The 133,351-nt window shown below is 56.9% G+C and overlaps 3 protein-coding genes and 1 non-coding gene across 8 annotated transcripts; 2 read left to right on the top strand and 2 right to left on the bottom strand.

The window, feature by feature from the left end:
* The first annotated feature begins 12,715 nt into the window (after positions 1–12,715).
* STK32C (serine/threonine kinase 32C) lies at positions 12,716–52,766 on the top strand. 2 transcript variants are annotated; one of them, XM_075534347.1, is made up of 12 exons: positions 12,723–12,978; positions 41,523–41,578; positions 46,476–46,627; positions 48,130–48,303; positions 48,427–48,464; positions 48,564–48,653; positions 48,879–48,982; positions 49,463–49,579; positions 49,963–50,088; positions 50,165–50,296; positions 51,273–51,340; positions 52,228–52,766. In XM_075534347.1, exons 1-12 carry the CDS (start codon positions 12,774–12,776, stop codon positions 52,352–52,354), a joined length of 1,389 nt encoding a protein of 462 aa, XP_075390462.1. In that variant the 5' UTR covers positions 12,723–12,773; the 3' UTR covers positions 52,355–52,766. The 2 variants fall into 2 exon arrangements, 1 of the variants encoding a protein (XP_075390462.1); XR_012780417.1 differs by lacking the exons at positions 49,963–50,088; positions 50,165–50,296; positions 51,273–51,340; positions 52,228–52,766 and having other exon boundaries at positions 12,716–12,978; positions 48,879–49,373; positions 49,463–49,551.
* Positions 52,767–54,066: 1,300 nt separating this feature from the next.
* DPYSL4 (dihydropyrimidinase like 4) lies at positions 54,067–64,852 on the bottom strand. Its single transcript, XM_075533740.1, has 14 exons — positions 64,814–64,852; positions 62,368–62,456; positions 61,230–61,414; positions 60,438–60,602; positions 59,805–59,866; positions 59,636–59,716; positions 58,717–58,785; positions 58,370–58,490; positions 57,203–57,359; positions 56,752–56,893; positions 56,380–56,550; positions 55,984–56,163; positions 55,325–55,490; positions 54,067–54,634 (listed from the first exon to the last, which is right to left on the bottom strand). Exons 1-14 carry the CDS (start codon positions 64,850–64,852, stop codon positions 54,543–54,545), a joined length of 1,719 nt encoding a protein of 572 aa, XP_075389855.1. The 3' UTR covers positions 54,067–54,542.
* A 1,579-nt stretch (positions 64,853–66,431) lies between these two features.
* On the bottom strand, positions 66,432–132,533 carry JAKMIP3 (Janus kinase and microtubule interacting protein 3). 4 transcript variants are annotated; one of them, XM_075534127.1, is made up of 23 exons: positions 132,452–132,533; positions 117,320–117,561; positions 106,163–106,660; positions 101,780–101,995; positions 100,733–100,852; positions 97,509–97,655; positions 96,494–96,625; positions 95,268–95,303; positions 94,205–94,264; positions 91,753–91,881; positions 91,360–91,488; positions 88,212–88,295; positions 87,747–87,809; positions 86,375–86,473; positions 85,802–85,903; positions 85,538–85,597; positions 84,285–84,350; positions 83,686–83,754; positions 83,147–83,224; positions 80,894–81,097; positions 76,540–76,605; positions 73,690–74,564; positions 66,432–68,312 (listed from the first exon to the last, which is right to left on the bottom strand). In XM_075534127.1, exons 2-22 carry the CDS (start codon positions 117,452–117,454, stop codon positions 74,418–74,420), a joined length of 2,640 nt encoding a protein of 879 aa, XP_075390242.1. In that variant the 5' UTR covers positions 117,455–117,561; positions 132,452–132,533; the 3' UTR covers positions 66,432–68,312; positions 73,690–74,417. The 4 variants fall into 4 exon arrangements, with proteins under 4 accessions (XP_075390242.1, XP_075390243.1, XP_075390244.1 ...); XM_075534128.1 differs by having other exon boundaries at positions 85,544–85,597; XM_075534129.1 differs by lacking the exon at positions 101,780–101,995.
* Positions 98,126–98,266, top strand: LOC142429959 (U4 spliceosomal RNA). The gene has a single exon (XR_012780460.1). It is a non-coding gene; the product is annotated as a U4 spliceosomal RNA (small nuclear RNA).
* Positions 132,534–133,351: the final 818 nt, after the last annotated feature.

Here is a 133,351-nt window from a genome sequence, read left to right as displayed (position 1 = left end):
TCACAATCCACACACACATCCATTGTGTAAAGCACCCTTATAGATTCGTTGCCCTCATCATTCTCAAAACTCGCTTTCCGCTTGGGTTCCTGGAATCAACTCATTTTCCTTTTCCCCCTCCCCCTCCTCCCCGCTCCCCCCTCCCTCATGAGCCCTTGATAATTTATAAATTATTATTTTAACTTATCTTACGCTGCCCGGCCTCTCCCTTCACCCACTTCTCTGTTGCTCATCCCCCTGGGAGGAGGTTATATGTAGATCCCTGAGATCGGTTCCCCCTTTCTACACCCTCTTCCCTCCCGGTATCGCCACTCTCACCGTTGTGGTCCTGAGGGGTTCATCTGTCCTGGATTCCCTGTGTTTCCAGTTCCCACCTGTACCACTGTGCATACTCTGGTCTAACCAGGTTTGCAAGGTAGAATTGGGATCATGATAATTGGGGGAGAGGAAGCGTTTAAGAACTAGAGAAAGGTTGTGAGTTTCATTATTGCTACACTGAGCCCTGAGTGACTCCTCACCTCCCCACTACCCCTGTGCAAGGGATGTCCGGTTGTCTACAGATGGGCATTCGGTCCCCATCATGCTCTCCCCTCATCACCCCCCCCAGCCTTTGGTGCTTGAAACCTGGTCCCCTCAGCCCCTCATGATCACACATGTTGGTGTGCTGCTTCCATGTGGGCTTTGTTGCTTCTGGGATAGATGGCCGCTTGTTTACCTTCAAGCCTTTAGGTCCCCAGACGCTATATCTCTCGATAGCTGGGCACCATCAGCCTTCTTCACCACACTTACTTATGCACACATTCGTCTTCAGCATTTAAATGGGGAAGGTGATCACATAATGATGGTTTTTGTTCTTTGGTGTCTGCTACCTGATCCCTTCAACACCTCATGATCACACAGGCTTGTGTGCTTTTCTCTGTGGGCTTTGTTGCTTCCTAGCTAGATGACCACTTGTTTGCCTTCAAGCCTTTAAGACCCCAGACACTATATCTTTTGTTTTAATTTTTAAGAAATCATTTTATTGGGGGCTCTTACAGCTTTTATAATAATCCATACTTTAATTGTATCAAGCAAATTTGTACATTATGTTGCCATCAACATTTCCAAAACATCTTTTTATACTTGAACCCTTGATATCGGCTCCTCTTTTTTCCCCTCCCTCCTCAACTCTCCCACCTTTGTGCACCCTTGATATTTTTAAAAATAATTTTATTAGGGGCTCATACAATTCTTATCACAATCCATAATACATCAATTGTGTAAAGCACATTTGTACATTCTTTGCCCTCATCATTCTAAAAACATTTGCTCTCCACCCAAGCCCCTGGCATCAGGTCCTCATTTTTTCCCCTCCTTCCCCACTCCCCCCTTCCTCATGAATCCTTGATAATTTATAAATTATTATTTTGTCATATCTTGCTCTGTCCCATGTCTCCCTTCACCCACTTTTCTGTTGTATGTCCCCCAGGGAGGAGGTCACATGGAGATCCTTGAAATAGGTTCCCCCTTTACAACCCACCCTCCCTATTCCCTCCCAGTATCGCCACTCACACCACTGGTCCTAAGGGGATCATCTGCCCTGGCTTCCCTGTGTTTCCAGTTCCTATCTGTACCAGTGTACCTCCTCTGGTCTAGTCAGACTTGCAAGGTAGGATTCAGATCATGACAGTGGGAGGGGGGAGAGGAAGCATTTAGGAACTAGAGGAAAGTTGTATTTTTCTTTTCACAAGAGAAAAGCTTGTAGTTAGTTCAGGGATCGTTTGCTGGCCCTTAGGAGCGTTTTCCAGTCCAGTCTGTTGGGGCACCACGCCCTGGCCCCAAAGTCCACTTTCAGCATTCCCTGGGGACCTTGCCACTCCATTCCCTTGATGCTCCACTGCACTCCCCCAGTGCTTTGCCTCGGTGTGGTGGGATCAGGTCAGGTGCAATTCCCACACTGTGTCTCCGGTGCTGTCCCCTGTATCGCCCTTAACCACTGAGGGGCATCATTTCTCATAGTGGAGCCAGCCATGTTGTTCTCTCTGTGGACTGGCTGCTCTACTCAGGAACATGATCCTTACGGAAAGTTGTATTTTTCATCGTTGCTACATCACACTCTGACTGTCTCGTCTCCTCCCCAAGACCCTTCTGTTAGGGGATGTCCAGTGGCCTACAAATGGGCTTTGGGTCTCCACTCCGCACTCCCTCACTCATGCACTACGGTAAGATTTTTTGTTCTGATGATGCCTTATACCTGATCCCTTGACACCTCGTGACTCCACAGGCTGGTGTGCTTCTTCCATGTGGGCTTTGTTGCTTCTGAGCTAGATGGCCGCTTGTTTATCTTCAAGCCTTTAAGACCCCAGACACTATCTCTTTTGATAGCCGGGCACCATTAGCTTTCTTCACCACGTTTGCTTATGCACACGTCTGTCTTCAGCGATCATGTCGGGAAGGTGGGTATCATGGAAAGACTGTTTAGCTGGGCAAGGTGCTCTTGTATTGAGGGAATGTGCTCGGGGAGGCCCAGTGTCCACCTGCTACTCTACTAAACCTGTAAATATATGCACATAGGTCTATCTCCCCCATAATCATAAATATATTTACATGTGTACATGTCTGTATTTGGGCTTCTATGTATGCCCTTTGCCTCCTACTCCTTTCCTCTATTTCCTTATGCTTTCCTCCTGTCCCACTACCATGTTCAGCCTTCATTCTGGTTTCAGTAATTCCTCTCAGTTACCTTGCCCTTGGTCACTCCCTACCAGTCCTCCCATCCCCTCCCTCCTCTGGTTTTGAACCACTCGCTGCTCCCTTGTCCCTGGGTTGGCCAACACCTCCTCCCTCCCCCTACCTTCCACACTCTCATGTCCCTCCGGGGCTGTTGGTCCCATTATTTTCTTCTCACATTGTTTGTCCAGCCTATCTTATCTAGGTGGACCTGCAGTTCTAGTAATATGTGCACAAAATTGGGGATGGCTTTTACAGTACCAAAGTGGCACATAAGAACATGGCGATGACGGCAGCAACACCGACAAGCTGACAAACAAAAAAGCCCCTGACATACAAAATTTAAAAGAAAAGAAAAATACAAAACCCCCAAAAGCCTGTTAATAGTTCAAGGTCAGTTTGTTGACATTTGGAGTGTTTTCCAGACGAGTCTGATATGGTGCCACGTCCTGGCCCCAAAGTCCATCCTTTATACTCCCTCGGGACCCCCTTGCTCTGCTTCCCCCGCTGCTCCGTTGCACGCCCCCAGTGTTTTGCCTCAGTGTGGTGGGGTCAGCTCAGTCACACATCCCACACTGTGTCTCCTGTGCTGTCCCACGTAGGGCCATGGGTCAGTGCAGGGTGTCGCAGTGAGGCCAACTATATGGTCCTCTCTGTACATTGGGCCCTCCGAGCCGGGCTATCGTCCTCTGAGCTTGGTGGGCCCAGGTGTGCTCTGCTCCATTCCTCCTCCTTCCTTTGCTTCAGCTTCTGGATTCTGAACATCTTTAGATATGACCACTGTTAGCAGGTGGGCCTGGTGCCTTGTCAGGTCACAGGACTGCAGTCCCAGGCGCAGTGCCCACGTGGACATCCATGGCATGAGGGAGAATAGGGCCTGTCTCTTCATACCCCCAGCAGATTGCCTCTAAGAGCTCTCTGTTCAGAACTGCTTTAAATACCTAGACAGTCTGCAGCAAGGTGAACGATCTTCTTCCACCAGCCATGACTCACGTGACCTCCTGGCCTGGCCCACCTGTCTGGAGACCACTGGTATAGCTGTGGATTCTGGTAGCAACCAGGTTTCAGTAAGAGAAGCAGGACCACTAGGGAATTCTTTTGTAAGGGGAATTCTTACAGGGACTTGATGCTCAGCAATCTTGGTTTAACAGTCTGAAGGTCATGGATGGAGTCAAGTCCACAGGGCAGGCAATCGGGAAGGGAAACCCGATGACACAAAGTAAGAGGAAGCAAAGGAAGGGACAAGCGAGCACCAGCGCAACCAGAGCCCACCAGGCAGGACTTAGCTCTAATGACATGGACGTTCTGCAGAACAACGTGCACACCTAGGACAGGCGCTGGAGAAGCTGAAATAGGCGCCCCTGTAGCCCCCTTATGCCAACGATGCAACTTTTCAGCTAGACCACAGCGTGCAGGAGCGGAAACATCAGTGGACCGCACTGACCAGAAACACACAGAGGAGTTCTGGGCAACAGAATCGAACCTGGGCAAATGGGCATGTTGCAAAACCATCACATACTTGAACAAAAATTTGAGTTCTGTTAGAAATGAGGAAAGAGTGAATGATTCTTGTTAAAAAAACAAAATCCACTTTAAAAAATGATTGGATTTCTGCTTCTCTATGATGATCTAGGTCATTTATACTAACCCCTTCACTGAACCTGGGAAAGATGAACAAGCAAAGCAAAGGTAGTGTGGTTTTAGGTAAGTGCGGTGAAGAATAAGGAGGTCTGGATCAAAGAGGACTCATAGGGCGGTGAGCATGACTGCCAAGAAAAACCCTCAACAGACCGTTGGCCAAAGGGTCAAGATTGTTTTCTGAGACCACCAAGGAAGTAGAGGCTAGTTCCCAGCCTCTGGTTTGGGACTCTAAAGCGTTCAGTGACAGGAAGGGCGAAGTGCAATCAAACTTCGCAGGGACTGAGCTCAGCTTCACACTGAATCTGTAGATGACCGAGGCTGAGTGGTGGCACAGGGGTTATGGACTGGGCTGCTGACTGCAAGGCCAGCAGTTCAGCATCACCAGCCCAGCTGTTCTGTGGGCGGAAGATGAGGCGTTCTATTCGTATAAAGAGTTACAGTCTCGGGAGTCGACACAACATAAGGAAAGATGGCTTCTCCAACATTTACTGCGAGCTTGTGTTCCCTGCTTTCTGCAGGTCATCCACACTGGGCCACCCCTTCCTGGGCGCTCTTTTCTTGGTGCGCCTTTGAACACTTTGCTGATTGAGTGCGGGTCAGGGGTTGCCACTGAGAAGCACTTGGATGCGGTGTGGAAGGCAGAAGAGAAGGGAAGGCCGTTCAGTCTGGAGGCAAAGAGCAGATGACAAACAGTCTGCAGGTGATACATGTTGGTGCGAGGCCACATCTGATCTCTGCTAGACAAGGGGGGAGAATCCAGCCCCCACCACCTCAAGGCCAAGGAGTCATACCCCCACCTCCATCCTTCTTTCACTCTGTCCTGATACTCACCGTCTCCCCACAACATGCTACTTCTCTGTGGGTTCTGTAATCTTACAATGGCCAACCTGTGAGTCACTGACAATCCTCACAGTGAAGGGGGTTTAATAGGGAAGTTACCGGCTTACCACGAGTCAGGACCAGAAAGCGCTAAGGATAAGTCTTTTGTCTACACCAATACTTCTCTTCAGCCGCAGCCAAGTCTCTCTCTAGTCCTCAGCCTCTTAAGCCATGTGAGCCATTGGCCTCTGCCTCTGTGGGACAGGAAGCCTGCCCTGTCTGCTCTCTCCCATGGTTCCCTTGCCTCAGCCCCTGGTCTCTGGTTGCGCCCCCCCCCCCCCGCCCCCTGGCGCACACAGGCAGGGATTTCCAACGTGCTCCACTGTGGTTCTTTTCCTAGAAGGTGCTGAGAACTCTCTCTGTTCCTGCTTCTGAAATAGCTATCTCATGGCCAGAGGAGTGGCAGTCAAAACCCCTCCCACCTGTTCAGGGTTTCACACACTCTTTGCATAGTCCCGCCCCGCCGTCTGGTGGGAGTTAGGGAGCCACAGTGCCGGGCTTCACCACAGACAGGTGTGGTATAATCGCAACAGATACTTTGATTCCCAGGGTGCAAGGTGGGGAGACACAAATGAGTCACTGACGGCCCGCTGGCATTTCTTAAAGGTTCTCTGAAGTCGCAAAGCCTGGAAATAATTCTCCATGGCTCTTGGCTCCACGCTGTGGCCTCTGGTTCCAGCCTCTGAGTCATCTTCTTGAAAGGCGGGAAGTGTTTGCCATGGCATAGTCCCTCAGTCGGCCTTCTGCCAGGAGAATTTGGGGCTATCCAGAGGCCTGTGGGATTTTCAATGACTACATCTTTAATGTTCCCTTTTTATACCTCTTGTTCCTGTCTTATTTCATTGAGTTTTTGCTTCAGAACTCCTTTTTATAATACCTTTGTGGGTGCTTTCCCTTCTTGTGTGCCCACGGGGATCCTAGACGTGCTTATTTCACATTACTGCTATCTGTGACTGGTGTGGGTGACAGCTCATCATAAAGACAGCAACATCCCCCATGGGACCAACAGACAGCACCACGATCAACAGAGAAAAGACAGAAGGCGTCGGAGATTTCATTTCACTTGGTTCATAATCAGTGCCCATGAAGGCGCAGTCGAGAAATGACCAACCGTACCGCGCGGGGCAAACCTGCCGCACAAGCTCTCTTGCAAGGGCTCAGAAGGACAGGTGTCTCTCGGAGGACGAAGGAGGGCCGCCACAAGGCCGGGAATTTCAGTGCTACAGCAAGGTGGGCAGGGATTGCGGAAGCGTGCAGAGGAAGAGTGGTCCCGCGAGCTCGGGGTTGGTGAAGAATACGGACTACTACATCCATCGTGGGGCGCTGGGAGGATGGGGGCGGTGCCTGGGCAGTGCAGCCAGAGTGCTGTTCAGAAGCGAGGGTGACGAGGCTTAGTCCCACAGGCTCCGGACATGTCACCAGGAGGATCATTTCCTGAAGGGCCTCGTGCTTGGAAAGTAGAAGGTGAGCAAAACAGATGGGACGGGGAAGGGCCACAGTAAGATGGCTAGACACAGTGGCCGCAGCAATGGACTCACTCGTGGGAACTGCTGTCCGGATGGCGCAGGCCTGGGCAGTGTCCTGTTCTGTCGGCATAGGTTCCGTCAGTGCCAACTCGCCAACGGCTGCCAACAAAACCCTGTAAGTTTTCCGACTGCCCTGTGTTTATTCACCTAGGCCCTTGGTGCTCAGCCTTCCTCATGCCACACCCACTAATGCAGCTCTGCACGAGGTGGTGACTCCCAACCATAAAATTATTTCCGTTGCTACTTCATAACTGTCATTTTGCTGCTGTTATGAATCGGGTGACCCCTCCCTGTGAAATGGTCGTTCAGCCCCCAAAGGGGTCGAGACCCACAGGTTGAGAACCGCTGCTCTGGGCCGTTGCCCTCTGCAGCATCACATGCATCGGATTCATGCTGTTCCCCTCTGCTTACCCTCCCACATACCATGGTCCTGCAGGTGCCTTCTGCCAGCCTCCGGGGCTCTGCAGCAGCGCTGGGGCTGCCCTGTGGGCTCGGGGTCTTGCCCATCCATGCCCTTGGGAACGGGTCCCGTTTTCGAGCCAACAGGGAGCTGAGCTGACACCCTTCCCCTTGGAGGTCCGCAGATAACTGTGGCAGCTGTTTCTGTTGGCTTGATAATTTCCCACTCTCCCTTCAAAAGCACGGGAGCCTTGTTCCATCTCCAGGTTTGAAAAGACACTCTTGGTGGCTGTTCTTGGTGTCCTGGGAAACCACTGTCCACCTCTGCTCAGGTGCATATCCCAAAACACCCCCACCTGCCCTGAAGGCCCACTGTCACAGTCCTCCGTGAGCTTCCAACCTCTTATATTATTTTTGGTCCATTGCATGGGAGTTTCTTCAGAATGCTCTCTTTATGAAGGGAGAGGGTGTTGTGGGAGGGCCTGTGAGCGTGAATTGAAAGGCCATCTTGTCCAAAATAAATGTTCTTTCAATAAAAAAATAAAGTTTTTTCTCTAGTTCCATTTTTCTTTTCTGTTTAATACCTTTATATGAAACTGATGTTGTTATTGTCAGGGGCCACCCAGTGGGTGAGACCATGGCAACCCTGTGCTCCACAGGAGGAAGCGCTACCCGGTCCCTCGCCAGCCTCTGTGCAGCCGCTGTGCCTGTCCATCTTGGTGAGGGCCTGCTTCTTGTTTGCTTCCCTCCATTTTATCAAACAGTATGCCCTTCGCCAGGGACTAGCCTCTCCTGAGGATAGGTCCCAAGAATGTAAGGCGAAGTCTTGTCTCTGGGAGCACTCTGAACATACTTCTTCCAACACGACTTGGTTTGCCTTTTTAATATTTGTCTCCAGAATTCAAATGCATCAATTCTTCTTCGGTCTTTTCTTACTCAGTGTCCCACTGTCACATGCATCTGAGGCGAGGGAAGTACTGTGGCCCAAGTCCACCCCACAGGAGTGTGCGCATCCTCAGAGGAACGCCCCTGCTCTTCAATCCCCTGGAGGCATGGGTGGCCCCTCACCTACCACAGCACGCCTGTGGATCTCTTCACTGCTGCTTCGTGAGCCCTGATTGTGGACCCAAGCAAGACAGACTGCTTGACATCAAACTTTCTCCGCGGACCATGAGGCCACCTGCTGTGGGTCCACTTGTGAGGACGTTGGTCTTCCTCACACTGAGTCATAATCCTCACTGAAGGCTGCAGTCCTGGATCTTCAGCGGCAAGTGCCTCAGGTCCTGCTCACTTCAGCCAGCAAGGCGTGCCCTCTGCCTGTCGGCCAAGGTCAAACTGGCCCCACACGTTCCTGAGACTGTAACTGTACAGAGTGGAAAGCCTCATCTTTCTCCCATGGAAATGCCGTTGGTTTCAAACTGCTGCCCTTGTGGTTAGCAGCCCAATGGGTAACTACTATGCCCCCAGGGCTCACGATGATACTGTTCCAATAATTAATATTCTTCTCCATTAAAAAAAAAAGCAAAGAAGGAACCAAATTTGGAGGTAAAAAAAACCCAACACCCTGAAATCTGCTCTCTAGGAAGCTGACTGTAAGGAGAGTAAGTGCTGCCAGTCCCACAAATGACTTAAAAAAAACCAAGGTGTTTCAGATGCTCCTAAACAGTGCCCCGCTTAGTTTCCTGCATCACTCTGCCCTCTACGCCACTGCTGTCCGCGGCGACAGCTTGAAGCGGCCGTGCTCCCAGAGGAAAATGGAGGCTGCACAGGGCTCCTTGGCGGTGAAAAGAAGTGGGCTTTGCCCTCAGACAAAGGAGCCAGACTCTGGGCCTGCGGGTGGCCGCGGTGGGAAGCTCTGGGCTCTGGGCACCTCTTTGGGTTCTCGGTACTGCCCACCGTCACGGGAGCAGACTGCCTCGCCTTTGTGCCTGGTCGGTTCGAAGTGCTGCCCTTTCCCTGGGCCCGTCTTATAACTTGCCGTGCCACACGGGGCATGGACACTCTCTGCCACTGGGTCAATGCTGACTCAGAGCGACCCCCTGTGGGTTTCTGAGGCTAACCGTTTAGGGCAGTAGCGAGCCAGTCTTCTTCCTGTTGCTAACTGCCAGCCAGCCCTGGAGAACCTTTGCCTGGACGCCTGCCTGCTTTTGTGTGTCTCGAGCTCGCAGCTGGTGCTGGCTGACTCACTGGGCAGAGTTTGAATGTCAGGGTGCATGCTCATGTTTTAATAAAATGTGTTTTTTTCCTAAAAATAAATAAACCGCCGACCATTCAGATCACAGCCCAACATGTGAAAATAATCTTGTCTTGCCCTGGCCTCCTACTGCTGCTGCAATAGACCCCTCCAGACTCAGGGGAGACACAGCAGCACAAACAGATCCCGTTTCAGCTCCACACCCTCCTTTCCCGCAGGCTGCGTTCTTTGGCTGTGGCCCCACCAGCAATGGTGCCATTCCAACCACAGCTTGGGTCCCCACCGCTCCTCCTCTGACCCTCTTGAATTAAAATAATTCTCAGACATCCAAGCTTTCAAAAATAACCACCTTCCGTGTATGCTTTCTGGGAACCTGCGGACAGACAGACGCCATCAAAGCTAAGGCAATGAGCTCATTGGACAGGGACTCCAGCTCCGTGCCAAGTGAAGAGCCCCCCCCCCCCGCCCGGGTGCGAGGAGGAGGCAGGGCCCCAGCAGCACAGCAGAGTAGACTGAGTCGAAGACCCATGGGGCAGGGGCAGATACCCAGGGCTGTCACCCTGAAGGACGAAGGGGCCTGAGGGGATCACAATGGGGCCCCACATGAATTGTGCTCTGCAGGGAAGGAGACAAGGGAGGCGCGGGGACAGGGGTGGGGTGCCTCCAGTGACAGATAGCCATTGGAGTGGACAGAGCCCCTGCACTGGCAGACCAGACCGGCCGGGTGTAGAACCCTGCTGCAAGGCTACTGCAGGACGTGGGAAGAGTGCCCAGCGCTCAAAGCACTGAAAAAGCAGCTCTTTTCAGCGAGGCCAAAGTGAGCAGAGAGAAGCTCAGTGCTCAGAGTGGAGGAGGAACAGCTCATGCAGTGGGGCCCCCTACTGGCCAGAAGGACTCCTGTCCTGGGTGCTGTCCTGTCGGTGAAGTGAGGCATTTCACAAACGCACCTCTATTCCTGTGGGATTCACAAGAACAATCTTGAAAGGTTAGTGACTGATGAAGCCTGCCAGCCCATCCCTGACCACCCAGGAGACCAGCCAGTAGGGTGTCCCTGGTGCCACCCAAGGTGGTGGGGTAGCCTTGGGAAGGGCTTTGAACTCTCAGAAGCCACCAGGTGATGAGTTGGTGCCCATTCGCAGGACTGTGCATTTCCCGTGTCTGTGCTGCTGTCGAGGAAAGACAGTTACTCTACACCAACACTCAGGGGTGAACTTTGTCCTTCAGCCAAAGAAGGATTTCTCCAAAGATAAAAGCACTAACTATAAGGACAGATGTTGATAGATCCATGTCATGAAAAGAGCTGTGAATCAAACAATATCACACAGAAATGGAAAGTTGGGCCCAAGAACAAGCAAAGACGAGCAATGTGCAGATCTTTTAAAGGTCAGTGATTATTATGCCACCAGGGCTCTGTTGATTCAGTTCGAGGAAAAAGGACAAAGTCACACGCAAATTTAGGCCTTAAAAAAAGAGAAAGAAGATGGTCCTCATCCTCTTCGCCACGTGAGGCTCCGTGGGCTGCACCGACCTGTCCCTGCTGCTTCAACTCCAGGCCATGCCCCATGCTGGAATGTGCTAAGCTTTACCATTAAACACGACGTTGCTCTAAAAAAAGAAGAAGAAGAAGAAGAAAGATGCCAGCTAAACCCTGCAGGAGGAAAAACAAATAGCCAATAAAAAATATAAACAGGTGTTGTACCTGCAACCAGAGAAGTAAGCCCGTTCCACTCGTCTGTAAAAGCCAGGCAGCCTGCCCATGGCCCCGGTGCTGCCCCTGTGCCCATCCAGGTGTGGGTCCAGGGCCTGCCCTTGCCACACCCTCCCAGCTTCCCCTCAGCTGGACAATGGGCCAGCCAACAGAGGTGACTTGCTCCACACTCCCCCCCTCCGGAAGGTAGCTGTTCCTGAGACCTGGGAGACAGGCAGAGCTGGCCTCATCTCCCAGCGTCACCAATGAACAGAATAGCTCTTCAATGAAAAGAGCATCGTGGACATCCGGGGGTGGGCGTGCACTGGGCTCTTTTCCCTGAGGCCTCAGGGGACACAAACGGTGGGGGTGAGCCTCTCTCTGAAAACCTCTCCTCCCTGCATGATTCTTGCTCTTGAATGGCCGTGGGCTCCTCAGTGGGTTTCGCCTTAGCTTTAAGGCAGGCTCGGTGCCTGAGAAGGGATGATACTGAGAGCTGTTCAGCTGATCCCCTGCTGCCGATGCCCCTCTGCCCTGGGTAGGGACAGAGACCTGCTCAGTCTCAGAGGCCACCAGGCAGAGGTGACCAGACAGGCTCCAGGCAGCCCCTCGACCTCCCATTCAGGAGCATGTAAGGATACATCTCCATTCTCCAGGACTGCTGCCTCCCCAAATACCACCAGTGGGTGGTTTGACAAAGAGAAACCGACAGGCTGACAGCTCAGCGCCTTGGCCCCCTGCAGGGTCTCAGGCCCGCGGGCTCCTCTTGGTGGGCATCCGCTGTGTCCTGTGTGTGGCTGCCTGTCTGCCCCTGGCTGCCCGTTATGTAACTCAGACCTGACCAGTCTTCCAACACTCACAATGGTGGGAAGACCTTCCTGCAGGCCCGTGGGTCTCCTTGGGCCCGTGAGAGCCCTGTGCAGAGAGCTGGCTCTGTAGGGCTTTCTGGGGTGATGGCCAGAGCACTCCTCTGAGGGGCTCCTGGCTGGGCCTGGCTTGGTAAGGAGGCGAGCAGCTCTGGCATTTGCAGCCCCAGAGCCCAGCCACAGGCTTCAGGGACACACAGTTACACCTCAAACCACTGCCCGAGTTGAGGGGCCCCTGGATGTAGACACCTCAGGAAAAAGGGCGGGGGGGGGGGGGCTCTCTGGACTAGTGGTCTGGCTCCTCCCTGTCCTTCAAGGGGCCCTGTTTGCAGGCCACCCTCCAACTAGGCCTGTCACATGCACTTTGCAGGGTGGGGGTGGGGATAGGGGTGCGATTGCTCTGAATTGCTGCCTATCGTTGTTCGGTGCCCTCCCAGTAACATCATTAGTGCACGCTCCAGGCTGTGCACCTACGTTTCCAAAACGCCCAGACAGAACCCAGTCCCCCTTAAACTCGACCCAAGCCCCATTGGGCCCCCGCGCAGCATGGTTCCTGGCCCCGGAGCCCCATCTTTCCCGGACCCTCCGCCTTTGCACCCGGACTTCTGTCTAGGTCCCCGGCTCCGCCCCGCGGCCCTCTCCGCCCCGCCCCGGGCCCGCCCCGCCCGCCCCGCGGCCCTCTCCGCCCCGCCCGGCCCCGCCCGCCCCGCCCCGCGCGCTGCCAGTCCGCGGGGCCGCCTGGCAGCGGGCGAGCGCCGAGCTGGGCGCACGGGCCGTGCCGCCGGCCCTCCCGCCGCCGCCTGCCGCCTGCCGCCTGCCGCGCGGCCCGCCATGCTCGGGCTCCCGGCCGCGGCGCGCACCCCGGGCCGGCCATGAGGAGCGGCGCCGAGCGCAGGGGCAGCAGCCCCGCCACGGTCCCAGGCTCGCCGCCGGCCGGCGCGCCCCGGGCCCGGGACCCCGGCGATGCCCGCGCGCAGCCGCGCCCCCTGTTTCCCTGGAGCAAGTGGAAGAAGCGCATGTCCATGTCGTCGGCATCGGCGGCGGCGCGGAGGCCGGTCTTTGACGAGAAGGAGGATGGTGAGTGCGATGCGGGGTCCGCGCCCGGCTCTGGCCGCTCGGGGTCCGGGCCCGCGCCCCTGGGCCAAGCGCCGGAGCCGCGGGGAGCTGGGCCGGCCGCTGGCGGGGGGCGGCGGGGCGGCCGGGCTCGCGCCCGGGGCCGCTGGGACGCGGTGGTACCTCCGTGGGGACGGGGTCCGGAGCACCTCCACCTTCTCCGAGACCCTCGACGGAGCCCTCAGTGTCCAGTGCCGGCGCGCGGGGAGCAGGCCCAGGCCGGTACTCTGGGCGAGGGTCGGGCGCAGCCTGGACGCCCTAGGGGCGGGGTCCGGTGGCCTTGGCCCTTCTGGACCATGAACGTGCTTTGGCCGCCTCGTCCTGGTGGGACGGGAAGCGCCCACCGCCTGGTGGGACTGGGGCTGCCCTTTCACCACAGGTGGGCAGCGGGCGCGGCCCCGCTGTGGGGCGCGGAGGAGGGAGGCTGCTCTCCGACCCCGCTGCGGAGGAGCGGGCCACGCGGAGGGTGGGTGTCGTGGGTGCAGTGGGAAGCAAGGGGGCAGGTGCCGGTGTCAGGTGTGCTCGCAGGAGGGACCTGGGACGCAAGGAGGGCTGGTAGTGGTGACTGGTCTGGGCCCTGGGCCCTTTGAGCGGAGCGGAGGGGGTGTCAGGAGAAGCCGGGAGACAGAATTTCAGCTCCTCCACACATGCCCGCAGGCGATTTAAATGGTGTGGCGATGACACATTTGGTATTTTTTTTGACATTTTCTTAAAATAGTTGAAATCTGCATCTTCGTTGTAGTCAACCTGTCGGACGCCCAGAGCTCAGCACTGGGGGCAAACCCAGTGATTGACTGCTAAAAATGGATGTTCTCTGTGTAAGAAGCGACCGCGCAGACCCCTCCCATAGATGTAGTGGGGAGCAAGGGGCCACAGGGCAGGGATAGCACCCTACAGGAGTGGACCCCACCAGGGTCTCTTAGGACCTGCCACCAGGCTGAACCTAGGGCAGCAGGCCCCCTGCTGTGGTCACTCACCTGCCACTGAGATAGGTACATATGGGTGTGTAAGTTGTGCATACACACACACGCACACACATACACACACACAGGAGGGCTTCAGAAAGTGCCCGGGAAAACTCAGTTTCCTTAAATTACATTTTCTACAAACTTTTTAAAAGCTCCTGTGTGTGTGTGTGTGTGTGTGTGTGTGTGTGTGTGTGTGTGTGTGTGTACGCTCAGCCAGTGCCCTTGCTTGGGCAATAGGTTAGACTTGCACATAGTGTCTGGTGTGAAGCACCATCTGGGTAAGTAGGCACCGGGTCAGCCAGGGTCAACCAAGTGGCCACCCCGGTAGCAGCGTGGGGGACAGAAGTGGGCTCTCGTGGTGAGGGCACTGGGGGGTGTAGGGGTGGGCAGAGGCTGTGAAAAGGCTTGGGTAGCCGAGGGTACTGGGCTGGGCCCTCACTATCCCATGGAGTGCCCAGCCGAGGGTGTCGTCCTCCAGCTTGACCCCTGGGTCAGCGGGGCAGCCCAGAGGAGCCCAGCCACCTTTGTTCAGTGTGATCCAAGGCCAGGCCCACACCAGGCCTGACTGGGTTGTCCTGGCCACTCTGCTCCCCTTTGGCCTGTGACTTCGGGGAGTCAGACAGCATGTGCCGAGCATGGGGTGCAATCAAATGTTCAGAACAGGAGTGGGGTGCCCCCTGACTTCCACACCTCAGCACGGGGCTGGCTGGGAGTCACAGCGGCCCCTTGCAGAGCGGGTTCCAGGAAGCTTGGCTGGGGCTGCTCGGTTGCTATGGCAATGGGGAAACCTTTGATGAGGTTTTTAAATTAAAACGTCCAATTAATAGATCGGATTTGCTATGCGGAGCAGAGGGAAAAAAGGAAATAAGAAGGAAGTTTGCCCCAGTGGCAGGTACATTACCCTGGGAAAATGTCATATGACTTGGGTGGTCTAAGTGCTCTCTGCTTTTCATAGCCTGCTGTCCCCTTTCCTCCCACCCTCCCTCGACCCCAGCGGGCATGGTGTCCAGGCTTAGACTGGGCCCCTCATTTCTTAGGGTCTTGCTGGCCCCCTGTCCCCAAAGGAGCATGATGCTGAGAAGTTTCAAGCACCGTCCATCTGAGCAGCCCCACCTCGGCCGCAGCGCAGGTCCTCATGGGGAGCTCAGCAGGGTGGGCAGGCAGGCGGGGATGTCGATTTTCTCTCAGTGCTGGTAGCTGGGAGCCCATGTGTGACCCTGACCCTGCAGACTCCTCCCTGTCATCTTTGGGACCACCTGTATGCTTCGCTGGGCAGACCCTGCTCCCTGTAGCTCGGGGTGGGGAGGGCTCAGACCGCCTCCACACCACAGAAACCTCCCTCCCTGCTCCCAGTGGCACTGCCTCCACAGGCCTGCGGGTTAGGTCCCAGCCCAGATTTGGGGGGCAAGTTGAGTAAGCTGCCCAGGCACTAACTCCCATCTGGGGGCCTGGGCCTGTTCCTGGTGTCACTTTCCAGCACCTAAAACTGCCTGTGGCTTTAGTTTACAGTGGGGACCTGTGCTGAGAAGGTCTGACCCCAGCCTGAGGAGGCTGCCCCCGGCCGGCCCCATGGACCCGGTCACCCAGGCAAGACCCCTGGTTCCCAGTCCACCCATTTTGACATTAAACAACTTTGTGTTTGTTCTTCTGATAAGAAGGTTAAATGTACAAAACATTTTTTAAAAGATGACACTTGAGCATGTCCTGAAACTTTCCTAAGTGGGACAAGGCACCCTGGTGGGGCAGTGGTGCTGCAGTGGCTGCTCATCTCCAGGTCAGCAGTTCAAAACGGCCAGCTGCCTCTTGGAAGAAAGATGAGGCTTTCTACTCCCATAAAGAGCTACAGGCTTGGAACACCCCCCCACCCCAGGGGCAGTTGTGCCCTGTCTTACAGGGTTGCTTTGAGTTGGAATTGACTCGGTGGCAGTGAGTTTGGTTTTGTTTGTTTTGCCATCCCACCCCCTACCCCCCACCCCAGTGCTGTGTGGAGAGCTCACCTGCCCCTCACATGCAGCCCCGGGGGACACAGCTTCAAAAAAGGAAATAGGATCATGCTCTCCATGGGATTTGTTGTAATCTGCTTTTTCACTTAGCCATATGTCATAAATGCCTTTGGATGCAGATTGGAAGCAGCATTGATTGGCTGAATTTACAGTGGCTGTGCCCCGCCCGGTCTGCAACCCAGAGCTGCAGGGTGCTCCTGCAGTCCCAGGGACTGCGTGTCAGGGCTCTGCTATCTGGAGCCCAGGGCAGCCGGGAACTTCACGGGAGTTCCCTCCTGGCATGTCAGTGGGACTGGCTCCAGGGTCAGGGTGCTTGTGCTGGCCTCTGGCCCTGCCAGTTCTCTCTCCAAACTGGACCAGGCAGCCTGTGTGCGCCCCCCCTGGGGGGGGGGGGTCCTGGGTAGGTGGGTGGCTCAGGTACCGTCTGTGTATCCTGAGTCTGTGGAGCCTGGCCTAGGTGGACCTGGATCCTCCTGTCACATTTTTATGCCACACAAGTCGGCATGGCTGTGTCTGTCCATCTGGCCGGGCATTTAGAATGCTAAAAATAAGCTGGGTTTTCTTTAAAACTTGGAGTCAGCCGGCTTCCCAGTTAGAGATCACACAAGAACCTGTTGTAGGTGCCTTTCACCCTAAAATGTCTGGGGCAGAGCCAGGTGCCCAGGGGCTTTGGGGACTCAGCGGCCCTACGCAGCAGTGGTGGAGGAGATGCAGGGACTGGCTCAGTGGTCAGGGCAGGGTCTGAGCTGCTTCCTCACCCCTCCTGGTGATGCTGGCGCCATGAGTGAGTGTGGAGGCAGGTCCACAACCGGGGGTTGCTGTTCAGGGACATCATCTGAAAGAACAGGAGGGAAAAGTCCAGGCAGGCCTCGAATTTCAACGTTGAAGGATTCTGTGAGCAAAATATGGATGGGTACAGGAAGGGTCGAAAGAAGACGACAGGAATCCACAGAATCACACTTAACCACTGCAGGAGGCAGCGTGCGGCTGAGAAGCAAGCTACCAAAGGAAGCATTCCAAGCCACACTGGCGAGAAACAAGCCTCCAGGAATTGACAGAGGAGCAACTGGATATTCACCAAACACATGGAAGCTCTCATTTGTTTGTGCCAAGATACCGAGAGGACAGCTACCTGGCCAACTGACCGGGAGACCCCATATCCATGCCTATTGTGTGGGAGTGGGGCAATCCCACTATTATCACACCCAGGCAAAATGTGCTAATGATAATTTAAAAAATAATTGCAAACCTTAGTGGACGGGAAAATGCCAAAAATCCAAGCCTGATTCAGAAGAGGGGCCTCGTTGCTGATGTCAGGTGCATCTTGGATAGAAGCAGAGCATACCAGGAGGATGTTTATCTGTGTGTTATTGGCCTTGCAAAGACAATTATTTGACTGTGTGGGTCATGATAAGTTATGAATAACACTGAAAAGAATGGGAACTTCAGAACCTTAATTGTGCTCATGCGGAGCTCGTACATGGGCTCCCGGGGGCAGTCATTCAGACCAACAAGAGGAGACGGATCAGTGTAGAATCAGGTATACATCAAGGCTGTGTCTTCCACCACAGTTGACTGCACCTGTGTCACCAGGGCTGTGTCCTCTCACCACACTTAACTGCATCTGTGTGATGAGCCAATAATCCCAGACGTTGGGCCACAGGAAGAAGAATGCAGCTTCAGGATTGGAGGAAGGCTGATACCAAGCTGTGATATGCAGATGACACAGCTCGCTTGCTGAAGGTGAGGAGGACTCGAAGCGCTTGCTGGGGAAGGTCAAGGGCTGCAGCGTTCTGTGTGGATGCCGGCTCCACGTCAAGTAACAGTACCAGCAGACCAGGAAGCAGAAGCGGGATAAGTGGGAAGAGCGTCAGTGTTGTCTAGGACTCCCCTTTAATTGGATGCACACTCAGCGCCCCTTGAAGCCACGGTGGAGAAACCAGAGGGCGCACTCCACGGGGCTAAATCTATTGTGTAAATCTCCCCTCCAGCGATCAAAAGCCAAGGTGCCGCTTTGAGGACGAAGGGGCTCCTGACCCAAGTCTTGATCTTTCCAGCGCCTTACATACATTTGAAACTGGACAGGGAGCAGGGAAGACCGGCAGAGAGTGGGCCTGCATGGTGGTAAAGGTGAGGAACGTTGAAAGCACCCTGGACTGCCGTGTTGGAAGAAGTCTACTCAGAACGCTCCTGAGAGGTGAGGCGAGTAAGACTGGACATGGGCTCAGAAGAGGCCAGTCCCTGGAGAGGACATCTACTTGCTAAATTAGAGGGTCAGCCACAAGGTGGACCCTCACCGAGTGGGCTGCACACTGGGGCTCAGACGTGGGAATGGGGTGGTGAGGACGGTGCAGGGCTGTGCACTGCTGAGTCTGCTGTGTGCCCAGGGTCATTTGGATAGGCGCCATGGTGGTGGCCCTGAGACCAGAGCCCTGGCTGCTAAGGAGAAGGCCAACAAGATGACCTGCCGGCCACTCGGCGCCAGCTCGGTGTGGCGGTTGCACCCTTGAAGCCTTGGGACGGTCCTGTAGGGTCACTGTGAGTTAGTATCGACTCGTTGGTGAACAGTCAGCTGACACACTGGCTGCTCACGAAAGATTGAGGTATGAGCCCACCTAGTCCTAGAGGCGCCTTGGAAGAAAAGAGCTGGATAGACGTGATTCTGAAATCCAGCCATGGAGCAGGCCCCTGGGCAGGCAGGCGGGGGAGGCCAGCCTGCTATGGGACGTGGGCGCCCGGGTTGAGGCTGGGCCAACTGGCTGGCTGCACTGTGGTGAGAAGCGGCTCCTCCTTGAGCCGGGGAGGCCCTGTTGGCGCTGCTGTGCAGAGAGGCGTCTTGTAGTTTTGCATTTCTTTCAGCTGTTGATCCTTGGAGGGGCTGTCAGGTGCCCATGTGCATGTGCAGCCTGAGCCGAGTTAGCATTCGGTCGCCTGCACGGCCACAGCGGGCCCTGTGTGTTTCAGCCTCTGCCCCGGCCTCTGGAGCTGGAGCACAGGAGCTGTGTCTGCTGCACTGGGTCTGCCTTCGACCCCCACCTGGGGCTGCAGGGGGGGCTCTGGGCCGCGTCTCAGAGAGCTGTGTCCCCCCGGTCTGTGTGGACATGATCCTGAGTCCGCACACACCCATGGGCCCACTGTGGGTGTCAGCGGGGCTGGTCCGTGCCCCCCTCCCCACCCTCCTGGGTGCTCTCCACTGCCTGCCCTCCCCTGCTCTCCTTCCTTGCCCCCCCTCCGCCCTCCTGGGGCTAGACTTTCCAGGAGCTCTGGCAGCTGTGGCCAGCGTGGGCGTCTCCATGGCAGCGATGACAGGCTGCACAGTGTGTGACAAGTGGCTTCAGGACACCCTTCTGAGGGGTCACTCGTCCCTGCTGGCTGGGGGCGGCAGCCAGTGCCCAGGTGTCTGTCTGCCAGGGATTGGGCTCCTGGGCTTCTGCGGCCTCTTGTGACCTTGTCCCATCCAGCGAGCGGATCGGCTGTAAAGGGCAGACTTGGAGGGAACTGGGGAGCCACTGTCATGAATAAAGGCACGCTGGTTTTTTAAGCAGGAGGCCAGCATTATCAAACCGTTTTCTCATTGATTTGAAATCTGTTTAAAACCACCAGGCAGAGGTCTGAGTGGCTGGAGGGGTGGGAGCTGGTGCTGCCTCACGCCCCACCCCCCCACGTCCTAAGTCTTCCCAAGTGTGGTGTGGGAGCCACCAGCAGCAGTTTCAGCTCCTCCTGCTCCAAGGCTCAGGCCCGAAACCTGGCTCCTGTTATTTAAGTCTACAGCCAGGAGCAGTGTGGGTGGGACCAGAGTCGCCCCCGATTGGCTATAAATAGGTTCCGAGCACTGCCTGCTCGCTTGTTCGGGGTCTGAAGCACCACCCTCCGAAGGTTTCTCCGGGTAGACCTCAGACACTAGCTTCCCCTGCACCCCCTCCCCCTCCCCAGGGCCATGGCCCGCCCAGAGGTGGCTGGGCTGGGACTTCTTGGTGAGCCGGCTTGAGGAGAGTATCCTGGACCAGTGGGTGCCCGTGTGTCCATGCCCGGTGGCAGGGTGGCAAGGGTTGCTGAGGAGGTGGCTTCCAGGGACTTTGGGCTCCTGCTTCTGGGCACCCTGAGTCTTTGGTCTCATCTTCCCTTAGAGCCACCATGGGGGTGACTGTGCTGGCATCTTGGCACCTGCCTCTCACGCTGGGCACCGGAGTCACCTATTTCAGGATGGGCACCATCCAGTGGTCAGCGGCTTGGAGCAACCCTTTCCTGGTTTCTCGTCCTGGGGGTGTGGTGGGGGAGGGGCATGTTGTACAGGGCTCAGTGGGGGGAAATGCCACTCTGTTCAGAGCATCCAAGGTGGGTGGGCCCAGTCTCTCTCTCTCTCTCTCTCTCTCTCTCTCTCTCTCTCTCTCTCTCTCTCTCTCTCTCTCTCTCTGTCTCTCTCTCTTTCACACACACACACACACACACACGCACACACACACACACACACACACGGCGTCTCAGCAGAGAGTCCGAGGGCTCACAGGGCCCGGTGCTTGGTGCCAGGTCCTCCTGTTGACTGGCCTGACTGTGGTTTTTGTTAGGGGACATCCAATCCGAGAGGCCCGTGGGCCACAGGACCACGCACTGCCCTGTCCTGAGCCATTCACAATCATTCCCACGCGTGAGCCTGGTGTTGCGGTCACGGTATCAACACGTCTTATAGAGGGGGGCCTCTTCTACACTGCCCCTCCACTTTAGCAAGCTTGATGTCCTCCAGGGATTGGTCTCTCCCGACCACCGGTCCTAACAGTCTCACCATCCTCGCTTCTGAAGAACATTCTGACTGTCCTTTCACGACAGATTGGCTTGTTCATCCAACTGCCAACCTTCCTCAGCAACACCGTAACCCAAACGCCCGATTCGCCTCTGGAGGGACTTATTTTTTCTTTACCCGGTTCACACGCATCGAAGCAATTGAAAAGATCCAGACTTGGGTCCTCAGTCCTCAGCGTGACATCTCCGCTTTGGAATACCTGAAAGGGCCGTGTGCAGGAGGTGTACCCTTGCAACACGCTGTTTGACTTTGTGGCAGCTTCTTTTGTGGGCATTGGTGGTGGATCCGAGTGAAACGGAATCCTTGGCAACCTTCCATCCTTTCCCGTTTCCATGCCGTTGGCCCTGGTCCAGCTCCTCGGTGCAGGGCCGGTGTTCCTAATGTTGAGCTGTCACCCGTCCTGACTGTCACCTAGAGGTATTCCGAGTCCTCTTCACTTTCTGTAGAGTACAGGAAGCAGAGGTGTGACCCAGTCTCTGAAGTCACACCTGCCCCTCCCGCCCCAGGGGCTCTGCGCAGGCCTTGGACAGTGTCTCCCCAGGGCTGGCTTCCGGCTGGCCAGGTGGCTTTGGCCTAGATGTTTCTTTGTCCTCTAACCCAGGCCATCTTGAGTGTCTGCTCTCCTATTTTAGCTGCAGGGAGGGACCGTGTGGAGAGTCCGGACACTCCTGGGCAGGGGTGGGATGGGCAGAGAGGAGAGAGCAAGCTGACAGGGTGAGGAAGGGTCACAGCCTACCACCCTCAAATGGAAGGGCCCGCCCTGTCTGCGTCAACCGCCCATGGGTGCCTGGAGCGCCCTAGTTCGTACCTGTTGCCTGACACCATTACCCATGATGCCCCCTTTCGCTCACATGGTGTCCGGGTTTGGATGACAAATGAATGCGCCTGCCCTACCTACTGATGCCTGGCGGGTCGCCGCCTGCTCCTTCTGTGCAGCTTTTGTTCTATAAGGAAAAGTGATAGGAGGGGGCATTGAGAACACATTGCCTTACGTCATCGGCCGCGTGCAGTTGTCCTTTCTGCTTTCGAATCCACACCTGGGCGCACACAGTGTCTGCTGCTGCAGCTTCCCTCCCGTCGTATCTGGGTTTATAACAGTGTCTACTTCAGAAAGCAAGGAGGATGGATGGGCGAGGGCTCACGTGCCCGGCACCCCCGAGGGTCAGTGTCTCACGGCCCCTGTGTGCTTGGGCAGAGCTGTTCTCCATGGGCTTTCTGGGCTGGACCTTTGAGCCTGACCAAGACTGTCTTGGAGGCACCTTGGGGCGGGCTCAAACCACCAACCTTCTGGGGCCAGACCCGTCTGTGTGGTCGAGGGCTTCATTTTCTGCGCCACCATTCCCACAGAGCATTTCCCACCAGGAAAGAGCTGGCACGGATACATCACTGTGTCTCCACTGAAGTAGAGACATTGTGCATATCCCCTGGCTGTCCCCTGGCACCCCGGGCAGCACCGCCTCTGCAGGCTCAGGCCAGCCAGCATCGAGACCCCAGCCCATGGTGCCTGACCACCCAGCTGTGCTCAGGTTACAGAGTGGACGTTCAGCGCATGTGAGTGGATGTGATGTGCTTTATCCTGGTGCAGACCGGATGACCCCCAGGTCCCATTGGCTCCTCATTTCGGCCCTGAACCTCCATGGTTCTTTGCTGTCTCCAGTTCCCAACCCTTTTGTAGGCATGGGGGGTGGGGTGGTGGTGTTAGCTCTTACTTCCCTTGACTTCACAGCCATGTGACCCCCCTCCCTGATGCCTTCCTCTGGTGGCTCCTGGGACCACCCCCTTCTCCCTGACTCTGTCATGCGAGCGCACCCTGGGCTGGCTCCTGGCCCCTGCCAGTCTTACTCACTGCCGCCAGCACTGCCAACGGGGCAGTAACTCCCAGAGTCTTGTCTCCAGCTGAGACCACTCACACCCACATTCCAGAACGTTCTTTGCTGACTCTGACTTGACATCACCAGTGGTATGTCTAATCCAAACCCTCCCCCACTGCAGCCCCGTGTGTGTCTGAGCAGAGCTGGGCATGCCTGCGTGTCCAAGGGCTGTTTGTGGAAGCCAATCTCCAGGCCTCTCCTGTGAGGCCCCTCTGAGTGGACTCGAACCTGCAGGCTTTCAGGGAGCACCTGAGCAGAGCTGGACCATCCACCCCACATCCACGTTGGGGTTGGGGGTGGGCTCCTCTGCCACCTCACTGCTCGTTGCTATGGAGCCAATCCATGACCTTGTTAACATCACTGTATCATCTGTTGCTCACCGGGGACTCTTCTTAGCCTGTTACCTTGTTGCCGGTTGGCATGGAGCTGATGCTGACTGCGGTGACTGTAAAGTTATTGTATCGGTTGCTCACTGTGGCAGGGATCTCATGCCCCACGTGGCTTGGACGGCACTGGATGGGAGGAGAAGGCCACATGGGGTGGAGGGAAGGCACGGAGAGGTCTGCTGTCTCTGGTTGGCTGGCTGGAGCAAGAGGCACAGAATGTGGCACATCTGTCCCTCCTCGACGCTGGGCCTCTCAGCCCTGTGCGTGGAGCGGACCTCGGCTTGGGGAGCCCCCAGACAAGGGGCTGACTTCCTCCATCAGAGTTGCAGAGCTGACAGCACTGAGGCCCTTTGTTCCCTGCTGGCAGCCTGGCTCTGTCCCCTTAACTCCCAGCTGCGCCCCATCCTCTCCCCAGTGGGGACAGACAGGTTTCTCCCCAGACCTTCTGCACGTCCCTGGGGACAGAGTGGCTACTCCAGCCAGTGAAGACATGAGCCTCTGGCCTATTGGAGGCAGAGTCAGAGGGCCTGGGGGGCTGTAGGGAGGCTGGGTCAGAGGGTCTGGGGACTGTAGGGCTGGTGATGAAAGATGAGAGCAGGATGCTTGGACAGGACAAAGACCCAGGCCCCCCCCCCCTACTGGTGGGAGGCTTCCCAGGGGAGGTCTTGGGTCTTGGGCAAGGAAGGGCTGCCCCAATGTGGCTGCCCCCCAGGCAGCCCTGAGCCGCCTCTGCCTGCTCAGAGGAGGGCATGCCCAGCAGGCCTCTGGGTAGGCTGCAAGGAGCCATGTGCCTATGGCAACTTGCATTCGGCTCTTATCCAGGATCTTGGGAAGCCTCAGTCACCGTGTCGTCCCCCCCCTCAATCTGGTCCTGGGGAGCAATTCTTCCAAGTCCAGCCCTTTCTGAGGCCAGTGAGCACAGTCCTCTGGTTGCCATGGGGTGGGGCGTGCACTGGCCCAGCTCAGGCTCCCAGGAGCTCCAGTGGGAGGCCCCATGACCCCTCAGGTGGCCCGTGCCCTGGCTGGTGGGGCTTGGCCTTGGTGTCTGTTTTCATGGGGCCCGCCTGGACTCTGGTGAAGCCTCTATTTATCCAGGCAGCCCATGCTTCTGAGGTGGCTGAGCTGTTCTTTGGGGGCTGTGAGGGCCTGCTCAATAGGACTCCACTGAGGTGTCACCCCCAGAAATGAACAGGAATGTGTGTGTCCTGCCTTTGGGAAACATGACCCCACTCAACACACACCCTCACCGGGAGAGTATGTGTGTCCTGGGCTGAGAGTCGAAGTGTCAGCAACCCCTCAAGCTGGTGGACCATGTCCTGACTGTGGGCTCACATTGGCATGCGCAGTCTCCCCAGGGCAGCGGGTCCTCAAGAGACCTTTACTAAAATGAACTCAAATGCCCGTTAGCCCCTTGGAGACTCATGGGACTGATATCACCCACCACCAGCTTCAGTCTCTTGGGTTTTCTGGGCAGCTGGTGTCTCAGGTGTAGGTAGTCTGCGCTGCTGCCTGGTGGGGGCTGTGTAACTGTGCTTCTGGAGGCGGGGGCTTCAGCCCACCAAGCCCACCCAGTGTCCACATGGCGCATAGGCGCCTCATGGAACTGAACCAAATCCAGTTTCCTTCCGAATGTTTGTCCTTGATTTCAGCATGCTTCTATGATACCTATTTGTCCACCGAAGGGTTAATTTCCTTTTCCATAAAGGCAGCACTCCAGAGAGACAGGCGGCCTGGCCCTCGCAGACTGGAGCTAATTGAAAAGATTCCCAGGTCTCTGTCATTACGCTCACGACTTAGCACCTCCCTCCCTGCCCCTGTCCAGCTCCCAGTGAGTGACTCACTAGGGTTAGGTTAGTTTCCTCCACACACAGCCTGCCTGCGCTGTCAGGGCACACACAGGGCTGCTTCAAGGCCTGGCTGTGCAAGCGTCCAGGGGTGGGGCTGTCCCAAGAACTACAGCTGTGCCCAGCACCCCGGGCTGCAGACAGGAGGCTGCCTGGGACGGCGCCCACTGGACGTGGCAGGGCCTTGGCAGGCAGCTGCAGGACCCCAGTGGCTTGGGGCTTCTTAATGGGCTCCTGGCACCAGGCTCACATGTGTCAGCGAGCCAGAGTCTGGTCCAGGACGCGGCTTCCTGCTGCACACTCAGGCACAGGCATACTCACACTTGCACACTCACATGCATAAACCCTGAGACACAATGCACTAGTGTGCACACACGCTCTTCCTCGGGTATGTAGGCACACACTCACAGGCACACGCTTGCACACCCATGTGCGCGCTCAGAGACACACGCCTGCACACAGTGGACAGAGATCTTGAGGAACTGGCTGCCGCAGGCCAGCTGAGGCTCCCTGAGCTGGGAGTGCGTGGGGCAGCGCTGCTTGGGGTCGCACTGGGACAATAGAGCCACTGGGGGAAAACAGACGGCTCCCGCTCCCGTTGTTGATGGCTCTCTGACTCACGACTGCTGCACACGCAGCCGCTGGCCAGCTGCAGTTCTCAGCGTGCGGATGTTATGCGGGTGCTGTTAACATTATTCCTGCGTACTTTCCGGGTAAAATTATTGGGTATTGATGGCGTGTCATAAAACGTTGCTAAATTCGCTATTCCTAGTGGCTTGCCTGTAGACTCCCCAGGGCTTTCTATGTCAAAATCCTGTCCTGTTTGAATTAAAGCAACCTTACTCTGCCCCTTGAAAGCTCTGTGCCGCGCTACCCTCTCGAACCTCTAGCACAACGTGGAACAGCGGTGACCAGAGACCTTGTTCTGATCCTAGGGGAGCGTGCTCAATATTTCACCGGAAAATGTAGTGGTAACGCTTTGGGCTGCTAACTGCAAGGCCAGCGGCTCAAAATCACCAGCTGCTGCTCAGCGAAACGTGAGGCTTTCTCCTCCGGTAAAAAGTTACGGCCTCGGAAACCCCCGGTTGGAGCTCCTCTGTCCGGTAGGGTCACCAGAGTCGGGATTGAGTTGATGGCAGGGGGTGTGGTTCTGATGTGGTTTTAGTGGGCCTTCTTCCGAGACGGCCTTTTGCTAGCTTGCCGAGTTTCTTTATGTTTTAAATCATTAAGGGTCATGGCATGTTGTCAATGGGGAGGAGGCCAGAGGATCTGCTGTGTGGAGTCGTAGGACTGCCCCCTTCCATCCTCTGTCAATGCGTTTCGTTACATCGATCGACTCAAATATCATACCAACCTTGTGCCTCTGGGTTAGTTTGACTTCTTACTGAATTCCATTTGCTAATATTTCTTTCTTTTTAAAAATCATTTTATTAGGGGCTCATACAACTCTTATCACAATCCATACATACATCAATTGTGTAAAGCACATTTGTACATTCATTGCCCTCATCATTCTCAAAACATTTGCTCTCCACTTAAGCCCCTGGCATCTGCTCCTCATTTTCCCCTCCGTTCCTACTCCCCTCTCCCTTGCTAATATTTCTTGAATGAGTACTCTTCATGTTCATGCATAATATTAGCTAAACCTTTATTGTCTCGTTTGTTCGGGCTTGTTGGTGTCAGGCTCACGCTGGCCCTGTTCAATAGCAGCCTGGGGAAGCTCCTCTGCCCATATCTCCTGAGGGAACTGAAGGTGTTGCTTCTTCAATCCACGTGGCACGGAATTCACCAGTGACATCATTCGAGCCTGGAGTTGTTTTCGTGGGAAGGTTTTAATTTCAGATACAGTTTCCTTAACAGATACAGGATTGTTCATATTTTCTGTTTCTTCTCGCGCTCATGTGGATCATTTGTGTCCTTCGAGGAATGGAATGTATCCAGGTACCTACATGGTTGAGCTGTCCTTCATGTGTTGGGTGCCCAATTGGGTTCTGACTCAGTGACCCCAGGTCACTGCCCGGTCCTGCACCGTGTCATCATGGCTGTCTTACCTTGGAACCCGTTGTGGCTGCCGCTGCCTCTGTCCAGCTCATGGTCTTCTTTCTCGAGGACCCTCAACCCTGCCGACCACGAGTCTTTCTCCAGGTCTGCTCTCTGCTGACAGCTCTCTGCAGTCCCGAAAGAAACCTCACCATCTTGGCTGCCAGGGGCATTCTGCCTGCATTTGGTCTGAGCAGAAGTGCATCCTCAACCACACCAACCTCAGCTCTTTCTCATGATGTTTATCTATGGCCCAGTCTTGAGGACGTCTATTTCCTGTGCATCGACGCCTGTCCACATCATTAACAGTGAAGCCTTCAGGCCTTAATTTCCATCAGCGGTTGCTTCAGGGCCTCTGTGCCTTCAGCAAGCAAGGCTGTGTCCTTGGAGTATAGCAGGCTGTCAACTAGCCGCCGCCGCACCCTTCCTCTTAGACCCGTTGGCGTCGGGTCCTGCTGTTCCTCTTCCTGCCCGTCTCTCTCATCCTGCAGCCCTCGCTGTGGCTGCCCATGGATGCTAGCTTTGTTTGGGGCGGGCAGGTCCTCCAGATGGGCCGCACCTGTCAGCACTAGGAGCTGCCAAGCTTGACTATGGAGGGTATCCCAGGAGCTGCAGTCCATTTCGGCATTAGCAGAGCATGCACGGGGCCCCTTCTGTACACACGTTACCCTCCAGGGAGCTGTGTCTTTCAGTAGGGGCAGGTGTTCTGCAGTTGAGTCTCGCCTATATGCCCAGGCTGATACTGTCTGCCTTGTAGTTGGGGAATCTAGTCTGTTTAGGCGGAGGCCAGAGATTGGTATGGTTGAGCTTAAAGCTGCTGTGTCGCTGTGGTCTCTGCTCCCCCCCCCCCCCGTGGTTTCTGCCTGCGTGGCTGTCGTCAGTCTCTCCTGCCAGAATACAAAGTCCGCCAGGACTGTGGCCTCTGGGAACCCCAGCACCGGGGCTCTGCTGAGGCGGCCCGTCTTTGTGACCGGATGGAAAAGGCCCACGCATCAGCTGCAGTGGCTCTGAGAGTCCAGAGTGCCCGGCAGGGCAGGGGCAGGGGTGCCGCTGTGTGGGCAGTGCTACCTGTGGGCTCGAGGAACAGGCGTTTATTATCTCGGGGGCTGAGGCGAAGATTCTGAATCAGGCTATGCGGATTCTCTGTGGGCGCCCTGCCCAGTTCCTGGGCTGTCTTGCATCCCTTGTTAGTAGATGGGCACCATGGTGTCTGTCCACCTGTGGCCCTTTCGCCCACGTCTGTTAAGTTCTTTGTATAACTCAGAGGGGCCTGCAGGCCAGAACCCCCGATTCCTCAACAGGAGTGGGGTGACGGTTTCAGCACATGTCTGGGGCGGGCATCTTCCTGTGGGCTCAGCCTCTCCCCAGGGCCGCCACAACCCCCCTCCCCCTCTTGCCATAACCCCGCTAGGCCCCTGCAGCCCCTCAGGTCACAGGACCACTGTCTGGGGTTTGGCGAAGGAATTTCTGGTTGGCCTCCAAAGCAATAAGCCCCATGACAGCCCCCCGGTGGGCAGTTCTACAGCCCCCACCCTCGAGGAGCCCCGGAGCCAGGCCTGCTGGCTGCCAGCCTGGAGCACACGCAGGTGCGCCTAGAGGAATCGGTACAGCAGTGACGCAGGGACCACATCTGGGCTTGCGTTGTTCTGTCCCGCTGGCTCCTCCTCTCCTGAGCTGTCCCTGCGGCCACCGTGCACCTTCAGAGGCCGTACTTGGTGGCCTTTGTGGCAAGCCCGGGGCTGCAAGGACTCTATCACTGCCCAGAAGCACCGCTGCTGGACTTCGGCATCTGCTGGGGCTGCGGGCCCTGGATGGGTGCAGGGGCTGGGCGGGAGGGGAGCTCAGCACCTCCTGGAGGCACCAGTGGGCTGGGCCCTGGCTGAGCGTGGGAGAGGTGGGAGCCGCAGGGCGCCATCTGGGCGGGTGCAGGAGGAACCGTGGGAGGTGACAACTGCTTTCCCAGCAGCCTTGGCCGGGAGCGGAGCCAGACTGCTGCCCTTGGGGCTGCTCCTCACCGCGCTGGGGGCCACCTCTATGGCCGTCTTTCCGTGTCTTGCCCTCCTCGCCTCCTGCTCTGAGCAGCTGCTCCAGGCAGAGCCCAGCGGGGCCTCCTGCGATCCCAGCTGCCCAGAGTGGCTCCCAGGGGGCAGCTGCCAGCTCACCCCCAGAGTGTGAAAGGAATCTCACAGTCCTTCCCCACCTGCCACCCGCCATGCTGCCAGCCTTGCCTGCGACTGCAGGGCTCATCAGCTCCCTTCCCAACCTCGGGCCACCAGCACCCTTGATGCTGGCACCCTGCATGCTGCATCACACCACAGGAAACCACCCACACTGCAGGTCAGGTGCAGCATTGGGTCATCAGGGACCGGGGGCTCCTGTTTGCTGTCTCCTCTGACACCAGCCTGGGGGTCTCCATCTAGAGTCTCCAGCACCAGGGTCTCTGCCAACATCTTAGCCCCCACCACCATCCTGGTCCCCACTGCCAATGTGGGGCTCCATCTTGGGGCTTTAACCCTTGTGGACCCGGGCCCTCGCTCCCCCCAGCAGCACATCCTGCAGGTCAAGGATACCCGCCGCCAAGCTCTTAGGCGTCACCAGGCTATGCCTGCCACAGAAACCTCAGCAATGCCAGCTGTGCCCCAGCCACCCATGGCCCCTGTGACCTTGCCCCAACCTTGCCCCGACATCGGCTCCAGGATACTGTCCCCATGCACTTCCAGCACCTTCTCTGTGGTGGCTGCAGCATGGTAGTAGGTGGTATTCTTGGGGCAACCTCCTCAGGCTGGTCTTGGAAGGCAGGGACAGCTCCCTCTCTCCTTCTCATGGACCTCCCCATGGCCACTGCCTCTGCCCTCTCCAGTGGGGAAGAGGGCACACAGGGCCACAGAGCAGGGGCAGCTGGCGGCCATATCATTTAACAGATGTCCTCTGGTCTCCCGGGGGCTTTCCCTGACAACCCTGGCAGACAGTCATGTTTCCCTCATGGGGGACCTCAGGAGGCTTCGGTGCATCATCAGCCCATCATGGCCTGAGTGGGGGCTATGGCTAACCAAATGCACAGTAGCCGTTAACACGGGGACCACCTGGGTACAGACAGCACAGACGAAGGGTCACTGGGCGGCCTAGCTCATGCTGGGCATCAGAGCCACCCATCAGACCTCCCACATAGGCCTGGAGAGACTGCAAGAAGGAGACCCCAAGGGGCCACGTGTAGACAGGACTCACTCGAGCTCTGTCCTTGGGAGTCTGGCTGGCATGGAGCCTGCTGGTGGCCAGAGACACGTGGGGCCTGGCGGCTGGATTTGATTCTCTCTCCCTGCCTAGCTGGTGGGTGGTTCTGCACAGCCTTTTACCGTGCGCCGGTGCCGTGGGAGCCGCTTGGCACCTCTTGAGTCCTGCGCCCCGCCCCGCGGCGGGTATTTTAAGCTCAGCCTGGACTCTTTCTAAGCACAGTGTTAATGGAGTGTTACGCCACGTTCACACCTCTCTCCACACCCAGCAGCTGCTGCTTGCACCCCCCACGTGCACAAGCAGCACAGCCCTGCCGGTGGCTGGAGAGCACAAGCGGCCTCCCTCCACCTGGCTGGACACAGCGTCTCGCCATGTGTCCTAAGCATGGATGTGTGGGATGGATAAGCCGACAGACACCGGGCATCTCGCATCTCTGGCCAGAGCTTCTCCTGCAGGGCCCCGTGTCCTCACCAGATGGTGGGCATCCTGCATGAACCAGCTGGGCCTTCTCAAGGGGCTAGGGAGATGGTCCATCAGAAGGCGACGGAGTCTCAGGGGTGGATGCCCGAATCCTAAGACAGCCTTCGACAGCCTGGTGTCCAGGAGCGTGCACTCTGGTCTGTGGTAGCGCTGGCCCATGGTGAAATGAGCCAGCCAAAGGCCAGTTGACCATTCAGCCTGTGAGCAGGAGGCTGGTCAGTGAACGGACAGCTTTAAACAACCACACTCTCTGCCATGGCCACCCTAGGGGACAGGGCCCAACTGTGGGTTTCCAAGACTATAATTCTTGACAGGAGTGGCAAGTCAGCCTTTCTCCTGTGGAGTGGCTGGTGGTCTCCAACCGCCAATCTGCAGTCACAGCCCAACACAGAACCCTTCCTCCGCTGGCTTAAGTGTCGCCCGGTCTGGCCGCACCTTCCTGTTGGCTGGTCTGCTCCAGTCCATGACGGCCACTGGATACTGAGTGCCTTCCTGCCAGGGGCTCAGCTCAGGACCTTGACCCCTGCAACTTCCTTGGCTGGCCCAGCAGACCCCTGGTAAACCTCTGTTTGGTGGGAGCTCTCGGGGAAGCCTCCTGATGAGACCCACGCATTGACATCGGGCTGAGCTGGACGCCCGTGGGCATGTGAGCACAGAGAGCCCCATCTTCCTTCCAGGGAGCGGCTGTGAGTCCACACTGCTCATGCTGTAGCTGCTGACCAGCGCACAACCACCTGCCTCTGGGGCTCACTGAACAGACTGGACCAGTGTGCTCCTGAGAGAACCCCAAGACAGACAGGACCAATGTGCTCCCGAGAGAACCCCCAGACAGACAGGACCAGTGTGCTCCCGAGAGAACCCCAAACAGACAGGACCAGTGTGCTCCCGAGAGAACCCCCAGACAGACAGGACCAGTGTGCTCCCGAGAGAACCCCCAGACAGACAGGACCAGTGTGCTCCCAATAGAACTGCCTGCAGAGTTCTGCTCTGCGTGTGGAAGAAGCCGGGCTGTGTGGATGGGGCACAAGCAGCAGTCCTCTGTGCTTGCCCTGGTGGTGGGGCAGTCCCCCCCCACCACATATGGCGCCTGGCACTGGGGTACTCAGTGTTCTATCTGCTGAGTTGGCATGGTGTGCTGGGCACTGGGCCTATATGCTTAGGGTTCTGGGCAAGCTGGCGGGGCCTCACCCTGCTTCCAGCTCTCCCTGCTAGCTGCCCTCCTGGCCTCCACCGGTTGGCCTGTGTGTCCTCATGAATTTGTAATGTAAGGAAATGAGCCCCTGAGCCTCCCTATTTGTCACAATCTCTTTATTCAGTTCGGAGTAGTTTTTCATGCAATTATTTATTGTTTAGCTTTTTTTTATGACAAAGTATAGCCATTTGATAGAATTTTTTTCCTTTGTAGCTTCTAGGGTGTGCTTCCTCTTGGAAGGGCCTTGTGGCAGTTACATAATCTGTCAACTTGAGTGAAGGGGTGGAGTCTCACCTGTCAATCAGGCCACAGTCAATGAGGCCTCTGTGTGGGCAGGGCTTTCTCCTGAGGATTCTGTGAACTCCTGTCTTCCTCCCTGGAGCTCCGCTGATGGAGCTAGAGCCCTAGAGCTGGGGCAGCCACGTGGAGACCCACACCAGCGCTGAGATGTCCCACCACCACGGGGTTCATCAGACTTTGCACCACTGGACTGTGTTCTTCTCGCATACGGTGTCACTGCATGTGTTGCACGAGTCTGAAAGGAATTTACAGACTGGTACTGGACGTGCACTAATATCAGACTTATGGATGATCTGGACTGGGCTGGGGTGTTTTCTTAATATACAATTGCCCTTTGAAATAAAGCTCTTTCTTACACAGATGTGAGTGTCTCCCTGGATTTGTCTCTCTAGTCAGCCCAGACGCACACAGGCTTTTCTTGCTTTGTAATTACAGGCACAATTACCACTTACCCACCCCCCACCCGACGCTGCCGAGCTCTCATGGACTGTGTGAATGAAGGAGAAAGACCATCTGCCAGGTTTGGAGGGAAGGGTGCTGTAAGGTGTGAGGTAGGGATTGACTGGAGACCTTTGTATTGATCAGAGACACCTTCTCTATCACTCTATCATGCTCTAACTTTGGGGGCTCGATACAAACCTACTGGTCTGTGGTGGGGTGTCTATCTCTGTCCTCTTTGTTCTGTAGAGAACCACTTCCATTAGAAGTCCCCGCCTTTAAAAGATAGCTGAGAGGGTGGGGTTCCCAGTAGGGTAGTTGGAGGTGTGGTCTATCCCCGAGCTGTCCCATGGAGACCACCACCCCTAGCTGGCTCTAGAAGGAGAAGGGGAGGGATGTGGTGGGGACAGTGCTTTGCACCGGGGCAACTGCCTCCACTAAGGACACCACTGCACTGAGGTTCCAGCAATGGTGGCAGACCCTTGTCCGCCAATCACAGGCCAGCCCTGGAGGGATGGACCCTGGGGGAGGGATACTGAGGGGATGTTGCTTGGGGGTGTCCCTCTCCAGCATTTGGAGGAGTGGGCCCGACTCTCCCACCCTTGGTGGCCCTGTGATGGTCCAAGCCCTCAGGGGGCTTGTGGGCCATGTCGGGACTGTTGGGGTCAGTGGAAACAGGTCATGATTGAGGGAGTTGGCAGGTGCCCCCTCCCCACCGGCATTCTTTGAGAGCACACCAGACTCATGGCTCAGGGGACTATGGGGGGGCCTGTGGCAGTGCCCCAAGGTCTGGGGGACAGGGCACTGTGTGGAGAAACCGAGACCCAGGTGGGCATCCAAGGTGGTGCCTAGACTTGCAGAAAAGGGTCAGTGAGTGTGGCCTGGAGGCAGAGAAGTTTGCTCGCCTCCATCCTGGTCCACCGCGGTCCTCCCTGCCCCCACCCAGAGGAGAAGCTCACACAGCCCAGAGGGGCAGGGGAGGTGGACGCCTCTAGATCCTTGAACTTTCCCCCTGCACCCTCCCTTGGTCCTTGGTCCCCCTGAGGAGGGAAGGACGGTGAGGGAAGTAAAGCTGATCGCTGAGGAGGGTGAGCAGCTGGCCGACATTTCAGGGGTCTCTGATACGCTGGGGAGGGGGAGCACTCTCTGTCCGAAATCCTGTGGGAAAGGAGGAGGAGGTGCCAGAAACCTGGTGGCGCAGGAGCCGCCTTCGTGTCTTCAGGGCGAGGAATCCGGTCAGTGAGGAAGTCTCTGGGGCAGCAGCAGCACCATGGGCAGCCCCTGGGGCTTCCATTTCTGTGGATACCTCCGGAACTGGTGCTGATGCTGCTCAGGGTCCTCTGCTGGGCTGGGGCAGAGCTGTCGAGCGGAGGGCATGGCTTGTCAGGTCTGCTACCGCCCCCCCCCCCCGTTGGCATGTCCTTCCTCTGCAGGTAGAGGGGTCCCTCTTGGATCTGAGATCCCCCGGATGCCATTTGTCTCCAGGAAATGGGCACAGAGGACCCCTGAGGGCTGTGAGGGGCCTGAAGTCCAGGGTCACGAGGCCCCAGACCAGTGACCTCAGGGTACTTCCAGTTATCCCCATGATGCTCTCTGGCTGGTCCTGGCGTGGGGTCAGGGGCTGCTGAATGAGGCTCAGGGAGGCGAGGGCAGGGGGCTCCATAGCCGAGGTTCACTGGATTGTCAAGGCTGGGTGTCTCTGGGACAGTAACCCCCCCCCCCCCCCCAGGGCCTTGCCCACGCTTCCTGGAGAAGGAGAATCCTGGTGCCAGGATTGACTTTCCTCGGGAGATGGTGCTGATGCCCTTCCCTGGAAGTCGGAGTAAGCTGTGCCGCTGCGGGCTTTCGTGAACTGGCAGCTTCCCCGAACAATAGCCCCCACCCCCACCCCCTGTGGCTGCTTCTGAGAACTGGGGATGCACAGCCACCCGCACCGACCTCCCACCGCGCTCTGAGTGGGGCTCCCTGTACAGAGTGAATCAGCGTCAGCATGGACAGCTCTCCACTGACACACACCCAGTGTGACCTCTCCCTGGCCCTGCGTACTCCGGGGTCCAGGGCCACCTTCTCCAGCTGCAGGGCAGGGGCGGGGGCGGGGGTAAGGCTGGGGAGAGAAGGTTTGGGCCTGCATCCCAGAGCCAGTCAGGCAAAGGTTGCCCTGTGACTGGAGGCTCGCCTTCCCCAGGCTGGACGGATCAACTTGGGTGTGGGCAGGGACTCCTGAGAACACAGGGAACCTTATTCCCTCTCTCCCCTCCCTTTATCATGTCCCCCCTCCCCCAAAGCCTACATTGTCCTCATGACAGAGGGATGAATCACACCGCCCAGAAAGCTCTATTTTTACACTCTGCCCATCCTCTCCCCACTCCCTCCCCGGGGCACCTCGGGCAGCAGGGCTCCCTAAGCTGGACTCCCCAACGGCCAGGCTTTCCCGAGCTGGTCAGTGCACATGCTCATAAGGCACCCTACCCATCCCTCCCACCCAGAGGCCAGCCCTTGGCACCACTAGCCGGCTCACCCGTCACTTTGGCTTTGGGAGAAATCTCTTCAAACATGACCTGATGGCTTTGATGTGGCCTTGTGGTCACACTCAGTGTCCTCAGGCTGCTGCTTGGCCCACCCCAGCCGCCCTCTAGTTGGGTCTGTCCCGAGGACTGTCTTCTCCTGGACACACGGCAAAATGTGATGGTGCTGGGGGCTCCTGTTTTAGAGTGGACCTTGCCAGCACTGCTGGCGTGGCCGCTGCATAGGCTGCTAGAAGCCACTGGCAAAGGCGCCACAGCCAGTGTGCGTCGGTCATCCCGTGGCAAGGGGAGCCCTGTCTGTCCTCCAGCAACTCTGACATTGCAGGAGCAGCTCCCTGGTGCTGTGTTAGGTTCCAAGGACCCTGGCACCCATGAGCTCTCCCTGGAGTGCTGGGTTTAGCTCGAAGGCCAGGTGGGAGTAAACGCCCCATAGTGGACCTGGAATCCGGAGACCCCCGGCTCGGGCTCTCTGGACACCCAGCACCGCAGAGGGCGGCCTGCCTTGAGCACCGCTTCCCCTCTGGCTGGTGGGGAGGGTGTGGGCATGGCTGGTTGCTGGACCCCTGGCACTGTCTGGGGTCTTCACATTTCCACCCAGGATGGTGAGGGGCTGCCCTTAGGGCTAGGGTGAGCCACAGGGGACAAGAGATTGCGTTTTGGTGATATGATTGGATTGTCTGAGTAACTTGGGGACTGGCAGGATTGAGGGCTGATTGGGATGTCATTGATGAGCTGTCAGAACTGGGCAAAGGGTGGGTGCCTTTGTGCTGAGAGAGAGCAGGGAGGGGGGCTGGTGGCTTTCCTGGGAGCGCAGGCTTGTGTGCCTCGGGAGTCTGAGAACACAGCATGAAGCGCTGCCCTGGGATCACACACTGCCGCCGCCCCACCCCGGCTGCCCCCTCCTCCACTGTTAGGCTGGCTGGAGATGGCCCATTTCCCACAACAGCCACACTCTGAGGTCCAGCTCCGCACGTCCAAACTCTTCCGTGAAGAATAAATATTTTAAGAACTCTTGACTTTAAAATATTTATCTGTACAGGAAGCTTCGTGTCTTGGCTGTCTAGCTGGGTTGCGCTCGGGGGCGGGGCCCGTCTGGCCCAGTGGGCTCTGTGCATCTCGCTCTGCCTCTGTCTCCTGCAGGGGACAGACACGTTCCTGGTGCAGGCAGCACCTCGATTCCTGGAGAAGGGGCTCATTGTTCAGATGACTTGCTGTTGAATCGGATTTTCTTGGTCTTGGAGATAGCTAAGCCACCTGACTGGGGTGACCCTAAATGACCCCTAAGGCTGTGCAGGCCAGAGTAGCATTGTGCTAAAGAAACAAAATTCCTAGACACTTGTGTGTGTAAGAAAGAGGTTTATATACAAGAGCGATTGAACACAGAAAATATCCCAGCCCTGTTCAAGTCCATAAGTCCAATATTAGCCCATCTGTCTGATACCAGTCTGTAAGTTCCTCTTCAGACTCACGCAGCACATGCAGTGACGCCGAACGCAGGAAGATCACAGGGCGGTGGGTGGAAAGTCTTGTGGATCCAGTGGCGGTGGAAGCATCTCAGCGCTGGCAGGGGTTTCCATGTGGCTGTTCCAGCTCCAGGGCTCTGGCTGCCATCAGCGTAACTCCATGTGGCTTGTCCACAGGAATGTCTCACAGAGAGAGTGTCCCCCCTCCAGCGAACTTTTTATCTCCTTTGCGCCTCCAAATGAGGTAATCAGGCGGCAGCCTGATTGACAGGCTAAACTCCACCCCTTCACTCTTAATAGTCTCAAGTTGACACCAGATTATGTAACTACCAGAAGCCTGGTCACAGGTGACCTTGTGAGCTCTCACTCTCAACTTCTTGCGGGGTGGCTGGGGCTCCCGGCCAACCTTTCCCATGTAACCACTGTGCCACCAGTTCTCCTCAGAGAGGTACGACACAGGGACATGTACCCACAGAGCGAAGGCACCAAATGAGTCATGTCTCATCACACAGCCATTCACTCTTAGCCGCCTGTGACTCAGGTGTCCCAGGCTCACCTGTAATGTAGGTAAGTACCTCCAGGCTCTCCTGTGACTCAGGTACCCCCAGACTCACACTTTCACTTGCTGACGGATCCTGTTAAGTTAGCACCAATTCATGGTGATCCTACTGGGCAGGAACGAAGCACAGCTCAGTCCTGCCTCCACTGGGGGACATAGAATTTGTGTTGGTTGATTTTTGATGATAGATCACTAGGTTCTTTGTCCCAGTCTGTCTTAGTCTAGATGCTCACTGGACCCGTCCACCATGGGTGACCTGACCAGGGTTTGAAATACCCGTGGGATCGTTTCCACCATCACAGCCACGTACAAGCCACCTCATGATGGCACCCTTTAACATGCCCTGTGGGATAAAGGACCTCGTTGTTCCCTAAGTAAGGTGCCCTCTGTTCTTGGCTCTGCAGAGTAATCAGGATGCCTGGGGGTTCCAAGCCACACGGGAGGAGGTGCTGGTGCATGGGGGCTGCCACAGCGACTTGCCTAGGAGGCCAGCACCAGGGACTTTGGGGCACCACTTAGCCTGCTGAGCAGACAGCCCATGAAGCTGGGACTCGGAGGCTCAGAGGCCTTGATAGTGGATGGCTCAAGCAGCCCCCACTAAGACTGTGTTAGTCTGGGTAGATTAGAGAAACAAATCCATGGACACACATATGTATATAAAAAGGGATTTAAAAAAAAGAAACATATATAAGAGCAATTGAACATTGAGAAAACCTCCCAGCCCAGTCCAGATCAAATCCAGAAGTCTGATACTAGCCCATATGTCCAACAGCATTCTGTAAAGTCCTCTTCAGACTCATGAAACACATGCAATGATGCCGAATGTAGAAGATCACAGACCAGTGGGTAGAAAGTCTTTGGATCCCGTGGCATTGGAAACATCTGAGCGCTGGCTGGTGTATCTTCACGGCTTCTCCAGCTTCAGAGGTCTGGTTGCATCAGGGTAGGTCCATGTGGCTTCTCCAACTTACGGCACTAACATAGTTCCATGTGTCTTGTCAGCTTCAGTATCTCCCAGGGTATCTGTTGGTCACCTAGTCTTTAGACCATGGCTGCATCACAAATCCTCAACAAGCCAAGCCCCTTGGCTAGGCCATGAACTTCAGACCAGTCAACTCTCATCTTCTCCTCTAGTTCCTTGTAAACCAGGTCCACGAGTTTCAGTGGCCAAACTCAATCCGTCTCTTTATTCCTGCATTGCTCCCACTTCCACTCAAGTGGATCCAGGTGGTCACCTAGCAAGCATTTCAGCCTGCCCTCTGGCTGCCTTTAATGTTCAGTCCTAGAGAGGAGTTTTCTCCATGGTTCCAGACTTTTTCCTGCTTCTGACAAAAACCAGTAGAGTTCAAACTTCAAGTCCAAAGAGTTCCTTTTTTTAAAAAAAATCTTCAATCTGTCAAGCTTGCTCCCAGGCAAGTCTCTTAGAATGCAAATGTCCTGAATACTCCAAAGCACTGGGTGGGGCTTATCTTCTCAGAGCCTTCTTTCCAGGGTGGACTAAACCCATCTAAAGATCAAATTACTGGCTTGAGGAAAATGGGTTTACAAGTTCTCTATTTTCATCCTTTCCCAAATCATTTCTATCCATCCTTCGATCTATAATAATAAGCATAAGAAATCAGTATAAACAACATAGAATCAGATACTAAACTAAATTCTTAAAATGGTCAAGTTCAATCCTTATTTAGCTTATCTAAATCCTTATCGACACTATTCTATTGATACAAAAATATGGGATTAGGCCTCTGGAGAGTATCAAGCCAGGGTCAGGCTTTCTGCAGCATGGTCTCTGAGAAATTCAGATGGCGATTTCTACCCCTGAGCTCAAAATATACATTAATCACATTCATTCTCACCATTTCAATCAGGAATAACCAAAGACTACAACCAAACATAATAATAAAACCTTTAGCTTCCTATATAGTCTTTCCAGAAAGCAGCTCAATAAACTGCAAGGATATATCTGACTTCTGGCTAGCCAAAGAAGGAACACTACCACGAGAGAGAGGGCAGGCAAACATCTGGTCTCCAGCTTTATGATTTGTTTCTCTAGTACCCCACTCCTGGTACCAAATGTGTTAGTCCACCCAGACTAACACAGAGAGCACCCCAGGCCCAGAGGACTCGGACTCTGTCCAGCTACTGCAGTAAGATCTGGGGTTGTGCTCATCATCCACGAGTCACTGAGAAACCAAGGGCGGTGTCCTCTTAATCTGTGATTTGGCCCAGGTGCTGAGGACACAGGGACACACACCCACAGGACTTCATGGACTACTGGTGTCAAAGACAATAGAGAGAGATGGTGTGTGTGTGTGTGTGTGTGTGTGTGTGTGTGTGTGTGTGTGTGTGTGTGTGTGTGTGAGAGAGAGAGAGAGAGAGAGAGAGAAAGAGAGAGAGGGAGATATGAGGCTCTGCTGTTGGGGAGGTGCGGGTGAATGAACAGTTTCCAAGCTCCCAGAGCCCCTGGCATCTTGGGAGGAGCTAGATGGGGCAGGAGGAGACAGAATAGCCTCTGTGAGAATCAGTTCTCGGCTTTTCTCCTGAAACTGTGCAGAGTCCTCCCCACCCCACTATGCTCCTGGTCACCAGGGCATGGGCTGGGCCCTCGCAGATTCCGACCCTGTCCTTGGCAAGGGGAGAGCATGGTGGGACTTGACCCTGCAGGCTGAGGGGTGGAGGATCTGCTTTAAGTGCGACGGTGACAATATGGGGGAGGACTTTGGAAAGACCTCAACTGTGCCAGGAGAGCGACAGCCAGGCTGAAAAGGGGGCTTCATCCGTGCAGGAGAGTGCAGGTGGGAGCGGCTTCATAGTGCCTACAGAGGGGACCGGCGACCTACAGGGGACGTTACAGTTTCTGACAAGCTCACTGGCAGAGGTTTCTGAAGCTGACGTCTGGGCAGAGCAGCGAGGGCACAACAGATCATCATGAGTTCCCAGCAGTGAGCGGTCCCTTTCTCCCTCGTCTCGGACACCAGTTACCCATGTGGCTCTCTCTCTGTCCCTGTGTCCCTGGCACCCAGGGTGTGCATGCGCGTACAGGACACAGACCTGGGTTTGTACGCGTGCACAGCAGTGACTCACAGAGGATGAGCACAACCCTGAGTTGACTGCACTGACCAGAGTCTGAGTCCTCGTGGGCCTGGCCCACTCGGCCCGGGTGTCTCGGTGCTGGCTGCTTGGGCTCGTCCACTGCAAAGGCCTCTGAGCTTCGGAGTGCCAGCTTCACTGGCCGTCTTGCTGGGGCGTCTGCTTCCCTGTGCCGGAGCTGAGTGGACATACGGATAATGCTGCGGACCATGGCGTCGGGTTGCATGCAGGTGTGTGAGGACCGTGGGTTGGGATAAAGCCAGGCCTGGGGACAGCGGCTGGGCAGGGCAGATGGATTAGGCTGAAACCTGGTGGAGGTGGGTGTCTTGTCTGGAGAGCTGGACCAAAGGACACAGCCTGGTATTGGGCACCCCCAGCAGTGGGAGGACATCTTGGGTTCCATGCCCACAGGCTAGCTGTTTTTCCAGAGTGGGCTAGCATGGATGCTGGTGCAGGGTGGCCGGTCTTGGGGGACGCAGGCCATTAGGAGAGTTAGCATTACTGGGGTTTATCCCCCAGGTCCAGTCACGTGGCAGAACAGGCAGAGGCGTCGGCAGCTCAGGGAGTCATTAGTTCCAGTGTGGGGGCCACGGCTGGCCTCTGAGTCGCTGCCTCCTGGCCTGTGCCACCCCTACTCCATTGTTAGTACATGAAGGCCTGTGGGGGCTCGTCCTGGATCCCTGGCTATGGAGAACCCTCTAGTGGCTCAGCCCAGGCAGGTGGAGGGACAGGGCTATGGTGAGTGGTCCCACCCAGGCCAGGGCCTCTTCAGTCTCCACAGAAGTGGCCAGTCTGTGGCCTGGGACTCGGTTGGCCTGCCTTCACCTGGAAAGAGGCTGTCATCCGGAGTCAGTTTTCCCCTGCGTGCTGTCACATGCATATCTGTGTGTCCTGGGCTGGCTGTAAGTAGGTCCCTGTAAGCAGAAATGCACCCTCTCCCAACTCTGGGACAGAGGTCTGGCCTATGATGTTGGGAGGCCGTGTCTCAAGACTTGGGGTTCCTGCATGGTCTGCAGCTCCTGGTGGCTCAGATTCTGGTTTTGACTCTCTGGGGTTGTCCCGGTGTGTGCCAGCATCTCTGTTTGGAGGACTCCAGCATGCGGGAGAGCCCCCTTCCTCCAGTGGGATGTCACACAGCCTGGCTAAGGACATCTCAAAGCCCCTGACCTCACGGCTGGACCCTCAGCAGGCTTCTAAAGTATAGGAGGCAACTGGGGGTGAGGACGGGAGCAGGGGTGTTCTGCTTGGTGGAGGGACTGAAGCCTCACTCAGAGGGGCTGTTTGAGGTGGGCTCTCACCAGTACCCTGTTTGCTCTGCAGTGAACTTCGACCACTTCCAGATCCTGCGAGCCATCGGGAAGGGCAGCTTCGGCAAGGTAAGGTGGGGCCTGGGGGCTGAGCCAGCAGGTGTGGCTCAGGAAGGTGCGTGGGGGCTGGGTCGACCTGGTTCTCTGGGAAGTTGGCCCACCTGCCTGTGGGTGGGGTCGTGACTGCACTTCTTTGAGCAGGCAATGCTGGGAGTCGGGGGTACAGAGGGGACAGCTGAGTGCTGACTGCTGAAGCTGTTTCTAGGCCAACGTCTCGGGGCTCTCCCCGCAGCAGGATCTGGGGGCTTCCTCATCATATATGATCCCCCTTAACTCGGGGACCACACACCTCACCTGGGTACTTCCTCTCCCAGTACTCATAGGCCTGAGAGGAAAGTGGCCCCGAGTCCAGGGTGGTGGGACTGACACCCTGTGTCGTCACTGTGGGCTGATACTCCACGTCCTTGCTTTAGGCTGACCCCCATGTGCCCCAGGGGCTGTAGGAAAGCTCCTGAGCGTTGTCCAGTGGTGGCAGTCGATGTGGGAGTGCATATGATTCCATAGGTGCTCAGTGAGAATGGGCAGATAGCCCCGGCCTGGTACAGAGGTCACATGCATGTGTCCTCCATGTCCCCTCCTTCCCCCCTCCCCAGGCCTTGGGGACCAGAGCCAGGTCCCCTTCCCCGTTGTTCTCTCTTGGCTGGGTCTACTTCCCGGTGGTGCCTGAGAGCAGAGACATTGTGACCCAGAAGGGTACATGGGTGGCCAGAGGCTCCTGGGTGGGGGGGGGGGTTGTGGGTGGCCTAGCCCCCACCTGGCAGCTCTAAGGGAGCCGGCTCTGAGTGGGTACAGCTGCCCCCCAGTGCCTGTGGAGGGGGTCTGGGCTCCGGGGACCTGTGCTGGGGTGGGCTCATTGAAGTCCACTTCACTGAGCAGATCGCCCCGGGAACTAGCTCTAGAGAGACAGCTTCAGTGGACACTTTTTCTGAAATGAAAGTGAAGTCGGCCTGTGGGCAAGCTGCTTGCCGTGGATGGGGGATGGGCGCTCGGGGACTGGGAGCTGAGAGGTTCCAGGTCTGAGCCTTGTCACTGACCTGAGGTCGGAGCTGCCCACTAGCCACCAGCCCTTCCCACTTGCCCTTCCCTCACTCAGTCTGCAGGGTCCTGCACAGTTCACCTGGCTTGGAGTCCAGGCTAGGCAGAGCTCGTTGAGCCTCGGGGAAGCATGGGAAGGTCTGCTGCTGGCACTCCTGGACCTGTTGCTGCCCTTTAGGACCCTGGGTCCATACTGCTGGTCAGTGTCACAGAGGACAGAGCTGCCCTTGGAGCTCAGCTCTCAGGGCTCCACACAGCCTCTGCCTGGCACTTTGTCCTCCATGGAGCTGGCCCTGTGTTGTCACTGCCCAGAGACTGCCCTGTCTCCACTCGGTGCCACTGGGTGTGGGGTCCCTGGAAAGAGGGGTGTTGCTGGGTGGGGGACCCCTGGCTCCAGGAGGTAAGGGCTGGTTCAGAGTCCAGCAGCTGATAAGGGGTGGGGGCTTGCTGAGCTGCAGTGGAGGTGGGCTCCAGCCAGGGCCCTAGGCTGGACCAGGTTGCTTCGGTGGGATGCCCTGTGTTCCAGACTGGGGAGAAGCCAGTCACCCTGGACACTGAGGGCGGAAGCCAACCCCCTGCGTGTAAGGGACATCCTGTTCCTACTTCAGCCTTTCAGAGCAGTGTCCCAGCAGCCAGCCACCCTGCCCCTGCCCCTCCCTTGAAGAAAGCAGAGGTCACAGAGGCCCCTCCCTAGGAGGCCCAGGAAGGCTCCTGCCAGGCTGCCAGCGGTTCTCAGGTGGCGCCCACACTGTGGTCAGCTGAGCCACCTTTCCCGAAGGTCAGGGCTGGGAGGGTGCCGGAGGCTGCTTTGAAGTAGAGGCAGGTTGAGGACCAAGAACAGCCCCCAGGGGTCCCGGTCACAGAACCACAGCAGGTGCTGAGCACCTAGGGTGGGGGGCAGCCTCTTCTCTTTTCTAGAGATGGGGAAACAGATTCCTTGGGGGGTGAATGGGGTTGAGGTGAGTTTATGGGGTGTTGGGGGTTTATGGAAGCCTTTCCCAGCCTCCACAGCACAGCTGGACCCTTCTGCCCAGCACCTTCTGAGCCTCAGGATCTAAAAGCCCAGCCCAGGGCCTGCTGGGACGCTGGGACTACAGACCAGAATCAAAGCCCCAAGTGGGAACCCACTGCCCGCAAGTGGACTGTGACCCTCAGAGGTCCTGTATAAGGCGTCTGAGACCGCAGATGTATCTGGTCCCCTCGGGCCTCTGGTACCATCTCCTGCCTCAAGGCCCTTCCCACAGTCCTGTCTGTCTGCGAGGCTGCATGTCTGCTGTGAGTCAAGTGGTCAGTGATTCCTCAAGTGGTCTGGGGTCCGTCACGTGGTCTTCAGACCCTCGAGACTGAAAGCATGGGGTGGAGAGTGCTGCCAGCCTCAGCTGCCCCTAGTGGGGACGGTGCCACTTTGTGACCCACCAGGAGGGGTCTAGTGATGGGCTCAGCGAGGCTGGCCAGGTCACCACAACCCCCCACCCCAGGAGCCCCTGGCCACCTGTGTGCCCTTCAATCTGTGGGGGACAAGCTGTTGCCAGTCTCACTCCCCACATTGGAGGTGCCTTCTGGGCTGAGACCTCTGGAAGCCTGTGACAAAGCCCAGGACACCGGAAGAGAGGTTGGCGGTTAACTCACCAGCACTGCTGTCACTCTGCTCTCCCGCCCTGCACAGGGCTCCCTCCCAGCCCACTCGGCCCTGTGCCTCCCTGAGGGTCAACGTTTCTCTCTAAAGCTGCAAATAGGCCCCTTTGGCAGGAAGATGCTTTTTTACTTCTGTTGGGGTCCCCCTGCCCTGGCCCCGCTGCCGCTGGACTTGAGCTGTTCTTAGGGTGTCCCCATGCCCCCGAGAGAGGTGTGCACCCTTGCCAACACCTAGCCCCTTGGGGTTACCTGTGGGGAGTGCTGGCCGGGTCAGATTGCTTCTCTTCTCCTGGATCACGCCGTTGGTCCTGAACCCTGAACCCTGGGGGTCGCGAGGGGGCGGGGCGGGGCGGGTGGAAGGTGGAGATGCTGTCAGTATGCCTCCAGTTGCCTCCGGACCCCTGGCTAAGGTGGCTCACCTTTCCTCTGTCCAAGAGGGGTGCTCCTGGGGGCAGGGAGGGCTAAGGCAGGACAGCCTGAAGGTACCTGCCTTCAAGCCAACATCTCTTTGCAGCCTTAAGTATTCTCTGAAAAACCAATGCATGCCGTGTCCTGGAGCTATAAATACCTTGTTTGCTTTTGTGTTAAAATAGCACCACCCCCGCCAAGTCCCACCCCTGCCCAGGCTGGTGTGTAGTGGTTTACGTGGTCCTGTGGGTCCATGTGCCCAGTATGCAGCCTGCTTGCTGCCTACCGGGGGCTGAGGGGATTCTGTGTGGCAGTTGCTGGGCTGAGCTGACTCAGCTCTGGGTGCTAGCCCAAGACACCACATGCCCCCAGGGTCCAGGCTGGCGGGGTGCTGTGGGGTCTTTGGACCATGGAGGGGGACACCCTGCAAGCAGGAGCTGGTCTCCAGGGCACCATGGAGTGATGGGCCTGGGCATCGCTGCCAAGACCCGAGCATCAGTCCTCAGAAGACAGCTGTTGTCACCTGGGGCCATGTGACTGCCACCACACTGCCCTCAGAGCCTCCTTTCTGGGTCTGCCCCAGGGCGGAGGGCCACTTGTCACAGCCCGGAGAGGCTCTGGCAGAGCCTCCCTGTGCAGCCACTCTATGTGGACGATGGCCCGCCTGTCCCTCCAGCAGCCTCCTGCAGCCCTCCCCCTTCACTAGGGTCTCCCAGGGCATGACCCCACTGTGGCTGAAGTGCTGTTTCCAGAGATCACCAGCTGAATCTCACACACCTCCCACCTTAGACACTTCACACACTGACCGCCTCGCACACTGACAAGGCGAGGGGAGTCCAGGTTGCTATCAGCTGCCTGTAAATTAGGGGTACTCTCCTGGACTGTCCAGGGATCCAGTGTCACCACAGACCCTTGTAAGCAGGAGAGAGGAGGCAGAAGTGACAGGGCCCAGGGTTGAGGGAGCGGAAGTGGCCAGGACACAGCCCCACCCCCTGGGCCTCGGATGGAGCCACCCTGAGCCACTGGGAAGCCAGCACCTGAGCCTGGGGGCCCATTTAGACGCTGGCTGCTCCCAGGTCCCAGGATTGGCCAATCAGCACAGCAGCCACAGGGCTGTGGGTCAAGGAGGCCAGTGCCTGGTGTCCTCTGACTTGCGAGTCCTGGCCCAGGTGAGGGAGCACCCCTTGGTGAGGGCACGCAGTGTGGTGTTGTGGTGGGTGGGATGGGCATGCGGCTAACAGTGGGTGAACAGCCTGGCCTCGCTCCCAGCAGCTGGGCACTGGGTGTGCATGGAAGCCACAGTTTCTCTTGGTCTGAGAAATCACAATGGAGCCTGGCTGGGAGTAGGTGGGGTCACTGTGGAGCCTCCCAGCCCATACTCTAAGGGGCAGCCCGGTGGCCAGGGGAGAGCTGTGGGGGGCGTGGATTTGGCTCACTGTGTGTGTGGTCTCAGCTACTGGGGTCAGGCCAGGTCTGCAGCATCTGTCCCCATCTGACCCCTTGTTCACAGGAAGCAGCCCCCCCACCTCCCCACAATGCAGCTGCTCCATTGGTCCGACCTGTTAGTCCATTTTCTGTGCTCAAGTTGTTTCACAAGGTTTCCAGTGACTGCTTATTTTGCAGTGAACTGTAGATTCCTTCTTTGGAGTCGGTTCTTAGTCTGGAAGCTCCGCTGACCCCTGCTCACCCTGGGTGGCCCTGCTGGCATCTGAAACACCAGTGTTCTTCCATGTCCTGCAAGTTCAGTGGAAGGGACTTGTTCACAGGGGGGGCCCGGGTGGTGGCACCCAGACTGCATCCTAGCATGTGTCCTGTGTCTGCGCTGCAGGTGTGCATCGTGCAGAAGCGGGACACGGAGAAGATGTACGCCATGAAGTACATGAACAAGCAGCAGTGCATTGAGCGTGACGAGGTCCGAAACGTGTTCCGGGAGCTGGAGATCCTTCAGGAGATTGAGCACACCTTCCTGGTCAACCTCTGGTGTGTTGGCCTGCCCAAGGCTGCCCAGGGGTGCCCTCCCTAGTGACCCCTGCACCACGGCCCCTTCCCACCCTCCTGACTCTGCCATACCCTCACCTTCCCAGGCCCCAAGTCCACTGGGATCCAGGCCCTTGGGCGAGCTTAGCTTAATGCAGCTCCTCACCTGTAGGAAGCCCAGGGCTTTCCCACAGAAGCATGTGGCCCATGAAACTTCTGGCACCACAATCAGGAGAAGAGACATGAGAGGCCTGATTTTCAGTTTGCTTCTTAAAATGGGTGCAAAGACCAACCCCACCACCATCCTCATTATAACCATCATTCCATTACCTATTCTCATCACCCATCCCCATCATCCCTATTGTTTTCACCACTATCACCTCCATGCCCATCCCCACTACCACCATCTTCCTCCCCACCACCTTCATCATCATCTCATCATCATCACCCCATCCACATCCCCATTACCACCATCCTCATCCTCCTCATCATCATCACCCTACCCACATCCCCATTACCACCATCATCCTCCCCATCACAACCTCCCCATCATCTGTCATCTTCATCATCATCACCATCATCTCTGTCATCAATCATCATCACCCCATCCACATCCCCATTACCATTATCATCATCTCATCATCATAACCCCATCCACATCCCCATTACCACCATCCTCCTCCCCATCATCACCCCCCCATCTGTCATCATCATCAACATCATCCCTGTCATCATCACCCTACCCACATCTCCATTACCACCATCATCCTCCCCACCACCATCATCATCATCACCCCATCCACATCCCCATTACCACCATCCTCCTCCCCATCACCATCATCATCACCATCATCACCCTACCCACATCCCCATTACCACCATCATCCTCCCCCTCATCACCTCCCCATCATCTTCATCATCATCACCACCTCCCCATCATCACCTCCCCCCATCCACATCCCCATTACCACCATCATCCGCCCCATCATCATCATCTGTCATCGTGATGCTATCATGTTCTTCACTCCCATGACCACTGCTATCATCCTCCCCATCATTATCATCTCATCATCATCACTATAATCTCTGTCATCATCATTCCCATTATCTTTTTCACTCCCATGACCATGACCATCACATCACCATTATCATCATTCCTATCATGATGTCATCATGGTCCACACCGCCCCTCCTCATCTTCCTCATCACCGCACCCCCATCATTCCCATCCCTAGGACCACTGTCATCATCACCACTTTCACCCTCTTTGTTCGAATTGTCACCATTCCCCATAATCTCCATTCTCATTACCACCCCCACCCATCCTCATCTCCTCCTTGTCCTTATCCCTCACACCATTAACATCATCCTCATGACCACACCCATCACCCCATACTTACTTTATCCCCTGCACCATCCTCTTCCTCAGCCTCATCCTCATCTCCATCCTCATCGTCCCCATCCCCTATGTCACTGTCATCCCCCGCCCCCTCGGGGGCCCACAGGTACTCCTTCCAGGACGAGGAGGACATGTTCATGGTGGTGGATCTGCTGCTGGGCGGGGACCTGCGCTACCACCTGCAGCAGAACGTCCAGTTCTCTGAGGCCACAGTGAGGCTCTACATCTGTGAGCTGGCCCTGGCCCTGGACTATCTGTGCAGTCAGCACATCATCCACAGGTGTGTGCACACCTTGGGTGGGGGTGGGCGGGGCACATGTCTTGGGTCACCTAGGTTGTGCTGGTGGGTTCCAGATGGGGAGCGGGTGGTTTGAGGACACTCCCTCCCTCTCTCTTCATGCAGAGATGTCAAACCTGACAACATTCTTCTGGATGAGCAAGGTGAGTGGGGAAGGGGGTGCGATTGGGGATGGTGTGTGCCCTGCCCACAGGGACACTCTGGTTTTGGGGGCCACTGTCCAGCCACCCCTCCTCCTTCAGGACATGCACACCTGACAGACTTCAACATCGCCACCATCATCAAGGATGGGGAGAGGGCAACGGCACTGGCTGGCACCAAGCCCTACATGGGTAGGTACCCGACATCCACCTCACCATTCAGGCCTCCTGGTCCAGGCATTCCGGAAGAGGCCGGGACATCAGGAGAGCTGTGTGCTGTGCAGTGGTGAGCCCACTCTCCTGGGCCTGGCCTGTGCAGTGTCCACGCTCTGCCCCTGGGAGGGCTAAGGGCAGGAGTGCTGGGTGCAGCCAGGTCTGCAGGCTCCCTGATCAGTGCCTTTCTCTTTCTGCTGACAGCCCCTGAGATCTTCCAGTCCTTCGTCAGTGGTGGGACTGGCTACTCCTTCGAGGTGGACTGGTGGTCAGTAGGGGTGATGGCATATGAGCTGCTTCGAGGATGGGTATGGAGCTGCCAGCAGGATGCCCATGCCCAGGGGTGACTGCTGCTGACCAGGGGGCCTGGGTTCTGGCAAACAAATGAGGCATAGCTCTCCCAGTACCAAGGGGTAGGGGTGGGACACTTTCTTGGAACTTCCTGGAGATCCCTGGGACTGTGCTGCCCTCCCTGCCCCCCGGGGGTCTTGGGTTCCACATACCCAGCACCCAGAAGCCCTGGGACCCAGAAAGGCAGGCCTCTCCTCCTCGCTCCAGGCTGACCCCTGGAACCCTGGTAGGAGAGCAGAGGGATGGTCAGCTCTCGCTGCCTGGCCTGGTGCGGTGCTGGGGGCAGGGCCAAGGGCAGGCTCTGCCTCTGTGCTGTCCCCTGATCACACTCAACTTGCACTTGCTTGTGTATGTTTAGGAGCTGGGGGTGGGGGTGGGGTGTGCTTCCCAGCTCTGCTCTGAGTACCATGGGGTTCCTAACCGCCTCCTGCCAACAGAGGCCTTATGACATCCACTCAAGCAACGCCGTGGAGGCCCTGGTACAGCTCTTCAGCACTGTGAGCGTCCAGTACGCGCCAACCTGGTCCAGGGACACGGTGGCCCTGCTGAGGAAGGTGGGTCAGCACCCCAGTGTGAGGCCCTGCAGCCCACTCAGCTCCGGGGCTTAGGAGGGGGGGCCTCAGTTCCCAGGACCCTAGGGAGGGGGGCCACAGGTGCTGCCCAGCACCAGTGCCCGCAGGGTCCCTGACCCCCACTACTGTGCTCAGGGCCTGAATCAGCATCCTTTGCTCTGAGTCGGAGGTGAGCGGGCGAGAATCATGTGCCAGGGTTCTGTGGCACCACCTCCCTTTGGCAAATGTCCTTGCAGCCAGCCTCCTGGGGCCACCCTCCCACCCAGGGCTGTGGCCACACCCTCTAAGGGTGAGCTGCCTGGGCCTGGTCACTGCTGACTGGGCTGCTTTGGCTGTGTGGGCCCTGGTTGATGGTCTCACTGCAGCTGCTGACCGTGAACCCCGAGCACCGTATCTCTAGCCTGCGGGACATGCAGGCAGCCCCCGCATTGGCCTGTGTGTCCTGGGAGGACCTGAGTCAGAAGAAGGTGGAACCTGGCTTCGTGCCTAATGTGAGTGGGCCCCTCCCTGCCCGGCGGGGGTGAGGGCACCGAGGGGCGACCCAGCCACTCAGAGCTGTCCCCACAGAAAGGCCGCCTGCACTGCGACCCTACCTTCGAGCTGGAGGAGATGATCCTGGAGTCGAGGCCCCTGCACAAGAAGAAGAAGCGTCTGGCCAAGAACAAGTCCCGGGACAACAGCAGGGACAGCTCCCAGTCTGTGAGGATGGGGTGGGGGTGTTCCCAGTCTGTGAGTGAGGATGCGGTAGGGTGCTCCCAGTCTGTGAGTGAGGACCGGGGTGCTCCGTCTGTGAGCGAGGGAGGGGTGCTCCCAGGGGTGGGGGTGGTGCTCCCAGTCTGTGAGTGCAGGCCCACATGAGGGAGTGCTCCCTGTCTAAGTGCAAGAGGTGCTCCCTGAGTCAGGCCAGGTCTGTTGGAGACCCTGGCCCTGAAGCAGCATCTGTTCTGATAGGACAGGGTCTGGGATGGGGAGGGTCTGGGAGGAATCCATGGTCAGGTGGCCCCCACAGCTGTCAGCTCAGCCTCCTCTCAGGGCTGGGATGGGACGGGGCCAGACCCCCACAGGCAGGGTGCTTGGACTGGGGTGAGTTGGGTGGTGGGCAGGAGGTGAAGGCCCTTGGTGCTGAGCCAGTCTCTGAGCAGCTCTAGTGAGACGTGATTCCAGCCCAGCCAAGGCCTCGGGGTGAGGGCCAGCAGTGGATGATCTTTCTGGGAGAGTCCTCCCGGCCCACAAACTCTCTGCCCTCAGGGATGAAGGTCTAAACCTCACCCGACACGATCCAGTCCAGTCCACTCAGGGCCCAGAAAGGACAGCCACGTCCCCAGTCCTCACAGCTTCTCCCAGAGCTGGCATCCCCCACCCCTTCCCTGTTGCCCTAGTGAGCATCCCAGGAAGTTCCTCACACGTATCCCCCTGCTAGAGGGGACCTGGCCCAGGTCCTGAGAGCCTGCTTCAAGGAAGGGCCCAGGAACAGAGCCTGGACAACGGACATGTGGCCTGTCCCAGCTGTGTGGCCCAGAGACCTTGTCAACTGCCTGCCCTGCCTCGTGGGGCTGGACCTCCCACCTTGGGCACCCTTGGTCACTGGCTGGGGGTCCCCAGGAGAAGTCCGCTCCCTGCACCCAGTCTGAGGGCAGAGCTCCAGCAGCTCACGCCCGCGTCTGTCTGCCGGCAGGAGAATGAGTATTTGCAGGACTGCCTGGATGCCATCCAGCAGGACTTTGTGATCTTCAACCGGGAAAAGTGAGTGTGACGACCCCGGGCCACACAGCACCCACAGGCCAGGGGCCAGAGCTCCTGGGAGACTTATGTTCTAAACTGAAGCAGGCGGCTGGGATCACTGGCTTCCGGGCAATGACCTCCTGTCCACGTGGCAGTTGTCAGTATTCCAGGCCAGCTAACACTCACTCACCCACGCCTCACACACTTACTCACTCACCCACCCACCCACTCACTTACCCACTCATTCACCCACTCACCCACCCTACTCACTCACCCATCCACTCACTGACCCACCCCACTCACTCACTCACTCACCCACCCCGCTCACTCACTAACCCACTTCACTCACTCACTCACTCCTTCACCCACTAACTCACCCACCCTGCTCACTCACTAACCCACCTCACTCACTCACTCACTCACTCACTCACTCACTCACTCACTCATTCCTTCACCCACTAACTCACCCACTCCGCTCACTCATTTACTCACTCACTCAGCCACCCACCACCCACTCAGCTCCCTGTCTACCCGGCAAGAAAGGGCAGGCCCACAAGCCCCTGTGGTGTCTGGGCTGTAGAAGGAAGGGCTTCCTGGGGGAGGGGGCCCTGAGGCCTGGCCTGACTGTTCCAACTGTGACTGTGGCAGAGCCATGTGTGGACATGGGCCACTTCCAGGGTGGGCGCTCTCGGCCTGGCAGGAGCACAGAGCTGTGTCTGTGACGTCAGCTGAGCGCTGTCCTGCCCCAGCTGACCTTCAGCCCCTGCCTGTCCTGGAGTGAGGTCTAGGCAGGGAGGTCTGTGGGGTGGGCACCTGTGGGTGACCACTGTGAGCCCGTCAGTCTGTGAGAGGCAGTTCTGGGAGTGCTGACCAGGCCTTTGACCCCTCTCTTTGCCCCAACTCTGCAGGCTGAAGAGGAGCCAGGACCCCACAGCTGAGCCCCGCGAGGAGGAGGAGCCCCGGGAGGATGGCGAGGTGGCAGGGTCCACCCTGCCCATGTGTGGTCCCCTCTGCCCCTCAGCGGGGAGCAGCTAGGTGCTTGGCAGGGGTGAACTCTTGGGACAGAGCCTCTGTGGCCACCAGGACAGGGCGCCAGGAGAGTAGGCCGAGGGGGGCCACAAGCACCATCACCACCTCTGGAGCGGCTGCCTGGCTCTTGAGCCTGGGACCTTCTCAGGACAGTGGCCAGAGGGGCCGGTGCTGCAGGTGAAGGGGCCAGGCCCAGGGCAGGTGCCACCTGGGCCACTGCCCAGGCCTCTCCGGACCGGACTGTCAGAACCCCGAGCCCAAGCACTTGGCGGCCCAAGCTGTGAGCCTGGTCCCTGTGGGTTCATCAGGGGTGGGGGTGGGAGGAAAAGAGTGTTTTATAGTGACACCTCCCCCCACCCCCTGCAGTTTCTGCTGTCTCTCTCATTTTCACTTCAGAATTACACAAGCAACTGTCCAATGCCCTACAGTGAGTGTGTCTGTCTGCCTGCTTGCCTGCCAGGCGTGAGGGCTTGAGGCCTGGGGCAGGGCAGGGAGGATGCCCACCTGTCAACTGCTCATGGGTTTGATGGCTCAGCCCCTCTTATCGATGGGTGGGGGCACCCTGGTGCAGAGAGCACCCAGGATAAGTGACTGCTGGGTGGGAGGCAAAAGGGGGCAGCAAGCCATGGACAGCTGTTTGACCAAGGGGACATCTCCTCTTCCATGCCCACCTTTGTCACGCTACTGGTTGGAGCCCCAGGATTGATCCAAGGACATAGTACTGACCGTCTCTTGCAGAGCTGGGTGGCACCCTGGGACATTGGGCCTGAGTGGTCACCCTCCTACCCAGTGCTGGGCAGAGCCGGACGCAGGAAGGGCACTGCATGTACCCATGAGTGACCCACAGATGAACTGATGGCACGTGAACTAATGAGCAGCCAAACAGTGAGCAAAGGACACCACTGCCATCTGGTCAATGCAGCCCCCTGGGGCGAGGGCCGTTCTCCCCACTGCCCTCCCCGGGACACCCCTCTGGAACTGTCTGCCAAAGTCCCAGAGCCCACACCGCCTGGGCTGAGAGCCGGTGGGTCCCACAGGCAAGCCCAGCCTCACCACTCGCTGCCCGACCCAGTTGCCTCCTTAAGTGCCCGCCCCAGGCTGATGCCAGGTGGGTAGAGCTGGCGTGGAGCTCTCTGAGGGCACCCAGCTGCCCTCACCTGGACCACCTCTCTGGTCAGCTGGCACCTGCATATGTGCAGGCGAGGGGCTGTCTGTTAGTCTAGGGCTCTCCTCACACTCAGCTACCGAGCAAACTGCCTTCTGCTCCACAGCCTGCTCCCAGCAAGTTGCTCCGCCCACCCCAGACCCTCCAAACTGCGTAGGTGGGCTCACGCTGGGTTACACACAGAACTGGATTGGGACTTGGAGAGCTTTGCCACCAGGCAGGATGGGTCCAGGCACCCACCATGTGTAAGGGCAGAGCCTCTGCTGCCTGCTGAAGGCTAAGCTTCCAGTGCTTTGGGGATCTCAGGGCCCCCACCTTTTCCAGGGGTGGTGAGTCCCAGGGTCTTCCTGGTGTGTGTCTGACCTAGGGGTCTCAGCCGGCCTCTTGGGGTCCCGAAACAGACTTCTCAGCCCCCAGCCCTCTCCCTCATACCCAGCCTCCTGTGGTGTGAGGCCCCTCCCTGGAACTGAGGGAAACAGAGTAGGCTCAGCACTCTGGGGGCCTTCCAGCTCTGTCTTTAATGGACCTGAGGCGGTGGCCGCGTGTCTGGGCAGCTCCCAGGCGCCGACGACAGCTGTGGTCAGTACAAAGGCTATGATGCTACATCTAAGACACCCGCAGAGACAGCTGGAGGAGAGGTGGGCCCCGGACACCCGGAGGCCGGATCTCCGGAAGCCGTCCCTGAAGTTTCGGCAGCTGCTAGGACCAATGCCCTGTCTTGGTACGGGGGACCCTTTGGGGACAGGTGGGGCCTGGGCCTGGGTGGCAGTGACTTGGGGGGAGGGAACAGCTTCACAAGCTGTCCTCATGACCCTGGCTGGGCAGTTGCCCCCTTTCTGTTCAGGTATCGGGGCCCTGAGCTGTGTCTGCTGAATCCGGCAGTGAAATGCTGTCCAGTCCAGCCCCGGCTGGGGGTCCCATGGTGGCAGGACCTGGGCCACCAAAGCAGGGCTCTGGGGGAGGCGAGGCGAAATGGAGCACCATTCCATCTGGGAAAGGGGTGACTACAGGGGCCTGGGGAGGGGTCACTTAGGAGAGGGAGGTGATGTTGGAGCGGCCGCCGGGGGGTGCCATGATCTTCTGAGCCGTGCGTCTGGCCACGTGGTCATCGGCTTGGGACCCTGGGAGGAGGACAAGGTGTGGGTCAGGGCGGGGTCCCCTCCACCCAGCAGAAAGGCTGGGCCACCGCAGCTCCCCAAGTTCTCTTAGATGCACGCGCGCCAGCAGACTGGGGTTCAATGTGGCCCCTGCCCCACCCACCCTGAAACAGCCTATGTGGGACCAGCACAGGCTGGGCTGGCTCTGCACCCAGACCTGCCCCCCTCATAGCTCGTCAGATGAGCAGGATCCCCATGAGGACCTGCTCCAGGCCTGCGTCCCTCCAGATAGGAGACAAAAGGTTCCCTTCCCCGGGTGGACAGGAGGTCCCTCCCCTACACGTACACTGGCTATAGCCCCGGCAGACCAAGCTCCCTCCATCTTGGCCAGATTTCCTGGGGTCATCCTGCCTGTCACCCTGAGGGTCTGGGCAGGTGACCAGAGCAGGTGGCGTAGGGCAGGTGACCAGGATGGGTGGCATAAAGCAGGTGACCCGGCAGGTGGCACAGGGCTGACTCAGAGTCCATCTCCCCTCTCAGGAGGCATCTCATACTACCCCTGGGCTACAGGTGCCCAGCTCGCTGCCCACCTGCTGGCTGCCTCTGCCTGTGGGCCCAGCTGAGGATGGGCTGTGGCCGATCCCACAGATGCTCCTGGGTCCCTCAGACCCCCACCCGCTCACCCTGCAGGCCCCAGCCTGGGGTGCAGCTCACCTGAGAGGCTGAAGCCAGACTGGTGCAGGTTGCGCACGGGTGGCAGGGAGATCTTGCCAGGGCAAGAGGTGCGCACGGGGGCACCGCTGGCCGCCTTGGCAGGCGCTACTGCCTCGTGAACCGGCCCGTCGTAGAGGCCCCGGGGCACCCCGTGGATCTCTGCCAGCTGTGACGCAGGGGCCGTGTGAGGGCACTGGGCACAGGACGCTGTTCCACCTACTCTGGGCAGCTCAACCGTGCATACCACTCACACCTACTTCCCAGGCACACATGGGCACACATTCCCACTCCCCATACATGTGTACACACCTCCCTTATACATTCACCTGCATACCTCCCCCACCAGTACACACACACCCTCCCTCCTCAGCATCCCCTGCACCTGTGGTCAGGGTCCAAGCAGGACAGACTCACAGGAATCACCTCTTTGGGAAGGAGCCCCTCCATCGCACCTCCGCTGGTCTGTTTGAGGACCCCCCTCTGTGGTCTATATGGAGACCCCCCTCTCTGGTTCCATGGGGACCCCCTTGTCTGCACAGGGACCTCTCTTTCAGGTCAGTATGGAGGCCCCTCTCTCTCTGGTCTATACGGGGTCCCCCTCTGTCTGGCCTCCATGGGGACCCCCTCTCTGCACGGGGACCCCAGATGCAGGCACTCACCCTGTTCCGAGCTTTTACCCTCTTGTAGACAAAGTCGGGGAAGGTCTTGCGGGGCACGAAGCGGCCGGCCCCAGGAGTGACCAACAGGTTGCCATCCTCTACCACTACCCGGCCCTGGCTGACGACCACCGTGGGCGCCCCTCGACATTCAACGCCTTCAAAAATGTTGTACTCCACGTTCTGGGGAGGAAAGGAGGCCTGAGCCATGTCTCTCCGGCCCAGCCCTTCCCTGATCAGCTGCCAGGACACCCCAGGCCTCTCACCAGGCAGCCACCAACTGCTGGCTCAGGAGCTGACCTGTCTCAGGCCTCTGCCCTATTCAATGGGCAGCACCTCCCAGGAGCACCCCACCCGTGTCTTGTCTGGGGAGGGTGAGACCCCAGCAGGTGCTGTTACCAAGTGGTGGCTCTTGGCAGAGATGACCCTCGTCGTCCTGGGGTTCCACAGGACTAGGTCCGCGTCTGAGCCCACAGCCACCCGGCCTTTCCGTGGGTAGAGGTTGAAGATCTTGGCGGCGTTTGTGCTGGTCACTGCCACAAACTGGTTCTCGTCCATCTTCCCCGAGGCCTGGGAAGCAAGGAGACCTCCTGAGGATGGGCCAGGTGCCCTGGCCACTTCCCCACCCAGGGGCTGCCTGCATGTGGCCATGAGGGGCGCTGCCAGAAGCCCGGCCACTGGACACTGGAGAGACAGGCTTCCCTGGCTTAGGGGGAACCCCATACCCACTACCCCTCACTCCCAGACCCCACCCAGGGCCACTGTACCTACCACGCCTCGCTCCCAGACCACAGCCATGCGTTCCTCCACCCCATTGGTGCCCTCAGGGATCAGCGTAAAGTTGTCCTTGCCAACAGCCTTCTGGGCCGTGCTGAAGGTGCAGTGGGCACTGCCTGTCACCTGGAGGTCCCCACTGAGGACATGCTGGGGTCAGCAGCAAGTCAGGGGCTTCACACCCCCCAGGCTCCCAGGGAAGCACCCAAGGCTCAGAGGTGGTCCCACCCAGCCATTAGGACTGGGCTGGGCCGGTGCCCGGGGTCTGGGGTTAGGGCTGAGATGGGAGGGTGTGGTCAGCAGTGAGGTGAGTGAGGGGCTAGAGGGGCATGTCCATGCACAAAATCATGTGGGGGACCCCAAGCCCGGCCCAGGCCATCCTCAGCAGAGCTGGAAGGATTGTGGGTGTGTGGAGGTTGAGGCCCTGACCAGCATGAGGCACCATCACCTGGACAGCAGGGCAGTGAGGTGGTCCGAGGTGCTGGGGTCCGGACTGATGGGGGGCGAGGTGACAAAAGCCGCGGCTTTGGCCCAGTTCTTGCTCCAGTAATGGGACCCGTCGGTGCCCAGGCTGGCTGTGATGGGCTCCCCAAACACAACAGCTCCTGTGGGGGGCAGTGAGAGCCAGGGTCCACCTGCACAGGTCACCGCCTCCACCTGGCCCAGAGACCCCAGGGGAGCGACCAGACACAGCCCTGGGGACTCCCGAGGCCCGCAGAGTCTGCAGGCCAAGCAGGTGCTGGAGGGGGAGCCCAGGCTCCCCAGGTGAGGGAGGCCCGCCCTGTTTCTGGCTCAAGAGAGGGAGTGCTAGTTTCAAGCCTTCCTGCAGTAAACGTATCCACTGGATGGGTGTTGCCACCCTCAGGACCCAGCCAGCCCAAGGCACCTCAGCTAGGAAGGAGGCAGGGTGAGGGCAGGACCCAGCCTGGGGCCTTCTAGGCTCACCAGCCCACCCCTCACCTAGGGCCCACCCCTCCCAGCCTGAATATTCTGGGGGAAGGGGGAGACAACTTGGGAGAAATCTTTCTGTTTCCCACAGAATATGGCCCCACCCTATCCCAGCCCCACACCCCTAGCCTCCTGCCCACCATCCCCAAGCCTCAGACTGGGGTTTCTTAAACCTTCCCCACTCAAGATCCTTTTGTGTCCGTGACATTTGGGGGGAATCCCTGGGACTCTCGTGCGCTCATTTTGAATGGCGTTGTGGTCACTGCAGGCTCAGAAACCTGACTGTGGTCAGGTTCTTCAGGATCCCCACATTCCATCCCATCGAGGCAATGGCGACCTGGTGGGCCCCACAGCACTGCCCCTGTGGGTTCTATTCCACACCGCTGGCCTTGTGGGCAGTAGTCCAGTGAGTGACCATCAGGGCTTTCTCACCACATAGGGTTGTGACCCAGTGTCAGAAGTTTTTCCTCCTTGGCCGACACTCCACTCTCAGCTCCAGGCTGGGGGCCCCCGGGTCCCAAACTCCAAGGGCCTGCACTTCACCCCACTTCATCTCCCAGCTCCAGGCTGGGGCCCCCGGGTCAGGGCCTGCCCCCAGCCTCCCCCAGCAACCAGCTCCAGGCTGGGGGCCCCAGGTCCCCCCTCCCTGGGTCCCTGCAGCACTCACCTCGCCGCTTGGCCTGGGCGACCACGTCCGCTGCGCCCTTGCTCATCACCTTGGTGACGTACAGCGGGCAGTTGGCCTGTTTGGCGATGGTGACTGCACGGTACGTGGCCTCGGCCTCTACCTGCATGGGGGGCACTCAGGCTTCGAGAAGCCAAGGCTTCCTGCCACCTGGGTGGAGGGGAGACCTGGGCCCACCTCGGGGACCCCTGGTCTCAGGTCAAGGGCTGTGGGTGACAGTGGAGCACACACGTGTGGGGGGGTCACGGGATTCATGAGGCAGAGGAGGAGCACAGTCCCTTGTGGGGAAGGGCAGGGCAGTGTCTGCACTGGGTTGGGCCGGTCTTTACCTCCTCGGGGTGGCTAAGGACATGGCCCTCTGGCCCAGTGATGCTCAGCTCCAACATCCGCTTCTGTTCCTGCAGCACCAGGCCCCATTCAGCCCTGTGCCCCCCTATCCCACCTACCACCCGGTCAAAGACTCCCCCCTCTGCCCTGTGCTCCCCAATCCCTTCCACTACCTGGTCACAGACTTCCCCCTCTGCCCTGTGGCCCCCAATCCCTTCCACTACCCGGTCACAGACTTCCCCCTCTGCCCTGTGCCCCCCAATCCCATCCACTACCCGGTCACAGACTTCCCCTCTGCCCTGTACTCCCAAATACCATCTACCATCTACTACCCAGTCACAGACTTCCCCTCTGCCCTGTGCCTCCCAATCCCATCCACTACCCGGTCACAGACTTCCCCTCTGCCCTGTGCCTCCCAATCCCATCCACTACCCGGTCACAGACTTCCCCTCTGCCCTGTGCCCCCCAATCCCATCCACTACCCGGTCACAGACTTCCCCTCTGCCCTGTGCCCCCAAATACCATCCACCACCTGGTCACAAAGCTCCCCCCTCTGCCCTGTGTCCCCAAATCCTACCCACCACCCAGTCACAAAGACTCCTCATTCAGGCCCTGCTCAGCCACCCCACCACCCTTGCCCCAGAGATCCCACCCTTAATAACACCAGGCCCCGACCCTGCCACTTCTTCCCCAAAGACCCGTACCCACTCCAGGGCCCCGTATCCCAACCCTGTACCCCCTGGAATCCTCTAGGTGCCCCCTAGTGACCCTATCCCACAGACCTCCCCCTAAACCCTCACAATACAGTACATGTGAGTTCTGTGCTATCCTGCCCCCCACAACCACCAAGGCCTCCCCATCACAGTCGAAGGGAGAGCCTTGGGGAGGTGCCCTCCCAGCCCAGCTCAAGCAGGACCCCACCTCATCCACGATGTCTCCGTTCTCCGCGTGCACTAGGGCCAGGGCCCCTAGGTCTCGGATGATGCTGAAAATCTCATACATCTGGTTGGGGGGAGGCATTGGGGGAGTCCCAGGGTCACAGTCTGCTGGACACTGAGGGACTCCACCCCTCCCCCTCCTCACCCCTTACCTGGCCATCAGCACACTGGCATCTGTCCTTGTATGCCATGAAGACCAGGAAGGAGTTCACACCTGGTTGGTGGGGGAGGATCAGAGGGCTCGATCTGATGGTAGGTCTCCCCCACCCCAACTCTGCAGAGGCTCAGGGCAGGCAAGCAGTCCTCACCCTGTGGATGCCCAGCAAGCTAGACCAGAGCCCTGTCTTGCCCCAGATTGCTGCCCTCACCCCACAGAGTACAGGGACTCTCCCCGCCTGTGGAGAAGGAGCGCTTCATAACAGCATAGCAGCCCTGGGGGTACAGTAGGTTAGACGCTGCTCCCCACAAGGCTAGCAGTTCACACCACCAGCTGCTCCTTGGGGGCAGGTGGGGCTGTCAGACTGTGAAAAGTTAAAGAGCCCGTGGGGCAGAGCCACTCTGTCCTTAGTTGGGTTGGCATGAGTCAGCAGGTTTACACTGCCCTTGTGCAAGAAGCAGCTTGGGTCTCCTGGGAGACGGGCGGACACACAGTAGGGAAACTCGCTGAAGCTGGGGGATGGGCACATCACGGGGACAGCCGGCAGGACCAATCTGTGAGCACTGTGCTGTGGCCAGGTCTGCAGGGTCCCCAGCTGCCTCCTGGCCCCAGGTGCCCAAGCACATACCCTTGTCCTTGACCAGGGCTTCCAGCTCCTCCTTGATGCTCTCGTGCCAGCGGGTGATGTCCACGTGCAGGGAGTAGTCACAGCAGGCCAAGCCATCTGCCCGCTCCCGCCACTGCTCATAGGCTGCCAGCAGGCTCATGCCCGCATCCGGAAACACGTGGTCCACTGAGGGACAGTGCAGTCAGCCCTGCCCTCCCACTGGCCACTGAGTGCCACCCCCAGGAGGCAGCGCAGAGCTGGTGCAGACAGGGCCTGGTTCTACAGCCAGACCTGCACTTGCCCCACACCCGGCTCACTGTGGGGACGGAGGGTCTGCTCAACCTGCCTTCCGCCCACACCCACGGCCCACCCAAGGGGCAGCGGGGCCCAAGGGTCTCAGTCCAGCCTCCAATGATGGGGATGGGCTCCTTTGGTCCACCCACATCCAGGTCCGCACCTCCCCCAAGGTTTATACCCCTTTCCCAGGGCCACCCCCTCCCCGGTCCACACACAGGCAGGTACACACATTGCAGGCACATGCCCCCAGCACCCCCCATTAGTCTGCATAGCACGCGTTGGGAGGAAGAAAACATCTGAGTGGGGGGAGATGGACGCAGAGGCGTGTGAGGCCTGAGCCATACACAGCAACTTCCAAACTGTGAGGGTGACTGCAGTTCTAGTTATTCCAGATCCCACGTGTGGACCCTGCCTCTGTCATCAGTGGATGGCTGCAGACACCCTCTCCTACAAGACCCCACCCTGTGTGTGGGCGGGGGAGTGGGTGCTCCCTGGGGAGGTGGGCCCGGAACTCACATATCATGGTGGTCCCTCCCGCCAGGGCTGCCTTGGTGCCCTGGAAGAAGTCGTCAGCCGGGACCATGCCCAGTGTGGGCATCTGCAGCCGTGTGTGCACGTCAATCCCGCCTGGCAGGACCAGCAGGCCATGGGCATCGATGGTTCTGATGTCCCCTGGGGCCACGAGCTTCTCCCCAATCTGCCTGGAGACCACAGGGAGAGTCCACTGGTGACAAGGGCCCAGTCAGAGCCGGAGCGCCTCAAGATCCCCAGACCATTGGCCTGAGGTGCCACTGCCCCAGCTTGCCCGGCAGTGGAGGGCAGAGTAGCACCTCAGACGTCACTGTGAGCTCCATGTGCCACCCAAGGCCATCCACCTGCGACCCCAGGGCTAAGGCGGGCTCAGCAGCAAAGATGAGAAGGGGGGCAGGGGGACTAGGCCCTGGGGACCAGGACGAGCAGGTGCAGTGACAACAAACTCTGACATGCCCTGGAACACGTAACCTGCGCTACAGCCTGGCCTGCACTGACCTGGGTTCCCAACCAGTGGGATCCGCATGGGCCGTCACAACAACATTGTATTTCAGAACAAGCCCAAACGTGGAGGAGGCCGCCCGCTTTCCCGCTTTGCAGGGGTTCTGCTGGAAAGTCATGGGCCAGTGGTGGGCGCAGCTGGAGAACCACCCACAGAGGCCCCAAAGCAGACCCTCCACGGCCCAGTCGGCCCTGGGTCCACCCAACGGGGGTTACAGAGTGAAGCCACCCTGTAATCTTCTCAGGGGACCAAAGCAGACCCATTGTGGCCTAATCAGCCCCCCACCCCTGGCCCAGGTAGAGTGAAGCCAGCGCAGTTTTCACAGGGGCAAATGGCCAGGTGGCTTCTATGACATGGGGGCGAGTTTGACCCCTATCTCGAATCTCCTGGGGATGGCTGCTAACAGCTGTGGGAGGAGCCGGCACACACCACGCTGTGTGCATGTTAACACAGAGACTGGGGGCGGGGGCGGGGGCTGTGCTAACACAGCGACCTCTGGAGGCCAGGCCTGGCTCAGTGTGGAAAAGAACCGGAAACCAGCACCTTTATAGGAACCTCACCCCCAATAAACCACTGGATCCCATGTGGGCATGCGTGGTGCTGCGGGGTGGGGGGGCTTACTTGATCAGACCGTCTTCCACCAACACATCCGCGTGAAAGGACTGGTCATCATTGACGATCTTCCCGCCCCTGATCAGGAGCCCGTCGCTCTACGGACACAACACAAAGGAGCTGCTTCCGCAGGCCCTACTCACCGGTGCCGAATTGTCTCGGACATGCACGGCGTGTATCAGCCCGTGTTGTGGGTGACACTGCCCTTTACAGAGCTCCGGAGATGGCCAGTCTTTACGAGGGCTGGCAGCACCAATAAAAGTCACCCCATGCTGCCCTCCACTGTCCAGGCAGGCTGGTCACCATCCCACCCAGCCCCACCCCCAGGACAACAGGGCTTTCTCTTGGTAGGAACAAAGCTGGGGCGGGGGGCCACGCACTGCATGGCTTGTCTTGGCAGCTGTGTTGGGAGATAGGCACAAAGGCCCCTCCAGAGGCCCCTACCTCCCCGTCCCTTGTGCTCACTCCTGTGGCTGTAGGTCCGGCCCTCGGGGACAGAGAAGGATGTCGACACAGGTATAGATTGTGATGAAGGCGAGGAGCACAGAGAAGTGGCAGAGGGAGAAAGGCGGATTTCCCAGCTGGGGATTTAACAGGAAGGGCCTGAGGCAGCAATCCTGGAGCACAGCACTGGCTCTAAGTCACACGGCAGGCTGTGCAAAGACCCTGGGGTTGAGGAGGCTGGAGCTCAGAGGCTGGGGGCTGAGCCTTGTGGAGAGGCCAGGGCAGAGACCCAGCTGAGAGGGAACAGGCAGGGCTGGGGTCCTGGGAAGGGGTTCTGGAGGTGGGCTTGGGGTGTTTGGAGGTGGTCTGGCTGTGTCCAAGTGAGGGCCCGTGTCGGCTGCTGCATAGAAGGTGAGCTGTGTAGTAGCAGTGGGGCCCTCATCCAGGGAGTTTCTGGGATTGAACAGGTGAGGGCTGGTGGGCCAGCAGTGGGTGAGAGGCAGGGCAGCATACTGGCCAGGCCCTATGGACTGACCAGGGCAACCTGGCCCCTGCCCAGCTTATTTCTGAGTCTGAGTGCCTTGCCCACTACTCTGACTTGGTGCATTGAATGGAAAAGGCTAGCCAGTGTCCACGGGAGGGGTGGGGTGGGGGGCGGCATTTGGCTTGGCTGAAGGTTTGGTGATCACACTGCCCCCTCTGGGGAGATTTCACACTTTAAATGGGGGAGGGACACTCTCCGTGGAGTGCTTCATTGTACTGCACCGTGCATGTCACCAGAGTGAGCTCCAGTGTCGTCAGTGAAGCTCGGCAGACATGGCCACTCTGTTAAGTTCCAGCTGAGTCCGGGAGACCATGGCCTGAAAACAGGGCTCTGTGATACTCTAGCCCTGCTGTCGGCAGCTACTGGGCCAGCCCTCTCTACCTGCATCCCTGGTCCCTGTGTGACCAGACCCGGCTCTGGCCTGGCTCCTGCCAGCGTTTATTCAGCCCCTCTCCTGCCCCAGTCTCTTATTGGGCAGGAAGAGATTTTCCAGCTGGGGTCCTCCTGTCACCCCACTTCCCCAACTGCTTTCAGCTCCTGGACTCAGACACTGGAAACCTTTCTGAGTGTGTGTGTGTGTGTGTGTGTGTGTGTGTGAGAGAGAGAGAGAGAGAGAGTGTGTGTGTTTGTGTGTATATGTGGTATGTGTGTGCATATGTGGTGTATGCGTGAATGTGTATGGTGTGTGAGTGTGTGTGTGTGTATCTGAGAAAGGGGGAGTGTACATTAAGGTAAAAGTTAAACAAACACATGTGCACCCGCCTCCCCCATTCATCAGTATCTTTCTGGCCCAGCTTTGGCAGAGGTGCTCCCTAGGCCCTGCCCCCTGCACCCTACCAGGGTCCAAGCAAGGGTCTGACCCAGTGAGGGGAAGTGAGCCCGTCTGTGCGGGGTGGGGACTCCTTCCTCAGAGGACCCCAACCAGAGCCCGGTCTTCCCTCGAGGATAGTGGATTCCGACCCTCCTGACTCCCTGAGGGTCTCCCAGGCGGGCGGCAGATTTGTCTCCTGGCCGCGCTGAGGGTTGTTGGGATGGGGGTGGGGGTCCCCGGACCAGGGCTCCTGGAGCGCTGCCCCCGCCAGCTCCCAGAGTCTTGGTGCTCCAGCTCAGGAGGGTCAGGGCGGCCGCTTTGTGCTGGACAAAGGCCCCAACGCGCGGCGTGTCCCGGGGGAGAGGGCGGTGGGCTCTCCACCCCAGGCTGCCGGCGGACTAACAAAGGCCTGCCAGCGCCGGGACGGGGACGGATGCTGTCCCCCATTCCCGCTCTAGGTGTCCTGCTCCGTAGGCGGTCTGCAGGCGACCTCTGGCTGCAGCCGTGAGCGAGAAGCAGCCGGGCGCGGAGAGCCGGCCCGGGGCAGGGGTGCCAGGGGCTGGGGTCGCGGCGGCCGGGAGAACCAGAGCCCGGGCGGCCGCGGGGGGCGGGGGGGCGGTGTGTGTAGGAGATGGGGGTGGGGAGGGGGGTCTCACCGTGATCCGGGGGGCGCTCTTCTTGCCTTGGAAGGACATCCTGCTCGTGGGGCGATCACTCGGGTTAGCCCACGGCCTGGTTCGGCGCGACACGTAGGTTCCCCGTGGGGTAGGTGGCGCACAGGACTTGAGCGTGCGCGTGGGCCGCGGGAGGCCGAGTGTGAGCGCGCCGGGCTGCACGGCCCCGCCCCGGTCTCTGGCCCCGCCCCCGGCCCGCCCCTCCTCCGGCTCCAACCCGGGTGGGCTTCTGACGTCGACACTGCCCTGGTGACCCCGCACGAGGTACACAGACCTGTTCACGAGGGGTCACACGCACGCACGGCGCCAGGCTCCGATCCCTGCGCCCCGAGCCAGCCCGGTGGGCGCTTTCTTGGTGATGATGGGCGGGGTGTCACTGATGCTGGTTCTCAGAGGAGCAGCGTCTGGGGGGTCGCCTGGGTCGCTCCAGGCGCCGTCTCTGTTCCAGCCAGTCCTGGGTGTTTTCAGTGGGACCCGGAAAGGGCAGAAGCGCCCGGCAGGCCCTGGGTTGTGTGTCCGGGCAGTGGATTAGCCTCTCCGGCCTCCTCTGCCAGGCTGCTCCCCCAGGAGGACCCCCATCCCCACCCCCGGGAAGCAGGAGACACAGAGAGAGGAGACAGCGAGGGATGCAGAAAGAACACAGAGATCCTTGACGAGATGCAGACTGCGAGGTCGGGTGAGGACGTGGGCACAGCAGGTGTCGGAGGGTGGGATGCTGTGCCACGCCCTGAGGATCTGGGCAGTAGAGGAGAGGTGTAGGTGTCTGCGGATATAAAGCGCCCAGACCCCTGGTGGCTTTGCCGTGTGGTCAGACCCTCGCTCCCTGTGGTCACTGCCCACGATGACCACGGTGACCGTGTCTTCCTCAGATCCCTTGAGGTGTTGTGCGCAGCCCGCTGCTCTTGGAGCTCTGGCTGAACGACGGCTACCTGCGTCGGGCGCCCTCAGTTCGTCCTGTGGACGTTGGGCGGTGATGGACTTATGGAGCTGGCGCTGTCCACGCGGCGGGTGCTGAACTCGGGGAGCAAGTCGGGAGCGCCAGCTTGCTGAGGAGAAACTCAGGAGGCCCTGTGAACACCCAGGCCGTTCCGGCTCTGTGGGAGGTCCCACACCAGGCAAGAAGGCCCTGATCCCCACACGCTTAGCACGTAGGGGTGGGGGGGCAGGATTCCCATCCACATTAGCTACTGCCGCCCACTGGACATCTTGTCTTGCAGACAAATGTCTAAGCCCAGGGTCACATTCTCTGTGAGCAGCTGGGCCCATACTGTGGTGCATCCACTACCCTGCTCCCTGAAACCTCTGCAGTGGGCGTCATCACAGAGGGTCCTAGGACAGAACCTGGCCACTCACTGAGACCCTGGCCGCTCACTGAGACCCTGGACCCCCAGACCACGTTCTCCCTGCGGTAGATATCTCCAGGGTGGGGCGGGGTGGGGGCTGGGAGTGGGGAGTGCTGACACCCATCCTCCTCTCTAGGTGTCCTGAGAACAAACACTAGAACACAGAAGTGATCAACACAGCTGGCACTGTCCAATCTGTGACCCTGAGGGCGGTAGGGGTGGGGGAGAGGAGGCAGGGGGTACGTTCTGAGGTTTAAAACAATTTTTTTATTAAAACTGTACAATAATTTACAAACGAATAAAAACTCTGGTATATCTCATAGGAATCACAATACAAAAATAAGTGTAAAATCTGTGGTTGATCACCGTACACATCTGTGCCAGGCCTGGGAACCCTGCGGGCAAGCAGGGAACAGAGGGTTGCTTGTTTAGGACGTGACGGTGACATGAATGCTACCTGGTGAAGTGGCACCAGGAGACAAGTCCCAAAGCACATTTGCATACACAGCCGGGAGAGCTTCCCCACCCCTTAAAAACATACAGTACACAAATAGAGGCTTTGATACATATCTTCACAAGGAGGTTTTCCTGAGCCTAACCTGAAACCCGCCGTGACCCTCTGGGAGCACTCCACCACCTGCACAGCACTCCCCCTGCCTCCAGGCAAGGCACGCAGGCCACCCCCCACCCCAGGTACTGGCTTCTGCCAGGCCGGCCACTGCCCATGCCCACCTCTCTGGTGTGAGCCGAGCAACCTGATGCCCCTGTGGCTCCCCAGGCCTGAGGCCTGGCATGCATAGTGGGTGTTGGGCTGCTGTGCTAGCAGTCCCCTGCTGTGGACGCATGGCCCATGGTTACTCACCCACACATCTGACTCCCTCCCCTCCCCACTCCTACCCTAAGTCCACACAACCACCACTGTGGAGCCAGAGCCTACACACTCCCCATAGGAAGGCCTGAACCACCGCTGCGCTCCAGGCTCATAAACACTTGGGTTCTGCAGGGGCACGCTGGCCCGGCATGACCAGGGGCCAGGGTTTGCAATTTGCCCCTCTTCTTCTGGAAATAGCTCTCAGCTGTGTCCTTGGATGAGAAGAGGTGCTGGGTGACCAGCACTGACAACCAAGCCTGTCCTTGAAGACCAGAACTGGCATCCCAGCAGAAGGCAGGCTATGGACGCATCCCGAGCCCGGTGTCCCCGTGCTGGGGGAGGCCCACAGAGCTGCAACAGATGCCTCCTAGTCCTGGGCACGCATCACCTGCCTCGCCCCGAGAGCTGGCCTTGAGGACACACAGTTATCACGATGCACTTCCTTCCGAGGGTCTGGGGGTGAGCGGGGGAAGTGTGGACTCTGGACGTCTGTACAACATGCGCGGTTGTGAGGGTCCACACCGAGGAGGGCGGGCTCGGGGTGCAGTCAGCCACATCTGCGGTTCCACGCGTGTCCACGCTGGGCGTGAGGCGCTGCCAGCACAGGGCGGCTGCAGGGAGCAGAGTGGGGTTAAGGCACGCTTCTGGGGGCCTGGCGAGCGCAGTCCACCCACAGCCCTGAGGGAGCTGTGCTAGCACAGAGTATTGCCGGCTTCCCTCTGGGGACAGCGCATACATGCCCACACGTCGGAAAGGACTCTTCAGGGAGGGGCTCCCACTCAGCAGCCCAGGCTGGCGTCACGTGATGGAGTGACCATGATGACAGGGGTGGGGGACGGCCAGAGCAGGAAGAGAAGGTGGTGGTCTCTTGGCCGAAATTCTGTGCTGCCAGGGAAGTGCTGGTCTGACCCTGGAGTCCCCAACCACACCTGAAGTCACTGGACTGGGCACTCTTCTTCCCGCAGACAGAAACTGGCACTAGGCCCTGCCCTCAGCCCAGGAGGCAGTGGCATCTCTGGTTCCCGGTGGTCAGTCTCCTTGGCACCTTCATGGAGCTGAGACTCCTCGCACTGCAAGCACGCACATATACCCACAGACCCTCAGTCACACACATGCATGCTCCTTGTCAGTTTGGCCCCTGGACACCCTCTGAGCCCTGAGCGTGAGTGTAGCAGAACTGGCTCCCTGGCTGTGCCCGGCGCCCTCTGGGGTGAGGCTCTCCTGGTTGGGAGCCTGGTCAGCTGGCTTCCCCAGGTGTGACTGCTCTCTGAAAAAGATGGGAGACAGGGCTGTTTCAGTGTGGGATCCTGGGACTGCCTAAAGCCTGGCTCTCTGTGTGGACTGCGGGTGAGGCACAGGGTGTCTGTGGCAGGACCATTCCCACCCTCCCTGGGGACAGTCGGAAGAAGCCCAGCCCACCCACGGAGTGGCAGTTACACCAGTGCACAGACACTTCCAGCTGCTGTACAGGCTCAGAGGCCAGTCAAGGATGAGAAGGCATGACACCGACTGGCCAGCCGGGCAATAGCTGGGCACTCGAGTGGGCAGGGGGAGCCGCTCCGGAGGCTGGATACATCATGCCCGTTGTACATACATTCAGCTGGTGCCACAGGGGAGGCCAGGTGGCAGTGTTTGGAATCACGGAGCTGCTGGTGGGAGACTCGCCCTTCCTGTGAGTCTAGGGACCGGGCTTGGGTAGGAACCCACCACTGACAGTGGGCCTGCCAGACACCTCTGCCTCTTCCTGATGAGTGACTGCCAGGGGGATGCTGGCCGAGCTGACTCAGGGGACAGGGAGGGCCTGGGTCTACCCAGTGACCCCACTTTGGGATGTGTGGCAGTCCAGGGGGCAGTGGCCGAGGTGGCCGTGGCGGAGTGGTAGGGGTGGTGGTGGCTGGGTCTATCCTGTGTATGTGGACTCCATGTGCTCCCCCCACCCCCATAGAAAACCCACACCAACACCCAGGACAAGAGACGACCACACCTGAGCCCCTCCCCTACGCTCTGCGGTTTGGGAAATTCTGACGCATTTTCACACAAAACAGGAAAACATGGCCGCCACCATGAACCCTGTCTGGGGCTGAGGCCCCTTCCCCCAAGGCTCCAAGGCAAGGGAACTCAGAAGAGGGTCTACTCACCCCCCAGCCCTCACCCTCCCCACAGGCTGAGCCTCCCCTCCCTGCCCCCAGCCTCTGCAGTCCCAGCCCCCACTGGGGCGTCTGTTCCCAGAAACCCCCTCGGCTTCCCAGGAGGGCTGTTAGAGTGGGGATGTGTGCTTGATGGCATGGGGAGGGGCCATGCCTCACTTCCCCTGCCCCCACCCTGCGCCCCACTGGGTCCAGAATCGGCCAGGCCCGGAGGACAGAGGACACAGCCCCACTGGCCGGTCCCAGGCTTGAGCAGCACTGACACATGCAGACTGCTTCGTGCTCACACCTGGGCTCGGCTCTGCCCCTGCCCGTCTCAGCAGCTGCTCCCACCATCCTGGGGGCTTGCTGGCCCTCCTGTCACCGAAGTCTCTCTTATTAACAGCCTCCTGGTCACATGAGCCACAAGCCCTATTACCATTCTCACCGGATGGCTGGCTATGGCAGGCAGGACAGCTGGCGTGTGGGCCACACAGCTGCCTAGGGACCCCAGCAGACAATGGCACCATGGGGGATGGGCCAAGGCTTCAGTTAAGGCTCAGCTCTGCTCCACAGGACTGGCCGCGCTTCAGAGGTGCAGGTCCCTTTGGTGCAGGGTCCCCTTGGTGGCACAGACCCCCAGCACAAGATCCCCTTGGCACAGCACCCCCCGCCCCCCGCACCCATTCCCCTGAACAGAATACTATCTGGGGCTGAGGCCCCTGCCCCCAGGGCTCTAAAGTAAGGGAGTTCACCAAGTGTGCCCACTCACACCCCTCCAGGCTAGGCCTGCAAGCCTGGCCCCAATGGTGCATCTACTTCAAGAAGCCCTCGCAGTGGTCCAGGGAGGGCCATTAGAATAGGGGACCCAGAGCATGGCCGAGCCTCTGCTGGCCCTCGGTCAGCCCCTCACCTCCTCCTTTTGTTTGTTTCTGTGTCTTACTCAGCACTCGGGGAAGGAAAGTGGGGGGGGTAGGGGGATACACTGGGCCATGCAGGGGGGTACATGATACTAAAACACAAAGGCACCTTTGTTTTGGATTGAACAATGGACTGTATGTCAACGGATATGTTGGAATGAGTAAGGTATGTCAATTAAAATATTATTAAAAATAGACAAATATTTATAAATATCAGATAGACAGACGGGCAGACAACCAAACAAATAAATAACCAAGGCTCCTGATCCCCATGGGGGCTAATGGCCAGTTAATCACCTCATTCCCAGGAGGGTGGATTATTTTAGCACTGCCGCCGCCAAGACTGAGGACAGCTTCTGCCTGGAGCCTCCAGACAGACAGCGGGCAGGGAGGCGGTGGGCTCTGTCCCTGGGGACCAGGAGCATGGCATCCTCCCTCCCTGACTCCCAGTGGGTGTGGCACAAGGGACAGGGTCACTCCAGTCAGGACGAGCTGACCACAGAGGAAGGCCAAGACCAATCGGGTCTTGAACCACAAAGAGGAGGTGTGCGCGTGGGCCGGGGGCGAGGGGACACGGGGGCCCTGGCAAAGGCATGACAGGCAAGAAGCCAGGGCACTGAAGGAACACGTCCACGCTGCCTGAAGTGGCGAGCCAAAAACAAGGCTCGAGGAATTGATGGGATACCGCGTGAGATGGTTCAACAAGCTGACGAAGCACTTGCTCATCTGTTCCAGGAAAGTTGGAAGACAGCTACTGGGCCAACTGACTGGAAGAGGTCCCTGTGTGTACCCATTCCAGAGAAGGTGACCCGACAGACTGTGGCGGTTACCAAACAGGATCACTGGTATCACACCCAGGGGCCTTGTTGCTGGAGCGTGTTCTGCAATGGTTGCCGCGGGACATCAGCAGGGAGCAGCCAGAAACCGAAGGCGGATTCAGAAGAGACTGTGGAACGAGGGATATCATTACTGATGGCAGATAGAGCTTGACTGGCAGCAGAGAGATACTGAAAGATGGACTTGTGCTTTATGCACGATGTAAAGGCATTTGGCTGTGTAGATCAGGACAAGCTGGGGCCATCGGGAGGAATGGGGATTCCATAGCACTTCACTGTGCCCACGTGGGACCTACACTGGGGTCAAGAGGCAGTTGTGGGAACAAAAGCAGGAAAGGTGTTGTTGGGGCTGCGTCCTCCCGCCACAGTCACTGAGTCTGCATACGGAGCAGATCAGGAGAGAGGCTGGTGGATCTACTGGAGGCAGGCTTGTTAACAGACTGTGATGTGTCGGTGGCACAGTCTTGCTGCTGAAAGAGAGGAGGACGTGCAGGGCTTGCTGAGGAAGATCAAGGACTGCAGCCTTCAGCATGGATGACAACTCAATGTAAGGAAGACCTGAGTCCTCACACTGGACCCGCCGGTAACATGAGACACCGAGAAAAGGCTGACGGGGTCAAGGACGGCAGCTTGCTTGGATCCACAAGCAATGCTCCCGGAAGCAGCAGTCAGAGGTCAAAAGACATGCTGCATGGGGTCAGTCTGCTGCACAAGACTTCTCTCAAGTGAAGAGCAAGGATGTTACTTTGAGGACTAAGGTGTGCCTGACCCAAGTCACAGTGTTTTCAACCGTCTCCTCTGCCTGTGTGAGTTGGACATTGACTGAGGGAGACCAAGGGAGGGTGGATGCAGGTGAATGATGGTGCTGGTGGAGACAGGGACAGCATGCTGGCCCGCCAGAGGGACACACAGAGCTGTGCTGGAAGAAGGACGGCCAGAGTGAGCCTTAGAAGCGCGGATGGCGAGACTTTGTCTCCTGTCCTTTGGGTTGCAGATGACTCACAGCGCTTCCCTAGAAGGCCATCAGGAGGTGAAGCATTTGGACATGTTGTCAGGAGACACCAGTCCCTGGAAGAGGACGCCATGCTTGGTAAAATAGAGGGGTCACCAAAACGAGGAAGACCCTCGGCGAGATGGATTAGCACGCTGTCAGCAACAATGGGCCCAACCATGAGAATAACCGTGGGGACGGCGCTGCGTCCCGTGGGGTGGCCGTGAGGCAGAACCAACGTAAAGACCCCGAGCAGCGGCAACGGTCTTGGGGGCAGCCCCACGAGTGAGCGCTGCACCCACAAGGCTCCCAAGAAGATAGATGTTGGATGATGACCCGCTCACTCTTTTTCACTCCATCGAGTGGATTCTGACTCACAGAACAGACCTGCCCTGTGGATTCGGAGGCAGCCCCTCTGTCTGGGAGCAGAAAGTCCCATTTCCCTCTTGCTGGTGGCTTGCTGCCCGTGGAGGCAGTAGTCTTACGCGTCACCCCTGCAGCAGAGTGGACACGCAGACGCAGACTGCTAAAGAAAGAGGCATGGGGCCGGGGACCAGGCTCCTCTGAGTGACTCTGGGGATGGGGTGGGGTGGGGAAGGTAGAGCAGGGCCCTCCCCCTGGGTGGTGTCCACTCCCGCACTAGGAAGCAGGTGTGTGCATTCCCAGCTACTGGAACTGCCTTTCCACACGCAGGTGTCCAGGTTCAGCGCCAGGGCCAGGTGGAGGTTGGCTGGGTCAGTGCGCCCCCGTGTGGTCAGAGGCTGGCATCTCCTCCATGTTAGGGGAGTAGACAAGGAGGGCCCTGGACCACACTGGAGACTGCAGGCTGTCCCCCTCCGGCCATTGCTGGACACCGGTGGGACATGAACAGAATTGTTCCAAGGGCGGGGTTGTCGCTGGCCTGCCTGCTGCCTCTTCCTCTACCCCTGCACATCCCCGCATCTCGTGGGAAAAACCCACAAGTCCTACAACTCTCCCATAGTCCCACCACGCGAGTCACAGGTGGCACTGGCTGTCACTGCTCCCACCCAGTGGACAGCCAGCTGGGTCCCCCACACAGGCTCACAAGGATGCCTGGGCTGGGTGCCACAGTGTGGCCTGGGGCCAGTCCCTCCCAGCCCAGAGCAGACAGGTGCTGGGCCCAGGGGCATAGTAAGCAAGCCAGTCAGTGGGCACGTCCTACCCCGGCCCCGGCCCCGGTCCCAGCAGCAGCTCCCTAACCCAGGATCCGCTGGATTCCAGGATGGGCACTCTCGGGCAGTGCTCACCACTCCTGACAGAGCCTTGGAAACCAGTAACTCCCTCTGAAAGCACCCCAGGAGCACCATGCGGCCTCTATCCCGATCACTCACCCACAGGCTGTGGAGTGAGGGGCCAGGTGCCCCATCTTCTGGGTGGGGAGGGTCCCAGCAGGTTCTGACATGAACCTGCTCACCAGGAGACTCCAACTGGGTGGCAGCTCTCCGGGGGTGGGGAATATCTCCCCCTGGCTCTGGGAGAGCAGCCGCCCTGTACCCCAGTTTCCCAGCCAGTAAGGGGAGCTCAGGCTTTTGCTTGCTGAGCTGAGGTGGGGGGCTTTCTTCTTGGATGCTCTGGTTGGGGAAGATGGGACAGGAGACAGACCCCCTGGTGGGGGGGCAGGGCGATGGTGGCCACCAGATTGATGAGGCTCCACCAGTGACCCCTCTGACTGAGCGGGGCCAGACTGGGGACCCATGGGCCCTCTTGGTGCAGGACATGGGGAAGGCCGGATGAGGCAGCATGTCCTTACCTGAGGCCAAGGACTTGGGGCTCCCTCACGTTCACCAACCTGCAGGTGCACAGCTGACCCCTTGGCGGAGCTGATGGGCTCCTAGGTCCCTGGGCGGCGACCCTCTGAGGTCCCTGGCTGCCCCTCGGGCTTCTCTGGTCTCTGTTCCCTGAGGGCCAGGTTCTTGCTGCTCAAGTGTCCTTGTTGACGGTTTCTGTCCTCGTGCACCCAGCCTTCCCTTTCCCACTTGAGTGCTCAGTGCAGGGCCCTGGCCGCTGGCTCTGGCATGGGGGACACGCAGGGACGCTTGGCAGGGGGATGTCCATCTTGATGGTGGGTTCTGTCTGTCTGTCCGGCCAGCAGGTTAGGACACTGGGCGAGTGGCACAGTGTTGTGGAGGTCCGGTGGTGTCTGTGTTGGGGGTGGGGTGGGGTGGTTGTGTCCTCCTGGGGGACATGCCCACCATGGAGTGACTGTGTCACAGGTCTCATCTGGCCATCAGGAGCCAGCCCAGCTCTTCCCGAAACCTTTTCCGGGGACCGGGACCAGTCACCGTCAGCAAGGGGCTGCTCACAGCAGGTCTGGACACCTCGAGGCAGTGGGGGTCTTGCTTGGCCGGGCTGTGTGAGGGGGCCATCTAGGCAGCTGCCAGCGCAGCCCAGGGTGCCCCACTGGGAGCCCTTCAGACATTGGGCACCAATAGCCCCTTCAGAGGCATTCCAGAAAGTTCCACCTTGGCGTGATCCTCCTCAGCCCCTCTTCCTCAGCAGGGAAGGGTTCCAGCCAGTCAGGTCCTCTCTGGCCTTCAGGGACACACTGCCAGGCTCCGCTCTCCCAGCTGGGCAAGTGCTGTTCCCTGCTCCGCTGGGTGGGGAGGGGTCTGTGCTCGCCAGGGGCTGCAGTGATGGAGAGTGGGGTCAGGGGGGCGTGCAGGAGAGGGAGCAGTCACAGTGGGGGTTTGGCAACAGCTGGCTGCCTGCCTCAGAGGTTCCCCAGGCCCTGAGACCCTTAGGCACAGGTACCACAGGGTGCTGCATACATGCCCTCCTACAGGGGCACATCACCGCGGGGGGTACTGCCCTCCACCTCTCCCTGAGTCCCTCTTATAGCAGACCCCTCTGGAGCCCAGGCCCCAGAGCCCAGGGTCCCCTGCACCCACCGGAGGAGCACTGGGTGCTCCCCCAGGCCGAGCCAAGCCAGGTGTACTCACCACGCCCAGGGGCCAGGACGGGCTAAGACCAGAGAATGAAGGCTAGGGAGAAAAATAAAAACAAAAATAGAAACTGAAAAGGGAGGGGGGAGAGAAAAGAGCCATGATTGGTGCGAGGTCACCAGGAGGTCACAGAGGGGGAGGCAGGGGGGCAGGGTGGTGGTGGCCGGGCACCAGGGGTGGGCTGTTGGCCTGCAGATGTTGCTGGCTTTCAGCAGAAGGGTACGTGGGGGCTCATGGGGGGCTGTGGGGGGTATGTGGATTTGAGTGGTAGGGGATTGACAGGGGTCAGCAGAGAGGCATGGCAGAGTTAGTGAGAACAGCTGAGAGGTGGGTGGGGGTCAGTGGGGGGTGGGTTGGTGGTAAGTCAGCTGGTTGACGGGTCGGCAGGAAGTCCACTGGGGAGTTGGTGGGAGCTAGCAGGAAGGCCTGTAGGGGTGGGTGGGGCACTGGAAGGCCAGTAGGAGAGGGTCCATAAGCCCATGGTCTGAGGTGGGTGCTGGCCCCCAGGAGGGGTATCCCCATCACTGGGAGGTGGTTCAAGTCGACTCTCCCTCTCTCGGGGCCCCTCTGTGAGGTGGGCCCAGGTGGGCGAGGTCCCTGACAGACTGACTGACACTCCTGAGGACTTGTGGATCCCCAGAAGACACTGTTTCAGCCCCATAGAGCACATGACCTCCTCAGTCGATCTGACATCTGGGGAAGCAGGGGGCCCACAGGAGTGGAATGCTGGGGACCCAGAGCCCTGGCCCTGACTGGGAACACCCCCCCTGCCCCCGTGCACAGCATCCTCAAGCCCGTGGTGAGTGGCTGAGGTACCAGGCTGCTACCATAAGGTTAGGGTTCAACCCCCCCAGCCCTTCAGGTGTGACGACAGCTGTCTGCCATGTGAGGCTTCATAGCTTCAGAAGCTCTGCATCTGCCGGGTCGCCCTGGCAGTGGACTGGAACAACCACGGAGGCGAAGTGACCTGCAAACCTCCGGGAGCCCTCAGGACCCCACGTTGCCCCAGCCCACAGGCAGTGGAGGTACGGGCCCCGTGGGAGGGGGTGGGTCAGGGCTGGGGGCAGGGGGAGGGAGAGCTGGGTGGGGGGCTGTTGTGGGTGCTGTGGCCGTGTGTCAGGATAAGGGGTGGGCATCTCTATCACCCCATCCCTCCTGGCTGGCCCAGCCCCAACTGGTGTCCAGCCACTTGGGTGCAATTTCAACACCAGCCTCCAGGTGCCGCTGAAGGGACAAGACAGGGAGGGGGCACCAGACTGCCCGCTCCCCTCAGCACCCAGCTCAGCCAGCCCACCACGGCCTGACTGGATACTGGCCCCCAGCCCCAGCCCTGCAGCAGCTGCATTCAGTGCAGAGAGAGGGGGCTCTGGGAGGCTGTGGCTCAGCAGGCCCACAGTCCTTGGGAAGAGGACTTTAGGCCCGAAGGCCAGGGACTCCTGAATATGGGCTTAGTACAGCCCCCAAGGCATGGGGCTATGAGAGTGGGGCCTCCCAAGGTGGCCGGGGTGAAGAACCACTGTGGACTGCTCCCAGCCCCAAGCCCCCACAGCCCCCATGCTGACCCCTTTAAGGTCGGTTCCGTCCTGACCCAGAGACCGGAGCCTGTTACTCTGTCCACTTGGCCTCAAAGCGCCGGCCCGGCCAGGGCAGGCTTTTACCTTCTCCTCCAGCTCCTTGGCCTGCCTCTTCTGTGCCTCGATGTGCTCCTCCAGCTCTTTCACCCTCTGCAGCACAAGGGGGACAGTGCCTGTCACCGGGGAAAGCTGGCTGGTCTTCCTCTTTCTGCCCCCCACCCCCGGCCCCTGCTTCCCTCTTCCTGCCCGTCCCCACAGCCTCCGAGTCTTCTCCTGTGGTGTGAAACCATTTTTCTTCTTCTTTCTTTAAAATAATGTTTCCACGAACGATTTCTCTTTATGAGACTGACCACTGCCTCCACTTTTGTCCGTGCCATGAGGTGCTTGGCAGTCTCGTGACTGAGCTGTGGGGGTGCACGAGATTCCACTGTGAGTCTGTATGAGCTTATTTATCCACTCCTCCACCCATAGGGGCTTGGTTGTCTCCGGGGTTTCGCTATTATGAAATGGTGTTGATTCCCGTGGGTATGTCTAGATCTGCCCGCGTCTCACCCTTCGTTTGTTCAGGCTAGGTACCGAGTAGAGAGGCGGCCGGACCCTGAGGTATTTCTGTTCACGCGTGCACAGGAAGCTCCAGGCTGTTCAATTTTGCAATTCTACCAGCAACGTGTATCCAATCTCTCCACGTCCTTGCCAGCATTAAAAAAACATTCTTTTTGCTAGTGTCAGTGCGAGGTGGTATCTCACTGGTGTGTCAATTTGCATTTCTCTCAGAGTTAATGATGATGGCGTTTCTGCTTATGATTGTGGGCCGCCTGAATGCCGTCTTTAGTGACCTGTCTACTCCTGTCTTATGCCCGTGTTTTCTTTGACCAATGTCCTGCTTATCTTGTTTTGGAAGGCAGACCCAGTGAAGCAGACAGCGATGCCGTGGAGCTGACGGGCACAGTTCCGCGACACCGATGGCAGTTCTGAGCCGTGTGGCCGCTCTCACCTTCCTGCTGGCTCCACCACCACCCACGCCCATTCCTCAAGCCGCTGGCATGGCCACGGCTCCTGTCTCGTCTCTGCAGCTGCTGTGCCCAGTTTGACCCCATCTGGGTCGCTCTCTAAGGAGCTCATGCTCAAGCTATGCCTCCTTCGGGACCATTTGTGTCTTTCTTATGGAGGCTTCCGGTTTCCGTAGGTTTCCAGACTGGCCCGGATCAGCTAGCCCCTGCCAACGCTTTCCCCCAATCTCTGGGTTCTCTTCTTGTTCTTGGTGAATCCTTTTGATGGACAAAAGTGTCGCATTTTCAGAAGGTGCGAGTCCTGCATTTTGTCCTCTGTGGTGTGGGTGTTTCCCATCATGCTTTCTAGTGTAGCTACGCCTTGCGTTAGGACCCCTACGTCTGTGCCTGCTTTCACTTGGATCGTCATCGTTCTAGGGCTCACACTGAGGTCTCTTCTCGCTCGTGTCCATGTTTGTGCATGGCGAGGGAAATGGGTCCTGTTTCGTTCTTTGGCAGGTGGAAATCCAAGTCTTCCAGCACCACTTAGTGAAGTGGCTGTCTCTTCCCCTCTTGTGTGCTTGGTCCTTTCTCAAAAACCAAGCATCTGTATGGGGTTTGGATGTATTTCTAGGTGTTCTATTCTATTCAATCGGTCCTTTGGTCTACATATCTATCATTGTAGAAATTCTGTTTTTTCTTTCTTATTTAATTAAAAAATCATTTTATCACAATCATCTTATCACAATCCATACATACATCAATTGTGTAAAGCACACTTGTACATTCATTGCCCTCATCATTCTCAAAACATTTGCTCTCCAGTTAAGACCCTGGCAGCAGCTCCTCATTTTTCCCCTCCCTCCCCGCTCCCCCTCCCTCATGAACCCTTGATAATTTATAAATTATTATTTTGTCATATCTTGCACTGTCCGATGTCTCCCTTCGCCCCATTGTAGCAATTCTAAGCAGTCTGACTATGTGGCTGTATAACAGGTTTTGAAATTAATGAGAGACTTCGTACTTGCTTCGCATTTTCTAGCAGTGTCTGTTTATCCTGGTCTTTTCTGGTGCATACGAGACTGGTGATAAGCATGCCACCTTCTTCCGACTGTGTAACTCTCTCTGTTGCGTGTAGAAGTGTTTTACAGTTTTCTTTGTATAACTCCTTGGGTCCTCTGGTTAAATGTATTCCTATACATTTGATCTTCGGGTGGTTACTGTAAATGGCATTGTTCTTGGAATCCTCTTCCTTAATATACAAGACTCCAATTGATTTTTGTATGTTGATCTAATAGCCTGCTATGTTGCCAATTTTTCAATTAGTTCCTGCGATTGTTTTAAGTTGAGTCTTGGGGTTTCTATATAGAAGACCACGTTCTAGAAAATAGAGTTTTACTTCTTCGCAAGTTGGATGCTTTCATATCTTTTGATATCAAGGCATTTTGCTTCCATTCCTATTTTATTAACTGCTTTTATTGAGCATATATGTTATTTATTAAATGTCTTTTTTCATCAATTAATATAATCATATGGTTCTTTTGTTTTCTTTATGTGGTTAATTACAATTACACTGTTTTCCATTTGTTTATCTAATATTGAAGCACCCTTGCATGCCTGGAGTGAATCTCACTTGATCATGATGCATAACTTTTTAAATGTTTTGTTGAATTCTGAATTTTGTTGAAAATTTTAGAATTTTGTTGAAAATGTTAGAATTTTGTTGAAAATCTTAGCACCTATGTTCATTAGAGATAGCAGTCTATACTTTTCTATTCTGATGGTGTCTTTGCTTGGCTTGAGTATGAAGGTTATCCTTGAGTCATAAAATGAGTTTGGTAATATATTATCCTCTCCTAAATTTCAGAACAGTTTGTGTAAGATTGGTGTTAACCTTTCTTTGAATAATCGGTAAAACATCCAGCCCTGCACTGTGTGGGCCTCCACTCAAGTACCCCCTCAATGCAACAACACTTTATTCTAATAACCCGGCATTCTGTGATGCTCACCTTCCCTGACACGGTTGCTGAAGACAAAATAGGTGCATAAGCAAATGTGGTAAAGAAAGTTGATGGTGTCCGGCTATCAAAAGATCTGGGATCTTAAAGACTTGAAGGTAAATAAGCGGCCATCTAGCTGAGAAGCAGCAAAGCCCACATGGAAGAAGCACACCAGCCTGTGTGATCATGAGGTGTCAATGGGATCAGGTATCAGGCATCAAAGACCCAGAACAAAAAATCATATCAATGTGAAAGAGGAAAAAGTACGGATGAATGGATGGATTGTGATAAGAGCTATAAGAGCCCCCAATGAAATGATTTTTAAAAAGGAAAAAAAATCATTAAAATTAATCAAAAGTTAAAAAACAAAAATCCGAATCCTTTCTTTCCCCCTCCCCCCTCTCTCCCCTCTTTCTCTTCTCTTCTCTATCACCTTCTCTCCTTAATAAAAACCCATTTGAATCACCAAAAAAAGTAAGAATCCTAGACTTTTTCATCTTGAGAGTTTTAATGACCTTATCTATTTCTTTGTGTGTCTCTTAGAATTTTCTAGATCACCCTGTGTTAAAATGTATAGTACGTTTCTTGAAATTTATCCATTTCTTCTAGGTTTTCAAATTTGTTGGAGGGCAGTTTTTCATATGATTATATACTTATCTTTTGTATTTCAGTTGGTTATGTTGTGATGTCACCATTTAATTTATTGTTCATAATATTTGCTTTTTCTCCTCCTTTTCCTTTGTTGTATTTGTTAGTGGTTTATCAATTTTGTTAATAAGCAAGCAAGCAGTCTTTCAGGGTTCTCTCTTGTGCACTGGGAGAGAGGAAAGGCTCTGGCTCCTCCCTCTGGCCACATTCTGTCTTGCTCCAAACATGGGAATGTAGATAAGCTTTGGGAAGAGATGGTGTCAGGAGCCTCCAGAGCCTCCAGGCTCTGAGGTTGGTACCGAGCCTGCTGGCCCCTTTGTGACTATGGGACCAGAGGAAGGCAGCAGACCGGCCACAGAGCCCCAGCCCCAGAGGACTCACCTGTGTTTGGGCCCCTGACCTTTATTTTGGTGTAAGTGCAAGACCACTTAAATGTGAATGATCCGTGTATATGCTGACACCCTGCAGGGGCCATGCAGGAGGCTGAGCTTTGAACACAGTCCAGTTGGCAGACCAAGAGTGGCCGCAAGGGCCCCTGACAGCACCGGAGGGGACTAGCAATCACAGGAGCTGGGGGCAGCCCTCTATGGCTGGCCAGCCCTCTGGGCATATGCGAACACATTGAACTATTTGTGAGCTTCAGTAACTAGCGGTTTGAGCTGACAAGTTGATGGTCCTCATTTGAGGTCTTAGTCGAGGGAGCTGCTTGGCTCTGACCAGGCACCTAGCTGGCCTTGTCCCCTCTATGAGGTCTCCCCCACCCCCACTCCCCAGCCCCACTGCTCCCACCCGCATGTGCACCTGCTGTGCCAGCTGCAGCAGCTCCATGCGCTCCCGCAGGATCTGGGTATCGCGCTCTCGAAGCTCGCTCATGACCTGCCGCTTCCACTGCTCCACGGCGACCTTGAGCTTCTCCCGCTCTCCCTCGGACAGCAGTTCGCACACCTTGGCCCCAGCCTCCTGCTGCAAGGCGTCGTACAGCATGGCTTCCAGCTCCAGGATGTGCTGGGCGGGTGGTATGGGGACCATCAGTCCCAGCCCATCCCCCAGACCGCAGTCCCCTAGGCGCCAGGGGTGCCTGAGGAGGCAGCACCTAGCCCCTCCCCGCTGCAACCACAGCGCATCCAGAGCCCCAAACTGGAGGGCGTGCAGGGTGACCTCTGCCCTTCTGACCAGGCCCCAGGGAAAGCGTGGCCGGCGGAGACTCCTGATGGGCACAAGAGGCGACCAGAGAGGGTAGAGTGGGGTGGGGTGTCTGAGGGTGGTGGCAGAGCCGAGCCAAAGCCAGGTCCCTTTGACCTTCCTCAAAGGCTGGTTTGAGACCCACAGGGAGAGGAGCTGCCCAGCTGGCCAGTCCACTCCCACACCCCAGCAGGGGTGATCCTCTGCCATAGCCTACCCTGCTTCCCAGAGCCTCAGTGTCATCACCCATCACCCCGCACGCCCTCCAGGGACAATGAACAAGGTCAAGTCATGCATCTCACCATCTCCTATGTGGGGGGTGGGGGGATGAAGGTGCAGGCACTGTATCGCATGCCTCATGAGACGCTGGGAAGCTGACTGGCAGTGTGGACAGGGGCCTGCAGACTCCCACCAGGAGAAGACCCAGGGGAGGTGGAGGGGCCAGCAGGAAGGAGTGGGTACAGACAAGACCCAGCTCAGGGTGCCAGCTCAGGGTGGCACCGTACCGCTTGGATGAAGGGTGGACTGAGCTGTCCATGGCTGTAGGAACGAGCTAGTCTGTAGCTGGAGTGGGCATGTGGACCTGAACATGGCTGGGTGGATGGGGTGGGTGGGGGGTGGGGTGGGCGTGGAAATCATAGTGACTTGGGAACAAAGCAGGCCAGACAGAGTGGCTCACTCCTGATGCTGCTGCCCCCACATCCAGTCCAGACGCAGCAGCCCCTACAGCAGCACTGCAGTGGGCACCCCTAACCCAACCAGCTGACTTCCAGCTCTGTGGGGTCTTCAGAAGCTGGTGGTTCAGCAGCGGGTGACCAGACTTCTCTTCCCAGGTGTTTCTGGGTGGACTGGGAGGACGTACAGCCTGCTCGCTGTCCACATTTCTCTGCACTGCCCGGACTCAGCAGCTGGCTGGGAGCACCCCAGCTCTCCCCTCCTTATTGGACAGTCTATGAGGCTACGGACTCAGGATACACCTTCTCGGGCGGACAAGTACCATTTCAGCATGGGCACCCCTGGACTCAGACGCAGAGATCAGGAAGCTTAGGAACAGGGAGGACACCTTTGATGTCGTTGGCGGTGACAGCCAAAAATATGCTCCCCAAAGCTGACAGGACCTGCTCAAGTGCCCACACCAAAGGCCACTTCTTCCAGCTCAAGGTAAGCTTCAAGGTAAGCCGAGGAAGTGGGGCTTAAATCGGCATCACAAGGGCTTCCCTTAGACTCGAGGCTGAGATGCTAATCTGACCTACCTCTCTCAGACACACACACAGGAGGGGACCCCATAGGAGCCCTGAGCTGCATGCACCCCCATTTCACAGACCCCCTCTTGTGCTGAGTGGTGTGGACAGTTCAACCAAGAGAGAGGCTGGAAGGTCAAGTCCACCCTGGGGCACACTTGGAAGAAAGGCCTGGTGACCCCCTTCTGGAAGGAAGGTCAACCCTGCGACCCTTCTCACCACTCCCCACGAAGAGCAGGGGTAACAGAGCCTGCTGCCACCCCAGGGTCCCCTCCCCAGCCCCACGTAGAGCCCAATTGTCCAAGGACAAGGCGAACTCTTCAATATAACCGAGAGCGGACATGCCCCTCAGGGCGGATTCTGCCACCAACCTCCCTGGAAGACTTCCCAGACTGCGAACCTTCACTGGGGCAGCCGCCTCCAAGGCCCCCCATGGTTAGCAGCCCACCACCCAATCCCCACACGGCGCCACCAGCAGGCCTCCTGAATCATCAGCAACGACTTAACGAACAGGATGGGGCAGGTGGACTGGCCTTCCTCTCGGTGCACCTGGCCTGCAGAGCCCTGGCCTTGAGATGCCTGCAGTGCACCTGGGGCACAAGGCGGCTGCAGGAAAGGGCATGACACTTACCTTATGAGCCTGGTCCAGGGACTGCTTTCGGAAGTCCAGCTCCTCATCCAGGTAGCCCTTTTGCTTACTGAACAGCTCCTGGGACCAGGGAACCTTGGTCAGTGCCAGGGACAGGGGAGCAGGAACCGGCCTCAGTCAGTGATGGGGACGTGGGGGAAGGGACCGGGCATGGTCAGTGCCGGGGACATGGGAGTGGGGACCAGCCATGGTCAGTGCCGGGGATGTGAGGGCAGGGACCAGCCATGGTCAGTGTGGGGAAGTGAGGGCAGGGACCAGCTGTGGTCAGTGCTGAGGATGTGGGGGAAGGGACTGGCCATGGTCAGTGCCAGGGATGTGAGGGCAGGGACCAGCCGTGGTCAGTGCCGGGGACGTGAGGGCAGGGACCAGCCATGGTCAGTGCTGGGGTGTGGGGGAAGGGACTGGCCGTGGTCAATGCTGGGGACATGGGAGTGGGGATCAGCCATGTCAGTGCTGGGGATGTGGGGGCAGGGACCAGTTGTGGTCAGTGCCGGGGACGTGAGGACACCGACTCCACAGACCTTTTCATTCTCCAAGTCGACCATCTTCTGCTGCAGGGCCAGTTCGGTCTCTTCAATCTGCTGGAGCCACTGGTGTAACAGAAGTGGCGTGTCACAGGGCCCCTGGGTGTCCTCAAAGGCCCCTGCTGGCCTGCCTTCCATCCCAGTGAGGACAGATGAGCCTGGCCTTCTCTGCCCACCCCCCATGCCTAAGAAGCCTCTTCCGTCCCCAGAGGGTGGTGCTGACTTGGAGTTCAGGTGGACCTGCCTGGTTCTGCTAGGGAACATGGCTTGGGCTGTTTCCCTGAGGCCACATGCCCCTGCCCAGTCTGCTCCCCTCCCCACTTCTTGCTGGCCAGCCCTTAGAAGTGACCCTGCCTGTGGCCAACCAGCTGGTCCTAAGCTGGGGGCGGGGGGTGGGGGTGGCGACCAGGAGGGCAACAGTGCTGGGAGCTGTCAGGGGAGGGCAGGGCAGCTCATTGGCCCAGGTCCAGGTCTAGGTTGGGCAGGGGCAGATCTCCCAGGGTTGGGAGGTGAGGTCAGGGCCCTGTGCTGGAGCCACCCTCCCCAGACAGCCCGACCCAGAGGCCACACAGCCTCCATCCCATGGCCACCATTACCTTTTCTGCCAAAGTCAGCACAGTCCGCGCTTGGATGACCACCACCTGCTCCTCATTGGTCAGATTCTGCCCCAAAGCAGAGGCAGCCAATCAGATGGCAGCTTCCTCGGTACCCCACTGCAGCCCCCAGGTCCTCCCTCCCTGTCCCAGGCTGTGTCCTAGGTGCAGGGTCCTGCAGCCCCGGCTTGTCCCTCACACTCTCACGCTGTGTGGGTGCATGGTCCTGGCCCCTGCCCTATGGCTGCAGGTCACTGGCAGTCTGGGCTCACCACTGCAGAAACCAGCAGAGCCCAGTGCAGCCAGGGGGCAGGGGCATTGGTCTGTCCTGCCATGGATGAGCTGTGGCCTGTCCCTGTCACTGGGGGGATCTGAGCCGTGAAGCCACCTGTGGCCAGTCTGTCTTTGTCACCAGCTAGTGGGCAGCCTCTCCTGTCACTACTAGTGGCTGGTCTCTCTGGTGGCCTGCTGGTGTGGGGTCTCACAAGCAGGACCTCTGGCCCCCAGCAGGGTTCTCAAACCTGGTTGCAGGCTCCCCCAGGCTATGGGCCCCACGTCTCCACCTGCCAGAGCTGTGCCCTGGTCAGAACTGGCAGTGGGTTCTTGGTCCCACCTGCCCCCAAGTCAGGGGAGGGGAAGCCCCGAGCCCACAGTCAAGCAGCTTCCACCTGTGCTGGGATTACCTCGCTCCGCCCAGAGTGGGACCCTGGGCTCACCCCTTGGGTTGGGCCTCCCACTTCTGTCCGGATGGGTTGGGAGCTGGCTTGGAGAGCACCCCCAGCATCTCCTAGCTGCTCCCCAAGTAAGGTCAGGCAGGGAGGTCCCTCCAATATGGGGTGGGGGTTCAGAGAGCACAGAGAGGGGAGCCATGCTTCTATCTCAGGTCCAGACAAAACGAGGCCTCAGGTGGGGGTCTCTTTCTCCAGCTCCACTTCCACATGTATAGACCAAGGCCAGACCCGAGGAAGTGGGGTCAGGGGGGCAGCAGCGCCCACCCTGCAGCACCCACAAAGGCGAGTCTGCGGGCACAGTCACCGTCCAGTGCGGGAGGCATTGGAGTGACCACATGCAAAGCTGCCGGTGAGGTGTCTATACTGGGAAGGGGTCAGAGGGGCAGGGTGCGGGAGGCACGGCAAGGGGTGGGTGACAGGGAAGGCGTGGGTGCGGTGGACAGTGGGCTAAGAGGTACCCTGAGGGCAGCGCGTGCGGGGCAGGCAGCGGGGGCGGGGCATGCACAAGTCAGGAGAGCGACGTACACTTACGGCGTTATCCCCCAAAATGTCCAGCTTCTTCATCAGCTCCGACACCAGAATGTCCTGGGGTGCAGTGGGGGGATGGGAGGCGGGGTGAGGTGGGGGCGGGGTGGACACTGGGCCGTGAGGTGGGTAAGACAGGGAGTGGCACAGAGGTCCAGGAAAAGAGGTGGGTGCCCCAGCAACTGGGGAGGGGGTGAGTGGGTGGTGAGGATAAGGGTGGGTGTGGGTGAGGCCCTGGGAGGGAGACTGGAAGGCGGCCCTCACCGTGACACCCTCAGCCTCACAGTACACCTGCAGGGGGCTCCTCCCATCGTCCACAAATGGCACGTGGTGGAAGTTGATGGCTGGTGACTTCCTCTCTCTCTCCTGGGTCGGGGAGAGAGAGGCTGGCACCTCAGCTACCCAATCTCCTTCTCTGGGGAGCTGGGCTGAGTGGCCACCTAGTGTGGGGTCAGTGGGAGTTCCTGAGAGCTCAGCCCCTATAGAAGTGTTAGGGGAGTTGGGGTCCCTGACTAGGGGGTAGGGTGACAGGTAGGGGACCCTGGGGCTGTTACTGGCCGTGTGACCCTGAGAAGGTGGCTGAGCCCCTGACCCCTGCATCTCATCAGTGCTAGGTTTAGGCAGAGGAGGCCCCAGGAGTCTGGCCATGCACTGCTGGGGACACACAGTGACCATGCTGGCCTCCCCCAGAGCACCCCCAGGGAAGGGGGCAGAGGGACTCGTGCCCCATAGCCCTGCCAGCATCACATCCTCAGACTCACCCCAGGGAGGGGACACAGGCCCCCAGCCCCGGTTTTCTCCCAGTAAGGGGCCACCGCCTGCCCCCCAGGGCAGCACCTCCAGCTCCAGGATGCGGAATTCCAGCAGCTCGTTCTGGTCTTTGGCGTCCTGCACATCATGTCTCAGCCGAGCCTCTTCCATCTCTATTTGCCTGATCTGGGAGCAGAGAGCCGCAGGCTCAGCAGGGGCCAGACAGCCCCAGAGCCATGGGCAGAGCCCTCGCTGCAGTCTCTGTCCCTGCTGGGTCCCGTGGGGTGGTGCAGGTATGTGTAGGGGGTTGGGGGGCCAGGGGGTGGTTGGCCATCTCCATTCCCCGCCCAGTGTGTGGGCAGGGAGCCTGAAACCCGAGGTGGGTGGCCCAGAGGAGCTGGCAGTGGGTGGGGAGCAGGAGAAGCCACTAAGGGCAAAGGCAGGAACCCCCTGGAGCTCCCAGCCCGGATCCTTCCAGCCGGTCCCAAGCAGGGTTTTGTTCAAGCAGGACCGTGGTGGCAGCGCACCACGCCAGAGGCTGGTCCAGGATGCCATGCGGCTCAGTCCTGGCTGCCCCCTTAGAAGGAGGGGACAGTCAGGCTACTGGGGGACAGACCTAAGCCTCTAGGGAACCAGGGCACAGGCTCCGGGAAGCACTGAGTACCGGGGACCCTGGATGTGTGTGTAGGTGGCCTCTGGCCAGACCCAGAACAGGACCCCCATGGTGTGGGCAGCTGGGCTCCTGGAGCCCGCCCCTGCTCACCACCAGCTGCCCTCTGAGCTGGCGGCTGCTTCCCAGCCCTTCCACATCAGGGACTCCGGGACCACAAGCCACATCCCTGCCAGTCTACCTGGGCCAGGGTTTGAGGCCCAGCTCCTCCCAGTGCCCCGACAGCCTGGTTCTAGAAGGGTGGGGTGATGTGGAAGGGACTCTGGCCCTCCCTGACTGCACCCTAGAGAAGCTGGGGACCCCCCCCCTGGGAAGCAGCTGAGGCCACCACTGGGGAAAGTGAGAGTGTCCAGTGTTGAGGAGCCCTGCTGAGGAAGCTGGGCCCCAGTGGGGTGGACACTGTGGATGTGGATGATGAGGGTGTGGGCGCTGTGGGGGTGGGGGTGGACTCTGGGCCTGTGGGCACTGTGGGGGTAGGCACTGTGGGATGCCTCCCCTGAGGCCATAGGTCACTGCGAGGTCCTGGTAGGCACAGCCCTGGCACAGAAGGCTTTCTAGTTCCACGATCTGGTGGCTTCCAAAGGCCACTCTTCAAGCCAAGACGTCTCACCAGCAAATAGCAAGAGGTGAGGACCCTGGCAGAGACAGAGCTGAGCACAAGCCCCAGGCCTGGGACCCCTTCCAGGCTGAGAGGGGCGTGGGCCCACTCACAGTCACTGGCTGGCTCCCTCAGACTGGCCTGCACACATGGACCCTGCCCGATCCCACAGGCCCCCATGGCCGGCCAACCTTCTCCACCAATTCCTGGTTCCTCCGGTACAGGGCTTGCTTCTCCTCGATCCATTTCATGTCCTAGAAGCAGAACGGAGAGGGAACACACTGCAGAAGGGAAGCAGAGCCTCACACCAGCCTGCTCAGGGCCACTTGGGGCCTCGATGCCCAGCGGGTCAGGGCCCCACTGGGTGAGGGTGGGGGGATGAGGAAGGGGCTCTAGGGTAAACCTGCCATCCTGGTTACTGACCCCTCTTGGACATGGGGCTCCTAGGGACCCCAGGTCAGGAGAGGCTAGGTGTGACCCCCAGACCTGGGTGGGCTGAGACCACCCCATTTGCTGGGGTCATGTCCAGGAGGGCCACACAGTCACGGTCCTGTCCGGTCTAAGGTGGGCAGGGCCCAGTGCTCATGGTGACATGGACCCAGTGTGCAGCCCCCACCTTGCAGTGGGCCCAAGGTGCCCCCTCTGCATACCCTCACCTGGCCCTGCTCAGCCAGTGCCTTCTCCAGGTCCTCGATCCGTGCCTGCGCGTGCTGCACATCTGCCTGCAGCTGCTCACGCGTCTGTAGGGCGGGAGGCGAGACATCAAACTCTCTCTGTGTGCCGGGGGAGACAGACACTCACGGACGGGGCGGGGATGGGGGCAGTCCCCTCAGGAGAGATGCCTCATAGAAGCTTCCCCGGGCTGGTGTGTAGCAAGGGGTCTCCCTTGTTCTGCACCCGAGAGATGGTGGTGAGGTGAAACCGGGCCACAGGTGAGGCCACCAAACCCCTGCTGAGAGCTCTGTGGGGCAGCTGGGGTCGTCTCAGCTTCTGCTAATAGTGCACTCCCACACAGCACGCTCAGACAGTCATAGACAGACACACTTACAGAGGCACTCATGCATGTACACACACACAGGTACACTCATACACACCCATTTACATGCATACAGACAGGCACTCATATGCATATACATATACACACACCCATATACAGACACACAGAGACACTAATATGCATGCATATATACACACACTCATACAGAGACATGCACATACTTATACACATATACATTCATGCATGTACATAGATAGACTCACATGGACATGTATATACACACTTGCACATATATATACTTATAGTCACTGAGATAGTTAAGGTTTATTGTGCCAACCTGGCTGATGAACACATATGGGATTAATTGATGGGCGGAGAGAGAAATGGCTCAGTGAGCCTCGCCTTTCTATTTCTCAGATCTCTTGCTTTCTGATGGTCGGACAAGGGTGCAGCTGCCTTAGTGAGTTCCCACCTTCAGCTGGCAAGGCTCACTTCCTGTGAGACATCCCTGAGGAGAAGCCACCTGGATCTATCCCGATGCAGCCCTAGGTGCTGGAGCTGCCATGTGAAGACCCCTGTCAGCGCTGAGATGCTTACATGTTCACTGACTCGGCTTTCCTCCTGCAGTTGGCGGCATAGTGTGTGTTTTATGAGATAGAGGAGGACTTTGTAGATCAGTGTTGGACATATGGGCTAATGTTGGACTTACAGACTTGGACGGCACTGGGTTGGGATGGTTTCTTAATGTATGCTTACCCTTTATCTAAAATTCTCTCTTATATATATGAGTTTCTATGGATTTGTTTCTCTAATTTACCCATACTAACACAGTCACACTTATATAGATACCATATGCGTGTACATATACACACTCATAGACATGTGTATACCCTTGTTTGCATATCCACTCACACACAGACATATTCATATACACACTCATCAATATGCATGTACTTGTGCACATGTATACTAGCATACACACATTCATATGCATGTACACACACACGTGTATACACTTTCATGCATCTCCACTCACACAAATATTCATATGCATATATACACATACACTCACATGGACACAAATTCGTACATGTGTGTGCATTTACACAAATATATGCACACACTCATAGACTCGCATTCATCTGCGTCTACATACACACACTGGCACATGGGCACACACTGCAGACAGCTCTCCCAGGAACGCACTGTCTCCATCTTGCTTGGGTGTCTTCAAGAAGTGGCACTTTGTGTCATGGATAAATCTATTTTGAGGTCACGACTAGCAGCACCTTTCTAACCAAGCTCAATGTAAATCTTCCCAGCCATTGCGGCTGCACAGCTGGTTTCTAGGAATGAGCCGGAGCAGGCACGTGAGGACGGTCAGGACGACCTCAAAGATGAGCCAAGGGCGGGATGACCGTCAACCTGGACACATGAAGAAACTGGGTGATGTCCAGAAACTGGTGGAAGGAGATGGTGCGCTTCCCAGACAGGCTGACACTGGGGTCTCACACGCTGCGTGCTTTCCGTTTTAAGCGAAAACCTGCCTCAGCGTTGGGAAATCAGTGACTCCAGAGAGCTGGTCTTTCCATCTATCTCTGAAGCAAGATCAAGGCCAGTGACGATGGTGGTGTGGAATTAGCCATGACGAAGGACAAGTCTTGGATTGGTTACCACAATCCAGAGAGCAAGGTTCTTCTAAGGTGGGGGAGATGTCAGTTCAGAAGGTCATGGTGGCGGTTTGGGGGACCCCTGAGGAGTAATCTTGACAGATTTTCTCAAAGGATATTGGAGAAGCACAGGAGGTTCTGGGAAACGGAACCTGCTTTGGTGGGAAAGACACAAGTTGCTCTGGGTAATTTTCTCCATCATGCCAGTGCACCTGCTCATCCTTCAAGGGCAGCCAGGGCAGCCCCATGGGGGAATTCCCTGGGATCCCTTGTTGCATCCACCTGACAGCCCTCATCTTGCCCCTTCAGACTTCTTTCTTTCCCTCAAACCCAAAGACCATTGATGGGGACACCAGAACTGCTTTGAGGGCTATGAACCAAAGAGCACAGGATGCTCAGCGGGTGGGTCATAGGTGGAAACACTGTCTGTGGCCCCGCAGAGACCGAGCGGGGCCTGTGGAAAAACTATCGCTTCATTTTGGTCTACGAGGGGCTTCTTCTATGATTTCTCAGCAGTTCCTTTTGTAAATGTACCCTCCACACACTCACACAGATGTACATGCATTTTCATGCACATGTGTGTGCATACTCACGTATACACACGCCCATACATAGGCATGCACATAAACACACCTACCCATGCTCCCCCCAGACATTGTATGATATCCTTATACACATAGATACCCACGCATACACTAACACAGTCACATGTAGACACATACCCATGCACTCAGACACATACACATACACACGCACTTGGACACACACACATGCTTGCACTCACATGGCCATGCATGTACACATACAAGCATGCACACGCATGCACTCCTACAGACACACACACACACGGACAGGGCTCTCTCGGCCTGGTCGCTCGATGGCTCCTCCGCCTGGGACCATCACTGTGCAGGACCCGGGGGGGGGGGCGGTCTCTGGGCTTTTTTTCTCCTCCGTTCCTTAAGCTCCCTGCCCCCAGCTGGTGAGCACAAGGCCCAGTCTTTCCCAGGGAACCCCAGTGGGGTAGAAGGTCCCGGCCAGCCACCCAGCCACCCACCATCCACTGGGAGCACCCTGCAAAGCTGGGCTGTGGGGGGGAGGGCTGTGGCCCAAGCGTCATGGGGTGGAAGTCATGTAGACCTTAACTTCTCGCTCAGCGTCCAGCGTCCCTCCGACCTGCCCCTGCAGCAGGGCATAGGCGCGCTGCAGAGCCTGGTACTCCATGGTGAGCTGCCGGAAGCGCAGCTCCGCCCCCTCCTTGGCCACGGCCTGCATCCAAGGAGAAGAGGTCAAGAAATCCCCAGCCCCTAGGTGCTCACCCTGTGCCTTGGCATGGAGGCCTCCAGCCAGAAGGGGCAGCCTCTCGGGGACAACAAGCCAAGTGACATGGTGCCGTCCACAGTCCATCATGGAGAGAGAGGCCCCATTCAGAGAGAGCAGGGCCCTGTTCCCCACCCCCATGCCTCCACACCCCATGCCCTCATGTCCCCACACCTCCACATCCCCACACCCTTGAGAGGGCCCTGGCATCACCTCCTCCAGGTCGTCATCAGGGGTACACGGGGTCTGATCCGTTCTGTCTGTCTGGTAAGAGATGGAGGAGCCGTCCGACTCCAGGGACGCTTCTTCGTCGTACCCAAAGAACGTCTCCACCACCACTGGCTGGGGGAGGGGAGCATTAGTGCAGACCCAGGCCCGCCCGGGATGCAGAAAGAAGCCCGCTGTCCCCCTGCTGCCCAGTGACCAGTTTCAATGCCCTCCACCCCACCACCCACATGGCCCTCACTTCTGTTCTACCCAAGATCACCTTCCCTTAGGCAGGGGGCGGCCTGGTCAGCCAGGCGCCATCCTGGACATAGGCCTGGAGCTGCAAAGGTGAGTGGTGAGTGGACCTTCCTGGGGGCCGGGCTAGCTGAGGCCTGGGGTCAGGCTCATGTGTTCTACAGACCCAACTTCCTGCACATGGGCGAGACCCCGCAGCAGTGAGGAGAATGTCTGTGGGACCACCCACGTCACCCCAGGTCACTCCAGTCTCTCCCTCCCGGCCCCCAGGTCCTGAGGCTCTGTCCTCTCATTTAAAAATGTACCCCCTCCCCAGATCGTCCAAAACCAATGGCCCCCTCTGGTCCTGCATTCAGCTCTCACTCGCTCTCCACCATTGGCCAGCACAGTGGGCTCTGGGCCCAGAGGCCTCAGGACCCCTCAGTGGGAACCATTTCCTCTGACAAGGTTCAGCGCTAGTGGCCCTAGAGCACAGTGACAGGTAAAGAAGCCACACACCCACGTCCACCCTACCACCCCCCACATACCCATGCCAACATAAAGCATCCCACCAGCACCCCCACACCCCTGCCCACAAATGCCCACCTCCAGACACCCACCTCCACGCCAAGACACACACACACACACACACACACTACCCACTCTCCCACACACCACCGTCCACCCCCCACAGCCCATCCCCATTCCTTCACACCCCACCCCCATTCCTATCCCACCTCCACCCCTATACTCACACTCACACACTCACACAACCACCACACACACATACACATCCCACATGCAACACTTCACACACACACACATATCCACACATACTCACACACACACATGTACACACACATACATACACACATACCCCCATACATACACATACACACCCCAAATGAACACACTCCACACACACATACCCACACCCACACATGTATATACACATTCACACACACATGTTCACACACATATCCACACACATACTTACATGTAAACACACACATACTCACACATGTACATACACATGTACATACAAAGCAACACACTGTGAAGACCCGGATGGGTGTCCTCTGTCTGAATGGCCCCTCCCTCAGGCCTGGTGCTGGACAGGCCCAACCAGAGGGCCCCTGGCCTCTAGGGCCTTTTCCCAAGGCCACCTGTGGATCACGCCTCTCTTCTCAGGGTCAAAGGGCAGGCCTTTGTCTCTGCTGCATAGCACCAGCATCTGGATCCAGTGGACAACGAACCAACCCCCATGCCCTGGACCTCGTGGATGGGGCCACAGGACCTTCGGGTTTCCATGGGCTGTCTTTGGTGAGTCTGTGGCCAGGCCTGTCTTGGTCTGGGAGGCCCTCTGGAAGCCTCGTGGCCAGCCCCGATGGGCAGACGGGGAGCTGTGTGTGAGGGGCCCTGGCTGGGCCCCATCCTGAGTCTCCCACATGGAGGGGAGAACTCACCCTGAGCACCTGCAGCCCTGCCTAGCACTGAAGCGCGCCCCTCCCACAGTGACCACCCTGGGCGTGATGTGGGTACCCCTTTGGGAGGCTCTCCAGAGTTGCCCTCAGCAGCATCATGGGCTTCTCAGAGGGGGTGCTGAAGAGAAGGACCCCGCTCTTCACACACAGCCCCCCACCCTGGGAGGGACCAGCCTGGGAGTGTGTGTGTGTGTGTGTGTGTGTGTGTGTAGCATGGGGGGGGCCTATGTGTCTCCGCATGTATGACTCTGTGTGTCAGTTTGTGTGGCTGGCTGGGTCTGTGTGTCTGTGTGGGTCTGTCTGCGTGCGTGTGAGGTTTGTCTTTGGTGGTATGTGTGACACGGGGGTGTGGGTCTGTGTCTGTGGGCGGCCATGAGTGACGAGGGTGGGAATGCTATGTGGGTCTGTGTCAGTGTGCAGGCAGGGTTGGGGACAGGTCCTGTGGGTGTGTGGTCCTGGCAGGAGCTCTTCCCTGGGAGGGAGCAGGACCTGCTGGGCTCTGCAGCATCGCCCTTAGACCGGCGTCCCCCACTTCAAGTCACATTGAGGGGCGCCTGGGTCTGACTCGGAGCTTTTCACAGGAAAGTGGGGTGACCGCTGCCTCTTGTGGACGAGACCCCATGTGGGCAGCGCCCGTGGGCCTGGGCAGTGTGGGCAGGCATAGACAACATCACTGGGTGTGGGCAGCACTGGTGGGCATCGGTGGCATTGGTGAGCGTGGGCAGCGCTGGCAGCTTTACCTTGGGGATCTTCGCCATCTTCTTCCTCTGCTTCCGGTACCTCAGAAGCTTGTCCCGCTCCTGAAAACATCAGGTGAGGGGACCCATAAGTCACTAAACAGCCACCTGTTTCCCCTCACCTGAGGGCCAGGCCTAAGTGTGTGTGTGTGTGAGTGTGAATGGGTATGTGTGTACATGAGGGTGAAGGGTGCATGTGTCTGTGAATGTGAGAATGTATGAGTGTGTACATGGGTGTGTGTGTGAATGTGTGTGCATGAGTGTGGGTATGTCTGGATGTGTGTGTACATGAGGATGAGTGTGTACATGTGTGAGTGGGTGTGAGGATGTGTGTGTGAGCGTCTACATGAGTATGAGTGTGTCTATGTGAGTGTGAGGGTGTATGGGTGTGTGTGTACATGACTGTGTGCATGTGTGTGTGCATGAGTGTGAGTGTACGTGAGTGTGTCTATGTGAATGTGAGAGAGTGTCTGTGCATGTGTGTGTGTACATGAGTGTGGGTGTACATGAGTGTGTCTATGGATGTGAGCATATATATGGGTGGTGCGTATATGAGTGTGTGTTCATGGGTATGAGTGTGTGTGAGAGCATGTATGCGAATTGACAGCGTGTGAGTGTGTGCCTGTGTACGTGTGTGCGCATGAGTGTGTATGTGAATGTGAGGGTGTGTGGGTGAGTGTTTGTGTGTACATGAGTGTGAGTGTATGTGTGAGTGTGTGAACATCTCCTGGGATTTCCCACCTTGAGGATTTCAACTTACAACAAGTCCCCAGAGTTCTGACACTGGGCTCCCTGACGCCCACTGACGGAAGCACCCGCATTCCTGTAGTGGTGAACGAGCTAAGGGGGATGCAGGGAGTAGCCCTGGGCCTTGAGATGAGGCCCAGAAGCATAACCAGAGCTGGGCACCTATGCAGGGTCCCCAGAGTGGGCCCTGGCACCTGGCTGACCCTCCATGGGGCAGGAGGCCTGACCATGACCCAATTCACAGCAGTCGGGGCTCCGCGTTTGGCCACACTGTGTGCTGGCTGGGGGTGGGGGTGGGGGTGGGGGTGGGGGTACTTACTAGCACACTCTTCACATAGCCTGCAGTCTCCAGGGTCTAGACAAAGAAAGCAACGGGTTGTAGCACGCGTGACACGGGGCCGGGTCCTCAAGGCTGCGGCATCCTGGATTGTCGCCCAGCATGACGGACCCCTTCCCCCACGTCCTTCCAGGCTGGGGCCACCCCAGAGAGAGGTTTTGGTTCCGTCCTGACAGCCCCTCCACCCTCAGCCAGACTGGACACCGCGGGGGGGGAGGTGGTTGGAAACGGAAACTGCCTCCGCTGCAAGCAATCTAGATTCCTGCCTTCGACTCCTGGTCATTCTGCCGACTGCCGGGCACTGCTGTGATTGTGACCCTTAGGAAACAACCGTGCACTGGCACCTCTGAGCAGGTGACTTCACCCCTGAATGGAGGTGGGCATTTCTACCAAACACGGGCTCTCTACCCCCAGGAAGAGTGACGGTCATGAGCACCCACAGGGGAAGCTCATCTCTGTCCTGTAGGCTGGCTCTGCGTCAGAATCGACTCGGTGGTCGTGAGTCTGAAGCAAGCCAGGCCCCTTCTTCTTTCCTGGTCCAGGTGTGACTGTTCGATCCCCAGAGCCAGGAACCCTCACCTGGATGAAGATGTGTTCAGTGCTTATTAAACCTGCCACCTGCCTGCTCTCACTGGGAGAGTTCCCTAAGCTGCCCTGATGACTGACAGAGCAAGATGAGAGACCTCAGGAGCAGGGCTCTGTTCTGCAGGGCCAAAGGGGCTGCGTGGGACTCGGTGGCTGTGAAGTTTTAGGGTTTCCGTCCTTACACCCCTCCCTCCCAGCCAAGGAGTCCAACCAGGGCAGGCCTGAGCTGCCTTCGATCCCAGACCCAAGTTCAAATGGTTGTACAGTGAGCTATAGAAATGTGGCCTGAAAAATAAATAACTAAACCAAACTATTCCTACTAAATAATAAGTAAAAAAAGAAAGCCGCCAGATTAGTGGTCCCAGAGGATAAGAACCCGCGGCTGGGCCAGGGGTGGCTTCTGATCCGGTAGCTCCTTGCACAGAGAGGTGTGTGCGGAAGACCTCTGGAGGGGACACGTGGTTGTGATGGGTAGACCCAGGCAGCGAGGTGACCCCACGGAGCCCCTTCCCCCCCACCCCCAGCCAGTCAGGGCCCACTAACAGGCCAGAGGGCCAGGGCCCTGGGGGTGGGGGGGGGCTTGACAGGGCAAGAGGAGCAGGGGGGCAAGGGCGGTCAGCTACCTTGGAGAGTTCATCTATGAGGTTCTGCTGCTCCACAATCTGGAGCTTCAGGAAGTCCACTTCGTGCTCCTCCTGACTCTGGTCCAGGTCGTTCAGGGAGCTGGGCCTCCTAATGACCCCGGCCCTTTGTCTCTGCAAAGGCACAGGCCATCTCTCCCTCAGTGTGCCCACTCACAGGCCACTGCCCAGCCCCGTCCACCCAAAGCTTTGGGCCAGGGCGCCCCTCTGCTCAGGCCGGGAGAGCTCAGGGCCCACCAGGTCCCGGGAATGAGGAGAAACCGCTACTCACTAAACCCAGGGAAGGGAGGTCCATGCCCTGTCCATCCCCACAGCAAGGAGGGGACAAGCTAGAACCCCTGCCAGGAATGGCTCTTGGAGCAGCCACTGGCAAGTCAGAGCAGCGCTTTACCCCTAGGCCCGTCACCCCCACAGGGCAGTTGTGGGGGTGACTACAGGGACTTGTGCAGGGAGGGTGCTAAGTGCACCTCCATCCCAGGCCTCTCATCCTGCTGATCCGTTGGGCAAAAGTCCCCATTGTTGGCCCTGGGACCCTTGGGGCCTGAAGAAGAAGAGACTGGCTACTCAACCCCACTGGCCACACACAGCCCCTTGTTCAATGCGGCCCCAGGCCTGCCCGCTTCTTCCCCTCCTGTGCTGGCAACCAGAGCAGCTGCCGGCCAAGACTGCCGAGCTGGAAGGCCACTGCTGGGCCCCTTGGTCAGGCGTGGAACAAGTCGGGAGGGAGGCCACTGCTGGGCCCCTTGGTCAGGCGTGGAACAGGTCGGGAGGGGGGGAGGGAGGCCACTGCTGGGTCCTCTGGGTCAGGCGTGGGACAGGCCTGGAGGGAGGAAGCCAGACTGGCTGCCCTGGCTCATGGCCTCACTGGTCTGGGTTGCAGCGCTTAGCTAAGGGCTCCTGGCTAATCAGCAGGCAGTGCAGGGGCTCAGGGAGTGGTCTGGCCTACGGGTTAGAGGGAGCGTGTCTGTGCAGGGCCGTGTCTGCGTGGGCCCCTCACCATCTCCAGATTCTCCTGGGTGATGAACTTCAGCTTGTTCTCCATGCGGCGCAGCCTGTGGGACAGGTCCTCGTTCTTCCGGCTCAGGCGCTTGTTTTTGTCCAGGAGGGGCTTGTACTGGCTCTCCGCCTCCCGCAGCCGCTTCAACTAGAAGACAGAACCTACTGCCACTTGCCGTCTCCTCCGGGGCCGCCGCTGACCAGCACAAACCGCGGTGCACCAAATCCTGTGTGGAGTCGGGCTAGCTGCTGCCCCCGGCCGGCCACCCACCCATCGTGGCCAACTGCAGATGGGCAGGAGGCTGTGCACAGTCACAGTGAGAGTGAGATGAAGGCCGGCCATGCAGCGATGCTAAAGTTCCATTGTGGAGCAAGAGTCCAGGGGAACCCACTGCTGAGCACGCATGACCGCCCAGAACTACCCCGCCCACACGCACATGCATGCACATGCACACACACGCAGAGGCACCTCCAAAACGGAGGATACTTTTGCCCAACAGAGCCCTGGTGGTAGAGTGTTTTACTAGTTGGGCTGCCAACCAGAGGTCAGCAGTTCAAACCCTCCAGCCGCTCCAAGGGAGAAAGGGGAAGCTTTCTGTTCAGTAAAGAGTGAGAGCCAGCTTTGCGCAGTGGCAATATCGTAGCCAGTGAGGTTTATCCGAGGCGCGATTATTGCTAATTGAAAACTTTTCCCAATACCCCGCCGTGACGACTTGAAATATAGTCGGCATTGGCAATTTTTGACAGTCTCTACGGAGACTGAGCAAAAAAAAAAAAAAGAGTGAGAGCCTTGGAAACCCACAGGGGCAGCTCGACTGCCCACAGCGCTGAGTCTGAATGAACCACATGGGAGGGGATTCCGCGGGGCTTTTTCCCAACAAGCCAAGGCTGCACCAGCCAGAGCCCGAGAGCCAAATCCCACTCCCTGCCTGTTGTCCAGTTTGGATATCCCGGTCCACAGACACTCTTGTCCACAAGGCAGTGTGACCGTGTGCAGGGAAGCCGCTGCCCCTGCTCTGTCTGGAGCATGCCCACGTGGCTTGTGTGATGATGGATCGGACAATGGCCAGCCGGGCTTACTGAACTTTGAGCCAGGCACGTTTAAACGGCGTCACGGAGCTGCAATTCACGTGTCACCAAAGGCACTCATTGTAAGGGGGTCGTCGCATGCCTTCTCAGCCCGAGCAGCCTCTGAAACTGGCCTTTTAAAGTAGACTGTTCTGGACCGAAGGCAGTTCTTACCCACCCTTCCTTCCAGTCTGCCGGTGTCTAACACGTGAGTGCACACGTACACACACACACACACACACACACACACACACACCCTTCCTTCCAGTCTGCCAGTGTATAGCACGTGAGAGTGCACACACACACACACACACACACACACACACACACACACACACCCTTCCTTCCAGTCGGCCGGCGTATAACACGTGAGAGCGCACACACGCACACACACACACACACACACACACACACACAGCCTGCCTGCGGGACCTTGCTGCAATGTCCATGCTTTGTTACTAGCTCAAGTCCCTGCTTGGGGCTCATTCTCAGTGCCGACCAATCCCTAGGGCAGTGGAAGATGCACCATGTCCTTTGTCCACTAGGGGTCACATGAGGTAGATTTCCCTGTGTTGCACCCAGTTACCCCCTCCTGGGCCCCTGGGCCCACTGCTGCTTCTACTGTCTCTGAGGTTTAGATACTTCCCTTAAATCATCTGGACAAGGTGCCAGGGGTCTGTCCCAAGAGGAAGTACTCATGGGCTCTTCCCCTTCAGGCTCCAGAGGCCCCTCAGCCCAACACCCCAGCTCCCAGTCACCGTGGCCCTCCCACCAAATGCCTCAGTCCTCAACAACTGCTCCCCACCCCCTCCCAGGTGGGGAGTGGGGTTCAGTTTACAGCAGCTTACAGCTGGCCTTCCTTGCCCGCGGACCCTCTGTTGTGGGGACCTAGGGTTTCTCTGACCTCAAGGCACTGAGGGTCCTTCCCAGTGACCAGGGTTCTATGGGAGTGAGAAGGGTGGGACTCTTCCTTCCATGACAACCCCAGCCCTTATGTGGCCCCCCACCCCGATAAGAATCCTCCTATTCACCACCTCCTTATTCCATGGGGCCACCCAGATCTCTCTGTGCCCCCCTCCACAGGACCTAGCTCATTCCTCCAGGAGGAGCCCCTGTGCTGTTGCCCCCTCATAGAAGACCCCATCCATCAGCTTGTTCCTCTCTATGGGAATTCTCAATCCCTCTATTGCAGCCCCCCCCCCCATGGGTCACCCTCCCCACCAGCTTATACCCTAATGACAGGTAGGCAGATTAGGAATAAAAGGAGGCTGTCTCCACCAAACGCCTGCCCTAAACAGGCATGAGCTGGCCATGCCACACTAAAGGTGTCGGAAAGGGATTGGGCACACATTAGACACCAATGGGAGAATCTAGAACAGAGCATGCGCAGACTATGGTCACCTAGACTTAGGTGAAGGTCAGCCTTCACAGGTAAGTATCACAGGTGTGGCTCAACTTAGTCACTAGGATGGCAATACCCTCAACCATGATCCCCCCAACCTCCCCCCAGCCAGTGGGGATAAGAGGGGATCAAAGCAGGCCACCGGCAGGCTGCCCCTCTCTCTTTGAGGTGCTCTCCTGTGGGTCCAGGTGGGATCTCTCTGGAGTTCCAGGTGTACAGGTGCCCCTCTCAGGGCCCTCTCTTTCCCTCCTCTCTCTCTCTCTCTCTCTCTCTCTCTCTCTCTCTCTCTCTCTCTCTCTCTCTCTCTCTCTCTCTCTCTCCTCCGAACTCTGGTTCCAGGAAGCCTTTCATGTGGGTTTTTGGGATCTTCTGAAGTGGCCTGGACCTCTTGCTCAGTCTTGAACAGCCTTGCACGCCTCCCAGAAATAGTGTGTATTTTCCGAGACTGACATACCTGAAGCTTCCCTTTCCTCGTACAATGTACTTGGATTTAAAAAAGTGTTTCTGCGGGTGAATTCTTTCAAAGTTGAGCAGCAAGAACAGAGGGAAACCACCCCAGAAACCCTCCCACCACGGACAAGATCTCCTCACCAGCTCGCCCTAGATCCCATAGCCCCCTCACCTGCTTGTTCCCCCAAAGGCCTCCCTCAGCAGTACGTCCCCCGCTCCCACAAGTTCATGCCCCCCTCACCGGCCTGCCCCCATGACTCTCCCCCACCCCTCACCGCTTTCCCCACCGCGCACCGCCAGCTCACCAGCTCGTTCCTCTCCTCGGACAGCAGGGCGTTGCGGTCCTCCAGCTTGCGGATGATGGCGCTCAGCTCGGCGATTTTCAGCTGGAAGCGCCGGGCGTCCTTCTCATCCAGCTGCTGTTCCTGGAACAACGATGAACTGCAGAGACCGCCGCCGCCACCCACGGCCCCTTCCCCACCACACCAGGCCCAGGGGACCCCAGGGGACTAAGGCCACGCCGAGAGGGGAGGGCGGGTGTGTGGGATGAGGGTACGGCGAGGCAGGGGCACCCAGAGAGCCCGGCAGCCAGCTCTGCCAGCCCCACGTGCCCGCGGCCGAGGACGGGCACGGGAGAGCCTCGCACAGGCCCCGGGCAGCTCTGCGCTCGCACCGTGCTCAGAAACAAGGCCGCCTCTCCGCACCCAGGGCCGACCCCGGCGGTGGCCTCCCCCGCAGGAGATGGCACTACATGGGGTAGAGGTCCCCCCTGCACGACCTCACACTTGGGCAGACAGATGTGCATCCAAGAATTGGACACAGCTCTAGTCCCTCAGTAACAGGTGCAGGAGAAGTCCGGGACCAAGAACCAAACCACCCGCAGGGATGTTCATTTAAATCTCGCCGCGCCCGCTAGTCCAGAACAGCTGCTGTGGACAACCACCCCCCATCCCCCCAGTAAGGACCAGCGGTGAAATAAAGTCACAATGCATGCGCGGGGCAGCCTCCCACCCACTCCCTCATCCCCATTGTGCTCCCAACCCGGGCGGGGGTGGGGTGGGGTGGGGAAGCGTGCAAATGAAAGGCAGGGTCATAGGACTGCTGGTGGGAGCCCCGAGCCCCCCCGCAGGGCAGACTCTGGCCAGTTGAGCCTTTGGGCACGCGGGCAGAGATGCAGGCTGAGCCCACCTTCTGTCTCGCATGCTGCGCGAGGCCCGGGCTACACGCGACACCGGGTCTCAGGGTCCCAAGTAGGCTGGGGTAGCGCTATGCTAACGGCCAGTAAGGGGACGGGCTCTAGTAGCCGGAGTCCAGGCCAGAGCAGCCCGCACTGCGAGGCGGGCGGTGCTTACAGGGCTTCCCGGGTGGTCTGAGGCGTCTCCTGTACCGCTCACATAAGGAAGGTCCCGTCTGGGGCTGCCCAGGTGCCGGTCAGCCTCGCGGGCCTGGGACAGCTGCTCATCTAGGGCCTCTTTCTGCCGCTGCAGTCTCTGAGCGTGCCCGGCTTGCAACCCTAACTCTCTCTCCAGCACGAAGACTGCTCTGTCCTTAAACTTTATCTCCTCCATCTATAAGGAGAACAGAGGACAGTCACCCAAGAGTTCAGCTCTGCCGCAGCAGAACAGGTACAGAACAGACGGGACTGGTCCCCAGGCAGCCCTACCACAGAGGGTCCTGAGACCTGAAAGACCCCGAATTCACTGGACAGGACCTTGACCCCTGTCTCACAGACCCATTCCTCCTGTGTGGACCTGTGGACACCTCACTGCCTTAGGTGGGCTTGTCCGTGTCACTGAGATGCGGCCAGTAGCGACCCAGGGTGGACAACGGCCAGGGGGCAGAATCACAACATTCACTGCTGCACCCCTCCCTCCACACCCCTTCCTCTGCACCCCACCTTCCTCACACCCCCTCCTTCCTCTGCACAGCTGCCCCTCGCCTGACTGTCACCATGTGGCACCCCTCATTCTTCTATACCCTCTTACATGACTCCCCTCACCTGGCAGCCCTCCAGCTCCCCTGCCCAGAAGTGGGAGGGGGCTCTGTGCACTGAGAAGCAGCACTTGTGATGGAGGCTGGTGTGAGCCCCAGGTCTGGGTGGAGAGCACCTTGATAAGCCGGAGGAGGCAGTGGAATGGGGACCCACCCTCGGGTCGCCAGGGGTCCCACCTGCCTAAAGCTTTTTGCCCTCAGCTCCCACCAGCTGCATAAAGCCGCTCCAGGTGTGTGGCCCCTGTGCCAGCCTGGCTCCCGGAGAGACTGCTGCTCTGGGGATGGCAGGTCAAGCCGACTGTTCTTCCCAGAGAAGACCCCGATCTTCCCAGAGAAGACCCCGATCCTCAGGCTTACAGCCTGGTTCACAAGGAGAAGATGGGCCTTCCAAGAGGAGTCATTCCGTTTGGGATCAATGCTTTCAAATGGACCGGAGGAGGTTTTGCTGTGTTTCTTCATCAGTTCTAGCTAAAGGAAGGGAGCAGTGTCTGGAGTGAGCTGGAAACAAAGAGATGGTGAATCCAATGAGCTCTGATCAAGGATGCGTGGGCAAGCAACTAGCTGAGCAGAAGAAACGAAACCTGTCATTGCTAACCCCTTTCCTGGAGTGCACAGAAATGTCAAGTGGAGCAGGCAGTGATGTGGGGACAGGGGCGCTCTGGAGCCACCACCTCAGCACTCTAGCATGTCATGTGTGCACAGTGGATAGATCTCATCCCATCGGAAGCCAGAGAGCCAAGGAAGCCAATCCAGAGGGCAGGCGGGCAGTATGGACTACATAGGACTCCTCCTGACACGTGCCTCCCATGATGGGTGGGAAGCAGAACTCCTACAGGATCCACCGCAGCAGGGCAGGTGGGGGGGCGGGGGCGGCTATCACAGATACAGTGCTGGATGGTGTACAGGATGGCAGACTCCGTGTCTGAGACAGCATCTCATTGGGAGACCACCCCAAACCAGGCCTCACAGCATCTCTACTGCAGGGAATCCTCCCCAAGGCAGGGGGTTCTCACAGCATCTCCACTACAAGGAGTCCTCCCCAAGGCAGGGGGTTCTCACAGCATCTCCACTGCAGGGAGTCCTCCCCAAGGCAGGGGGTTCTCACAGCATCTCCACTGCAGGGCGTCCTCCCCAAGGCAGGGGGTTCTCACAGCATCTCCACTTCAGGGAGTCCTCCCCAAGGCAGGGGGTTCTCACAGCATCTCCACTGCAGGGAATCCTCCCCAAGGCAGGGGGTTCTCACAGCATCTCCACTGCAGGGCGTCCTCCCCAAGGCAGGGGGTTCTCACAGCATCTCCACTACAAGGAGTCCTCCCAAGGCAGGGGGTTCTCACAGCATCTCCACTGCAGGGAGTCCTCCCAAGGCAGGGGGTTCTCACAGCATCTCCACTGCAGGGAGTCCTCCCCAAGACAGAGAGTTCTCACAGCATCTCCACTGCAGGGAGTCCTCCCCAAGGCAGGGGGTTCTCACAGCATCTCCACTGCAGGGAGTCCTCCCCAAGGCAGGGCCCTCAACCATCTCCACCAGAATGGTCCTTGCCAAGGTGGGGGCTCATCCCAGCACCTCCATTAGCAGAAATGCCAAAACTCCTGCCAGGTGTGTGGACCCTGCTTCCCTGCCTGTGACTCTAGACAAGGGGGGACAGCTGGCTGTGTAGCGCATGCAGTGCGTGCCGGGAGGACCCCTGGCTATGCTGTGTGAGGTTCCCCCCCATGCACAGTGGGCTGTTCCAATTTAGGTCACCCCACATTATCGTTTGGGGAGCTGGAGTCCAACGACATGCCCACTAGGGCAAAGTGCCAGGGCAGTCTGGAGGTTCCTGCCACCCTGGCTGTGGCACCCCTGGGAGTATGTGCCTCCTTGCAGTGGGGTTCCCAGGGTGGGTATCTGAGCCCCCGGTCAAAGACGCAAAGCTCCAAAGGTTGGCCTGAGTCTCTGTGGGGTCAGGGTGCTGGAGGGTAGCGGAGAGAGATGCCTGAGCTTTCACCACTCCAAGTCCCCACCCAGGACTGTAAGGGCTGATACAAAGGGATTTGGGTAACAGCGATGGGCTGGTCACCTGTCGTCACTCACCTCTCCTAGCCTGAATTTCCCCAAGGTCCCCAGTATTCACTCCCTATGTCCAGTCATTCGTCCACTCCTACTCCCCAGTCCACTGCTGTGCCTGCTCCAATCTGGCCCCCCACAACCAGCATTGAGCCCCCAAGAGGAAAACCCTCCACTCAGAACAAGGTCCCAACTGCCCTGGTGGTGGCGCAGTCCTGTCGAGGGCAGAGTCAAGGTTGCACAATCCTGAGAATGTAAGCAGCAACAGCGTCCCACGGACGTGGCCTGATTGGCCAGTGAAGGGTTTGGGGGGACATTTTCATGGCACACAGAGTCTGAACCTTCACTGTAGCCAGTTGGCTCCCAGGAGTTGTGCCTGCCCTTACGCTGCCTGTTCACCCCATCACTCAGGCCCCCCATCTGTTCCTCTGCTTCGTCCTGACAGTCCCTTCCATGGGGGGGCCCTCCTTGTGCCTCTGGTCCCCGCTAAGGCACGGTCTTCATGTTCTCCCTGTCCATCTACTGAACGTCTCAGCTCCCCAAAACGCGCTCTCAGCCAGCTCCCGCCCAGTCCACCTCCTGCGGTGGCCGCACTTCTGTAATGGGTGCAGTCCCTCTCTCCACAAGGTGGGGGAGGGGCATCCATGGAGAGTGACACCCCACTCTACTCAGTTCCTAGGGCACAGCTCTGTCTGTGGGCCCTGAGTGAGACGCAGAGCGCTGGGGACAGTGCGGTGACAGAACTGAGAGCCTGGAGGGCATGCCCAAGGTGCACGGCCAGCTGCCGACTTAACAAAGGTCCCAGACAGGTCAACAGAGGGTGCTAGTCAAGGAGGGGCGTTTAGTTCCTTACCTGACACCGTCTACAGAGATGATCTCAAAATGGGCCATAGACCGAAACGTGAGGGCTAACATCCAAAAACGTCTAGAAGAAGGCAGGGGGGACTCTCCATGGATGTCACTAGGGAGGAAGTTTGGGGGTCCCAACCGCCAGGCCGGTGGCCGGACAGCAGGACTCTGTTGTTCCTTTCTCCTCCTTTATGGAATTTGACCTTCACATCGGTGTCCTCTTGGTTTTTGTTGTTTTTGTTTTCCTGCACTTTCAGGAAGCTGGAGCTGCCCTGGCCACACGGAGCTCCCAGACCCACGGGCCAGCAGACCCTGCGGGATCCCTCTTCAGTAAGCCTGGCCCTCGCTAAACCGGAAACCCTCCTTGGCTTTCAGTCTAACCCGGGAGTCTAAAAGGGGGAGGCTTTTATAAAGCCTTCTTGGGGGACCGTCTAACTGGTAGATGATTTGTTCTGGGCCACATGAGGATCTGCAAACCAAACCAACCAAAACGCCATCACGGTGGGTTGTGTGGGAGGCACACGGTGTCAGAGCGGGGGCTCCTAGGGGTCTCCAAGGCTGATTTATCAGAACTGGATTCACAGGGCACCCTCTGAGATGTCGCAGGTGCTCTTGAACTACCCCCCTGGCCCTCCGTCGCTGATCAGTGAACCACTGGTGCCACCCAGGGAGCCCGCCCGGATGAGCCATGGGGAGTGGAAGTAGGGAGGCACAGAGTTGGCACTGCCATGGCCCTAAGGGCACCCAACCCTGTTACCTGCCCTGAAGGGGACTCCTGGTGTCTCTGGGGCCCTCCCAACGGCACAGTGCAGTGCGGTGTGAGGCAGCCGTCCCAGCATCCACGTACCAGCCTGCGGATCTCACGCTCACACTCCTTCTTGATCCTGGTGATCTCCTCCTGATGCAGGTGGTACACACTCCGGATCTCAGCGGCCTTGATCTTGTCGGCCTGGGTCACCATGGTCAGCGCCTCCTCCACCTGCTTCTTGGCACCCTTGAGCTCGGAGATCTCCTGCTGCATTTTGACCTTCTCCACCTCAAAGCCCTTCTTGGCCTCCTCCTTGGCTTCGGAGAGCAGGACGGTCTTGACCCTGTCGGGGCCGCCATCGCGCAGAGCGTGGAGCAGGGTCTGCAGCCGCTGGTGCTCGTTGTCCTTGATCTTGATGACCCGCAGCAGCTCCGCCTCGTGCTGCCGCAGCAGCGCCTCCCGCACAGCCTGCAGCTCCTTCATCTTCTCCTCGTGCAGCTTGGTCTTCAGCTCCGTGACCAGCACCGTGTTCTTGCGCTGCTCGTGCTCCCGCACCTGCCGGATCTCCTGGTTCTTCTCCCGTTCCGCCCGGCTGACCTGGAACACAGACAGACGGACACTAAGCACGAGCAGCCAGCCCGGCAGTGCCCGCATCCCCACGGCTTCCCTGCAGACGTCTCCTTGGACCCAGGCCCGGTTGGTGGAGACCGGGGGCACCGTGGGTGAGTGACGTGAGCGAAAGAAACTCCACACTGAAAGGGAGCAAAGATCAATGCTTAGTCACGTTGCTGCACAAGGATACCAGCTCCAGATGCCCACTGGTCAAGTTTATCAAAACCACCAGAAGAGGCAGCCACTTAGTCATAACGTAAGCCAAGTTGTTGACCTTCCTGTATAAAGACCCTACTGGTGGCAGCCGAGCTCCGGAGCTCCTGCAACGCAGGGGACGCCGTGCCCCTGGGAGCTCTCCACCGGTCAGGGTCGCCACCCAGGACGCACTGCCTGATGTGTGGCCCTGTATGCTTTGGGTTAAGCTAGAGCATATGAGTTACAAGGCTTGTTACCTCTTTGGTGAGTAAACGTGTGAATTCAGCATCATCACACATCTCTGGACTTCCTCCTTTTTGCATGCTTGAGACAGGGAGCCAAGCAGAACACGTGACGTGGACCCAGGGTCGACCTGGGACTTAGGATGGCGAGCACACACATCTGGCCAGCATGCCACCGCTGCGGGGATCTGCGTGGGAGTGGGCGCTGCTCCTGGAGCTGGGGGCTCTACCCCTTCACACCCAAACCATGGGGCTGTGCCCAGCCTGCGGTAGATGTTCTCATCGCACACACGGGGCAGATCTAGGTGGCCGTGCTGGCTGTCTGGAGGGTACCCGGGCTCGTCGAGGTTTCTGGAAACACTGACACGGTTGCTCCCTTCCAGAGGCTTAACATATCGCCAGAGCCTTCGGCTGTCAGCACGTCACCCACAATCCATCACGCAGGAGTGGCGCAAAGATGCCTCTGGACCCCAGACCTGCCCTGGGCAGCACATCAGGACAGCGGTCTTGTCATCAGATTCCATCCCACCCCCCACAGTACAGACTCCTTGCTGCCTTCCTCCATCACCCAGCTACACACACACACACACACACACACACACACACACACACACACACCACATTAACTCCCTAACCATGTTGCATGGACAGCCTTTTTGATCAGATTTTTGAGGGTAGGATTCATAAAAAAAAATAGATCCATTGGATTACTTTATAAAAGGTTACAATTTGTAATTGAAACAAAGTACACTGTGTGGATGTCTCCTCCCTGACAGGCTGCTCCCTGTACCTCCTCTGCACCTCTGTCTCCCAAACCTCTGGACACTGGACACACCCACAGCCCATCCCCAGCCTCTTCTTGCCTCCATGGAGCACCCAGCAAAGACATCTCTGACCCGGTGTGTGACCCCAACACCCTCAGGCCTCATTGGCCAGGAAGGGGGTTCTGCTGTTGGGGTCCAAGGGTCTTTCAAAAGGAGAACTTGCAGTACGGAAAACCCTCAAGTGTTTCTCAGCCCACCTGTCACAGCCACGTGCACAAGCATTAAGTTAAGTAACGGTCAAAGGCTGAGCCTTGGAATGGATTATAGGGGCTTTTCAAACTTGCCCTTTTGCCTCTCCTGTGCCCAGAGGATGCCTGAAGAGATGACCACATGACTCATGGTTATCAGGCCTCCCTAGGTAAATGTGGAGGGGTACAAGGACAAAGAGCAGAACCCACTGTATGGAATCAGCCAGTGAATACATGACACAAAAGCTAATTAGCCCCCTCCCCCTAGAAGAATTTACTTCAGAGGACAGCACTGAAGCTGCAGCTCAGGGATAGGGACATGTCTGATCAGAGCACACAGGAGCAAATGAAGGAAGAGGAAGAGAGTGGAGCACATCCTGTCCCACCAAGCTTTGAGGACAATATCCCTGCTCAGAGCAGCCAATCCACAGAGAAGACCATATGGCCGGCCCCACTATGAGACATGACATCCCTCACTGACCCATAGCCCTACAGGGGACAACACTGGAGACACAGTGTGGGAATTGTGCCCGATATGACCCCAGGACACTGAGGAAAACACTACGGGCGTGCAACAGAACAGCAAAGGGAGCAGAGCAAGGAAGTCCCAAGGGCGTACCAAAAATAGGCTTTGGGGCCAGGGGGTGGCACCCCATCAGAGTCAACTGAAAACACTCCTAAAGGTCAAGAAACAGACCTTGAACTAAAAAAAATAAATAAAGCTATTTAGCATTCTTCACAAAAAGTTCAGGAAAACTAAAATAACAAAAATAAAGAAGACAACCAATGTCAAGGTCAAATACCTTACAAGTTACTACAAAGGAAGGAAGAAAAGAGAAGCATTTCTACAGACAATACTAGTACGCCAGAGAGACATGCACTAAAACACACAGAACCTGTGTTGGAGTATTTCAAAGGGAACTAAACTGCATTAAGAAAATGATGACACGTGAAAATTAAAAACAATGTGCCAGGACAGAAGGAAAATGAGAAATAAAGGTAACATATTTTAGGAATTAAGAGTTAAAGGAACACAAGATATTTTAATGTCTTAAGATATGCAGACAGTAAAATTAGAGTAGTTTGTAAAATTTAAAAAGAGAAATAGGTAAAAATAGCATGATAGGAAATTATAAATATTGAAAATACACAAAGATAACCCAACACATAAATAATAGGAGTCCCTGAGTGAGGAGGTGTGGGGTGAAGATACTGATTGAAGGAAGACACTATGTACTTCAGAAGACGACTTACAACAACGAGGGGGCACCCCCCTGAAAACGTTAACAAGCTCGGCTAGGAGGAGCTTCTGTAGTATGCATTTTTCCCACTGGGTGAGCATGAAACAACTTGCTCTGAGTTAGTGCACCCAGTGGCATCTCCTGGGGAGATTCTCTCTTGTCACAGTGAATTTTTTTGTAAAAGCAGCTTTGCTTGAACCTCGTTTGTTTTGTGATGGCTGTGAAATTTCTTTTTCTGCCCCAGAAACTGTTGTGATGTTGAACAGAGCTTACAAGGACAACGCTATGGGAAAAACCCAAATGTACTAGTGGTTTCATTGTTTCAAAAAAGGTGAAATGTCAATGATGACAAACATTCTGGACATCTATCAACTTCCTGAACAGATGAAAATGTTCACAAAATCCGTGCACGTGTGCTCGAAGACCAACGATGGGCCATTGAAGAGATGGGGAGTGATCGGGACTGTCTTGGAGCTCGGTGAACTTTAGTGGAAGATCTGGGAATGAGGAGGGCTCTGTGAAATTTGTGCCATGAAAGGAGTGTAGACTGGAAACATGCCATGCTTTGAAGGAACGACTCCGACGTGAGCCCGGCTTTTTCCAAGGCGATGAGCCATGGCAGTGCTATTCTGACAAGCCCGGAAGCAAACGTCCATCAAGCTATCTCACCTCACCCAAAGAAAAGCTTGCCAAATAAAAGAGTAAGATGATGTTCATGTGTGGCTTTATTTTGATGTGAGGGGGATAGTGCATTTGGAGTTCATTCCACAGGTCAGACTGTTCATCAAGCTTTCTACTAGAGGTTCTGAAAAGATTGTGTAACTGTGTGTAACAAAAAGACCTGGCTTGTGTCAGGGGACTGGTTTTGCCACCACGGCAATGCACCTGCTCGTGCAGCCATCTCAGGGCTCCAGTTTTTGGCAAAAAACAGCATGCTTTATTGCCCCACACACCTGACTCACCTGACCTCGCTCCATGAGACTTCTTTATGTTTCTGTGAATGAAGAGGGACATAAAAGGACAGCAATTTGATGATGTAACAAAGATGAAGAAATAAATGAGGGAGGTGCTGCCAGTCATTCAAACAGATACGTTAAAAAGTGTTTCCAAGAATGGAATCACAAATTTGACAATTGTATTAAGTGTAATGGAGAGTACTTTGAATGCGATAAATTTGTTCTGAAAAATAACTCAAATACATAGCATTGGGGAAAAAAATTGTGTTTTTTTGGGGGGTGCCCCCTCATACATTCTAGTAACTTCAAAGAAAAAGTGGTAATCAAGGAAAATAAGAATGCATGTCTTGTTTCTTACTGCTGTTAGAAGAGATATTCCACAAGCAGATGGCTTTAGCCAACAGTTTAGGAGACCGTATGTGCAAATTCCGGGTGCCAGCTCTGCCCTCAGAGAAAAATTTGGTCTCTTTTCTGGGTCTGTGAGCTGGGCATCTTATGAGATCCCCATGTGCTTTGGCATCAATTTTCCTCTGGATCTAGGATGTTCTCAGCACAGAGACCCTGGGTTCCGAGGATGAGCGGCGCCCCAGCTCTCCTCAACCGCTGGTGGTCAGACTCCTCTTTCTCTGTTCCCTTCCCTCCTCTTATCTCTTACAAAAGGAGAGGCTCTAAGGGTTGTGGGAGACTGAGAATGGGGAAGAGAGTGCACACGGACAAATTCTCTACGGTCATAATTAAGAGTCTGGGAGGCAGACTCTGGTGGAGGAAGGCCTTCATGATCATAAGTTGGAGATGAATCCCAGTCACATTCTCCTAACTCAAAGTTATCCCCCGCAACATCCCCCATCATCATGCCAATCTTAAGATGCTCTGACAAGCTCACAGTTGCTTACAATATGCCTGAAGGCTGTCTGCCTGAAAGCTGTCTGCCAGAGAGCAGTCAGACCACTATCGGCCCCACCCCTAGTGCAGCAGGGAGCAGCAGTTCCGGCCGCATTGCCCTGCCACTGAGGATGGCAGCCCCACACTCCGAAATGGAGTTGGTGGAGATTGGACTCTTTGAACCCTAGGAGGCAGCGGCCCCACCCACTGAGACCCAGCAGGCTGAGATCCTACCCTTTGAGGCCTCAGAAGTTCTGGTCTCCCCCACTGACATGAAAGCAGCTTGCTTCTTGTACTCCACATCTCTTCAGCTTCTGCCTTTCCTGGTTCCTTGACCTTTTAGCCTCTTAGTAATGGGCTCTTGGGCTGCCCTGACCTCTGCCCTGCTTGGGCAAATATTTAAAACCTCTCTAGTTCTATCGATAAGTGCCCAAAAGGACCTTACTCTGCCAGTAAGCCTCCTGTCTGAAGGCACTTGGTTCTCAGCAAGCCTAGCTCCACTACCAAGTGCCCAAAGGTACCTCCCTCTACCAGGAGCCTCCTATCGGAAGGCACTCAGTTCTCTGATTCTGCAGCTGAGCTTCTGCACCGTCACATGCTGGTCTCCTCTTCTGCTGCCATCACTGTCTGCTGCTGCTGCTTGCGGTCTGCACCATCTCTGGTGCTACATTTCTCCCACTTCCTCCTGAGGTCTCACTAGAGCTGCCTTTGCTGGTCATAGTTTCATCAATACGACAATCTAGGCTGTTACGAGTAGGCCCCTTAAAGTTCTCCCAAAGCTGCTTTCTCATGTCTGTTAGAGCAGCACCCCACTCCTGGTACCAAACGCCGCCTTAATTATCTAGTGCCGTTGTAACAGAAGTGACACAGCGGATGGCTTTAAGGAACAGAACTTTATCTTCTCCCTGTTGAGGAAGCTGGAAATCTCAATTCTGGGCCCAAGGTTCTCTGCCACCTCTGAGGGAAAATCCTTCTTCTTTCAAGAGCTATGGTCTCAGGGTCCCTTGGAGATTTCCATGTGTTGTGACAGTAATTGTTCCCAGAATCTAGGAGATTCTCAGTACAGGGCTCCAGTGCCCAAAAAGATGTGCTCAACTTCTGGCTCTTCTTTCTTGGTAGTAATAACACCCACTCACCCACCCCTGCTCTTCTCCCCTTTTTTATCTCTTATATGGTAGAGGGGGAAGCAGGCCATACTCCAGGGTAAATCCCCTCACATCTGACCAGGACTATGACCTGAATTAGGGTATTGCATCCCACTCCAGCTTCCTTGTAATTTATTAGCTTACAGCTGATTATTCTCATCATCGTGGGGGATAATTGTATCCTTACATAACTGCTAAACCACTGAGCTTCCTGGCCCAACCAAGGTGACACATATTTTTTTGGCAGGGGGGCGGAGGGGACACACACAATTCAATCCACAACATGACTTAACAGAGAAAGAACATTGAATTGTCATTGGACATTGTGGTTGGTAGCTATAATTTGTGTCAGAAGAAAATGAGAAACATTTTTTAAGGTACTCAAGAGAAGACAATGCTAGCAAAGGATTTTAGATCTAGTGAAATAAATATTTCAGTGTTAAGGGCACGCCGCTATCAACCTGCAAGGATACAGGGATGTTGTTCCTACGAGCTTTCCACCAAGAGTCTGCAGGAGAGCAAGCTCCTGACAACCAATATGGCCACAGAGATGTCAACTCAAGGACCTGTCACATGGCGACTATGAAATATTGGGTCCCTGTGGAGTCCATGTAGATGTTGGTGAGGGAGAGGGTCACCTGACTTTTGTTTAGGAGTGCATGCTGTTTGCACAAGACCGATGGGAAAATGAAAAATTACTTAGGGATTCCTTAGGGACAGCATTAATGGGGGTGTAAAGGTAAGGCAGTGTCGTTGCTGGGAATGCAGACATAGCAGGAGAACATGTGGGAGACCTCAGTGTCACCCTAGTTAGCAGTGACAGTAGGCATATCAAGCCTATTGTCATCAGAAACCACCATCTGGTGAGTGTACATAACTGTGGAATATTCTAATGTGATCATCTCCTGCTTCTTTGGGAACAAGGATTTTTTATATGGACAAATGGAGACACAGGTGTGATGTAAAAATCCACTGCTGTCCCCACCCCCAGCCAGTCCTGAGGCTTTGGGGCTCTGCTCAAGGGGAGTCCCTCTGGGACATGGGGGTACAGTGAATGGTATGACCCTTTGCGGGCATGCCTACATGGTAGGGTATGCTGGGCCCCTCTAGGGTTTCCCGTATGGGTTCCAGTAATTTTCTTCCCTTTTGCTTAAAACAACAACAAACCCACTACTGCCAGTCGATTCTGATCCACCGAATCCCTGCAGGCCAGAGAAGCACGGCCCTATCCGGTCTCCATGGAAGCAAGTGGCTTCATCATTCTCCCGCAGAGCTGCAGGGGCAGCGGGATTCGAACCAATGGCCTTGTGCTTAGCAGTCAAGCATCTTAACCACGGTGTCATCAGCAATCCTACAGATGCAATTCCCAAACCCAAACTCACTACCCTGGGTCAATCCTGACTCACGGAAACCCTATGTAAGAGAGAGTGGACCAGCCTCAGTGGGATTCTGGAGCTGTTAATCTTTAGAGACGCAGACAGCCCCATCTTCTCCCACAGAGCAGACTTCAGGCTTGAACCACTGACCTGTCAGTTAGCAGCCACTGCATAACCTACTCTGCTGCCAGGGCTTGAAATGAAAGACTAAATAAAAACCCTGTCATTCTGAATTTGACTTGGATCACATGAGTCAGTACCAATGTAAAAGGTATTTTAGCTTCCTATAGCCAAGGGGCTTCAAAAAGTTTGTGAAAAAGTCTATTAACTTTTAATTAAATTCTTTCAGGAAGTTTTGAAGTCCACTCTGTGTGTATGGTATATTTACATGTGTATGTATGTTTGTGTGTATGTAGTATATGCATGCATGTGTAGTGTGTATTTGCGTGTTATGTGTATGTGTGTGCATGTGTCTTGGGATATGTGTATGGTGTGTGGTATGTATTTGTATGGTGTGTGATTTTATCTGCATTTCTGTGTGTAATGTATGTATGTGTGTGGGGATGGGGTGTATTTGCAGGCTGTGGGAGTATATTGGCATGGTGTGTGTATGTGCTTGTGTGTATGGTGTGTTTATGTGTGGTGCGTATATGTATGGTATGATGTGAATGTGTGCATGTCAGGTGTGGGTGTGGATGTGTAGTGTGTGTACATGTGTGTGAGGGGGTGTACATGCATGTGTATGGGGATGTGGTATGTGTATTTACATGCTGTGTGTGTATCAGGTGTGTGTATGTGTCTATGATGTGTATTTGCATGCAGTATGAGTGTATGTCTATTTCAATGTGTGATATATGCATGTGCTTGTGTGTACAGTGTGTGTATGTGTGGTGTGGGGGGTGTGTGTATGTGTGCGTGTGTGTGCATGTGTGCACGCGGCATACATGCGAACGTCACTGACCCCAAGCATCCCAGCAGTGGTGTGCCCCTGGGAGACGCCATGGGACAGGCCATGCGACGGGGCAGGAGAGGAGTGGATGTGCTGAATGCCTGGCCCCGTGCAGCAGGGAAACCGTCAGCCCATGTCGGAGGACTCAGCCGAGCCTGGCCCTCAAGCAGGCCACTCTGAGCACCAACAAGGATAAGATTGGCAATTAACGGGAGTGCACAGAACCTGTTCAAATTCACATACTCTGGTGAAATCAGTCACAGCAAACCAAAAACCCCAATGCCAACGCAGAGACCCCGTAGGACAGGCTAGGACTGGCCGGTCGGTTCTGAGACTGTCGCTGCCAATGGGAATAAAAGGCCCCATTTTTCTCCCATGGCGCTGGCTGGTGGGCTTGAGCTGCTGACCTTGCAGCCCGACACAGGGCCCCTCCAGGTGAGGAATCTTGACAGCCAGGTGCAAGAACGTCCCACCCCAGAGCAAGGGGAGGCGAGAGGTGAGGAAGGAGGACACGCTTCTCCCAGGGGCAGCTAGCAGGAGCAACTGTGTTGGCTGGGGGCTCAGGGGGACACTGCTCTAAGAAGTTGGGGACACCCTCTAATCAGGCCCCAGGAGTCAAGTCTGTGACGGAGACAGCGTGGAATGAGGGCACCGTGCTCAGGGGCTTCCTAAGTCCTGGGAGCTCCCGGGTCCCCTCCCTCCTAAAGCTACAAGTGCCACCTCTGGGCAGATACTCTGACCCGTGGCCCAGTTCCTTCACTTTGGGGTTCTCTCTCACTGACCTGCAGAGCCCACAGGGATGGGATGGGCAGTCCCACCTCTGCCAGCTCCCCCAAACGCTGCCTGAAGACCTTCAGTGGGGAGTGAGGCACAGCGCTGTCTACACCCCACCCCGTCTCCACACCACGTAGAATGAAAACCAGAATCAGGTCTAAAGTGCAGGTGGGGCAAGGCCAAGAAGGTGAGGCCTTCTCCCTGGGAGGGGGACCTGGGTCTGACCTTGGCCCAGACGTGTTGGCTGGTGGGATGGTTGGGAAAGCCGGGTATGTGGGAGGAAGACAGAAAAAGGGTATGTCCCTGTTCCTGCCCATGGGGAGGCGTGGCAGTGGATAGCCAGTAGGGAGACATCTAGCTTCAGGCTCAGAAAGCCTTTCCTCCAGGGCCCGGTGGGCACAGGTGGGATGCTCTGAGGAAACTAGGGCTGGAGTTTGGTGAGGAACAGGTCAGCCAGGAAAGAATTCAGTTGAACAAACACAGGGCCAAGCATCTCTTTTCAGGGTCTACTGCGTGAGATCAGACTGATGGAATGCTCTGGAAGCAAGCATGGTGTGGGGAACTGCACAAAGTGGGAGAGCACGAGGTGGGTGGGAGGTGCCCTGTGGCGCAGTGGGTTGAGCACAGCACACTGAAAGGTTGCCAGTTCAGGACGCCACCCCCCATCCCCCGCCACAGCTCTGAGAGGAAGAAGGATGAGGTGTCTTCTTCTGCAGAGACTCAGTCTCAGGTGGTTCTGGTCTGTTCTATTCTGTAGGGTCGTGTGAACTGAAACCCACTCGTGGGCCGGCCGTGGGCTGGAGGCTCCTGTGTGGCTGAGTGGGAAGTCTCAGGGGGTAGGGTTGGCGGTGCAACTACAGACATGTGCACAGGGGTCCTGCCTTCACCTCCCTCTGGGAGACGGGAGAACAGGGCCCTGTCCTCGTGCCTTTGGGGTTTTGTTCCAGGGAGCTTGCCCTGCCAGTCCCACGAGTCCTGACACAAAGACCAAAGGTGCTACTCGGGGAACTGGGCACGGAGTCTGGGGCCAACAGCACCATGCTCAGCTCCAGTGGACAGGTGGCCATCTCCACACTGGACAGGCCACCAAGCCACAGTCTCACTGGGCAGAGCAGAGGGTACAAGGGCGTCTCCGCCCCGCATCTCAGAGTTAGAGAGAGGGCGGGGCTGGGGGTATGGGAGACCAAGGCTGGGAGGGAGGTGTGTGTGCCCCGCATGCCAGGGTCACCTATGTCTATACAAGCCAAGCTGCTTCTGACACAGTGGGTCCTCTGGTGAAACAAAATCCTTGCTGGGCAGAGTCTCCCGTGGGGACCCTGAGAGCCTCAGGAGTACACACACACACACACACACACACACACACACACACACACACACACACACACCCCAGACCCTTTGCTGGTTGTAGGACAAAGAGCTGTCAGATAGTGCCCACTTGCCTGTCGTGAGCCTGCCTGGCCACTTGCCCCACCCTGGCTGTCTACCACTGAGCTCCTGGAGGCCCACCCCAGGGCTTATGCCTCTGCAGAACCCTGTCCATCCAGGAAGGCACCACTCAAGGCAGGGATTTAGAGTTCCGGTTCAGGATTTGAGGCCTGGGGCCCAAGTTTGAGAGTCTGGAACCTCCAATTTGGGATTAGGGCCTAGGATCAAGGTCACGGCTCACCTGCTCTGCTCCCGATGCAGGGGTCTGGGGCAAGTGTCTAAGGTACAGGGTTCGGGATGAGAGCGCTTACCTTCCCCTTCTGATGCAGGGGGCCAGGGCAGGGGTTCTGGACAGAGACCTGCAGTCCAACATCTGGGGCCAGGGTACCCACCTTGCCCTTCTGCTACTACAGGGGTCTGGGGCCAAATGTCAGGGGTCACTCCCACCTTGCTCTTCTCCTGCTGCAGCTCGATCTGGATGTCTGTGAGCCTGGCCCGCAGCTCCTCGTTGGCAGCCTGCAGTGCGGCAAATGCCTCAGCCTTGTCCCCCCGCGTCCGGCTGCCGGCCCCCTTCTTGGACATGGTGAGGCTGGGTGGCCAGAGGGGACTCCTGGGGTGTGTTCCGTCCGGCGGGGCTCCGTGCCAAGCTCCGGGCAGGTGGCCTGGGCCAGCCCACTACATCTTCTCATCTGTGGGGAGACACACCTGGTCACCGGGCAGGGAGCAGCTGGGGGCCAGGGATCCCGACACAAGCTGTGCTGCTCAGAGCCCAGCCCAGAGCTCTGCCTGAACTCAGCCATGGCCCTGACCTCAGAGACCACCCACATCTGTCTCCTGAGGAAGCCTCTCAAAGAAGATGTGCCCCTAGTGGGGTAGGTGGACACTCAGCGGAATCACCCTCTCCCCGACTCCACACATAGGGGTGCAGCCACCAAGGGACACGGCTCAGCACCCAGGGTCCCACACACCCTTAGACTGCACCCAGCCCCTGAAGTTCCTCATTAGAGACCTTTGGACCAAACAAGGCCCCCGCAGACACTCAATCGAACCTCCCCCCAAACTTCCCTATAGAGACTCTGAGACCAGACCCCTCAGGGCACTCCCACATATCCTCAGACCCCACCCAGACCCCACACAAACTCAGATACTACCCGGGCCCTTTCAGTTCCCCATGAAAGACCCTCAGACCTCCCCCCACTCCCAGGCGCCTAGAGCGCTTCCATATTTCCTCAGATGTGCCCTGGCAAGAGTGTTGTGTCCCAGGACCACAGAGGCCTGCCCACCCTCCACGACACCTGGCACCCTAGCCCCTGAGCTGCATCTCCATCTGCCAGGCTCTGGCACCCACCTCCCTCTCTTGGGCCTGAGTATGGGTCGCCCTGAGGCTCTGTGTGCACCGTGCGGGGCCTGGGCTCCCCCAAGCTAGGCTGCTGCCCCCAGCCTTTCAGGAAGCATCTGAGGATGCTGTGACAGCAGGAGACAGGGCCTCTGTGTCACACCACACCCGGGTCACACTGTCAGAGTCTTGGGACAATTAGCTCCTTGGAGGGGCAGAGGTAGGGGGGGCAGGGCTCTGCGGGCTAGTTGGGGGACACTGCGTGGGGGGGGGCTGTTGCAGTGCTTCCCAAGCACACACCTAGCTCTGATGACAAGGGTCCCCAAGTCATGCAGAGGACAGGTGCTGGGCTGCTTACCAGAGAGCTGGTGGTTCAGACCCACCCAGATGCCTCCTGAGGCAAGTCTGACCAGCTGCTTGTCACAGCCTGGGCACCCGAGGAGCATTGATGGTCCTCCATGAGGACTCCATGCACTGAGACACCCCCCTCCCCCCAGATAACTCATGACGTCAAGGACCCGCCTCAGCGAGGGGCAGCAGACAGCAGCACTGCTCATGTGCTGGACCCCGTAGATGTCCAGGGCAAGAACGAGGTGGACTAACACTTGGGGTGTGGGGACCAAAGAGGGGTCACGTGTGGAGTTGAGGGACCGAGTGGGGCCCACATGTGGATGCCCACAGTGTCCTGTAGCCACTCAGCTGGCATAGTCCACGGAGCACACAGGCAGTGCCCATCTCAGAGTTTGCCCATGGAACAGACCCTGGTAGCCCGAGTGATCCTCCAGGAGTCCTGAGTGAGCGGAAGGCAGGGGGGCTGTGCTGAGCTCCCTCGACACTGCTTGTCTGGACCCAGGGGCCGCCAGCGCAGCAGCAATTCCAAATAACAGCCCCGGCCCACCTTCATTCCAGGCTCTCCACACAGCAATAAAAACCTGTCTGTTTGTCACCCAGGGCACCAGCCTGTCCACCTTGCCTTTGGAGGAAATGATGGATGGAAGGATGGATGGATGGAGGGATGGGTGGATGGATGGATGGGCAGGAGGATGGGTGGATGGATGGATAGATAGATGGATGGAAGGACAGGTGGATGGATGGAAGGGTGGGTGTGTGGATGGGTGGATGGAAGGATGGAAGGAAGGATGGACGGATGGAAGGACGGGTGGAGGGATGCCCTCAAGGTCTAGGAACTTCAAACCACTAGTGTGAACCAATTGTTGCCGACTTTACGCAGCAGGTTTATGTCTGGTTTTTGCCGATCCTGCCTGGCTGCCTTCTAGCCGGTTTCAGCTCAGCAGAGAGAAACGCTGCCTGGTCCTGGTCCAGCCGGCCCACCGCCCTTCCGTCTAGCCGCTGCCAGTCCACCGCCTGAGGGTCTTCCTCCATCATGATTTACCAACAATTATTCCTTTCAGTAGGATAGATATTTGGAAAGAATAAATATGTGTCGCTCTTAACAAAAGATTCTCGGCAGAGCTCAAAAAGCATTGTGCACAACTAACTATTCCTATTGCAGAAGGGTCTCTTCATCCGACGCCACCACAGCTGGGAGGACTTCACCCTTCTCTCCTCCGAATGCGAAACGAAAAAGAGAAAACTTCCTAAAACCTCTGATGACGCGTCAGTCACTCTGTCCAGAGTCCACCAAGCAGAGTCCACGTTACGCCCAGGCGGTACTACCGGGGGGAGAGTCAGTGGTGTCTGGGACAACACAGACGATAGCAGGCTGGGCAGCCCAGCACACCTGTGTCACAGCAGCTCAACGAGAGAGGGGCTTGTAGGCAGGACAGTGAGCACAACTTACACCGTCAGATGACCACACACAATCCATCCCTTTGAGCAGGCTCGTGGATGGACACACCCAGAACGCCACGGAGGGCCATCTGCTTACCTCTTAACTGGGCCACACAGTCGGGGTAGGTCTTAACACTGCCTGGTCCTGAGCTCTGATGTTAACTTCCCCTCTGCTGTGGACAGGGACCACTGTGAATGCTGCTGGAAGCAGCCCCGGCCAACCCTCAGGCCAAGAGTCCACTTCCTGCCACTCTGGTGGCCTTGAGTTCTTTGACGGCACTAAACCAGCATGAGTCACCCTAATCGGAAGTGGGCATGGGTGTGCAGCAGAGCCATAGGTGGGGACAGTCCATTATCTTTGCACCCCATTTTCCCACAAGCCGAGAGTCTCCTCTTAGAGAGCACGATGTCCTTCTTCAGCCCCTGGTCCCTCCTGATCCAAAGATGTCCGATGAGCTGTGGCCGTGCTTGGGTCTAAGGCGCGTTCTGGCTGTACTTCTTCCAAGCAGTCCATTCATACTCAGAGCCCTTTGTCAGCCTTGCAACCCAAGGCCCCGATCGCTTCTTCAGTCTCCCTCCATCCAGCGTCTCTCGCTTAATCAACATAAACACGGTCGAACGGTGCATCTAAAATGCACTCACGGTTAAAGTGCTTTTCTTCGGGAAGTTGTGTGGGAAATTAAGATGGTTATCCAATTACAAATCCGAAGCGTCCAATTCCTTGACATTTTGTTCACCGAAACAGTATCATTTGGAGGTAGTTTTTAAAAATGAAGATTCTTAGAAACAGGATGGGTCTGTCACAGCAGGACAAACCGCTCCCCTTCAGAGGCCAGTGCGGAGAGAGGGCCACCCTCGGGTGAGCGCTCAGGGACTCTGAGGGGCACCAGATCCACACCCAGGGAAGCTCAGGGTGGGTGATAGAAGAGTTATCCCCACGCACACCAACACCCGACTTCACAAGGCAAGAGGGACTTGCAGACGGGCTGGAGGGTAAGGGCCTGCAGGTGACCCTTGGATGCTGCGAACAGGCCCCAGCTGGGAGGAGAGACAAGACACAGGAGGGCTTGGTTCGTGGCTGACTTTGAAGTCGGGAGAAGACAGCTCCAAGCCAAGGGATGAACAGCCTCTGAGAGTCTAGAAGCTTCAAGGGTCCTTTGGTTTTCACAAGCAAGCATGGGAGACGTCAGCCCTGTGGTCACAAGGAGTACCCTCCTGCTGACAACGCACCCAGCAAGGACACATGCCTTCCCCGCATGGCAAGGACATGGGAAAATTTTGATCCTAACAGAAAAATAACTTCTCAAGTTCAGCTATGTAATTTTTACTGCATTGGGGTGTGGAAAACAAAGATTTCTCCCAAGTTGCCTCCCCCAAATAGATCCCAAATTTAGCTGCTTGCTACACATGGTAAATGACTATATACTTGGAGGTCAACAGAAGTAGGTCAGAGGTTATTCTCCCTAAAGGTTATCAGTCATCTAGAGCAATCAGACTGTATAGTTTGTCCCGCCCTAAGTAGGGCCCACTCCCTTCTGATAAGGATAGTAGTAGATTGTTTCCCTGAAGGAGAGCCTAGGGAGGTCAAGCCCACTCAAGATGACCAAGGTTAGGCCGCCATATTGAGTCTAGGGTCTGCCCTTCTGGTCACATGTATACCCCTAGTCCCTCGTCTTCCTATAGCACGTATACCCCTAGCTCATGCCCGTATGCCCATTGTGCACCCCTTCCTGCGGCGTACGTCTTTGCCTGTAATCAGGGGCTTGCACGCCCTCAGAAGATATGGAAGCCTTGGCTAGTAAGAAATCTCTTGCTCGCGCTCTCCTGCCCTCAGTCTCCCACCTCCTTGTGTACCCTCAAGAGGAGCTGAGGTGATCATGCCACCATGAAATGTGTCTGACTCCATTATGTTCCTCTCTCCCATCTCTCCTTATTCTCTATGACTTTACCATGATCTTTATGTATCTTAACTGTACAATTGTACTTACTAAACCCGTGGTTAGTTGTGGGGGGCTGGCTACCCCACATTGGGGGAAATCACATGGATGGATAGTACTGATTCAGAAAAGGGCCTAGCCTTGGATACAGTGAGCCCTACAAAAGCTGGGGCCCGGGTACCTGTCAGAGAAGGAAAACGCTAACATTCCCACTCAGCATGAGCCAGCCAAGACGTGGCAGTCCAACTTGTCAAAGGTGGAAAGCTGTGAGACCTGGAAACACAGGGCAGCCCAGGGAGTCCCAGAGCTCACAAGCGTCCCTGAAAAAAAAAAAAAAAAAAACAACTCATACATGATACCCAAGTGGAAAGGGGGAATATTCTTAATGGATATTGGGACAGTCGGTCGACTAAATGTGAAAGAAAAAAAAGTCGAAGATAAACAAGCAGCCATCTAACTCAGAGGTAACAAGGCCCACGTGGAAGAAGCACACCAGCCTGTGTGATCATGAGGTGTTGATGAGATCGGGTATCAGCCATCAAAGAACAAAAACATCATATCATTGTGAATGAGGGGGAGTGCAGAGTGGAGACCCAAAGCCCATCTGGACATCCCCTTCTGGAAGGGTCGCAGGGAGGAGATGAGCCAGTCAGAGTGCAGTGTAGGAAGTATGAAACATACAACTTTCCTTTAGCTCCTAAATGCTTCTTCCCCTCACCCCACTATCATGATCCCAACTCTACCTTACAAATCTGGCTAGACTAGAGGATGTACACTGGTACAGATAGGAACTAGAAACACAGGGAATCCAGGACAGATGATCGATCCCTTCAGGACCAGCGATGAGAGTGGCAATACTGGGTGGGTGGGGTGGAAAGGGGGAACTGATTACAAGGGTCTACATATAACCTCCTCCCTGGGGGACAGACAACAGAAACATGGGTGAAGGGAGATGTCGGACAGTGTAAGATATGACAAAATAATAATAATTTATAAATTATCAAGGGTTCATGAGAGAGGGAGGAAAATGAGGGGCTGATGGGGAGCAAAATGATGGAAAAAACAGAGAGCAAATGTTTTGAGGATGAGGGCAATGAATGTACAAAAATGCTTTACACAATTGATGTATGCATGGATTGTGATAAGAGTTGTATGAACCCCTAATAAAATGATTTTTTAAAGTATCAAAGGTTCATGAAGAAGGGGGGAGTAGGGAGGGGGGAAATGAGGAGCTGATATCAAGGGTTCAAGTAGAAAGCAGATGTTTTGAGAATGATGATGGCAACAAATATACAAATGTGCTTGACACACAATGGATGTCTAGATTGTGGTAAGAGTTATACGAGCCCCCAATACAATGATTAAAAAAATATTTTTTGAATAAAGAAAGAAAAATAGGTCTATGGAAATGCTGGCTCTCTACCATAAAATTGAAAATGGATTCAGGAGAATTCAGGGCGGAAAGTCAAAGCATTAAGGGGAGTGAAGGGAAAGCAGCACCCAGCATTTATCAAATCCCTGGAGGGAGAGACCTTTCTCGGCCTAAAGATGAAAGGAACCCCCGAGGGAGGGCGAGATCAATCGCTGAGGCTCCATTAGATATGGGAATCAGGGGCGAGGTGAAAACAAGCTGAAACAAAACTTGTGGTGAACACAACAAAATGTGTTTTCTCATATTGAGAGAGCGCCAGGTGGAACAGTGAAAACACGGGGTTCCTCTAGATAAATGTGTAACTACCGACAGAGGTCATCTACCAAAAAGGAAATCAAGTGGTCAAAAGTCCCAGGAGGGTACTTCCTGGGCTCAGAATGTAAAAGAAAAATCACAAGAGAGTATCGCTTCCCTCCTGAAATCAAGAAGCAAACCGCAGTCTGAAAACTCCTCTTTTTTCTTGAGCCTGTTAAAGTTTTGGGACCCCAAGGCCTCCCGGGGAGCTGCAGACCAAACAGTGGCAGTCCTGCTGAGGGGCGACTGGCTTCCTGATTGGGCCAGAGTCTTGAACTGGCTCATTCCAGTTCCAGCCCCTGCTGGAATTGGCCTTTCCAGAGTCTGCATTTTAACCAGACCTCCAAGTGACTCTCCTGTACATATAGGACCATCCCCAGGGCTCAGGCACACACCTTGGATGAAATGTAAGGTGGGACCAGCAAGCAAAGCCCCGCCCCCTTTCCCGATCACAAGTTTAGCACAGAGTCACGAACAGCAGGGCCCCACCACTGGACAAGGGCAGGCTGTAGAAAGAAGTCTCTTTTCTGCACAGCTGTGCAGGGGCTGTTGAAAGAAACCCAAAGGTGGAACAGAAAGATGGAAAGAACCCACCCCTCACAGGTGCGTGTGCCGGCAAAGGAAAAAGCACAGGAGTCCCCCCCACCCCCCTGAAGGCTTTGACACTTGTGATTCAATGAGGGTAATCCTGGCAGCATCAAAGAACACCAACCCCTTCACCTACGACCTAGATCGACTCAAACCCACACACAACAGGAAATCAAGTGTGGCCATTTCTCACCATAACTACTGACTACAACTCCTACTGCTCTTCCATGCACAATACAATTGTAGGACAGGAAAAACTGCCGGAAAACCACCCATTGTCAAGAAGTAAAGCAAGCAAAAGAACTAGATTCAGAAATAATCGGTTGTTGGAGCAATGAGTCAGAAACTAAAATAACTACGATGAATGTGTTGATGGGAAACTGACAGCATAAATGAAAGATATATATTACGGCTGAAAAACAGAAGCTGTATGAAAAACTCAAGTGGAATACTACAATGACAAACAAGAGGTCACAGCCCCAGCAGCCCTTTGAAAGGCTCATCAGTAGACTGGACATAGCAGAGGGACTAATTGGTAAACTTAAAAATTATCAGGAGAGCGGGGAGGGAGGGGAAAATGAGGAGCTGATACCAAGAGCTTAAGTGGAGAGCAAATATTTTGAGACTGATGAGGGCAACAAATGTATAGATGTGCTTAACACAATTGATGTATGTATGGATTGTGTTGAGTTGTATGAGCCCCCAATAAAATGATTTAAAAAATTACCAGTAGAAATCACCCCAAATGAAACACACACAAAGAAAATAAGAGTCTCCATGTTGCTGAGCGATATAAAATGATCTAACATTTGTGCAATTGGTGTCCCATCAGTAAGAAGAGATTCTCAAACACAAAACAAAAAGCCCAACACCTGCCCTACCCTGTCTAAACCAAGAAAACCAGAATGAGAGGGCAGACATGGAAGCAAACAGAGGACAGCATTGCGCATGTGTGGCAGTTACGCCATCTGGTGTCAGAGGATTCAGAGTGAAGGGGTGGAGTCTAGTCTGTCAATCGGATCATAGCCGATGAGGCCTCTGTGTGCGCATGGTCTTCTCCTGAGAATTCTGGGAACTCCTAAATTTCTTCCTTGGAGGCAGGAGACACTTTCTCTCTCCTGACTCCCTGAGAGATGCTCTACTGCAAGATACATGGCTCTATGCCCCGGGAGCTGGAGAAGCCACATGGATCTACCCTGATGCAACCAGACCTCGGGACCTGGAGAAGCCACGTGGAGACCCCTGCCAGCACTGAGATGCTTACAATGCCACTGGATCCACAAGACTTCAAACCCATTGGCCTGGGATCTTCCTGCATTCAGCGTCATTGCATGTGTTTTGTGAGTCTGAAGAGGAATTTATAGATTGGCATCAGACCTATGGGCTAATATCAGACTTATGGACTTGATTTGGACTGGGCTGGGATGTTTTCTCAAGATCCAATAGCTCTTGTATCTAACCCTCTTCTATGCATATGCGTGTGTATGCATTTGTTTCTCTAGTCTACCCAGGCTGACGCAGCATATAATACCCAGAGGAAGAAGAGGAGGATTATACTAGGCCTGCTCATCAGAAAAGGGCTCCAGCTGGCACAGTGGTTCCGGGCTTGTCTGCTAATCCAAAAGCTGGCTGTTTGAACCGGCGCATCATTCCAGGGCAGGCAGACTTCTTGGTGATCTGCTTCCATATGGATTGTGGATGATCAGGAGCGGCTGTACTCTGTCACGTGAGGCCGCAATGAGTCAAGACCACCCAACAGACACAGCAGCAGCATCTCACCAGAAAGTATGTAAGTTAGACAAGGGAGTGCCGCAATAAGGGGTGCTTGTCTAGACAGAATTTGTACCCAAGAAAAATAGTTTCCAAAAGTGAAGGCATCTAGAAACGTCAGCCGTGGCTGGTAGGAATGTAAAATGGTATGGCCTCTCTGGAAAACACAGTGCTTCTTTAAAAGCTCCACGGATACCTACCATGTGACCCAGTCTAGCCCCTGACCCAAGAGAAATGAAGGCAGGTGTCCACACAAAGACCTGCATATGAAGGTTCATAGTAGTTTTATTTGAGATCGCAACCAACTGGAGGTCACTGTCAGAGCCATCAACCACTGGATGCATACGCGGACCACAGGGGTCCACCCCGGGGTGCGTACGACTCAGCACGAAGGGAAAGGATTTTACAGTCGCAGTCGTCCGGGTAAATCTTCAACTAATTATGTTGAATACAAGACGTCAGGCCAGGCCGAAACGTTCAGACACTGATTCTACGAGGAGGTTTCAAAAGTTCGTGAAAAAATGGAATTTTACAAGTTAAGGAATCTTTTCCAGGAACTTTTGAAGCCCCCCTGGTGTTCATATGCAGTCCTAGAAAGTTGGGGGGTCGTCTACAGTGACCGAAGGCCCTTCAGTGTTGTCTGGAGATACAGATAAGGGGGGGAGACAGCGAGAGGGGAGAGCAAGTGGAGGCGTGACCAATAGGTCCCCTATCTTGACGGTTTTGATGGTTTAGCAGGTGACCACAGAGATGGAAACTGATCACACTGTGCCACTGAGAAACAAACCTTTGACACACTCACCAACATATTTAATTGGCTATTTGTGGACACTGCCGATGACAAGGTTCAATTGCTGTGGTCCTTTTGGAAAGCAAGACAGTAGGATGAAAAATCATCAACGTGCTCCTAAGGTTTAACCTAGGCATCTCGTATCGAGGATTTTACTCCAAATGGGATCATTCTAAATAAAGTGGGGGGTGATATTATGACAAAACCTGGCAGCAGCCTAAAAAAGCAAAGCCAGGGGTGCTTATACATGTGTATGTGCAGCGAGGTCCACATCAAGGACATCGTGGAAGAAAGCAGGTTCCCAAACCCAGGGGTCAGATGTCAGCCTGGAGGTTTCTCCTGAGCTCAAGTTGCTGTGGAAGCTGATGAACCAAATAGCATCAGGTCAGACAGCAGGCTTCTGGCTGCAGAGGTGAATTAATCCTCGATTGACAGGTCAAGTTGGAAGACAACTGCTGACTCCCAGGTCGACAGACAATATGGCGGGCCGTGGCTCATGCTGAAAGAACCAGGGTTAGGCAACAAGCCAGATGCAGGGTGCAGGCCCAATGAAAAGCAAGGAAGCTTTCCCATCGTGTCCACTTGTACTGGAAGCTGACCCGCCCCCCCTCCCCCCACCTCAGGAGACCTCACCACAGGAGATTACTAGGTCTCTCTCTTTTTAAAAATAAATAATTTTATTAGCATGGGCATTTGGGGGCTATTTTAAAAGCTATGAAAAATAACACCTAAACCAAACGCCACAGCCACTGACTGAGTCACTCTCCTTAAACCAAACGGACATTCCTGAAGTCTTGGAGAGGCAGAGCTGGGGCCCCCCTCCTGTAAACTTCCAGCGCAGGGATAGAGTGTGGTTTCACACCCGTAGCACACACGGTATGAGGCTCATAGTGTGAACCCCCTGCACTTGGTTTTCACGTATCCCCACACCAGTGTCTCCTTTGACAACCTGCTGACGGCGATGCCAGTGCTCGTCTCTGCCTACAGCTTTCTCACCAGGTCCTTATCTTGGTGGCTGTTGGTGTGAAGGCTTGGTTTGCAGTTAGCAGGTGCCCTCCGGCTTCCCTCAGATTTCCACAGCAGCCCCTCCCCAGCTCTGCAGGCCACATGAATCACTTTCCCACCTTGGCACAGCCCTCAGCAGGGCAGCTGGCCCCAGCCCAGGATGGGCACAGGGCCACAGACCCCAGGCTGGTGCATGCAGTCATGCATTCTACTGCTCTGCCTGGCTGGCTGGCCACTGCACTTGGGCTATGTGACTGTCCTGCCCACTAAACACCACAGGCAGGAGAGTCGGGGGTACAGGGGATGGGGGTGACATTTCTCATTTGGATAATATGTGTCCAGCTGGACATCTGGGGCCTCACAGGGCAGGAAGTGCTCATCCACACCTGTCCCCTCCTGGCACACAGCTTCATGTGGCTTCAGGACCCAGGGGGCTGGGCTCACCTGACAGTGGCCTTCGAGGAGTAGCCCAGCTCTGCTTCACATGGCCTAAATGATCTTTGGTCATCAGCGTTGTGATAGATTTTGCAAGCCGTTGAGTGATCGATTACCCAACCCACTGGTATCCAGTTGATTCCGATGCTTAGTGATCCTATATCCCTCCCTTTGGGTTTCTGAAGCTGTAACTCTTTACAGGACCGGGCAGGCTCATCTCATGGCCTGGAGTGATTGGGAAGTACTTTTATGACAACACTGTTCAGACAGAGGGGCAATCTGAGGGCAAGACATCGTGGTAGTCCGAGGGATCCCAGCAATGGCACCGCGTCACTGCTACCGCACAGCGGCTGCTTCTAGAGCCCCTGCTCTCTCCCAGGAAGCCCTGCTCCCTCCTGGAGGCCTAGGGAGCCTGCGGACAGAACTCCTATTCTGTCAGCCTCTGTGGCAGGTGGCGCTGTGGTGGCTCTGCCCCTCGGGGCCTGATACAACCACCTCATGGAGAACATGCTCTGCAGGGCTTCCTGGCTGGGTGAGCAGCAGCTATGGGCCGCCCGTCCTTAAGTCTCTTTCTAAAGACCGCCGGGAGGCTTGCTTCTCTGAGATCAGAGCGACAGTGCAGGCCACAGAGGCCTAGTCCTGCCCCCTTTGCTTTCTAATGAGGAAGCTGGTCAGATTCAAACTCTGAAGACCGCTTCAGCAATCCCTTTGGGCCCGGGGAAGCGAGGGTCAATTCTTTCCAACGAGGATGCCGAGTCGATTCAAGGGACAGAACACCACAGGCACGTGGGCCTCCACACCCAAAGACTGGAGTTGAGCCCACACCTCACACTGTACATGAACATCCCCTCAAAATGAGTCAGTGGCCCTAAGCATAAGGACTGAAACCATAAAAACTCTGAGAGCAGTCACAGCCCTGGTCTCAGACCATCGATTCCCACCCACTCCCTGCCCCCCGGCTGCTGCACCCTCAGACACCCCATCACCGACCGAGAATTCACACAGCCCTCTCCACGGGCAGAGACCTCCTGGCTGTTCAAGGCCAAGATCATGCCATTGGGTAGACCAGGGCAACCCCATTGCCCCCAAGGCACGAAGAGAGCAGCTGTCACTCAGAGCAGGGCCTCCCCCTCCCCCAGAGTCAAATACTCCATCATCCAGTGCTTACCTCCTGACGCCCAGCATCAGGACCTCCCCAACCAAGCCCTTTCTCCCACGCTGGGCAGAGGCTCTGAGAACCCTCTCACCAGACCCGGCCTTCACTTCTCCTGAGCCCACGCCTCTGGGCCACCCGTCCGGGTTCTGGTGGCAGCTGCTATGGGCTGAATTTCATGTCTCTTCTGAGGTATTTCAAACTCTAACCCTGACCCCTGTGAATGGGACTTCGTGTGAGATGCTATCAGCTGAGCAAACGGAGGTCAGGCTGGAGGACGCGGCCCGGGCCGGTGTGAGTTGGGTCCTTGTGAAGAGGAGAAGAGGCTTGCAGAGAAAGACACGAGGGGGGCGGGGGGGGGCTCTGGGAAGATGGAGACAGAGATTAGACTGACACAGCACACGCCAAGGAGCACTGGGTCCGCCATCGCTACAGAGACAGGAAGAGCACCCCCTTCAGCCTTTGTCTTCAGCGGGAGCACGGCCCAGCCAGCTTGATCCCAGCCTGCTGCTGGACTCGTTGTTGAGAGAAGCCACTTCGTTCTACTAGCCACCCGCTTGGCAGTTCTAAATCTCAGCAACCCCGGGAAGCCCACAGGACACCCCTTCAGCTGAGGCTGCTGAGACATGAAATTGCACGTGTGTCCTGGTGTCTTTCCTGAGGTGACACAGTGCTCACAAAGGCCTCCCGTGTGGAGCAAGCGTGGCCCCGTCTTCACCACAGTCTTGTGCTTGGTAAGACCCAGGCTGGGCCAGTGCTGGGAGAAGACCTGCAGGGACCACAGACCCAGGCTGCGTCACCCGACATGCAGAAAGGCAGGTGGCTCTTGGGTGTTGCCTGAGGCTCCTGGGGTCCATCTCGCAGCAGCCTGCAGCCAAACTTGGGGGTTCAGGTCCCCCCATACTTTGAGACAAGACTTCTGTCCACAAGAGTCTCGTGGGGAAGGCCGGGGTAGACATGGTCTTTTTTGGGAGGGCATGTGGTCTGCAGCCTGGCCAGGCTTTGGCCTCTCTCAACCTTTTCCACAGTCAGCTGGTGGTTCTCAAGATGGCATGTCTATTCATCCCATGGCTGGCTGGTGGGTCTGGAGGGTGGCATGTCCACTGTCCCACAGCCGGCTGGGGGGCTCTGGAAGCCAAGGAAGCTGGGAAGCCAACTCCTGCTGTGCTCTCTGGAATCCCGGGTTCACGAAGCCGGAGTCCGGATGAGCTTTCATAGGCCTTGTAGAGTAAGGGTGCTGACACACCCTTTGAGGGGTGATTTCCAAATGCAGGGGCCCCAAAAGATAGTTCTCACTGTCCTTTGTCACTCCCCAAGGTAACTTAACTTACCAATCAACACCTTGTGCACCTGCGCTCACCGAGAGGAGCTGCGGTGGGCAGGCAAGGACAGCGTCGGTGCACTGGGGCTAATACTTGCCACTGTCTTAGACTGCCCTCGCTCTGCGCCGTGGACAGGCCGTCCAAGTGCAGGTGCCAGGCAGGATCTGACATTGGCGGACTCTGAGCTTGGCCTGCGCAGCAGCAGGAAGTGAGGTGCTCCTGCATCCATGCAGGCGGGAACCTGATCTGCTCTGTGCAGTGGCTAGACGCTCGGCAGCTAACCCGAAGGTCTGCACTTCGAACCCATCAGCCGCTCTGAGGGAGAATGCCGTGGCTGTCCGCTTCCCTAAAGGGGCGGCTCTTCTCGGGCCCAGGGGCCGCTGGCAGTCAGGGGGGTTTGGTTTGATTCTCAAATCAAGACAGAATCGAGAGGAAGGGCTCAGAGAGACACGCTGTTGATCCTCACCCACCTCCATCAAGAGGAGGACATGCACCCAGACCCCAGAGCTCCCTGCAGGTGGAGCTGGAGTCCAGGAGGGTTGTCCCTGGCTCTGCTGCCCTCAGCGGTGAAGGCCCCGCTGTTACTGACCCGGTCCAGCAGCCGAGAGCCTCTAACACTCGGGTCTTGGTTTTGGCTGGGAGAAACTTCACTGGAGTTTATCCACACTTCGCGGGACAGACAGCGGAGTCTGAGACAACAGCCAGAGGTAGGAAGGCAGCCTGAGCCTGCTTATACACAGCCGACCTCAGGCCCCCCCCCAACCGAACCAAAAAGTCTAACTCGCCAGCCCAGTGACCCTACAGGACAGGGCAGAACTGCACCCGGGGGCTTCTAAGACTGTCCCGCTTAATGGGAGCAAACAGCCTCGTCTTTCTCTCTAGAAGCAGCTGGTGGTTTTGAACTGCTGACCTTGTGGTTCACATGCCAGTGTGTAACCATTATGATTCCAGGGTTCCTGTACCTCAAAAGCACCTGGAAACTGGCCTCCTCATGGCCGAGTCACCTGTGAGACTCCTCACACCCAGGCCCGCCCCACCTGCAGCTGCCGATGCACATGGAATGAAGGAAGTGATAGAAGTCAGTGAATGAGCGAGCTCGGTTTCCTAGCACCACTTGCATCCCTTGCATAAGAGATGATGTCAATGGACAGACTGTGAGTCCTGGTTGGGTTGTACGTAGAAGTACCGGCCAATCAGAGGGCAGGTAGGCGGTGCTAACAGCCTCCTAAACCTGCCCTCCTCTTCAAGCAGCTGGTGAGGAGCCAGAGTCAGACCCAGCCTCTAGCCCAGCAAGGGGACAGTCAGACCCACACCATGCCCAGCCAGGTGCCAGTAACATCCCCTGTCCAGTCAGACCCACCTCCCTGCCCTGTGAGGAGCCAGTAAGCCAGCCTGCAGGCTATCCCAGGCCTGCACTCAGCTCCATTCCATGCCTCTCCCTGCCAGGTGGACGGACAGCTCCACACTTAGAAAATGCCATCAGACAGCACCTCATACCCCTGTGCCTCCTGCCACAGGCTCACACCGGCCAGCCTGCCATCCACACAGAGGCTGCATATGCCTCCTCGATGCAGTGACTACTGATCAAGCCATTGACCCACAGGCGAACCTGCACGTGTGCTACCTACGCACAGACGCCAAAGGGATGAATCTGGGCAGCGAGACCTCACTCAGCTTTTCCAAAAATAGCCAAGCCTCTTCCCGTTTCCAAAAACCATGCACTCACGCTCCTGAGCTGCTGCGGCTGCACTGGGCTCCATCCTGGGTGCTGGGCAGCTCTGGGCGTGGACGCCAGCTCCCGTGGCTCTATGACTCAGCAGAGCACAGGGCTTGGGCTTTCCGTTGGAATTTACCACAGGCGCTGGAGCTGGGGGAGGAATCATTCCCTGTGCTGCTGTTTCTAAGCCAAGTCCTCTTGCCCAGCTCTGGGGAGCGCTCCCTGTGTGCTCAAGTGGGAGTGCTGAGCACAGAGGCATCCCCGCCAGTGAGGAGCGCTCCCTGAGGGAGCCTTCTGACACAGGGGACAAAGGGAAAGGCAGGTGCCAGACCTCAGCTGACCTCAGGGCCACCCTGAGTCAAGCTGCTCCCCAGGCAGGATTTTCTAGGTCTTGAGCTTCAGGCTGCTCTTCCCACCCCCTACCTTTGCTTGGGGCCAGAGGTCAGGTGAAAGCAGGGACAGGTGGCACTTCTACATTAGATGCTGAGCTTACAGGAGTGATGGGTACCAATGGGCTCCAAGAATGGACACTCAGAGGTGAAAGGACCCCTTGCCTATGAGGCTCGCCACCCTGATGCCTGCCTGGTGCCCACCCAGCACTGACCTTAGCCGGTTCACTTGGTTCTTAGGAAAAGTACAGACACCCAGACTCAGCAGACCCCTCTGACCATGCCCCCACCAAACCCTATCCCAGATCCCCACCAAGTCCCATCTGTCCTTGCTCCCACGTAACTATCCCTATCCCCATCTCTCTGCCCCATCACCTGCCACCCAGCTCACCCAGTGACCCAACTGCATCTCATGCAGTACTGAGCCAGCTACCCCATTTGGTGTGTACCACCAAGGAAATGTCAACAATGACACACTGTGACTTTGTCAGTGACAATGTGACTGTGACACCATGTGACC

The sequence above is a fragment of the Tenrec ecaudatus genome, chromosome 16 (assembly GCF_050624435.1).
Source record: "Tenrec ecaudatus isolate mTenEca1 chromosome 16, mTenEca1.hap1, whole genome shotgun sequence".
NCBI lineage: Eukaryota > Metazoa > Chordata > Mammalia > Afrosoricida > Tenrecidae > Tenrec > Tenrec ecaudatus.
Note: the sequence above shows the minus strand (reverse complement) of the source record. Positions and strands in the feature narration are given on the sequence as shown.

What these genes read in the sequence shown, in the direction of transcription:
- DPYSL4 (XM_075533740.1), bottom strand. Translation starts at nt 64,852, where the DNA reads ATGTCCTTCCAAGGCAAGAAGAGCGCCCCCCGGATCACG. An exon ending in GTGGAAGACGGTCTGATCAA is followed by an intron (nt 61,415 to 62,367) that starts GTAAGCCCCCCC and finishes TGTGGTCTCCAG; the next exon opens with GCAGATTGGGGAGAAGCTCG. An exon ending in ACGGAGACATCGTGGATGAG is followed by an intron (nt 58,786 to 59,635) that starts GTGGGGTCCTGC and finishes CTGGTGCTGCAG; the next exon opens with GAACAGAAGCGGATGTTGGA.
- STK32C (XM_075534347.1), top strand. Translation starts at nt 12,774, where the DNA reads ATGAGGAGCGGCGCCGAGCGCAGGGGCAGCAGCCCCGCCACGGTCCCA. An exon ending in GGAAGGGCAGCTTCGGCAAG is followed by an intron (nt 41,579 to 46,475) that starts GTAAGGTGGGGC and finishes TCTGCGCTGCAG; the next exon opens with GTGTGCATCGTGCAGAAGCG. An exon ending in CGGTGGCCCTGCTGAGGAAG is followed by an intron (nt 49,580 to 49,962) that starts GTGGGTCAGCAC and finishes GTCTCACTGCAG; the next exon opens with CTGCTGACCGTGAACCCCGA.
- JAKMIP3 (XM_075534127.1), bottom strand. Translation starts at nt 117,454, where the DNA reads ATGTCCAAGAAGGGGGCCGGCAGCCGGACGCGGGGGGACAAGGCTGAG. An exon ending in CTGATGACGACCTGGAGGAG is followed by an intron (nt 91,489 to 91,752) that starts GTGATGCCAGGG and finishes CCTTGGATGCAG; the next exon opens with GCCGTGGCCAAGGAGGGGGC. An exon ending in ACCAGGAATTGGTGGAGAAG is followed by an intron (nt 86,474 to 87,746) that starts GTTGGCCGGCCA and finishes CTCTGCTCCCAG; the next exon opens with ATCAGGCAAATAGAGATGGA.